This window comes from Glycine max, chromosome 19, assembly GCF_000004515.6.
Source record: "Glycine max cultivar Williams 82 chromosome 19, Glycine_max_v4.0, whole genome shotgun sequence".
In the NCBI taxonomy this organism is placed as follows: Eukaryota; Viridiplantae; Streptophyta; class Magnoliopsida; order Fabales; family Fabaceae; genus Glycine; species Glycine max.
Genome location: NC_038255.2, coordinates 35,105,294 through 35,240,035, shown reverse-complemented (window position 1 = coordinate 35,240,035; position 134,742 = coordinate 35,105,294). Strand labels below are relative to the sequence as shown.

At 32.5% G+C, this 134,742-nt stretch overlaps 7 protein-coding genes across 8 annotated transcripts; 4 read left to right on the top strand and 3 right to left on the bottom strand.

The window, feature by feature from the left end:
* Nucleotides 1–20,698: 20,698 nt before the first annotated feature.
* Nucleotides 20,699–24,011, top strand: AFB3A (auxin signaling F-box 3 protein). Its single transcript, NM_001358247.1, has 3 exons — nt 20,699–21,847; nt 22,394–22,889; nt 22,976–24,011. The coding sequence occupies exons 1-3, from the start codon at nt 21,393–21,395 to the stop codon at nt 23,741–23,743; spliced, it is 1,719 nt and encodes a 572-aa protein (NP_001345176.1). The 5' UTR covers nt 20,699–21,392; the 3' UTR covers nt 23,744–24,011.
* Nucleotides 24,012–26,201: 2,190 nt separating this feature from the next.
* LOC100787381 (cysteine-rich and transmembrane domain-containing protein WIH1) lies at nt 26,202–29,368 on the bottom strand. The gene is made up of 3 exons (XM_003553248.4): nt 29,230–29,368; nt 28,914–29,142; nt 26,202–26,529 (listed from the first exon to the last, which is right to left on the bottom strand). Exons 1-3 carry the CDS (start codon nt 29,276–29,278, stop codon nt 26,478–26,480), a joined length of 330 nt encoding a protein of 109 aa, XP_003553296.1. The 5' UTR covers nt 29,279–29,368; the 3' UTR covers nt 26,202–26,477.
* Nucleotides 29,369–31,096: 1,728 nt separating this feature from the next.
* LOC100811963 (GEm-Related 5-like protein) lies at nt 31,097–33,824 on the top strand. Its single transcript, NM_001255711.2, has 3 exons — nt 31,097–31,525; nt 32,504–32,778; nt 33,344–33,824. Exons 1-3 carry the CDS (start codon nt 31,186–31,188, stop codon nt 33,578–33,580), a joined length of 852 nt encoding a protein of 283 aa, NP_001242640.2. The 5' UTR covers nt 31,097–31,185; the 3' UTR covers nt 33,581–33,824.
* Nucleotides 33,825–51,433: 17,609 nt separating this feature from the next.
* Nucleotides 51,434–54,070, bottom strand: LOC100306406 (uncharacterized). The gene is made up of 6 exons (NM_001251422.2): nt 53,754–54,070; nt 52,636–52,734; nt 52,418–52,526; nt 52,107–52,178; nt 51,980–51,985; nt 51,434–51,587 (listed from the first exon to the last, which is right to left on the bottom strand). Exons 1-6 carry the CDS (start codon nt 53,933–53,935, stop codon nt 51,471–51,473), a joined length of 585 nt encoding a protein of 194 aa, NP_001238351.1. The 5' UTR covers nt 53,936–54,070; the 3' UTR covers nt 51,434–51,470.
* A 3,595-nt stretch (nt 54,071–57,665) lies between these two features.
* COL17 (zinc finger protein CONSTANS-LIKE 14-like) lies at nt 57,666–60,652 on the top strand. The gene is given in 4 exon segments (NM_001292012.1): nt 57,666–58,313; nt 58,912–59,061; nt 59,958–60,217; nt 60,553–60,652. Coding segments are annotated over 4 exon segments (1,158 nt in total).
* Nucleotides 60,653–80,919: 20,267 nt separating this feature from the next.
* Nucleotides 80,920–88,403, top strand: LOC100786306 (uncharacterized). Of its 2 annotated transcripts, none has more exons than XM_006604117.4 (12): nt 80,920–81,080; nt 81,775–81,982; nt 82,285–82,359; nt 82,479–82,537; nt 82,624–82,759; nt 82,881–82,977; nt 83,055–83,121; nt 83,725–83,823; nt 84,022–84,111; nt 84,686–84,840; nt 84,926–85,027; nt 88,118–88,403. In XM_006604117.4, the coding sequence occupies exons 2-12, from the start codon at nt 81,793–81,795 to the stop codon at nt 88,290–88,292; spliced, it is 1,245 nt and encodes a 414-aa protein (XP_006604180.1). In that variant the 5' UTR covers nt 80,920–81,080; nt 81,775–81,792; the 3' UTR covers nt 88,293–88,403. The 2 variants fall into 2 exon arrangements, with proteins under 2 accessions (XP_006604180.1, XP_014626926.1); XM_014771440.3 differs by lacking the exon at nt 80,920–81,080 and adding an exon at nt 81,152–81,690.
* Nucleotides 88,404–105,579: 17,176 nt separating this feature from the next.
* LOC102659722 (CASP-like protein 1F2) lies at nt 105,580–107,174 on the bottom strand. Its single transcript, XM_006604116.4, has 3 exons — nt 106,811–107,174; nt 106,570–106,690; nt 105,580–106,067 (listed from the first exon to the last, which is right to left on the bottom strand). Exons 1-3 carry the CDS (start codon nt 107,053–107,055, stop codon nt 105,840–105,842), a joined length of 594 nt encoding a protein of 197 aa, XP_006604179.1. The 5' UTR covers nt 107,056–107,174; the 3' UTR covers nt 105,580–105,839.
* Nucleotides 107,175–134,742: the final 27,568 nt, after the last annotated feature.

The following is a 134,742-nucleotide window of genomic DNA, read 5'->3' as shown; positions in this document are numbered from 1 at the left end:
TAGTCCTCATGTACTTCACAATGGCTGCAATTCTAGTCAATCATGAAGGCGCAATATGAAAATGGAAACGATCATACCTTTGTTTTTCTTTTTATTTTTATTATCCCTTCCTGCATTCTTTTTTAATTTTTGTCCTTCTCCTAACGATACGTAAGTGGAACTACAACTATCCTTTGATTACCAAACCTTTTGGCCTAACCATTCTTTTTAGATGCAAATTACAATTCTCTAATTGGACAATTAGTGTGCCTTGTATATAAACGTCAAATCGCTACGTATTCGTTGTTGAATTGTGCAAGTTAGAGACAAAAATTGCCAGCTTATGAACACTTTCTACACCCTTCACCATTAGAAAAATACAAAAGTCACGTTGGTAACTTGTTACACATGAGCTCTCATTATCTAGTGGGAAGGAACTTTCTGTGTCAGATTTATACACTTTGTAAGCTCTAACATTATTAAGAAATGGAGTCAACAAGATGAACTTATTTAAGAATATGGGTAATGGGTAGGGTTGCTAAAACAGGACTTTTGTTGAATGACTGGCATTTAGCACAGTGAAGGTAAATACCCAAAAGTCCAAACATGGGTTAGAAAGAAAGCAAAGTGAAAGAGGTAAGGTTGTGTTTTTTTTTTTTAGGAGTATTTATCAACTTTATTGAGGTGATTTTATCAAAGACTTAGAGGATCTTATTAGTTACTTTTAATAAGCATGTGTTTGGATCTCCCATAAATTTGATATAACACAAGGTATGGGCAAAAGCAAGGAAGATGATGTTTCCTCCAAATTGAGATTGGACGCAAATGGGTGGTGTCACTGACAATCTAAACACAGTTTAAGTTTTTCTTTTCAATCACATTTTTTTATTTATAAAACTTAAGTTCAAAATCGGAAATTTATTCCACTCAACCAAATTAAAATTGATAAAAAAAAAGTTATAAGGTTAACTTATTAGTCAAGGGAAAAACAATGAGAGAAAAGTGATGAATTTGATTTCTCCGATTAACAAAAACTAATAAATTAATTATTAACATTTGTGGACAGAAAATTTGCATAAACAAGGTTGTGTCGTGACTATACATAGGATGTAAATTAATGAACACTTTCATGTGTTGTGAAGCATGTTAATATCTAATGGGTAGCAATAGGTAGCATTGAATGGCATATATTCTTGGGAGTAAAAAACAGGTGTCCCGGTGGGTAGTGAGGGTGACCCACCATCACATGGCAAGGATGAGATCCTCAATGGAATGGTCCACAACACAATAGTGCAGGTTGAGAATTTAACAAACGAGAGCAAAACGAGGAAGCAAAACGTACACAGAAGGGAAACAAAACCATGGAGAAAAGGATGTTACAAATATCTTCTGCGCACTGAGGGATGTAAATTCTCTCACACCAAGAAGAAGGGGAACACAGACATAAATAACACCTGCAATCGCAAATGTTACATGTCGCTAGGCAAAGTTTGAATATTGCTACATGTCTTCTTTTTTTAAGATTTTTATTTGTGTTAAAATTCAATTTGATCGAGAAAATTTATGAAGCTGGTAATAACAAGTCAAATTTTTATACATTTGTTTATTGTTAGATCAAATGTACAGCTAGCATGTCCACATGTTCAATTTTAAAGTTAATTATTGTTTAAATTTCAGTTAAGAGAGTTGAAATTTGAATTCAAATTAATTGGATCAATAAGTATTTACTACATCTAATCATATTTATAAAACTCACTTAACTAATTCATCAAAAAGATTTAAAAAATATTACTTTAGTTGATAGAAATAAATTTATCTTAAATTTATATACTTTTTTAAAAATATGGTTGTGATTGTTGTTTTTCTCTCTCTTCCAAATGCATATTAATATAATTTTTTTATTCATGAAAATAAAAAATAATATTAAAAGATTTATAATATTTCACTTGTTTAATTAATTAAGTTAAATCTGATAAGACCTTGATAACTTCTCTCTTATTTAATTAGGGATACTTTAGTATAAAAATAATTAATACATAAAATAATATGAATTGGATCTTTTATTTTTTTTAATAAATATGAATTGGATCTTATATAAAATAAATAAATAAATAACTTTAAAAAGTTTAATATTTTATTAATAAAATGAGAGATAGTATTATTTGATCATTTGATTCACACAATTCAAGTACACACACACGTCCTATATAGTACAGGGAACTCTTTATTTGTTTTTTTTTTTCCACCATCCTACTTACCTTTACATTTTTCTTCCTCTTGATTGGGACACAATTCATAGGTATAGGAATTTATAACGTGGGGATAAGTGGGAAACAATTATATTCGCTTCATCATGATGACAAACGCCACTTTGAGAATGTCAGCGGCTACTGATTCATGATCTAAGAACTTGGTAGTAAAGTAAGTCAAAGATCCGTGAGATTATAATATTTTAGCTTAGATATTTTATATGATGCAAGGTGAAATCTAACGTGCACTAAGTTAACTTAAGATAAATAGATAAGTCTGTGTTTAGTTTGTTATTTAGACACTAAATGTCTATTCATGTATTTCAAAATTCACACACACACACACACACATATATATATATATATATATATATATATATATATATTAGTGGATTGAAAATAACATGAATTACGTTGAATCCACCAATGTTTTTCCAAAGACATCCAGATATATTACCTTAAGTTGCTTTCCAATTAATGTAACTATGTCTATATATAGGCCGAGAGATATTTATAATAAATCAATCACCTTACCAAACAAATATGTGGAACTCACCTTTTATTTTTATTTCTAATTACATATATATCTGGATACACATTGGATATGACTCAATCGGACGTTTGTAACAGCGGACATGTGTTCAGTTTCTTTTTTTCTCTTTTACATTTGTATCTTGTTTCAAATGGAATTTTAGGTCTAAAATAAATTCTAAAAGTTGAAGTAATTTTTAATAATTAATTTTATATTGATTTGAGAATTTTATACTAAGTTTATAAAAATATTAATTGTATATATAATATTATTATTTTAAAGACTAAAAAAATATTTTTTGTTTAAGCTAGTTTTTTTTAATGCAATTTGTATATGGTTTTAACCATTTTTAGTATGATAGATCTGTTGGTCAGCTAGTTTGTCATCTTGTTAAGTGATAGACTCATTAGCTTGTAAATTTGTTGATCGAGAATTTTAGTATTAGATTCGAAAACTTTAAAATAATAAATAAGAGTTTGATTTTAGGACTAAGTTTACTAAACCAAAATACTTTTAAGGGTTCTTTGTTTTCAATCTAGTAATCTTTAGATTTTCAATTTAAAGAAATGTATATTTTTAGAAGTTTATCCCAAGAACAAATTTTTATTAAGATAAAATGAGTATTTGGGTTAAAATATATAATTATGAATGTAAACAATTTTTGTTGACAAACATAAAATAGAACTTCAATTGATAACATTTATGAACACATGAATATGATCACAATAACATAAGAATATAGACAACCATTCGAGATAAAAAAAAATGAGTCATAGGCAAAATAATGGGTTATAGATAGAAGAATGTCATCAAAAGAAGGGATCTAGAAAGTAGAATAAGATGAGAATCAACATCGAAAATAAAAGAAATGAGTAAAAATATACATGTTTCCATTGCACTAAATAGTCATAGATGTAGAAGAATTGGTAGAAGGAAGTATGTAAATGTTTATAACCAAATAACAATGACACACTCTTGTCTATTTATAGAAAATACAAATAATTGATCTTCATATCTAATCACGACATGTGTCTTAGAAAATTATTCATTAGCCTCAGATTGTAGCATTTGTTTCATGTCTTTCTCCTTTTTTTGAGATAAAGTCTTTCTCCTTTTTCAACAATTAAAAAATCATCTTCACAACTGATCCTTTCAAATATTCATTCTCGACCTCTTTTCTTTCGAAACATTATTTTTGAGAAATCTTTTCAACATACAAGCCATTTTTAAGAAAGAAAATTGAATTCATCCTTTTGATCTCAAATATTTGTCTTTTATGTGCTCTTTCTTTTGTCAAATCTATTTTTTTATAATACATGATAAGACTCTAACGTTATAACATTTTTTCGACATGAATTTAATTTGGGAACACCTTCTTGACAAATGCTCGAATGACCTCAACAAAATTTATTGGTCTTTTTAGTGATGTGTCCATTAGTTTGTAAGTTTATTTTTAAACACTTTAAAGATACATCAATTGACCCGTTTGAAGAAAAAAAAACATTTCACTAAACTAATAAGCCAAATCAATATTATATAAAGGCCAAGATAAGTCTCTTTTTTTTTACCTAAAAATGACCTATAATAAGGTATCAAGTTAAGCTTAGGCTAAAATTATAAAGCACGTCACGCTAAACTTAATTAAGGTCTAGATTGACTCAAACTAATTCCACTCTTGATTCTAATGTAACCATCACCTTTAACTACCCATAATTAGACGTGTTAAAATAACTATAATTATATTTATGCTTTAATTCTTTGCATAATTTAAATATAGAATTTTTATTATTATAAACTACTTTCAATTGCATGCGATAAATAAATCTTTGTCTTAGTTTGGTTCATTAAAAAAAACCATAAACACACACACACACACACATCTTTATGGTGAATGTTAGGATATAAGGAGAATTAGTTAAGATAGTCAGTCTCTTAATGAGTTAGCTAGTTAGCTAGAGAGGTTTATTAGATATAAATAGGGAGAAAATGATAGGAGATAGGAGTTTGTTTATTAGTAGATTGAACATTAATTCTTTATAAAGGGGAAATCCTTGAAGGAGAGTTATTTCTCCTATTTTATGTTCTTATCATCCTATTCGATAAATTTTTTTTCCTTTGTCATTTCAACTCTTGGTTTCTAACAATTGGTTCAACCTTCTGGATCTTCGAGGGAAAGGCAATGCTTGAGATAGAAGAAGTACAAATTATTTTGTTATAATTATTAGTAAGACTTGACAATTTATCCCTTTTTACACTAACAATAATTAAGATAAGTTTTTTAACTACTTCTCTAATTGATAGATAACCATAAATAAGATCTTAGGAATTTAACTTACCAATATTAGATTTTAAAGGGACTTATTCTAATCAATAAATGCACACACTTGGTTTTCTTAAGTTAGAATATATTTCTACACAACAAAAACCAATTTTACCTTAAATATCAAGATTGTGGACAATTATGAATCTATATTTCTACTTGGCTTCACATAACCATATACATTGAACAATAGGTCATTTTTCACAATTAATAAAATGTTTTTCAGTGTTTAGACAAATAAAAAATCTAAATACCTAAAAATATGAAAAGTAATTATGACGACTAAACCTCATAACTATGGAAAATTGTGCTTCAATATACCTTTGAACAAAAAGAAGTTTATGATGTGAATCAAGAGCTAGAACAAGCATATTCAAGTGCCTTAAGGGATCCTTTGCAACATGGACCCATTACAAGAGTAATGACTAAGAGATTCAAGGAAGCATTAAATGAACTTGTTCAAGACATTTAGGTCAAACATAATTCTCTCTAATCTAAATTTGAGCTTAATCACATTTTTACACTAATTTGGGCTAAAGATGGGACTATAGAAGAACTTTTGGACCAAAGAATACTCAAAATGAGGAGCTTGGGCTATCAATTATACATGAGATGGATGTATTTATGCTCAATTATGTTATTTTGGGCTAAAAGAATGTTTTTATAGCAACCTAATGTATTTGAACAAATTTTAGAGTTCAATAAGTCTTTTCGTTTACTTTGGTTTAATAAGAGTTTTTTCATTTATCTTGAGGATAATAAATGTATTCACTTGTTACATAATTAAACAAGCTTATTAATGTGGGTTAAATATGGTCTTTTCATTTGCTTTTTTAATGTGTACAACATAGGGATTTAATGTCTAGTTGATTACCTAGGTCAACATGATACTATTATATGCAAAGCTCATTGTATCCAAAATCAAGTTGAATCAAAGAAAGTGTTCTAAAAATTTGAATTTGTGAGAATTTTCTCTTTGGTTCTTTATAGAACTTTTTTAACTTTTCAAGGTTTGGTCATCCTTGTAGCGTCTCAAATATTTTGGATTCTTGTGTCTTATACTCAAGTGTTCAAGTGGATCACCAAACCCGATTCATAGCTTTCTTGGGATGGTTATAATTCAAGTGACTTGTGGCTTCATAGATTCTAAACCTTCTTGGATCCATATTAGTTTAGCCCCTCATAGGAGCCATTGAAATACAAGAAGAAATTAAGAGAACTAAAAGAAAAATGAGAAGAAATGAGAGAGTTTGACCTCACTATCACAAATGGGGTGCAAAAGAACCAATAGTTGTCTCTAGGTGTTTCCAAATCCTTTTATACATAGGTTTTAAAAATTAGGCCTAATACTAAATAAAAAGTAGGTTTAAATATGTTTTATGTCCTTGCAAATATTGTTCTGTTAGTTCTATTAGTTGGTGCTAAAGTCGTTAACCCAAGAACTATTCTCATCTTCCATATTGCCTCTCGTGCACTAGGTTTTGTCAATTAGTGACTCATTCTCTCGTGTGTTTCCAACATGGAAATGGAATGCAAGTTCAAAAACATTAAATATTTATTGTTTTTTCATGTACTTATGTGATTCATTCTTGCATCAAAGTATAAAGTTATTGTATAAGTAAATGTTGGTAACCTTTTACTCACCTTTTATAAGGTAGTCTAAACATCATAAAATCATTTTGACTCATTTCAAAACTAATTATTAAGTAAGGGAAATGGAAAGTAACTAAGGAAGGAAAATTGTATGATTTAATTATCAAACAAAAAATAAAACATATGTTGTTATAATAGAATTATACGAGTTTAATCTATGAAATATAACTAAGTGCTGTAACAATTATACATATACTTCATTCACATATGAAGACAGAGCACTAAAGTTCTAGTCTTTGCACCTTAAAAGAGCCTAATCCAATTTTGACTAAAAAAATGGCTTAAAACAAGCCTTATACCAACCTTGAGAAAATCCCCACAACTTATCCACTACAATTGCTCATCCATAATAACAAAAATTATATTTAGACTCATTGACAAACTAGGAAAGATGGAAGCAATAAGAAAGACGAGTTATACAAATTACTTACCATTAGACTCCAAAACATCTCATATCTCATTATCAAGAATTCAAGATAAATAATGTTCATGTCATTAGAACTAAAGTTTTGTGTTTTAGGTAAAGATAGAAAATGGTGAATAAGGGTCATGTATTAAGGATGTTGTGTTTAGTGACCAATCAATTTCTATCACTAATTGCGAAACTTTCACAATGGTTGCCATTTTTATCGCTATATAATTACCATAGATTTTCTAAATTTCATAGTTTAGCAAACGACAACTATTTGCTAGTTAATTAGCAAAAAAATATTACACAATTCAATGATTGATAGTAATTTAGTTGCTACATGGAAATGAATATGGTGACCAAACAAATATTTTGGTTGTAAATATGATTCCTATATGGTCAACAAAAAAGTATTCATTTAGTGATTGATTATGTAGCGGCCACCATCATTGATCACTAAATTAGTCACTAAAACCAATATGAATAACAAAAATTAATCAATCACATAATCGTTCCCTATTAACAATAGACACATTTCAATTGCTAAAATCAATCACTTTTTAAGCTTTTCTTATATTCACCTTCTCTCAGGTGCATCCATAATATAAATATAACTTCAATAGTATCGATCAAATATTAAAGCAACATACAAAAAAGAAAAAACTCTTGTAACAATTGTTTTTAGAAGATGTAGGTGAAATGGGTACCTTTGAAAGTCCAATTCTTTGTTAGGATGGCAGCTCAAGATAGGATACTATCTCTTGAAAACCTTGTGCATATAAAATTGTACAAGGGAGATAAGGTGAATTGTGAGAGATATGGAGAAGGAATAGAAGATACTAAACACCTACTATTTGAATGTAACATATCATGCTAAGTTTGGCATGAAGTGCTAAGTTGATATGGCCTTAACTCTATATAGTATAATGATGTTAGAATGAGTTTTATGCCATGGAAAAGACTTCTGACCAATGGTGAGTGGATCAAAAGGATGTGTTCTATGATGTGATTTTTAGTTGCATCATTAGTTTGGTTTGCAAAGAATTCTCTTACGCTTTCATCTTCAAGGAAAGAAAGGAAAAGATCATAGAAATAGTAAAGGTCTATTATTGGGAGTAGAATAAAGTTATGTAAGGATTCATATATTCCCTTTCGAAATAGATGTTAATTCTAAGGTGTGTCTTGAGCTCTCTCAATAAAGGATAGTTAAGAGTTATGAATTTAGAAGGTAGGAGAAAGGAGTTGAAAGTGGGCATATTTTTTTCTTTGAAATGATAGTGTCTATGGTGCAAAAGTTAAACTTCTTTCACATCGCACAAACAAAATTTTCACTATTAGATCTATTACTTTTTAAATGAAGGGTTCAATTTTTTTTTCTTTGTCTTTTCATATTTGTGCATGTCCCTTCTCTCTCAACTCCAAATCATGCAACTTCCATCGACGGCACCGAAGACATTGTCAATGGCAACACCTCCATCACTTTGAAACAAACACAACTATGTTTTTGTTCCCTGCCACATCCAAAGAACCACTGACAACCACATCATTTCAGATCTTGAGGGAGATTTATTGATTTGAAGAATGAAAAAACTACAAACAACACCACAATGACACCTCCACTACTATTGACAATGATACCTCCACTGCTGCCAACAATAGTACCTCCATTGCTTCTAACCCGCTACCTCCAAAGAACCACCACCACCAACAAGCTCATAAAAAAATGCACATACATTAATTCTCAACCACCACCAAACTCTTCCACATTTCAGCATCCCAATTAACCACAACCCGTTCCTCCCTCTACCTTCTAAAATGTCCCCTAATCCCCAACCAAGATCTTCTTTGTGTTATGCCTCTTTGCCGCATCGCCATCTAGATCAACACCAATGCCACTACTGTCAAGGTCACACCTAAGATTGATGACACACAATCACCACACTTAAGCTCAATCCATCAACACCTTTAGATCTATGAGGTAGCCATCAGAATAGAGAAATCCATTTGTATTAGTTTCAATTGAAGTCCAATATGGTGTTGCACCTTTGGATCTGCGAAGGTAATCAACCGATGAAAGTCGACAGTGATGTTCGCCAGGGAGGGAGGTGGAGAGAAAGAGGCAAGGTCTTATGGGGGGCGGGGAAGAGAGATCAAAAAAGGAGCTATATGTGGGATCTTTTCAGGACAAACTCACCATTGAATGAGGCCTAAAATAATTTTTAAAGATATTTTTTTTGCTCTATGTAGTTTTTTGTCAATATGTGTGACCTTTTTTGTTTATAAAAACTAATAACAAGTAATATTTTGTTGGTATACCTAAAATTTAAAGTTTAGTTGCTTTATTCTTGGGTCCAATCTTACAACTCCAATTTGTATAACTCATGCTAAATTGGATTCTAATCAACACTATTTAATTTACTTATATAAAAAAATTGTACCGATCAAATAGTCGGTGTATGTCCTTTCTTTGTTCATGTGAGAATTCCTGCCCCTGAATGAAGAGAATGACTTTTTCACTCTAGAAAAGTAGGCATGAACCTAATATTGCTTTCATGAATAATTAATGGGAGGTTAATTGATTTTCCAAAGTATATTCTAAAGAATAAACTAGTGAAACTGGGTAAATCAAGATCACAAACATCAGCCCCCACCAGAGGTCTTGTCCGATCCAAGCTATAAAAGGTGATATGCGAAACATCAAGAATATCCATTCACTAAATGTCCCATATTGATGTTTGAAGTTGAGTGAGATTCTGGAGAATCAAAGAAAACAATTGAAGTTAATTTTTAAAATTTATTTATTTTTAGGGTATTTTAGACTTAGTAAAATAGAATTATTTTTGAATTAAACTATATGATAACACTTATAATTACTTTCCACCCAATCTAAAATAAGTTTTCCTCTATTAATGCTACCAAATTTCTGTGATTTTGTGAAACAAAAAAAATTACTATGTGAGTAATACTACCATAAGTTAGTTTGTAAACATAATTTATAAAAAACAATGTTAGCCTTTAACATTAAGAGTGTAAAAGGGGGAGTTTATAAGGTGAGGGCAACCCTCACCTTATGAGCTAGCTTTTGGAGTTGAGTTAGGCCTCTTACATTATATATTTTAAGATGGTATCAGAGCTATTTCTGATCCTGGGACCACGCTTCCGCTAACCCTCGCTTGTGGTGACAAGCACCCACCATTCGTTGTTCATGCATCAAGCCCAAGAAGTGTTTGACATGAGGGGGTGTGTTGGAAATAATCCAAGTCCCACATCGACTAACAATAAAGTCATATTAGACTTTATAAGTGAGAGACAACCCTCACCCTTTAAGTTAACTTTTGGGATTGAGTTAGGCTCAAAACTTACTTTCTAACATATTGATACTTTAACCACTAACATCATTATCACTTATTTTTAATATTTATGCCACTTTGTTAAAAAGAAAATTGAGGATCTATCATTACCGTTTAAATTTAGATACCATTATCTGACAGTGTTAGAGTCTTAGAGAAATTTTTTTGTAACAATATTATTATTACTTATTAAATTAACATCCTACCGTCCCTTGACTCTTGCCTAAAATCTGTCCTTTTAATTGTTGAAATTTGAAAGATACAATGCTTTCTTTTTCTATTGCAGTCCCCTTATTTTGGTTTTATTTAATTGAAATTTAAATTATATTTGTTATATCACTTTAATCATTCTAGTGCCATCTATATTTAAAGCTTTTAAAGTTTGCAAATGGCCATAACTTAAAACACATATGAAACTTCTTCAATATATATATATATATATATATATATATATATATATATATATATATATATATATATATATATATATATATACCAGAGGTCAGCGGAGTAGGATCAAACGGACAGATAGGAAGTAAGAATGCAGTATGATAAATGAAAGGAAAATATAAACTTGAAAAACAGATATCAAGGGCACACCGGAGACTGGCTTACAAACCCCAGGTTTTCATAAACAAAGAAACCGAAGCGGCGGCAGAGCCGCACAGGATCGGTGAAGGGAGAAGAGAGAAGGATGAAAAATAGAAATTTATTGAATCTTGAAAGAAGCGCTTACAAAAATCTTGTTTCAGAGCACCTCTCTTCAGAAACCTGAAAAATGGCTAAGTGAAAGGGTGCCTCACAACATACTTGACGACTCCTTATATAGCCAAAAATCTAAGACCGGTAGTTGCCGGTAGTTTTGACCAAGACTATTTGACTGTTTGTTACAGGACAAGTAGTTTTGACCGGGACTTTAATGGCTACAGGACAGGTAGTATTGTCCAGCATTAATTACACATTAATTACAAACAAAACGGTTTTGTGACCGAAATTAAATTTAATCTAAACAGATACCAAAACAATCATCTTCGTTTTGGTAAAAGGGGTCTTCTTCTTCTTCTTCAGCAGAACTTGTTTCTTCCTTCTTTGAGGATGAACCTTCTTCTTCCTGCTGTAACATTTGCAGAACTTCCTTCAGATTTTTAGCTAAGACCTCATTTGATGTCGATCCCGCTAAAAATGCTGCCAGATGAGACTTTTGGTTTAAAAACACAGAAGTTTCTGGATCAGCTGCTTTGAGGAATTCTGGATGGGATTGGAACCAGAGTTTTACTTGTTCTGGATCCGCTTTGGATGAGTCAAATTGTGTCCACCATTTTACAAATGCGTGTCTTTGTAGTGATGGATATTGATTTGTCTTTTCAGTCTTGCTGTAACGATATTGCCATGAGAATATCCATGACAATGCAAAGCTTGAAAAGTATTTAAGATTTGCTGGAATTCGTGATTCCTGTGAATTGTATTGTCTCTCAAATTGAGCAAATCCTTGTTGGACTGTTTCTGGGAATATCTCTGGGATTGGTCCAAAGAAATCCCACCATTGTAAAAACCAATTGGGAAAATTGTAAATTGTATTGGTCTTGAAATATATCAGCCATGAATGCTTGAAGCGGGTATTTTGGTGCCAAAACACCTTAGTCCAAGCATCAACATAATCCCAATAGGTATAACCTACCGGATCAAATGGAACTGAGAATCTTTTTCCTTTGTTCAAGTCCGAACCAAAGTGTCTTGGTTGAAGAACTTTTAGTATTTGGATTGTCGAGTGGGTGTTTAATGTTTGGTCTTTTGGGTCTTTGAAATGTTTGATAGATACTGAGTTTGAATCTACCAAAATCAATTCATAAAAGGTTCTTGTCTTTAGGACGGTGGTTGGTTTGTAGTGAAATCCTGGTGGGAAAGCCTTGGCCGTTGCCTTGAAGGGATTTTTGTCCCAAAATTCAGGTTCCATCTGCAAAACAGTTGTAAATTTATTTTTATAAATATAATTGTTAGTTTGTTTGGTAGGTGGTGTTTGAGCTTTGGCTAAAGGTAGTTTTCCTTTAGTATTGGTGACTGTTTTGATCATTGACGCATTTTGGATCATTGTTTGTAAATTTGATTCAGATTCATCATCAGATTCTGAGGCAATGTCTGCCCAAGATTTTTTGATTATTTTTGGAAATTTGGTTAGACCCATGTCTTGAAGGGCCTGAAGGGTTTCAGTTGGCCATGCATAGTCGGCCGATGTTTGTTTGGCGGTTGCCGGTTTGGGAGATTCCTGAGTGGATGGCTCAGGTTTGATTGAGGAAATCTGGGTTGATGACCCTTCTAAATTGGTTTTTTGGGTAGATGACCCAGCCTGGGTTGGTGACCCAGAAGAGGTTGATGATTTCTTGATGGTTGGCTCTGGAAGAGCCAGTCTGGCTCCTTTGCCTGTACTCCTTCCTCTCCTTAGGGAGATTCCCGATGCCTTAGGAGGCATTACCACTTTTTTGTAAGAATTCACGGGTAAGGTAGTCAGGTAATGAGTTTGAGGTGCCCTTGATGTATTCTATGTCAAAATCAAAGACACTTAGAATTGCTTGCCATCTTGCAAAAATTTGTTTTGAGGCAAGGTTTTTAACATCTTTTTGTAAAATATCTTTGGCTGATTTACAATCAACCCTGATTAGAAATTTTTGGTTTAATAAATCCGATTGAAATTTGGAAATGCACAAAACAATTGCTAAAACTTCTTTTTTAACAGTTGAATATTTTAATTGTGCAGGATTCCAATGTTTTGATGTATATGCAATGACATGATCTTAGCCATGGACTCTTTGTTTAAGGATGCCACCATAACCTATGTCTAAAGCATCAGTTTCGACGATTTTAAATGCCTGTGGAATAGGAAGATACAGTCATTTAATGGATTGGACTTTGACTTTGATTTCTTTAACTGTTTGTGTATGGAGGTCAGACCAGGGAGGCGGATTTTTCTTCAGCCTATCATGCAATGGCTTGACAATATTGTTTAAATAGGGGACAAATTCTCCTACGTAATTTAGACAACCTAGAAATCTTTGTAACTGGGTTTTGTCTAAGATTTGGTTGGGGAATTTGCTAGCAAACTCTATTGACTTTTCGATTGGAATGATTGTACCTTGACATATATTGTGACCAAGGAATCAAATTCGAGTTTGGAAAAGATTGATTTTTGATTTGGAGATTGCCAAACCATTCTGTTTGATGATATGGATGAAGGTCTGGAGATGTTTCAAATGTTGGTCAATGTTTTGGGAAAAGATTAAAACATCATCTATGTAGACAATGACAAATTTTGAATAGGGATTAAAAATATCATTCATAATTTTTTGAAATTCTGAAGGGGCATTCTTCAGTCCGAATGGCATCACATTCCATTCATATTGCCCGAAAGGTACAATAAACGCTGTTTTGTACCTATCTGATTCTTGGATTTGGATTTGCCAAAATCCAGATTTCATATCAAATTTTGAAAATATCTTTGCAGAATTTAATCTGTTAAGTAAATCTTTTTTGTTTGGAATAGGATATCTAATCCATTGTAATGCTTGATTTAGTGGTTTGTAATTTATGACTAAGCGGGGTGTTCCACGCTCAATCTTAGATTGTTTGTTGACATAAAAAGCCGCACAAGACCATGGGCTTTTGCTTTTTCGAATTAGGCCTTTATCAAGCAAATCCTTGATTTCCTTTTGACAGTATTGAAGAAGTTCTTCATTCATTTGGATTGGTCTGGCTTTTGTGGGAATTTGTTTTTCCCTAAAGTCTTTCTCATTAGGGAGATCAACAATATGCTTCTTTCTGTCCCAAAATGCATGTGGCAATTCAGAACAGACGGTCGATTCAATATGATTTAATAAAGATTGAATTTTTTCTTTTACTTGGGGTTTTCCCAGTTGTATCTGAATATTATTAAAAGATACTTCTTCTTTTAAGAAGTTAATTTGATTAATCTTATTTTCTATAAGATTTATATTTCTGGAAATTGATTTAGTAGAAAAATTAAATATAATTTTTCTTCCTAAATAATTTGTGGTTATTCCTTCATTAGATATTTGGATGGGAAACAGGGCTCTAATGAAGGGCGTTCCTAAGATTACTTCATTCTTAAGGTTTTTTACCAGAAGAAAGTTTGTGTTAATCTTAAGACCTTGGTTTTCAATGATTGCATTTGATAGCTTAAAATTAATTTTTAATTTTGAGTCGTTTGCCGTACTTAATTTTTCTGAGGTTTTTTCAAAGAATTTTGTAGGAATTAATCCTTCTAAAATGTAGTTTGAATCAACCCCTGTGTCAAATAGGGCCATTGTTTCTAAAACGAAATCATTAATAATTATTTTTATGTTTATGTAAATTTTTTGGATTTTAATCTTGTTGATTAATCCCATAAACATATCATCTTCTAAATTTTCTGGTTGGTTTTCCTCACTATTGTTGGCACTTTCAGAATCACTATCTTCCTCAATATGAGAAAGAATGATCTGATGAATTTCTTGTTGTTGAAAAGTTCTTTTACTTCTCTTTTTAGATTGTTTATCTCTGTTTGGAGATCTTAGATTGTCGTTGGTTTGGTTGAAGAATTTTCTAATCTCTTGAGTATGTTACTTACATCAAATTTGTTGTTTGTGATAAAATCCTTTTGTCTAGGTTTTACCTCTAATGTTTTCTTGAGTTTTTCCAGGAAAACCTTCTTTTCCTGGGGTCAGGTATGGAATTGATTGCTTCAAACAAGAGATCTTGTTCTCTCGTTAGAGTATTGATTTGCCCATCATCATCATCTGTTGATGATAGTTGGTCATCTTGTTGGATTAGGTTTAGGTTTTCATTAGAAAGCACGGAGGATGAAGTTTTTGTTTCTTCCTCTGAGGTTTCTATAAGCAAATTGTTTATTTGCTCTTCAATTGCGGGTTCTAGGTTAAGGTTTCTTAACTTCTTTTTTAGTCTACAATATTTGCTGATGTGGCCTTGTTTTCCACAATTGTAGCACATTATTTTTTATTTTGTTTTTTGTTTAGGATTTTCCATTTCTCTACTGGTTGATGGTTTGTGTGAGTATCTCCTCCTTGGAAATCTCTTTGTATTGACCGGTTTATTCTCATGGATTTCTTTTCTAGAGGATTGTTTTTTCTTTTGCTTTGGACAGGTCGGTAGATCAAATTGTTCGCAGAAAGAACCTAAATCTTTCTTTGTTTGAGCCTTTTCTTTGTCTAATTGCCTCTGAATTTTGTCATCCTGACAAATTTTTAAGGCTACCTTTTGGACATAAGAAATTAATTGACCATAGCTTAAACTTTCATATGGAATATCTCCATTGGCATATTGACTACGGATTTTATCTCTAACCTTGTCTCCTAATGATCTGGGAAGACCGGCTAGAAATTTTTCTTTCCAAAAAGGTTGTTGACTATCTTCTCTTGTGTAAACCCTAGTTAGGAAAGTATCTCTATACCACCTAAAATCCGCTAAGGTTCTACACTTAAAGATTTGACAGTAATTCTGCAGACCTATCTTTCCACAAGGATGGGTCTCCAATGAAATGTTGGGCTATTGTAAAAATTAATGTGTTAACAGCGTCAGGAATCTCTTTATCATCGTCATTAGTAATGACTTTTCCATTGAGATCCGTCTTAACTGCGCTGTAAATTTTTTATTTCTCTTCGTTAGTGAGATAATTATCCCACCATCCTTTCAGTTGTCCAGAAAATCCTGCCACTAAGATATCTATAATGGTCTCTTCTAAACATTCATGGGAGGTTTGGTAAGCCGTAGCTACCATGGTCATATATTGGAGTGTATTCATGATGTTATACTCCGTTTGTGCATCTATGTTCCATTCATAGATGTTGTTTGCACTAAAACTTTTAAAATTGTTTTAACCTCTTTCTTCTAATAGAAGGTCAGGGGCAGTTGGACGTTGATAATATAATTTGGAAGGTGTTTTCCAATGTTTGGAATTAATTGGATTTATATTCTTTTCTGACACTGATCCTATATCAGTTGTGTTATCTGAGTTTTGGTCACTATCTTCATTAATAAAATTAATTAATTTGGAGGTACTTCTTGTTACCATTTTGGAAGTATTTTCCGAGGCTTGGGGAGTATCTGGAATGACCTTAAGTAAACTACCAATCTTGTTTAGTAATTCACTATGGTTGTCACCTACGCCTTCAATTAAGGATTTAGTTTTTCTAAGTTCCCTAATTTTTCGTTTAGCCTTCTCACTAACTTTGAAAGGTTTGAATAAAGGTTTTTCAATGGGGATGCTTGGCGAAGCTTCCTCAATTGATTTTTGTTTAGGAACTACCTTGGTTTTTATGGTTTCTCCTAAAGCTTGTAAATATTTATTGGTATAATTTGCCTGTTCCATTAGGCTCTTAATGTCTTTAGAGGTTACTTCCTCGTTAACATCTTTTGTCTTGAATGGAATTGCCATGACAGGTTTATTGTTACTGTCTTTGATATTTGGTAGTTGATATTGTGTTGCGGGAGGTAATTCCGATTGGATTAACTCACCATCCTTCACTTGCCAATTTGTTATGACATTTGTTGTTGAATCACCTATGATGTCTTGTTTCCAAGGGTAATCTATATCCTTTCTGATGGCATAAGCATGAAACCAATCAAAGAAAAAGACATTAATTTTGACTCTTTCGACAAATTCGTAGAACTTGTCTTGGATTTGTTTTCTGTTTGTACCCTTGTAATGTTGGAAAAACCATCTCCTTTGAGGTTCATTCTCCGGAGAATAAAAATCTTTCCTAAGGGTTTCCTTATCAATGCTAAAGTTGTCAGATAACATCATAAGGTTCCATAGAAGAGTATGTTGGGGATTGGATCGACTTTTGGTCGTCCTCTTGTTCTTGGTTGTAAGTTGTTCTAGGTATGCTAGAAGTAGTGTCTAATCCTTGGAGGTTTACAGTAGGGAACTGGTTATGTGACTCAGATCTGGTTAGTCCTACTGGAATTGAACGGGTTCTAACCGAAAAAGACCTTCTGGCTGACTCATATTTAGACCTAGAGGCTTCTATCCTTAATGAAAAAGAATTTCTCCTATTGAAGGTTATCTCTACCTTTCCGGAGTTATCTTGCTTAATATGCTCTATGGTTGGAGCGGGTCGAGGAACAGACAGTGTGGCCTTATCCATAACCCATCTTTCGGGAAGAGTTACTTCATCCCATTTTATTTTTCTCGGGAGAGAAATATTAGCCTTTGTCATATCAGTGATAAACAAAGTTGTTTCTCCTTTTTGAGGTTTTAATAGGACTCTAGATGCACAAGTATTCATGACCTTGTACTGGATCCTATAAATTAAGGCTGCTGGGATTGATCCTTCTTTCATGTCAAGGCCATGAAAGTGGATGTTTAAGAACAGAGAGTCAAGAATGTTTCTGTCTATCAGACTCACTGTTTTGTTTGGATAACAATTAAAATATATTGGACCTTGTCCTAGGCTGGTTTCGACTGTTCCAATTAGGGAGTCTTCAAATTGATTATGCCTAATATCTCTTAGACACATTAAAACTGCTGCATCTATGCCCATATCAATTAAGGGCTTGATGGCTACTTGTACACAACCGATGTGTAGATATTTATACTTACGACTATGTTCATAAATTGAATTTTTTGAAAGTAAATGAAATTCTTCCCCTATATCTTGTCCTAGAGGAATATTGTTTTCTACTGTTTTGATTATGTAATCAAAGTTGTGTTTGTCCTTAATTGTTTCAGGAACGTATAGTTGATCCTGAGGGATTTCTGGAATGTTCCAGTCATCCATGTTTTGATTGATATCTTCGAATCGGACTTCCTCATCGAAGAGATTGTGTTTTGGGGCGACCTCTTGGGTCTGGTTATCTTGATCATTTAATAAATTGGAGTTTCTTGAAGAAGATGATGAGGAGGAATTTGATCGAAAAGAGATACAGGAAAAAGATCGTAATAGTCTAGACATGATTATAACATTATCTAATATCTTTGTCTTCATTTGGTTCCATAGAAATATTTCCATAAGGCTATATGTTACAGAACTTCTTGGATCTGAACAAATGAAAAAGATTTTTTTTTTACAGACAATATAGTTTGAACACTACTCCTATAACCACCAGTATATTATGTCTCAATATTTTATTTGAACAATACACCTTAGTCTTATTGTCCTTTCTCAATCACGGGACTTACTGCTACAATATCATTTAATTAAAATATCAGATTGTTGTGCTTCTAGAAAAATACTGTTCAAACATATATATATATATATATGAAACGATTACGGAAAAAAATTATGTAAAATGGTATGATAATTCGATATAAACAATATCGGAAGTTGAGGTTAGAATGACAATTGTGTGGACTAACTAGAGTGTTCAAGATGCGCTTTGTCATTGGCAATGTCATTTTTTTATTTATTCTTTTTCATGACTTAATTTACTAATCATTGGAAGAAAAAATATTGTATTTGCTGGCGAGCTGTTTAGATTTTAGTAAAAAAAATTCACCCAAAAAGACATTATTAAAAAAAGTAAGTATGAATATTTCTCAAAGTAAGCATATAAATTTTTTAACATTTGTGTTTGATAATTCTTTAGTTTTTTAAAACTACACCCAAAAATACAAATTGCTAACATGCTTTTCTAAATAAAAAAATTTGTACGTGAGTAATGATTTGTAAATATACACTTAAGTTTTTTTTTAGAAGAATTATAGTGAAAATTCTACCTTTAAATTTTTTATAATATACTCAAAAGTGCATATTATTAATAAGTTTTTTTAAAAATTAATGTTAACTTATGTTCACAAACTCCTTCTTTTAAATGCAATTCTTTAAATAATTAAAATATTTAATTAGCGATATTAAATAATTTTGAATCAGTACCTTTAAGATTTTTTTAACAACATTTTAAAAAGAAAATACAAAGCTTTATTTTATACGATCAAGAAATACAATAAAAATAATTTTTCTTAAAAAAAAAGAAGAGACAACAATGGACCAACAAGATTTTTAACCCCAAGTCATTGTCTTCCCGTTACGAAAATACTACAAATAAGAGATGGATTTCCTTCTTCAATTATCTTCAAATAATGCAGAGTACTCACGAAAATTTAGTTAACAAAATTGATATTATTAATTAATTTGATATGTATTTTTCTAAAAATATATAGTATGCATTTTGATAATTATCAAACATCATCAATTCAGTTTATCAAATTAATTAACTTAGTTCTTAACTTTGATTACAATAAATTTAATTTATTTGTCAGAGACTAAATTACCCTTATGTATATCAAAATAAAGTATTAAGCCAATTAATAATCATTATAATCAAACATTTAATTTATTTTTATAAGATTAAATATTAAATCAAGTACTAATAGTTACTGAAATTAAAGACTGTTTTTTAGCAGTATTAAAATATTAAATATAACCACAGTTGTTTTTTGGCATTAAATTAAATTTAATAATGACTGTGTTAATCCGAATTAAACTTTTTTTTTTTCTGCAGCATTGAGATTTGAGAAGCATGATCAAAACGCGCGATTGTCTGAGACGCGCGGAGTAGGTTCGTGTCAAGTCTGCATTCGATCTTATCTACATAGTTATCTAAGACCTAGGCATGGCATTTTCGTAGTTTTCCCCGAAAGCATGTGTCATTAATCCGACAATTGTTTTCAATTTGTCGATGCCGTTATCTCCCTCTTTCTCGTAAACACTTTTATTTTTTTAAAATTTTTATCATCATACTCTTCAATGTATGAAATTATTTTAATTTAATCAATATACATAATTACCTTACAAATTTAAGAAAAACTTTCTCATTCAAGGTCCAACAGCAAGATTATCTATCCAAAAAATACTTGTGATGTAGAAAAAGAATTTTTTTTTCTTTTTATGAGGGGTAGTAGTATGCTACAGCTACAGCATATACATAGCAGAGAGTGTAAGAGACTTTTAGCAGAGGGTGAGGCTCACTTAGAAAGCAGTGACAAGGACTGATGCATGTTCACGCACTCAACGGTCAAGATTCTCTCAACATCATCAAAAATCGACGCCTACCCTTTCTCTCTTTTCCATTCCAAACTCCCCCAACCAACCATCCATCCATCCATCCATCGTGATCGTGGTTCACTTTGAGTTAGGATAAGGTAACCATGGTTAAATAAATCTACACTCAACCAATTGTGTTGTGTTTACCTTACTTGGTTGCTTTCACTTCTTCCTCTCTGCTTCTTCTTCTTCCTTGCCCTCTCTCGCTATTGAGCTTTTCTTTTTAACACGGAATATGAGTGACACAAAAGGGTTTTGAGGCTTTCTATCACTCTAAAGCTCTTAGCTCATTCACCTCTTGGGTGGTGTGGTCTATTATGTAAATTACCATTTGTGCAATTTTTTCTCAGATCTATCCAACTTCTCTTTTTTATCCTTTATTCTGTTTGCAAATCGCCATCATCACCATTTGATTTGCAAGACCATAATTTTTCTGCTTTGGTTTTCCCCTCTTCCACATCATTTTTCAATTTTTTTTCCTCTGGGTGTTTTCTTCCTGAGAAAATTTTGTTCTTTTTGGCTACCCTCCAAGCAGATCCTACTTGGGAAAAGTAAAATTTTCAGTTTTTTTTTTATCAGTACCCTCTTTTCAGACCTTACCCTCATGTTCTAGATTTGAAGATATTGTCATTACCTCACTCTTATTTGTGCCAAGATCTGCTCCCCCTTTTTCTTCTTTTAGATCTTGGTCTGTTCCATGATGTAGTAGTACTTCAAAGTTGAGAGCTTTACCTTTCTGGGGTTTTGTTTTATTTATTTTTCATCCTCCCCTTTGGAGTATGAAAATTTTCCTGGAAAATTGGGGAGTTTGGATCACTGAGTGAGAGAAAAGAAGAGAGAAAAAAAAGATGATGAATTATTTCCCCGACGAGGTAATAGAGCACATATTTGACTATGTGGTGTCACACAGTGACAGAAATGCTTTGTCTTTGGTGTGCAAAAGTTGGTACAGAATAGAGAGGTGTACGAGGCAAAGGGTGTTCATAGGGAACTGTTACTCCATCACTCCAGAGAGGTTGATCCAGAGGTTTCCTGGTCTAAAGTCTTTGACTTTGAAGGGAAAGCCTCATTTTGCTGACTTCAGTTTGGTGCCTTATGATTGGGGTGGCTTTGTGCATCCATGGGTTGAGGCACTGGCCAAGAGCAGGGTTGGTTTGGAGGAGCTTAGGCTCAAGAGGATGGTGGTCTCGGATGAGAGCCTGGAGCTACTTTCTCGTTCTTTCACACACTTCAAGTCTTTGGTTCTTGTTAGCTGTGAAGGGTTCTCTACCGATGGCCTTGCTGCTATAGCTGCAAATTGCAGGTGAGAATGAGTTGTTTGTTCGGTTCAATCTTACGTTGTTTGGTTTATGGGTTTTGTTTGTGCAATTTTGATGGTTGTGTTTTGGAGGTTGTATGGTTGAAGGTATATGGTTTTGTCTTTGTCTTCTTGTGCTGCCAAAGTTTGAAGGTTTTTATTTTTGGATGTTTTGAAGTTGATTATTGGATTGTACTCTGTAGCTGCCAGTTTGGGAATAGGAGTTTAATTAGTTGGGCAAAGCGGTTGAATGAATGGCCTTTGAACTTGGATTTTGGTAGATGTCAAGGTTTGTGGGCAATCTAGAGCTCAAGAGGGTCTTGAGAGCTTGATCTGTGTTATTACTTTAGTTTATAGTCAATTTGTGAACTGTTCATGATTAGGAGTTTTTCCTTGAGGCAGTTTCATGCTTCAACATTGTATCTTGTTTTTATGTGTTAAGGATGAATGATGTTGATGATTCTATTCTGCTGATTGAGAATGGCGTGTAGGATGTTCGGTATGTGTTCTTGACTCTCGATGTTGATTGTGTTTAATTGTTTTGAAATGTAGGTTCCTTAGGGAGCTGGATCTGCAAGAAAATGAAGTTGAGGATCACAAAGGCCAATGGCTAAGTTGCTTTCCTGATAACTGCACATCACTTGTTTCTCTTAATTTTGCTTGCCTTAAAGGAGAGGTTAGTTTGGGAGCACTAGAGAGATTTGTGGCCAGATCTCCTAACCTGAAGAGTTTAAAGCTGAATCGTTCGGTGCCCGTTGATGCACTGCAAAGGATAATGATGCGAGCACCTCAACTATCGGATTTGGGTATTGGATCACTTGTCCATGATCCAGAATCGGAGGCCTACATAAAGCTTAAGAATACCATTCTCAAGTGCAAGTCCATAACCAGTTTGTCTGGGTTTTTGGAAGTTGCTCCTCATTGTCTTGCAGCTATATATCCTATTTGCCCGAACTTAACATCTTTGAACTTGAGCTATGCAGCAGGCATTCAGGGAAGTGCTCTGGTAAAACTAATTCATCACTGTGTTAAACTTCAGCGCTTATGGGTAAATCTATCAAATTCAAATCTTTTTTCTGTTATATTTGTTGATTCTTATATTGGTGAATATCAATAAATTTTAGACTTGTGCAGATAATGGATTGCATTGGAGACAAAGGACTAGGTGTTGTAGCTACGACATGTAAAGATTTGCAAGAATTGAGGGTTTTTCCATCTGTTCCCTTTGGGGATCCAGCAGCTGTCACAGAAAAAGGGCTGGTTGCAATATCAATGGGCTGCCCTAAGCTTCACTCGTTACTCTACTTCTGCCACCAGATGACAAATGCTGCACTCATAACAGTGGCTAAGAACTGCCCAAATTTTATTCGATTCAGGTTGTGTATCCTTGATGCAACAAAACCTGACCCTGATACAATGCAGCCACTGGACGAAGGTTTTGGCGCAATTGTGCAGTCTTGCAGGCGACTCAGGCGCCTATCTCTCTCGGGGAAATTGACTGACCAGGTTTTCCTTTACATAGGAATGTATGCTGAGAAACTTGAAATGCTGTCTATTGCATTTGCTGGGGATGGTGACAAGGGAATGCTGTATGTGTTGAATGGATGCAAGAAGCTTAGGAAGCTTGAGATAAGAGACTGCCCTTTTGGCGACATGGCACTTCTGACGGACGTAGGGAAGTATGAAACAATGCGATCCCTTTGGATGTCGTCCTGTGAAGTGACTGTCGGAGCCTGCAAGTTGCTAGCCAAGAAGATGCCAAGGTTGAATGTGGAGATCTTCAATGAAAACGAGCAAGAAGATTGTAGTCTGGAAGATGGGCAGAAGGTAGAGAAGATGTATTTGTATCGTACATTGGCTGGGAAAAGGAAAGATGCACCAGAATATGTATGGACTCTGTAGGTGCATTTTTTAGGTCATTTAATTTCTTGTTATTCAGAAGTTTGTACTTGTTTTTAGGCTGACTGAATTAATGCAATTTTAGCCGGGTGTAGTGTTTTGTAACTTCCTTGCATTTGCTAGTTTTATACATATGTTAGTTTGTCTTTTCTCCTAGATATTATTATTCCATAATGCCACTTTTTATTACGTATATTATTAGAGTATTTTGCTTTTTATCTACTTGTTGGATGCAATATGCAAATGCTTAGATTTTACTCCCAGTTTTATTAATGTTCTTGTCACAGCTGTTGAGTTTTTCTTCATCCATGTTGAACATTTTCTCAGCTGAAATATATATTTTAAGAATTAAAGATCATTTCCCTTGCTGGGAAAGTAAAGTTGATGAGTAAAGCTTCCGTGAACATCAACTCTTCTGACTCATTTTTGTTAAATAGTTTAGGCTATCTACCACTTTCGAGTATCGAATTAATAGTATTTATTATTTGTTTAAATAGATTGTTTTTTCAATTCCTTGTGCTCAAGTACGGGTATAATTTGGGGGACTAATTCCCCTCCCCATTCAACAAAAAAAAAAGGTGCGAGTAAAAGAAATAATGCGCTATATGCATCCCCATTCACCAGAGAAAAAAAGGGTACAAGAATGTCATTAATAATACGCTATAGTCTTGATGCAGAGCATCATAAATTGAGAGTATATTTGAGTGAACGTCTGCAAACTTTATTGAATGTGTAATGACGTGACTTATGTTAGAAAATTTATCTTAAGACTTAATCTGTTTTCTTTTTTTTGTAATGTTAAAAAAAATTCAACAATGACTTTAACAAGTGCATCCAAATTCTATGGATATTAGCAAAATATTTATAAGTAAAACATGTAATTACTCACAAGGAATAGGAATAGATATGAGAGGATAAATACTCACAATATTATCGTAAAAAATAATTATATTTTTTATGATTACAATAAAAAATAATTATATTTTTTATGATTAATATTGTAAGTCTCTAATCTTTAACCGTTTCATTATCAAAAACATTAATTAGAATTTTTATTAAGTCAATAGATTATTAACTTTAACAATTATTATGTTGAATGATTATCTTTAAAATTTAATTTATTTATAATTTGAGTTTGGACAACGAGTTACGTTTTTTTGCTTTTAATATTATGTATGTATGCTTTTAATGTTATTTGAATTATTTAAGAATGATTTTTTTATTATAATTATAATAATTATTTTAATTATTTTTTCATTTGATTTATTATTATTAACTTTATATATAAGTAAAGTGCGAGTATAAATATATAGGTATCTAGTGGGTACGTGGATGAGAATTAAAATGATTATTCGCAACGAGACTCAATACAAGTATTATTTTTAAACATAGATATAAGAACGGACCTTATCCATTTTCATCCCTAGTTCGACTTTGTGTAAACTATAAATTAAATTTATAGTACACCTTAATATGAAATTTAACTCAAGTTATATTTTTCACTAATACTAAAAATTGCTTTAAGATCAAATTTGATTTTATGTTGATCCATTTAAGTACGAATCTTCTTTTTACGAAATTTCATTTTCATTCATTGACACACTCACATGTTTGGGGGATGCTTGTAACTCGTATTTATAACATCACATGAATATTAAATTGTCACATTATTATTATCGAGTATGATCTTGGGCAGATTTTAGAGCAGATATCCCAATCAGTAATCCTTTCTCAAGTCACATAATACATAAGTGCAATGAGTGAAAGTCTTACAGTATCAAAAAGATCTTAAGCTCCATTCTAGCTTGTCATGCTAAGCAGTGTTTTAGAAATCAAACTGAATTAACTGGTTTAAGTTTAACTGTGAATCAGACTTTTCACTGATTTAGTCAAGTAATGCAAAAACTGACTCAAAAGCCAACTTCAGATCTATAAACCGGTTTATTTGTTCACAATCCAATTCAATGTTCTAATGTTGAAATGCTTGAAGTTGCCTGTTTCAAACTCAGCTTCCTATGTTGAAATGATGCCAATCTACCATTTGTCCAGTACATACGCGTTTCCAAGATATGCTTTTCATTTATAAATAGCAAACATACAGTTGTTTGTAATATGTAGGCTTAAATATATTTTGTCATTGAAAATATATCATCTTTTGAAATTAGTCTCTACGTAAATCGTGTTTTTAATTTCTGAAAATTACTAACAAAAAAAAATGATCTTAGTCTTGATAGGGGACTAAAACTAAACTACACACACTGCTTCAACCTAAACCACAATTATCCTCCACTCGAAGCAATCTTGTTTGAGCCTTGTAGGATCACTATTACCAGCAAACTCTCACTCCAAAGTATTTAACTAATTAAACCAATTAATTGCAAATTAATTTTTACTGCCGATTTTAAATCCATTCCTAGTAAGTATGAAAGAATGAGTGATGTTTGAGAATGATAGCAGGGAATAACCATAATATATTAGTTTGCTATTCCACATAAATGACTGTTTTTTACAATTGCCAATGTACATTAAGCACCCATACAAAGAAATTCACAAAGATAACATCACAATCTATGAACAGCCCAGAGATGAGTGAGGGCAACGGTAAAAACCAGGAGTTACAAGAATGAGCAACACTAGCCAGGTCCCGCACATATCAAGACAATTAGAGCACCATTTATCCGGAGAGCTATAACCAACCAAGTACACCAAACTGCAGATACATCTTTTAATATGATTATCAGAACAAGCAACACTCCTCTAGCAAACAACAGCAGCAAAATGCTGTCAAGCTGCACATGTAAAAGAACAAAGGAATCTTAGTCTTCAGAACCAAGAATGCTTTACAAAAGGACAAGCAATATAACACGGAAAGTAAAAAAGGATTTCATAGGATTTTTTAATTGAAAAAGTTGATTTCTCAAGCTGAAAGATAGCAATTGTATACAATTTCCTTTTGTTTAATGATATGTTAGAAAAGCAAATGACATTTCTGCACATTGAGGAAGTAGTCATATGAAATATTTATCCCTAGTCCCTCCTTGGATGAGAGTTTCTTAAACAAAAACTTGGCTCCGGATTAATAAATTTAACAAATGACTCAAATATCATGCTTTGTTGAACCAAGAAAAGTATGAAATTTGCATTTAAAAGAAAAAAGAGGTCAAGGTCATCAGCAAAATGTAACGTTTGAGCAAATTTTGACCTTAGTTTATATTTTAATTTAATGGTTCAAGTCACCTGCTTTTATAGTGTAATATGAAATTAATGAAGTAATACAATAGTGGGAGTTGACTTCAATGATTAAAGAAAATTTAGCTCTAGTCATTCTACTTGTTGTCATTTTTCTTCCAGAAATACAATATCTATTTGATGTATTTCTAGAACTACAGGTTTGATGCCAGGTTAATCATTCTAACAACAGGAGCTGTAACCAAAAGAGAGGACATGGTTGTCCAACGGATTTTGTTTTAGATTTCCAGAATACTTTGGTCTCAAGTAATACCCAGTTTGAAAGAACTGTCATCAAATTTTACACAACAAAGACTTGTCACATGTGGACTTATAAATAGTTATTCCGTGGTGATGTGAAGTGAGGACATCTATGGATTCCATGGACAAGTACAGTACAGGTGTCATTGGTCCAGCTAGAGTCAGAGTTTTATGATGAGCTATACATACAGTTGTCTTATTTCCTATATTTTTAGACTTGAAATCCATAAATCAGAACGTACTAGAAACTATTTCAAGTGATCAAGGAGGTCGTTTTTCTCTTACTGATGCAGACTCCATAGAAACTCGGGGAGAGAGTGTAAATTGGACGTAGGAAACGAGATAACAAAGAGCAAAGACATCTGTTATTAAATATCAGAACACCAAGGAAGGAAAAAGCCCCCTCCAAACTGTATATCTCCTAGTGTACACTATCTGTGTATTACTCCTATTAGCCTTAGCCTGCTGGGTGTTGTGCCTTCACGTTCTACCAAATCTTTAGCTACTCATATCTATGATTAGCATGCCAATGTTATACGTAGCTAGAATTGAGTAGAAATAACTATGAAGTTACTGTTAGTGTGCTTCACAGGACTCAATTTTATTGTAAGTGACTATGTTATGATTTGCCTTCAACCTAAACATTAGCCTAAAGTGGTGTTTGGTACAAGGATTCTTTCATTCCCAACTAAATTACTTTCCTGAGCATGAGATTTCTAGGAATAGGATTCTTGGAAAAATTTATAAAATGTGTTTGGCTATTATTCAATTTTACTAAAAATAATATATATACCGTCAATTACCATGGGAAAATATAGTAACTCTACACTCAATTACTATGTGAAATTTTTACTCCCACCTATGAAGGTGGAACAGCTTTATATCCATTTATTCATAAACTAGCATTCCTAGGAATCTTTTATTCTCAGGAAATATTTTTTAAGTATATGTCTAATGCATATTTACTTGAATAGCCTAGTGATATAAATATTAATCTTGTTTCCAATGAGGAGGAAAAGTTGTGCCTTGATGACCGGTTGGTCATGATTTTGAATAGCAAGGCTGCATACAATAACCCTCTCCCATACCTTCGTTTAGCAAGGAGCCTTTAGGCAATGGGGTACATTAGTTTTTAGTTTCTTTATACTTTGGTTCAGCAATGTTGCATTCTTTGAGAGCATTGGGTGTCTTGTTTCTATCTATGGTAATTGGTAAGTCATCAAGCAGATATTTCATTTACAGAAACTCATCAGAAATATTATTTTTTCATGTAATGGTAAAGTCAAATTCTTGTTTTTGGTTGAACTCGGATATCAATATTTATTTCCCACAACAAAATTATGTGATCTTAAACCATGAGATTAAAATTTAGAAAAGGGGAAGAAATTGGTATCTATAAACGTTACTTTTCTGGACCAACAAAGCTATCCCTCGATCAGAAGTTAAGTAATCCCTCAAGGTACTTAAATTCATTTACCTCTTTCAACATATATTTTTTCCATACACAATAAAAATGATACTTACATCATGTGAATTGACAACCCCCAGGGTTCTAGAAAAAAAAAAATACTCCTCCAAGCTTGACAAGTTTTTTTAGAAAAAAAAAACAAATACTCCTCTAAATCTAATCTAATAATCAACAAGGAAAATTTAATTAAAAAGAGAGAAAGAAAGAAAAACGTACCAGCCTTGCAAGAAAGAAGTAAAACCGGGGTTATCATTGTGATGGTGCTGAGCGTGATGGCAGTGGTAATTGGGAGGGGGTGGCAGAGGATACCCGTGATTGAAATAGCCTTGGTAGCCTTCGTACTGCGGCGGCGGATACGGCACGTACCCCGGCGGAGGCTGCGGCGGCGCTGACGGGTAACCCGGTGGCGGGTAACCCTGTGGTGGGGGATAAGGAGGGGCGTAGCCTGTGTAGTGTAGATTGAAATTGAAAAAACAAAGATTAGATTGAAAAGTAGAAGAATTTAGATAAAGAGAAAGGGTTTTATTAATACCTGGAGGAGGATAATAAGGGTCTTGGGGTGCTATCTGGTAATTGTTCATTATTATGTGCGGAATTGGGATCAAGGCATCAATGGCTCTTGTTTTTTTTTAGGGAAATTTGGAAGACGAGGAAAACCTTGTTTGTCAAGGTGTTCCAATCATAACTTGCCACGTACTAAGTCAACGCTGCTGCTCATGTAATTGGTGTCACGCTTTTTCTTTAATCTGATAATTTTAACTTAAGAAAAATAATTTAAAGTAATTTATGACAGAGTGGAGTATAATACAGTACATTTAAAAATAATTTATCAAAAAAATTAAATTAATTTTTGTAATTTAAAATTTATTGTTTAGATATTTTTTATGAAAAATTTAAATTTTTGGAATTTTTAAATAAAATTATAAAAAACTAACAATGTGAAATTTCAATCAGGGGAGTAGTCGTCGTTACCCATGACTGAATATTGTGATCGAGTATAGTATAAGGTGTGATAGTATAAGACACCTAATCCGAGTTCTCACAAGATTTCCCATGTTGCATCGTTATTCTCCTTCCTAGAAGCATCCCAACTATATTTTCTCTTTTCTTTATATTTATTTTTTTTCACCCTCATAATTTTAAAAATAAAAGAATTTCAATTAAAATATTTGAAATTCTTAAAATTTAAAATTTTTTAAAATTTTAAATTTCCTCGTCCATCCACACAATCCTTTTGGTGCTCCTAGTATTTTGTTTTTTAGTTTTTTTTTAACTACCGCAGCTAGAATCTTTGGGACTTTAGTGAGATTATGAGGTATCTCCAAAAAGCTTTAGATACTTCATGATGACTAAGGTTAATTTTCGATTTGGAGCTTGTTAAGTTTCACTATTAGTTATTATGTACTGCATCAATTAAGCTTGGATAATTAAATTAGTGATGAAGAATAAAATTGAAAAAATAAAAAAAATGTTATTATCAATATATATATATATATATATATATATATATATATATATATATATAATATTTTGTTAAATCAACCGAACCTAAGCTGAAAGAACGAAATACAAATTTTCTTAATAATATCGTTTAAAAAATTCACTTTATTGATTTAGATATTTTATAATCAATTAAAATTTCATTTATATATTATGTAATAAACTCATAAACCACATTCATTCTTTTCTTATTGAAATACAGTCAATTTTTTTATTTAATTCATAATTATCATAAACCACATTATAGAATACACATAAAATTATTGATATAAAAAAGTATTACACCATTTTAATATAGAAGTATCTCCAATTTAGATAGTTTTGTGAGTGTTAAGAAACAGTCCACCTAAATATTATAGGAAAACGTAAAAAAATCGTAAATTATGTATTCTAATAAAAATCTTTTTCTTATTAGTTTTTCAACCAATATTCTAAAAACATTGATTAATATTCGGAAAAAAAAATACTATACTACAAGCATGACAAAAGAATATTCCGTTTTTCAATACGTTAGGTAATAAGGGAAAATAAACGAAGTAGTAATATTTCATAGTATTGAATAGTGAAAACAGTTTTTAAAAAAATACAAAGTTCATTCTGCCAAAAAGAAAAAGAAAAGAGTATTCAATTCAATCCCCCTTTTTTCTATTGCTTCAATTAAAACCCTCAAACAAATAAACAATCACTGGATTCATAATTATCTTGTCACCAGTACGTATTCAATTCAATTTTGATTCTATACCAAAATTCAACATCTTAATCCGTAAGCTTTCATTTTCCCAATACACGGTTAAGCAAAACTGTAGTCGGTGATAGGGCTTTCTTGATCTAAAGCGCGTAATACTTTTCCTTCCAAACTCAACTACTTATATATATATATATATATCCATCTTGTAGCAATCTCAAATCTGAACCAAACCACAAACACTTAATTTCTCATCTCATCATTTCTAATTCTACCTCTTTTCTCTTGCACTAACAATCCAAGATGAATACCAACAACGACACCGAAAAAAACCAATCATTTCCAGAAGCACAAGGAGCATCATCATCATCATCTTCTCCACCCAATGTTGGGACTGAGAATTGGGGAACTCACATAATGGGCACCCCTGCTGTTCCAAGCAGCCACCCAGATAACAAAAAAGCAGCTTTACAAAGTGGACAACCTCAACCAGTTCAATACTACCATGACCAACATCAACATCCCTACGTGCAACATAGCCCAGTTGACAAACCAAGCAACAGTCCCATGGAGTCAATCCTTAACATGTTCGATTCATGGAGCAAAAAAGCTGAAGCCACCGCACACAACGTCTGGCACAACCGTGAGTCTTCCTAGCTACTCTATTTCATCCTAGTTCAAGATGAAACTCTCAATAAAAATAGCAAATTTAGTCCCTATTTTTACCTTTGTCTTTCATATAATACCATGAATTAGATTAATCAATGGTGTCAATTTTAATAAAACATTGGAAAGACCAAATTTTGGGTGCAGTTTGTTATGTATTTTTGGTTTGGTGTACGGCGTACCAATTAGAATTAGAATTTTCTTTTAGTAACCTATACTGACCTTTAAGACCAACCTTTATTTTAAGAATTATTGATGTGAAACTTTAATTCTAATTCGATAAATATCATGTAGCCAGTTCTAGGGATCAGATTTCCTGTGGTCGAGAAATCTACCGCATTCAGCTGATCGCAACCGTTAAATTAGATTGGAACCACTCCTATTTTATCTCGATAAATCTAATTTAAAATATCATTATTCATTCGAAGGCTGTAATTGGTGAAAGTGTGAATGCAGAGAATTCATTTCCCAATTTTAGAAAGTAGAAAATCAATTGTTACACCTTTCAATTATAAAAGTACATGTTTAAATGATTAATATTTAATGAGTGTAATTCAGTTTCGCAACACATTGAATCCTGGAAAGAGAAATCCTCAAGTTTGATTTTTGTATAACATATTTTTAAAGAGGTGAGGAATTTTAAATGTAACTAAACTTTGAACAGAGTATTAATCTTATAACTGTTCCAAAAACACCAATGCTAATGGAGACGCAATGGTCATAAGTAAGGTAGTTACCAAAAAGTACATGTTCTAATATAAATTTGTGATTGAGAATTTGAGGTTAACAGTTCAAAATTCTCTTAAAATCAATTGTATTTAACTATAAAACAAAGCAGCCTAAATTATTGTTTCGCGAAACTATCTAGACTAGGCCTTAAGAAAAGGTGTCTAAATGTACCTCTCTTTTTTATTTCACATGATGTGATTGTTGGTCTGTTAACCGTTATTTGCAGTTAAAACTGGTCCATCAGTGTCTTCAGCTGCACTGGGGAAGATGAATCTGACTGTGAAAGCAATATCAGAGGGTGGATTTGAGTCCCTTTACAAGCAAACATTCACAACCTATCCAAACGAGAAGCTCAAGAAGAGCTTTGCTTGTTACCTTTCAACATCAACAGGTCCTGTTGCAGGAACCCTTTACCTGTCCAATATTCATGTAGCGTTTTGCAGCGATCGCCCTTTGTGTTTCACTGCACCCTCTGGCCAAGAAACTTGGACATACTACAAGGTACTTATTTATCCAAAATACCTTATCAAAGCTTAGTTCATTTTTGCAGAGAAAAAGAGGGGAATAGTAAATTAAATGAAGGGTAAAACGTGTTTTAGTTCCCTCAAGATTTGATCAAAATAGGTTTTAGTTCATATGTTTTAAAAATTGTGGTTTTGGTCCTCATTTCTAAAATGTGAAATATTTCGTCTTTGGTATCATACTTTTAGCATGTTTGAATACCCTGTAAAATCATGATGACTACCTCAAAACCACAGCCTCACCATGATTTTTCCAAAACAACAATGTGTTGCTTCAGTCACTCTGATTTCAAAATTGATTTTGGCCCATCTCACCGCCACTCCAAACATGCTATTCATTTTGATTTGATCATGGACAAAATTCATCACATTTTAAAAAATCTAAGGATTAAAATTACAATTTTAAAAATGTAAGAACTAAAACTAATTTTGATCAAATCTTTGAGAGACTTAACACATTTTATCTTAAATGAAGTATTAGAGAAGCTATTAATTAGTCCATTTTGGTGTGTGAAATTAGTTGAAATTGTGCTATTGTGTAACAGGTAATGGTGCCTTTGGGAAAGGTTGGAGTGGTCAACCCAGTGACCATGAGGGAAAACCCATCAGAAAAGTACATTCAGGTTGTAACGGTGGAAGGGCATGATTTTTGGTTCATGGGTTTTGTTAATTTTGACAAAGCAGTTAAGAACATCTCAGAAGGTATCTCACATTTTGTAGCGCCAGGAGTGGCCGTGCCATCCACTAGTGGTTCGGAAGCTAATCGAAAGAACTTTCAGTGATTTCTAGTTTTTGGAGTACTATGATGTATACTAATTTTGTTTAGAATTTGACTTTGCGGTTTGTGTCGTATACTAGAACAATACTTTGTTGTAAAAAAACTTAGGAGTGTATGCTATATATTTCATGTGTGCTCTGCATCTTTTTTCCCCCTCTGGTGTTTTTGCATCTTTTGTTAAATACGCCCATATTTGGGAAAGTTCATTTTTTTTCTTGTAGTAATCTAATAAAATATAATAATCAAAACAGGTTGTTTGGTCTTATATATTAATATTTTTTACTTCAAATTTGGATAGATCATAGCTAGGGTATAAGCCAAAGACGGACAGGGTGAAGGGGGTTAGATCTTGATGTGAAATGTGTATGGGGATTGAGTAAATACCTTGTGAATTATTCCAGTCTCCATCTTTGAAGATTGACTTATTAAAATGCGTACTAATCAAAATTGCATTAATTGTATAGTAACTGAAATGGGGCGGAGTAGCTTTGACATTTCATAGTTTCATTCCAAGGTTTTGGTATGTTTCTGAGCCCATTCAAAACTAACAGTTTGCTGAGTTTGATGTCATGTGATTTAAACTAGGCTCTTTAGTCATAACATTCATCTTTCAAATGACCCAAAAAGACTAATTTTAAGCTTATAAGTAAATGAAAGCTTTCATTCTCAATTTTGTGAACTTTCCTTAAATTGACCTCAAACACCAATTTTGAGCAATGTCTCCCTTTCCATCATAGTTCCATCTAGAGTTTCCCTTATTTTGTGGACATCGAATTTGATTCTTAATTTGTTCCTATGATAACGTAATGTAAAAATAGATGAAATGACCCTAGTCTCAAGGTGTTGCCACTGAGATTAAACCATTGTAAAGTTTACTTACACAAAGTATCGTTATAGGAGTATCTCCTTAAAATTGTTTACAGAGAAACCTAGACTCGTTTAAAGATCTCACTAGAATACTCTTATTCTTCTACTAAAATTGAGCTATCAAGGCTGCCATATAACTAAGAGTTTGGTTCTTATAAATATGAGGCAATCAAACTTATCATAAGTTGATATATTATCTTGAACATTAAAGAGAATATCGATACAATCTTGAATACAAATTTTCAAATTCAAATATTTTTTTTTTAAAATAGAGTTTCAACGAGTTTGAGATGAAGCCTTATTATATATTTGAGGTATGGAGATCACATATTGCCCTTTTTAGAGTATTATTGTCCTCACCTTCTGGGTTATCCAGTTAATATTGTCCTTCATTGCACGGATTATCTAGCTTGCGTGGTCTTTTGAATTATTATTTGTTCTAATTCTTAGTTGAATGTGTTATTTTTAGATGTGCTCATGATTTGAGTCTTTACATAATTATAAATTTATAATCATAATTAATAAATGATTAGATTATAAGAGGATATTATAACTATAATTTTATATAACTAGTTATAATTTGATACAACCAGATATTAAGTTTAAATATGGATATATAAATGATTATGAATGAATAAAAATAAATTATTTAAAATAATATAACAATAAAATTGATTATAATTTTATAACTACTTTTATATAATTAAATATAATTATAGTTATTTTTTAAAACTATTATTTTTAGCATTCCTATCTTGCATGTGTATGATCTCTTCCTGAAGTCTTGGTCACATGACATTGTTGTCATTTTGTTTAGCCTATTATCTTTATTGTCCTTGATTGCTAGATTTACACTTTTGGATTCTTTAACGATCATCATTATTTGAATGATGGTGTTGCTGGCACTGGCCGGATTCAACTGATTCAACATCATGTAGCTCTTGCTTTTATTCTTAGGTGGACTGGCCTTGCTTCAATTTCAACCTCTCGTGAATTGCTTTTACGATGTAACCAAGGCTAATATAGCCATTAAACTTGTTTTTTCTTGAAGAGATAATGCTTCTTTTTATCTTGATTAATTTCTTGAAGATATAATGCCCTCTTTCATCTTTAACGTCCATGTTCCTCGAGATATTCAATATTTTTACAGTGGTGTAATCGACATTGGGATATATATATATATATATATATAAAAGAACAATTGGTATTTTTTAAAAAGATATTATCAGATGATTTTGGCATATTCTAGAAAAATATTAAGTGTTAACAATCAGAGATCATCTTATAAACAATTTTAGGATTTTGAAGGAATTCCTTTTTTGAACCGGTTGAACCAATAGTTAGGATCAAAGAATTTGTAGTAAACATATTTTATCAAGTATAAAAAATAATCTAGATAAAAATAATGTTGAAGATTAGTTGATATTGAAAATCTCATGAATTGAAAATGAGAGGAATTTTTATTTCTAAATTCAAAGTGTTGATTTTTCATTAATTTATTAAATACATTGGTTGAATGGTATCTTGAATCTTAGAATATCTATAACATTGTAAATGAATATTAGACATACATGGTGGGTGAACTTAAATGGTGTAGCCTATAGACTACACTTGAATGGAACCATTGCAACTCTTCATGAAAGGATATGGTTTGAATGGACAGAACCCTTACTCTTAATGAAGAAACATGAATGAACCATTTTGTCCTTATATGAAAGGGTAGGTTCCCTCTTTGCTTTTCTTTTAAACATATTATGTCTTGGGACATATGATAGTAACTTTTGTAACTTTTAGACATTTTGTGTGTTTTTTTATATATGCAAAAAGTGAATTATATATATTAGGAGGCACCCAATAATTACAAGTAGTAGTAGCATATGCTCATCCTATCTCTATGTAATGTAACCCTTAATTTTAGGATCAATTAAAAGACATTTATGATATTAATGACTCATAAATAGAGCATAACCAACCATTCCACTAAGCAATACTTCTCCTAATTATATAACAATTAACAACCACATTAATGTATGTCGTCTTAGTATGCAATCATCTATCATTATACAAACAAGGCCCTAAGTGAGCACGTGTCACGATTTCGTTGCCCCATTTCCCGCCTAAAAATGTCACATCATGCTATAGTTCCAACAACGCAGTGTTTTTGTCTATCCTCTTTTTTTACGTTTTTTTATTTTACGAATACCAAGACATTTATTGTTTTTGTCTTTTTGCGTTTATTGTAGACGTTTTCCAATGTTGACTCTGCATTTCCGTTTCGCATTTTCGGGTTACACTGCCATTTCACATTCCTATTGCTTGGTTTCGTGTTTCTTTTCTCTCCCGTGAGAAAAAAACATGGAAGACAATGCGTTGGTGCTATTGTTCTATGCTATGGAAGACAAGTGGAAGCTTCTGATGTCTCCTTTGCTGCTCATGCTCTTGCTTATCTCTCCACTAGCTTTCCTTCACCGTAGTTGCATAGACGCATAAACAGAACCTTTGTAAGTTTTCATTTCCCTCCCCGTCTTCTGCATTTTTGTTACATCTAAAGATGCAATTTTTAACACGACATCTCTTCATTTGTCCACTCGTCTTCTGCATTTTTTCTTTTTGTTTTTTTTTTCATTTCGCTTCTTGTGTTCTTTGTTTAACAGAGAAGGTGGACGAACACACTAAAACTGCGATTTTGATAAACGGACCTTTCGTAAGTTTTCATTTGCCCACCCGTCTTCTATGTTTTTTCTTTTTCTTTTTTTCCATTTTGCTTCCTCTATTCTTTGTTTGGCAGAAAAGGTGGAAGAACACATTATAGCTGCGATTTTAATGAGTACGGGGTTGTTTTCTTTGTTGCTCCGATGTTGATGTGCTTCCTTTACCCTCCCCGTCTTCTGCGTTTTCTATCATTTCAATCTGTTGCGGTTTTTCATGCTTAAAGTTTTCTTGCATGCTTTTGGTTTTGCAGAGAAGCTCGAAGAACACACTAAAGCTTCAACTTTTGGATTTTTATAAGTACATTTGCGTTTATATTGATCTCCTTCAAAGCTTTATGATGCTGCTTTGCTTAAACTTATCTTGCATGTTATTTGTTTCGCAGAGAAGGTCGAACAACACACTAAAGCTTTGATTTTTATCTATAAAAAAACAACGATTTTTATGACAACATGTGCGTTTTCTTTGTAGTTCTTTCAAAGCTTAATTTTTTTGGTTAATTGTTTGGGTGTTCCTGATCCTTCTCCTACTTTGTTTCGCATAGAAGCTCGAAGAACACTAAAGCTTTGATTTTTATCTCAAGAAAAGCAACGATTTTTATCACAACAGGTGCGTTTTCTTTGTAGTTCTTTCAAAGCTTAATTTTTTTGGTTAATTGTTTGGGAGTTCCTGATCCTTCTCCTACTTTGTTTCGCATAGAAGCCCGAAGAACACTAAAACTTTGATTTTTATCTCAAGAAAAGCAGAGATTTTTATGAGAACGGGTGTGATTTTTTGGGTGTTCCTGATCCTTCTTCTACCTTGATAGCGCTTTCTTTGTTTTCCTTCCCCGTTTTCTGCATTTTCTTCCATTTCGATTTGTTGGGGCTAATTTAAATTGTTGCTTAATCTTTTATTCCGTGTTCTGCATTTTCTTCCATTTCTCCTTTGCATGTTGATTGTTATGTCCCTTTATCCCCTTATTTATTGGTTCGTAGTGGTGACTTTATTTTCATTTGGTTTGAAGATTACTTCCTTCATAGTATGTTAACTTAGCCTTTACAATATCATTCACGTTATGTTATGTTGCCCAAATTCCTATATTTTTTTGTCAATTTTGTCTTAGATTATTAATTCATTGGTGGGTTATGCTTTGAAACATATTGGTCTTCGCAATTTAAAGTATATACTAACTTAGCTTTGACAATATCATTCACGTTATGTTATGTTTGCTGTGAAACATATTGGCTTTCATTCTTACATGTGCAATGACAACTTTTGCCAACTTGATACGCCAACTTTGTTTGCTTTTGTACCAGTGGTGCATTTTGTATCACCTACTTATTATTTGTGTGTGTATTATGTTGTTTCAAATATTAAATTGCACCTTTTGTATCCATTGTTGCTGAGTAGATTGCTTATTTATGTTCTGCCTCAGCTGTGAATGACTTTTTTTCGTGCATGTCTATGATTATTAATCCATTGGTGGATTATGCTCTGAAACATATTGGCCTTCGCAACTTAAAGTATATATTAACTTAGCCTTGACAATATCATTCAGGTTTTTTACCTAAGCTTTCTATGTCAGCCCTAATTTTTGGTTACTTTGCTGTCTTTAGCATATGTTGGTTATGATTTTTTCCTGTAGATGTTTCCCAATGTTCATCACTACTTTAAAATGATTGATGGCATTAGGTTCAATTTGTATTAATATTGGAAAATAAAATTGCACCTTTTGTAGTTGAAAAATTAAGTTGCACCTTTTGAATTTGAAAAATTAATTTATACATTTTTTGGTGCATGTCTATGATTCTTTTTTCTTTATATTTTACCTTTCTTGTGTATTATATTTGGTTGCACCTTAAATTACACCTACTGTATCCATTGCTGCTGAGCAGATTGCTTATTTGTGTTCTACTTCAGCTGTGAATGACTTTTTTCGTGCATGTCTATGATTTTCTTTTTTTTTTTCTTCTACCTTTGTTGTGTAGTATATTAGGTTGTTTCCATTGTAGTTTTTCCCCTTATTCGTTTGATTTTACCTAAGCTTTCTATGTCATTTCATGAGTTCTATTTATGTTCATCATCACTTTATAATGATTGATGTCATTGGCTTGAATTTGTATTCATTTTGAAAAATTAAATTGCAACTTTCGTATTTGAAAATTTAAGTTGCACCATTTGTATCCATGTCTGTTCTGAAACATATTGACTTTCATTCTTACATGTGCAATGATGAGTGTTGCTTATCTAAATAATATAGTTTCTAAAGATATAGTGTATCCATTTGCACCATTTGTATTCTGTTGTTCAGTTAATTTTGTTTATATTTTGGTATATCCTAATTGACATTGGTTTTTAATTTTGACCGAGACCAACAAACTACACAACTAATAGTGTCTGGCATTTCAAGTACAGGTTTGTTGAAATTTTAATATTGTTTGCAATCTTTATTGTTCTGAATTGAGTTTGGTCTTTGTTGCAGTGATTGTTAATCTCAGAGTTACCAGCGATGATTCTATTATGAAGTAATCCAAATTCAACAAGGTATCCCATTTTGCCCTTCCTTTTTAATGAGTATGTTCTGTTGATGTCAGGTATACTTAATTTGTTGCAAGTCCAAGTTTGTGGGTGAGAGAAATGGTTCTTAAATATGAGTTCATGGTGGAGATGTTCTTTTGGCTGGATTTTTGTATGTTTTTCAATTGCGTGATTATTTGAATTTTCAGAGTTTGTTAGGTTGACCCAAATTAATATTTACATCTTAAATTGTATGTTTAAGACCTTTTTGTATGTTTAACCAGAAAATTTAATTTGGTGTACAAATAATGTTGCATGAATATTGATTTTTTGTGTTTCTTTCTTTTGTGTTATCAAGGTAACGTATAGACGCCTACAAAATCCCGTCAATAGATTTTTTGGAATTTTTGTTTATACAGGTACTAATGACTCCTAACACTTTATCCTGTGGATATAAGCATGTATCAAATTAATAGTCTTTGTATAGTGACCGTCAATATTCTGATTTCAAATTTTGAAATGACATGTCACATCCATAATAATTATTAGAGTACACTACTAGATGTTTGCACGTGTAATTTCCCATGTAATTAATACACTACTAGATGTTTGCTGAGGAGCAATTTCCCAATGCCAAAATACTACCTGTCTATTCATACATCAGGAAGTGAAAAACATCATCTTTTCCATATACACATAATTATTGTTTTTGATTAACAGTTACTATTACTATTTTTAAAAATTTAAGCTTTGGATGAAATTATTTATTGTTATTTAATTATACAACAGTAGTCATGGTAAACCAGCACGGGAAGTGTAATAGCCTCACAATAAAAACACAACAACAGTAATCATAATAAACTAGCACGGGAAGTGTAAAAGGTTATCGGTTACTTTGTACATTGTTAACTATTCTTTATAATTGTTCACCCTCCCCTTCCCATAATTAAAACGTAATATTATATCAATCCATAACCACCCGGTATCACCAAATCTTCACCCATTTTTGAAGAACATCTCCAAACACAAAACACCATGAATACATCATCATCTAACGCGTTTGATGTTGTATGTTTAACTTTTCCATCCTTTATGTTTACCTTCTCATAAGTATATGTTCGAGTTTGTTTCATCATGCATCCTTCATCCTTCTATGCTTGCTCTTTTCGTTCATAGTACACGTTCGATATTGCACATATTTATCTTCTCCTTTCAATGGGTACAAGTTTGTTCACTTACTAATTACATAAACGTTTCTCATCTAGGACCCGTCAAATTTACATGTACCAACAATTGTGCACCGATTTGAGGCGTCATTCCATCTTGGGAAGGTCATGATTTTCACCCCTAAACATTTATCTATTTATGTTAATCTCAAATAAATAATATGCTTGAAATGTTAACGTGCAGAACGTCATTGAGGTTCCTTTTGCTTATCATAGACAATGGTTCCCAAATTATCCAACTTATGTGCTATTCGACTACGAAGGAAACAAACATTTTATAAAGCTTCATAAATATGCTAATCGATTCTTTTTTGGCGATGGACTGAAGGAACTTAGGAGAACCCATGGCATTCACGAAAGTGTTGTCATGCGTTTTGTTGCATGGGACAAAAATACTACTTTCAATGTGGACGTTGTGGGACCTCTACATAGACAAACACACCAAAGGGCAGCCACAGCCACCAAGCGCCATGTTTTTACCATTGATGTCTCTGAAGATATGATACAACACAATTATCAATTGGTAGGTCTTTGTTAATATAATCATAATCCTTTATATTATTTATTGTTGACGTCTTATCTTTAATTACTGTGTTCCTTCTAACCTAGGTTCTGCCACCAGAGGCTTCAATTTATTTAACTGCATCAAAAAATATATGATTGTAGATCGTGGTCGTGGTAGACATCACGAATGGATGATCACCATGAATAATGGCCTATCATGTGTTTCTGAGTCCTGAATCCATTATTTAGCTGACTGTCATTTGAAGCCTGGAGATGAGGTCGTCTTCTTCTACAACATTGACCAACATTTATGGGAGGTCCTCTATAGGAAGCAAGTTAAATGGGATCAGGAAGAGGATGAAGCTGACTCCACTTGAAGAACTATTTAATTATTTGTTTTTTTTATTTTTATATATTATGTTTGTAACTTAATTACCTTTGGGTAACAAACAATTTTTTTTGTTTTGTTTATGTTGAACATTGTTAGCAAAACTACAAATATTATTATGTTATATTCTATGTTTGTGGGTTCAATTTTTCTATGCCATATTTATTATTTTGTTATATTCAATGTTGGTTGTTTCCAAATAATATGAGTTGGGCTTTTGAAAAAAGCCTGCATTTTAGTGAAAGTGGTTGTTCACCTTTGCAGAACCAAGAGACAATGAAATGTAGAGCTTCATATGCTTGAAGTACATGTAAGTTATATTTCTTTGTCTACTTTGGGATTGATTTTTATTTACTTATTGTATACATTTACTATTGCAGACCATTGATCCAACACTAACACTCGGTAGTGCTTTTCTCTCTGCGGATTAAAGTTGTCGAGGTTTATTGTTTGGGATCAGAGACACTGATTGAATATGGAACCTCATATATTATGTGTGTCTGTCATAGTACTTTGAATTGTAATTACATTAGCAACCTTTTCAGACAATGTTTCATCTTTGTAATCTGAATCATATTATTATATATTGGGTTATTTATTATATGCTTCAATATACAAATTAATTTTTTAGAAATTTTTTCAAAGATTAGTAATATTTAACAATTAAGAAATCTCAAATCTGAGAATAAACACATGTGTTGGTAATATTTAAACATGAGTATGAGCCCAGGCGTCCACACGGGCAAAAGGCTAGTTCCCTACAAAAAAGAACTACATGCAGTTGCCCTAATATATACTAATTTACAAATTCCAATTTGATCATACTCCACATGTAGTAGCCTTAGTGGCAAACCAACCGCAAAGTCGAGATGCCTTCTTATGCCTCTTTACCTCCAACCATTTCAGATCCATAAATCTGAGATCAAATTTTGCCATACATTTTTTTGCACAAATACTATATACCTAAACGAACATTATTACTCCCAGATGAAAATCCTAGGACTTGAAGACCATTGTACGAATGAGTGAAGAAACTTTGAGTCGTAACACCTCAATCATGACCAAGACAAGAAGATTATTTGTTGCACAAATTCATCCTCATGGCAGTGTTTACCCAAAAATATAAAATCATTGCTTTCGTTCCGCAAAGTCTAGACAATTTCGCACCATATTACCTACCATCCTGCATTAACCTTTGTTAATGCATTTGAAAACCTAACTATGTTGCTAGAAGTGTTCAATGGTTAAGCTTGGGAGCACTGTCTTAACCTGCACTTACCCATAACATTTTTTTCTAGATCATATTTACCTTTGGGCACCAAAACAACACGTGTGAGATGGACTCCACAACTTTGTTACACCCTAGACACTGACCTTGATCTCCCTCTAGTAGAATATTCCTCCTCAGCAAGTTGTCACTTTATGGTAAGCGATTTCTAAATAGCCTCCACAAGAATATGCTAACTTCTGGAATTATTTGTATCCTCCAGATGTCTTCAAAGTTACCATCGTGATCATTACCAAAACTTCTCGCATGCATAACTCTATAGAAGATGGATTGGACCAAATATAGCCTAGAGCTACACCCTTGCCGCTAACACACATCATCATCTTCTTTTTTTAATAATGACTCCCCTAAAATCTTCTAGAAAATTCCAGCAATTCTTGCTTCCATTGGAACCAATTCCTCCTCCACTCAAGCGTCCAACACCACGCTTCCTCATCCCATTCACCGAAATTACTAACATCTTTTTTTTTTATCCGAGTTTTAGAAGATCCTGGATATTTAGTTGCTAAAGATTGTTCCCCTCACCATTTATCTTTCCCAAAACAAATTTTATCCCTTCTTCCTATTTTCCAAGCCACCCTCTCCTCAAACCAACTCCTATGTCCACACACGGAATTTAAATATTTCCACCAAATAGATGATTTTCATGTCACCTTCTCCTTTTCAAAAGCTTTGCACCCTCCATACTTAGACCCTAACACCTCACTCTACAACTCTCATTTCTTCCTCATAGGCTTCCATCTCCATTTGGCCAAAAGGGCCACATTGAAAAGAAAAATATTCTTCACTCCTAACCCGCTATTTTTCTTACTTTGACAAATATTATCCTAACTTTCCCCAAAAACCTTCCTCCTACCCTACTCACAACCCAATAAAAAGTTCCTTTGGTAACCAATAAAGGCTTCCCCTACATGTTTAGGGACTTTAAAAAAAAAAGGAAAGAAAAGAGACAAAGAAGACAACACCAAATGAAACAGGCACACTCTCCCCAGAAATGGCAAATTCTTATGTTTCCACCCCAACAATTTTTTTCTAAAACTTATCAACAATAGGCTTCCAAGATTCCATACTCCTATGGTTTGAACCTATCATTATACCTAAATAATCAAAAGGTAAAGATAACAATTTACAATTCAAGAAATAGGCATACCTCTCCATGACCCCAAGAAACTAATTCAAAGCATCTAAGAATGCTTTTAATTGTCACCACATTGTGCAATGATACATCTCCCAAAAAAATTGTCATCCACATATTGAAGAATATTTACTTTCACCCCATTGTCCCCACCAAATAGCTTGTGTTCAAATTCTTTTCAATTGCATCCCTCATCATTCCACTTAGTCCATCCGCAACAAAATTAAACAAGAAAGGGGCAATGGATCTTCTTACCTCAAACCTTTGGAAACTGGAAACTTCTTTGATAGGCTCCCATTGACTAAGATCGAAACTCTACAACTCTCCAAGCACCTTTTGATCCACTTGATCCACCTCCCATTAAATCCCAATCTTTTGAGCATATAAATCAAGAAGTCCCAACTCACCGAATCATAGGCCTTTCCATAATCAACCTTGAAAATTAAACATTTCTTCTTCAACCTTCTTGCTTCATAAATGGCCTCATTTGCCACCAAAGCACCATGTAGTAAATACCTTGCCCCCAAATAAGCACTTTGTCGCTTATCTATCACACCATCCAACACTCTCTTAAGTCTATTTGAGAGAACTTTTACCAAAATCTTGTATATCCAGCCCTCCAAAGATATTGGCCTAAATTCTCCCAAATGTTGTAGATCTAAAATTTTTGGAATTAAAGAGATGAATGAGGCATTACCTCCCCCTAAGGAAGGCCCTATGTCAATGGTATTCTTGAAGAAACCTCATCACATCACTCTTTGAAAGATGCCAAAAAGCCTTGATGAATTTAAAATTTGTCCCATCCAATCCCAAACTCTTCAAACTTCTACAATTGCAAACCGCCTCCTTAACTTCTTCCTCATTAAAAAAAATGCCTTCAACATGTTGTTATCTTCCCTTGAAATAGTTTTGAATTTTACCCCATCTAATTTTGGCCTTTTTTCTTCCACCTCTTTAAATCTTTCCTCAAAAAATCTAGCCACTTCTAACTTAACTCTACAAGGCTCCCCAACCCAACTTCCATTAATATGCACACTCCTCAACATCTTCTCCAATTAACACAAGCATGGAAGTAACTTGTGTTTCTATCACCTCCCTCCACCCATCTAGCTCTTGACTTTTGTCTAGCCAAAGATTCATTACAAGCCACCATCCTCCAAAACTTCTCTTGTAATTCCATTTTCTTTTATTTATTTCTTCTTCACTAAGCTCCATGTCATCCTCCTTATGTTTTAATTCACTCAATTATCGTTCTACATGTTATTGTAAAATTTGCAAGTTCCCAAAAGTTGTGACATTCCATATCTTCAAACTCTTTTTGATTTCCATCAACTTCTCTTTTAGTACATAGGCTCCCACCCTTGGAAAGACAACTTTTCTCCTAAGCCTCTTCCACAAATTTAACAAAACTTTTATCCAAAAACCAACAATCAAGGACCTTAAAGGTTTAGGTCCTAAATCAATGTTTGTATTCTTCAACAACAAAGGGCAATGACCGGATATGTTTATTTCTAAAACATATTGTGTGCATCCTTGCCACAAAGAGAACCACTCACTTGTAACCATCACCCTATCAATCATACTTTTCGCCCTCTCGTTAGGTCTATACCATGTAAATTTCCTACCTACCATAGGAATATCCTTTACCCCCAAGTCACCAATAAATCTATTAAATTCCTCCCTTTCATCCCCACTACCATCCTCACCCCCAATACCCACTACTCCACTAGGCACCCTCACACTATTAAAATCACCTAAAATGCACCAACATTACACCTCACTATTTAATTTTTTCTCTCCCTCAAAACATCCCACACCCCTCTTCTATCTACTTGATCATTTGGTGCATAAACATTAACAATAACAATCTCCTTACCATTCTCCAGCTATGTTCCTTGTATACCAATAAATCTCTCTCTGATGAAGTGATGTCTAGCTTGGAAGCATCGTTTCTCCCAAATACAAAGCCATCCTCCAGCTGATCCAACCACAAGTGATGCAAGTCACTCCATATCCTCATTCCCCCACATAGAAAAACAAAACTTTTTTTTCTATTGCTTCCTTTTTCGTTTCTGGAAAGCAAAGAAATCGTACTCCTTCCTTTCGTATCATTTTTTTAACAAAGTTCCCCTCCTCCCTCCCCCCCTCCCCCCAATACCTCTCACATTAAATGATAACATCATCATAAAATCCATTTAGTTGTTTTCTTTTGGTGCTTCTCATGTGCCTTCTTTGCCCCCTGGATATCTCCCTTTTCAAATTGTTGAATTTTTCCCACCATATTTCTCTTATTCCCATCAAATGTCAATCAAGTGAATAGGCAATTTAGTTCCTGAGATTGTATCCATTTTGCATATTAGTCTCTAACTTAATATTAAATTCAAAATAGTCCCTATCTTTGCATAAGTGTTACAAAATAGTCATTCCGTTAAATTTTAAAGTAACGCCGTTAGTGAGGTCAATTTTAGTGCCACGTGGACTATCCAACGTGGCACTAAAGGATGACGTGGCATGACACGTGGACGTGCCTCTTAAAAGATACCACGTCATTTGATGATAACAAAACAAGTAAATAGACAATTTAGTCCCTGACTTTGTACCCCTATTGCATATTAGTCTCTAACTTAATGAAAAATTCAAAATAGTCTCTATTTTTTGCATAAGTATTGCAAAATAGTCCTTCCGTTAAATTTTAAAGTAACGCTGTTAGTGAGGTCAATTTTAGTGACACGTCATTTGATGATGATAGAATGAGTGACTTCCTCAAATTTGATGATTCTGAACCAATTGAGGCATATATACGAAAAAGAACCCACACACACTTGCACAAATAAAAAGAACCAAAAATCCACAGCAACAACCTTATCTCTGTAGCCGTCAACACCAATAGGCGAGGTCTGCATAACCATTCTATTTTCCTCTTTTTTTTTCTTCAATTACCATCAATGTATCATTCTGGGTTCTGATTTTGTTTGTGTGTTTTGAATAGGAAGAAAAAAAATCAGAGGAAAACAAAGTGGAAGAGAAAAAAGCAAATGAAGAAGAAAAGAAAGAAGAAGAGAAAAAACCAGAGGAATCAAAAGATGACAAGGAATCCAAGGAGGAATCTGCGCCGCTAGAAATCGTGCAAGGCACAACCTTTGCAATGCATGGACACTTTAAGCATGATTTCTGGCATCTTTTAAGTTAGGGACTATTTTGCAACACTTATACAAAAGATAGGGACTATTTTGAATTTTTCATTAAGTTAGGGACTAATATGCAACAGGGGTACAAAGTTAGGGACTAAATTGCCTATTTACTCATTTTGTTATCATCAAATGACGTAACATCTTTTAGGAGGCACATACACGTGTCATGCCACGTCATCCTTTAGTCCCACGTTGGATAGTCCACATGACACTAAAATTGACCTCACTAACGGCGTTACTTTAAAATTTAACGAAAGGACTATTTTGCAACACTTATGCAAAGATAGGGACTATTTTGAATTTAACATTAAATTAGGGACTAATATGCAAAATAGGTACAATCTCAGGGACTAAATTGCCTATTTACTCTAAATCCTTCTCACTAAAGTCATCAGGAAATTTGGAAAAGAAGAAAATAGTGATTCTCGCATTCATTGTGTTTCCTCTTGTGTGTTCCCTCCCCTCTTTGTTTTACCCTCTCTCTCTCTCTACTTTCTCACTCTTACCTAAAAAACTTGATCATACCGAATTTTTAGACATTTTGTATAATCTAAACATACTTACCCATCAAGTTTGATATAGAATGAGGGAAAGATCATATCCTATAAATTTAATCCTTATTGTAAAAGTATTCAGAAGCATTCCAATGGATTGCAAAAGCATTCAAAAAGACATGAGAGAACCTGAATAACAATGGTTTCAAGAGGTAAATACTAAATACCATAATTTTGTATCGCTATTTATAATGTTGTAATCATGTAACGTTGATCCTATATATTATTCGTGATGAGATAACTATTTATTCGTGATCCATGTAAAAAGATAACAAAAAAATTGGCTAATTCCAATTTATTATCCTAAGATTTATGATTTTTGAAAAAAAAAACAATTTGATTATATTTATCTATTTTGTGAATAATCTCAATTGAATCAATGTTAACAAGAATAAACTGATAATTATTTTTGGGTTTTAAAGGGTCGTGATATGGATATTATCATTTAAAAGGAAAAATAATTTTCAGAATTTGTCTAAGAGGTTTTTCCGGTCATTCTTTTTCTATAATGAAAATCGTGAGGCAATCTAGTTTTTATTTATAATAAAGGATTATTAATAATACATTCTCTAACACACTCTTATTAAAACACACTTTATTATTAATAAAAATTTATTATAAACTACACTATAAAAAGAAATGTTCATTAAATAAAATATGAGACTTCCTAAAATTTATAAATTTTAATAAATTTCAGCTAATAAATAAAGTATGTCTTAAAGGATATTAAAAAATGTGTAACTAAACTTTCTTTTTACTACAATAAAAAATTTCTTCAAGTTTTTGAGGTGTTGAAGAAACAAGATAAGAGAGTTTAGTAAAGGTATTGAGATATTGTAGATATATAAATTTATTGGCAGTTGTTGGGATCAAAGGATTTTGAATATGAACGAATAGCTTTACGTTGAACAAGTAGAGCTAAGGTGTTTCTTTTCTTTTTCATCAATGAGTTTATTGATTTGTGATTCTAGGGCATATTAATCCAGATACTAAAGCGACTGTTTTGATAGTCTCTAAAATGTGAATCTTTTGTCTTAACTTTTGATTTGTAATTTTTTTTTTCCTTGCAAAAACTCTCGTTAAAAACTTTAGTAACGAATTTTTTTCTCCTTCTGTATGTATAATATCAAAATCAAAGAATATAAATCTAGTCATCTAACAAAAAAAATTGATTTGAAATCAGAATTTTAACATCTTTTTTAAATAATTAAGTTTGCTTTACAATCAGTTTTTAATGGAAAAAAAATGTTAAATAAGACAGACATCTTCTTACGAGAGAAATTATTATTTTTTATTGACAAAAGTTAATTGTTAGTTTATTAATTTTTAATGGAAAGTATCCGAACTCATGACTTATTTCTCCCCTCACCATCATATTAATCTTATAAGTTATAACTTCTAATGTGGTGAATTTGGTAATAAAAAACAAGTAATAATCTTTGTTTAGTTGAAACTTGAACGTCAAATACTTAGATAATCTTTGTTTAGTTGGGATTCCTCTATCCTAATTTTGAGGCAACAATTTCTATTATCAATGAGCCTTTAGAAAGTGGAATACTAATAGCGTTTGGAAACTCATTGAGAGGAAAGAAATTACCTTTAGGGTGTAGAAGCTGTAGTTATTAGCTTTTGAAAATTACATCCGCAGTATGAAAAATCACGTCCGAAACATAGAACCAAGTAGGAGTTTATTGTGTAAATAACTGTTAGTCATTTGTGAATCCCTTATTGAAGGACTATTTCTTTATCTTTTATACAATGAGGGCACATATAATTCTAATATTAGAAATAAAGTATGATACAGAATTAGTACACCACACAAATTTTTGTAGTTTTCTTAAAATGTCATAATAAACTTTTTTTCTTTAAATGCTATTTTAGTATCGAGGTATCCGTTTCTTGACAAATTTCATGCCTTAAAAATATAACTTCCGTTTAACTTTTTTTTCTTCTTTATTTTAGATGCCACCAATTGTTTCTGATATAATTTCTACAAATTTGTCGACATATAAAAATGTTGATTTTTTTTGGTAGTTGGCATGTTAATTATTTCAAGCACATATATATGCAGTGTCTGAGGTCACTGTCAAAAAGAAAAAAAAAGTGTACGATGTCACGTTAACACAAAAACTTTATATTGTAGAGCATTGTCAACGTGCGAACTTTTCATTCCATACGTGGGTCCCAACACCACTTACATATGTCACACGTGATTCATGATACACAATTTGAAATTGCAAAATATACTTCTCAGCCGTCGTAATTAACGGTTATACTTGTATTTTATCCTCCATAGTAGTATGCTCTTTCATGGTGTGTTTGGTAGATTAAAATAAAATAAAAATGAATCAAGATGAAAATTTTGGAATTAAAGTGTAAATTCCACCTTATTTTACTGTTCATTCCACTCTCCATTATTCCTCTTTCACTGCAAACCAACGGACCCTCACTTAAATCCTAGTTTTGTACCCTACTTCGACAAAATGCAAGAGGGGGGAGGTGGGGCACTCAATGAAAACTTGTTGGGCCAAAGTTATGTTCGGGAATCAAATACTTCCGGGGTACAAGAAAGATGGGTTGTTTGCATGACATAACATTGGCAACACAAAGTTTATTTCAATTTTTCTTACATCAAAATTGTATTTCTCAGGTCACCCAACAGAAACAACACAATTCATATGGATGGCAAGATATCTTGGAAAATAGAAGATTTCAACCAACTTATCAAAAAAGAAAAAGCGGGTAGAACCCTCTGCAAGAGCAAAAAACAGACACAATGAAAACAAACTTCAGAGTTCAACAAAAAAAAAGTCAGAAGGTCTCTTTGTCATTACCCCATACCTCATTTTATTCTTGTTATTATAGGGTATGTTTGGTGGTTTTCCGTTTAGGGAGCTCCAAAACTTAGTTTGGAGAGTAAACTCATTTTGGTGGCATGTTTGGTTACCCTAAAAGTATGTTTGAACATGAAAAATTTGCCTGAAAACTCAGTTTGGAAAAAGCAAGACTTGGATTACTTTTGCAAACTTTAATCCATACATACACATACTTGTTGGATCACTAAAGTTTCAAAAATCAGCTACCAAGAAACTAAGTAGTAGGTTCAAACTCTTGAGGAAGGTAATGGTAAGTACTAAGGAGACTAAAGAAAGAGATAGAGGAACAATGAAGGCCTCTGAAGTTTACCATGGCCATGCTATATGCGTGTGCAAAAACTGATTTGGTGAGGCGGCAAATAATTTACAAAGGAAATCAAACTTAAGAGTTCACCAGAAAATATGGTATTCAATCCAAAATGGCAGAGAGATCAGGTAATTAAGAAATATACTTTTGCTAGCTAAAAGATACATTCCGTCCAGTGAGAACCAGAAACAACTGTTTAGGCTATGCCGTCAAGAAATTAATTTGTTCTCTCACTAACTCATTTAACCATTCATTCAAAAAAGTCCAACTATGTAAAAACTGACCACCATCAGAATATCATGATCTAGCCTCCAAAGTGTCTGATTGCAAATGCTCTAATTTGCCAATGATTAACGCTTCTTCTTGCTTCCCTTTGCGCTGGATTTTGATGGTGAAGCTACCAAGTATATGAACAGGACCATGATGGAGATCACCGAGATTAGAGATCCATACTTAGCCAGCAACCTCTGTGGACAAGAAAAGTTTGATATTAAGGTAATGACTTTATACAGTGATACATCTAGAAAGTGGTTGCAAAGAATATCATTGAAAAGGTATTAAAGATTGCATTATTTCCTTCATGAATCACACATCTATCTGGGGAGAAAAATGCACAACTAAGCATAACAGATAAACTTTATTTTCAGTGTCATCACTAACACAACTTATCAAATCATCCATTTATCAAGAATGGATCAAGCACCAGAAAGGTGAATGAGACCCATTCATCATGCTTGAACAAAGACATGCAAATTTAACTATCAAAATAGGCAACCCTCATGATAATTCAAACTTATATGTCATTTGCACAGTTATGATGATTGCAACTATAGAGAATATAAAATAATTTTGTCCATACCTTAGCCTGAGATATCAGGTCAAACCAAGTAGAATACATGAAAACAAAAAGTAAATATGTCAGTCAACATAAAAGCAATTGATATTGATTCATGTAACTGTCAAGTTCAAGTATACAGGAAATATACCCATTCAAACTTCTTCTCGGGAGGTCTATCAGAAAGAACATCCAAAGGCAATATGGGAGTTGAATATGCCTCCTAATAGGGAAAAAAACTACTACAATAAGAAACAAGTTGCTCACCAAAAATCAGTGTTGCTAAATGGCAGAGCCATGGCTGCTACGGCAGAATGGCATGGCAGATTTTTCGCCAACTGCCATAAGCAATTTGTGAAAGAAAGCCCGCAATGGCATGTTTACATGGTGGAATTTTGGCATTCCGCCATTGATAACATTGCCAGAAATAAAAAATAGACAACAATTCCAACAGATATTAACCTGCAAAGCAGCCTTTGTGGGAACACGGAACTTTATGACAGCTGGTTCACCAGCAAATACTCCCTTTGATTTTGCCTCCAGCTCAAATGTGTGAGAAATGATGCCACCACTGAAAATAGCACTTGTTTGTAAAAAGAGATGAACTAAAATGCAGCAGAGCAGAAACAGGAGGTAACCTGAAGTAGAGAAAACAATATAGAAAACAATAGGAAACTCACGCATCAAGCCTTTCCCATGACTTTGATGTGCTACCACTGATTACATCAAAAGCATCACTTGGCCAGCTATCGTCTGATAAGCTTACATCATAGGCCGTCCTTTAAAAAAACACAAGAAAATGCATAAGTAAAAAATTCGCAAAATAAAAATAGATACCATACAATAAGATTTTATTTTTTTAAAAACAGAAAATCCTAAATTTAACAATTCAACAAGTTACAGGTGGACAAGGAGTTACAATTTATAAGGCTTGTTTACATAAACGTGATATCCTCTCACATTAAAAAGATAAACAGAGGAACTCAAGAGTTTGGAAATAAAACCATGATTCAACAGAAGTGACAGCACACAAAGACCTATCTTATTGATTGACTCAGTCCTTAACACAATCCTGTAAAACACATGAAGAGGAAAGCTTATGCATTTTGGTACTGTCCTCCAGAAAATCCTTAAAAAGTAAGGGGGCAAACTAATAGTAAGTTTGGTTTCACGTTTGTGTCAAATCAAATGCAACTATTTGTTGTTTCTGTGTTCATTCTCATTATTTGACCTAAAATTAAAGAGTAACGTGCGTATCTAAGCAAATACAACATGCCATTCACTTCTCAATTATCTGAAAACACCCACTCTTCAAATTTACAAGTAGCACCACTAAATGCCCTCAAAAACCCCAATCAAACCACCAAATTCAAAGTTTCCACATCAAATGAAGCATCATCAAGGAACACTCCATTTCCTCAACAATCAGATCAAGCAGATAAAGCAAAATCACCTTTCTTCCCACTTACCTACTCATGCAGGCAAAAGTGGTATGACCCAGATGCTAAAAAAAGTTGCTTATAAACAAAAGTCACTAACTTTTATCATCTCTATCTTCTTTTAAGAAGATCAGATATTACCCTTTTTCATAAATTCCCATACCACTTAAGAATAAGAAAAAAGTAAACAAGATCCAGCTTAAATTTCATCAGCAGCGAAGTAGCACAAACACAATTCAAGCATTTGAATTAAACAAAAAGGAATGAGGGCATGCATGCAAAGGGGAAATTGGGATCTAAGACAACAAAAATTGAAAATTGAAAAAATATGAACGATTTCATGGTAGATCGGAACGTACGAGGTTCCTTGGTTGTAGATGTCGATGGTGACGGAGACCCTTTCGGCGCCGGACTTGAGTCTGTTGAGGGAGGCCTTTTTGTGAGCGACGATGAAGGGGACATCGGAGGAAGCTTGCAAGCACAGCAAAAGGGAAGCTAAGAGCGCAAACGCGATCAGAGCCTTCGCGATTGGATCCGCCATTGGCACTGTGCAGAGAGAGAGAGAAAGAGAGAGTCAATGAGAAATGAAGAGAGAGAGAGAGAGACGGAGAGAGAAGAGAACGTGGGAGTCTTTTTTTAATGTGGTTTGTGATCTGGGGCAATTCGATCGAAGACTAGGGTTGCAAGGGATCGCAGGAAGGAAACAAATACTCCGGTGATTTTATGACCTATTTGGAAAAGAAAAAAAAAACTTAAATATTTGTCTCATATTTTGCTTAATATTTTTGTTCAATTCAACCTTATATTTCACATATTCATCTAGCTATAAAAAAAACATATTCATATAATATATCATAAAAAATAATTTAATTAATTAAAATGTAATAAATAAAAAGAAAAAATAGATTAAATTAAAATGATAAATTTTCTAAAATAAGAGATCAGATGTCTCTATTATGAAATAGGATAAAAAATTAGGCATTTGACAAAATAGATATAACAAAGTTTATTTAAATCCAAAAAATAGAGGAACTTTTAAATATTTTGATATCTCAAATTATTTATTTGTTAGCTTTTTATAAATAAAAGTTTAGATATTAACATGGTGTAACATAAGTAACAAATAATCTTATCTCTTATGTTTAAACTAATGCATGTTTTGGTATAATTCAAAAGACAAATTATTCATAAAGGTATAACATTTTTTATTACTTTGAAAAAAATAAAACTTGAAAAGAATAATATAGACTAAAATACATTTTAGTAATTTATGTTTTTCATTATATTTAGTTTAGTCTCTTATATTTTAAAAGTTCAATTTAGTTCTTTATGTAAAAGTTGTTCTTGACTAACATATTTTGCAACCTGAACTCCAAAATTCTCATACAAAAGTTACTTATAATAGACATTATTCTTATAGATTTTACATCAGTACTACTTCATTGTAAAGTCTTATTAGAAAACTATCAGTGTTTTATTAGGCTATTGGACTATCTTAGGAGGCAAGCAAGAGTCCTTAGGTAACTATTTTTGTAACCAAATATTGAGTAATTGCTATTGTGTGATTGTCTCATTCATGTATTGATCTCAAGGGTAAACCTGAAAACTAATTAATGACCTCGCCCTTCAATGTTTGAGGGAAAGTCTTGCATATAATGGAGTTAATAGCTAAAATAAAAAGTATTTCATCAAGGAATTAACCCACATATTTGTTGGAAGGTTCTTACCTATGTAGGGTTCAATGGTTAAGGGAGCTAGTTATCAATCAAGAATCTCAATCATCGCAATATGCCAACAGGGAAAATGTGATAAGAAAAACCACCTTGAGTTCAATATGCATTAAGCCAAGGTCTTGACATGTGTTGAGTGGGACCTACAACACTATATTAGGGTTCCTCTTGATAAAGTAGCCTTAAGGTCTTGGTAAGTGTCTCTGGGATGATATTTCTTTCAATTGTCTCACACATAACTACAATTTAGTATTAATGGAGGAATTGCGTCCTTAATTTGATTTTGGAGCTCAATTATTTGTGCCTGGAGTTGACAAATAAGTTTGTCTCTATGATTGACTTGAGTGGGACCATTATTAGCCATGCCTTCACAAATTCTTTAGAGTGTTAGAGAAAGTGGTTGGGTGGAGCTTCATCTATAGGTAAATACTTGTGGTGAGAGTTCACTTTTTCCACATAGCCTTTAGGCATGACTTTGAGCCATTTGGTTGAATGTCAAGTGTTGAGCATGGTGAAAGGTTAGAATTGAGTTTATCAGGATCCCAAATACAATGCCAATGAACTGGTTTAGATGTCCAACTTAAGCTTTATCTAAGATTCATGATGCTCTTGTAGTGATTCTCTCTTTGTATATAATTAAGCTTCAATGGAAATGGATTAGGTACTTATCAAGGTACTCTAACACTTAAGTTAGCAAGAATTTTAGCAAAATAATGATAAAGATAATAATGTGTATCTAACACTACCGATGATGGTCATATTTATAATGACACCCTGAGATAGATTGAGATGGATGGTTTAGTGCCCAATGCCCTTATGGGAAGTATTTGCCTATTTGAGAGTAAATTGCTTTTAGTTTATCCCTACTCAAGGTATACTCCCATGCTCCAGGATGCATCAAACTTGCCTTAAAATTGAGTCACTTGTAGTGAACTTCAATCCATACACTCTTGAGATATTAACATTTTGGGCTAGGGTGGTCCAATTCAATAGGTTGGACATTCGATTTGGAATAAATATTTACAACGTAGATATCATAATGTTTATGTTGATAATACTTATTTATGTATGACTTTCTCAAGATGACAAATACAAGTGAAGCATTTGCACTCACCCATCCTTTCTTATCATCCTTATCTTCAACCAAACAAAAGAACATTTATTTTATACTCGTATCAACTAATCTCCATGTAAAAATGTAAGATCAATTATATTACTTTTCTTATTAATATCTTAAAACTCGTACTAGTCATCAACTTGATCAAGATACTAGGTCAATATTAAATACACGACTCAGTAATTATTAAAAATATTAAATATATTCATAATATACATATTTCATTAAAAATATTAAATATATTCATGATATACATATTTCATTTTTGTAAATTTTATTAAATCTCATACGATTTAAAAATCCAATAAAATCACAACATATATTAACATAATTATACTAATATTAAAATTGTTCGTGGTAATAATTGCCACGCCTGAAAGTATGGCTAATTTTCATGACTAAGGAAGTAGTGAAAAATTTAATGTTGAAATTGAAATAAGAGAACCATGATCCTTCATCTTTGTTTATGTCCCAACTTTATCATGTGGGTTTCATACGCAAATTTCACCATAAAGGATCCTACATTTTATTTAATAAATACTTGAATGTATACCTGTACACATGCATGTTTGTATCTAAATGTATTCTTCCGTTTACATAATATAATAAATTCATCATACCAAATGATCCTATATCACATTACTTAATTACTAGTGACTAATATAACAGATTTATTCCCCAAATAATTTAATTGTCATGATAAAAACTCATGTGCAATGACACCAGAGCATGTTGTAGTCGATGTTGGCTGGGCACAACGAACGATGCAAAGGATTGGGTGCGACGACATTCATGTTTCATGTTTACGCAAAACAATGTCGTTTTAAGCTTTTTGAAGAAAAAAAGATTAAAAATGAACAAACCTAATTTGAGTTCATACAATTCCTTGGTTTCTTGTCCCAATTGGTTCATACATGGTCACATGAGTGGGTTAGACTGGCTGCACCACCAGTTCCCAGTTCGATTGGTTCAACCGAGTTGTCAGACAAATCCCTCGACATAAATATTTAAGCACGAAGTTTTTCTTAGTCCTAAGACATATGCATCTAGTGTTTTTATTTTATTCTTTTTAAAAGTCTCATATTAATCCAGCATGATAAAGGGTGACACTTTCAGGAGCCACTTGTCCCCTCTGGATTTCCTTTGGGTCGGCCCAAAGTGTGAGGTGGCCCAAGTCCAAAGAAAGAAATATCTCACACTCCTCCTCGAAAACAAAAGAGCATTGAGTAAGAACAACAAGAGCACATGCAGCGCCAAAAAAGCGAGGAAACATCTTTTCCACCTCGTCCATTTCTCTCTCACTTGAGATTTTGCGTCTCTTCCTTCCCACCTTCACCTTCACCCCATGTTTATCGTGTGCACTTCTCCATCACATTACTATTAATTATTAACCTTCTTCCCTTAACCCATCATCACCACTCACCATGTTGCCATGCGACTACTGCGACTCCAAACCCGCCTTACTCTTCTGCCGAGCTGATTCCGCTAAACTCTGTTTAGTTTGCGACCAGCACGTGCACGCCGCCAACGCCCTCTCCCTCAAGCACGTGCGCTTCCAGATTTGCGACTCCTGCAAGTCCGACACCGCCGTCCTCCGCTGCTCCACCCACAACCTCGTCCTCTGTCACAACTGCGACGTGGACGCCCACGGTGCCGACGCTTCATCCCTCCACCACCACCACCACCACCACCGCCGCCTTCACGGCCTCTCCGGCTGTCCCTCCGTCCCGGAGATCGCCTCCGCGCTGGGCCTTGATTTCCGGGCCCAGGAGCCCGTGGTCCCCACCGCCGCCTCCCGCGATGAGGTCTATGAGCAGGTGCTGGAAATTGCGCGCCAGAGGAACAACGGCCTCGGCGCCGAACAACTCAAGTTCGACGACTCACCCGGAAACGACGTCGTTGTTGTTGTTGACGAGATGCTGATTCAGCAGACGCCGTTCACCTCCTTGCTTATGTTGCAGAATTCTGAATCTGAGTTTGACGCTAGAAAAAGTAACGATAACAACGGTTACGGAACCGAGGCATGGGATCTTCACTGGAATTATAATAACCCCGCGTATCAGCCTCCTCAGGTTTGCAATTTACCTTCCAAATTTTATAAAAATAATTTTTTTTTTACCATGTTATATGATATTGGTACATGACTAATTTTCTCGGAGAATCTGATTTTTTTCTTCACTCCCAATCACACTTTTTTCCGTCCAGAACCCGAGACCATTAATAACTCGAGTTTTTTTTTTTTTTTTTTGAAATTTGATTACTTAATTGCAATGTGAATGGATAATGAATAGCTTAGAGGTGGAAGGTTGCATTGTGTTGTAATTTTGGTAGCTATCTCACTTTCGTTTTCTTTTTACATACATGATTGAGGAAATCTATGTGGGCACGAACAACTTCCTTTTCACATTTACACCATTCCTATTTGGGAATTTTTTTTTTTTAAAAAAAAAAGCTGAATCAAGCAACCTTTGAAAATGATTTTTCAGTTTTACTTGGGTTTGTTTGAGTTTTTATCTTTGTCCTTAATATGGCCGTTTTATGTAACACTCAATCGGTTGAATTTATTATGGCGTACTGGTTCAACCAACGTCCTGGCACGTTTAAATATGGAAGAGTTGGTTAAGACGTAAAAATTATGCCATAATTAGTGCTGACTTTTCTTCCCTGCAGGTGTGGGATTTTCAATTACAAAAATCAACAGATTGCAATGAACCAAGAGTTGTAACATTTGATGGTCTAGAAGTTCCAAAATTGTTTCAGGATGTGCACAACATGAATTACTCAACAATTGGTGATGATATTGATATTCTATCAAGAAATGTAAGCCATTTCTTGGTGCTTAATGGTTTTCAATTTTTGCCATGTGCGCTTTTGAGCTTGATGTATTGCGAGTTACCAATTCTCTGCCACTGAATTGAAACCAGTTCACTTGTGTTACTATAATTTACAAATGACAGGCATGTTCAAGAAGCTATAGTCTACTACTTGTCTCTTTTTATAAAGTTAAGAGTCATTGGATTGCAACTGTTTGTGGGATGTGATGAAATGGTTTCGAATGGGTGATGCCAAGGTATATTGGTTGACGGTTGTGTATCATTGATTCGGGCTCTCTAAGGATGTCGATGGAGTATGCGAATGCTCTATAGGGTTCTTTGTCTTCCAATCATTTAGAGAAATATTGAGATTCTGACACACCTTAAGTATAATGAACCTTTGGATTTCTTTTTTAAACGAAATCAATGTTGAAAAAGAAAGTTGCAGTAGGATTGGGTTAGTGGCTTTGAAATCTGTACATACTGACAAAACTGTGGGCCTTCATAGCTTTGATTAAGTGTACAGAGTTCACATGGGGAGGGACAATAGAGGACGGAAGAATTTAATTGCTAAAGATGCAGAGCCTTCCAACAGTTGCATCCCTATCCATATTATTTAAAAGCCAAAGATGCAATCATGCTTCTCATTCTCAAGTGTGAGATGATACAGAGTATATGATTGTATGTGATAACCACTATCTCCATGTGTTCACATGGGTAATTTGCTTACAATTTATGGTGTTATGACCTGTTATGCAATGATTGCAGTAAAGTTCCCATATGATTTGGCCCTTCCCCTTCCCATTCATTATATGTCAGATGTTTCTATTTTATGTTTGGTTTTAACTTTTATCGGTAGAGAAACTGTGAATAATAAATTATTAATCTTTACAAAAATTGCAGAATCAATCGGATCAGTCATCATCAAGCCATGCAAAGAGGAAAGAAGAGAGCAACAAAAAAGCTAGAGGTGGGTTATCATCAGAGTCCACATTGTTTGAATCCATACCGTATAGTGGCACCAACAATGTCGTTGTCATGGAGCATCTTGTGGGTGGGAATGAGAATGTTAGCACCTTAAAAGCCAGGGTTAGTTTGCAAGAGTTGGCTAAGAATAGAGGGGATGCCATGTTACGCTATAAGGAGAAGAAGAAAACGCGAAGGTATGTTTCCTTTTAATATTGAGTAAATAGTCTATACACTGTCAGCGTAAAAAAAAATTGTGGGTCATCTAATCATATATTAACATTAACAAACTTGTCAACAAGTTTGTTAATTTTAATAATAATCACCTTAAAAGTCATACTTATCATGATTTCTAATTAATTGATAATATAAAAAAATTTATACGTAATATTTTCACATGTGGCAAATGCAAGTGAATATATTATACAGAAACCCATCTATCTATACATGCAGGCAATATGCACCTCATTTTATTTTGAGAAAGATTACATTGTATCTTTATTTTGAAGTATCTGTGTCAAACTTTGCACAGGTACGACAAGCACATTCGCTATGAATCAAGGAAGGCCAGGGCTGATACTAGAAAAAGGGTGAGAGGGAGATTTGTGAAGGCAAGTGATGTTCAAGCATGATGAGTGCGTCTTCAGAAATCTCATCCGAGTTCAATGCTCTTGTGTGTGTACATAAGTTACACTATCAGAGAAATATGGATATAGTATAGTTTTCATGAACTCACTGAGCATTGATATTGGTTGATTGATTTGAATCTTTTTTGGTAGATGATTTATTTGAATTTTTGTTTGTTACATTATGTGGGAAGAGGTTTTTTCGTGTGAGATTCTCACATAAGAGGGTGATATATATAAGAGAGACACCGACAATAAATTGGTGAAATTCTGTTGTAATTTGTCGGGTTATGGTAAAAGTCTCTTGTGTCTCAATCTCTTTCCACGTAATAAGGTCACGTGGAAATCTCACATAAAATAATCTGTTCTCCCACTTCTATTTCCACATTTCAGCTTAGGAATAAAAAAAATGAAATGAACTGAATTCAACTTCAAAATCTCACTTTTGAACAGTCGTGATGTTGTTCATACCAATAAAAAAAAGTCATGCGATGTTACCTCTCACCTAAACGATACAAATCTTCTATAAACCTGTTAAAAATGCGGCCAGGACTTCTGAAGTATAATAATTATTAATAAGTTGTAGATTTAAATAAAAATTGGAAGCTGTCTTATTAACATTAGTATGGGGTATTGTACATTAATTTATAAAGAAGTTTCTTTTAATAAACTCTTATCAAACTATGATTAAAAAAATGCTTAGATGCACAAACACAAAAAGACGTATATAGAAAAGCATTTATGAACAAAAGTCAGTTTCTTAAGTGAATTTTAGTATGTTATTGGATTCTAATTAAGGCTGCATGGTGTTCGGCTTTTCCTTATTGTTATTTTATTGGGCAATACTTCGATTTTTTTTTTAGAAAAAAGGATTTTGTATTTTGGGTGACTTCTCAAGTACAATAATTTGTAAATATTTATTAGTTTGTAATTTATATTTTCCCAACTTATTTCTTAATTTTCAATATTACTTAGCGCCCTAAAGTTAGTATTAAACTCAAAATGTTATAATAACAATTAGAATCAGGCTCAATAAGTCTAAACTCATAGATAAGTCAGGAAAAAAAGTGTAATATTTTTCACTTTTCAGAGGGATTTAGTAATATAAAAGAAGTTTAAGAAAGGAAATTTAAGTATAAAATTATCAACCATAAACTTCTCCATAAGTACTTTTAAAAGAAAAAAATAAGAAAAAAATGAGTTTTTTTATAAGCTAAAATTAACTTATACATAAGTTAATTTGTAAAAGTTATCTTATATTAGTTTTTTTAAAAGATGATTTTTAATTTATGCATAAGTCATTTTTTTCTTATGAAGAAGTTTATTTTATTTTCTTTCTATTAGAGATATTTATGAAAAAGTTTATTCAAACATACTACAAAAATATAAAGTGTAATTTATTATAGAATTAATTGCAGAGTAGTTTAGATGGAATTGAGTTCGCGATAAAGCAAGGCAAAACATCCATAGTTATGGAGGAAAATATAATGATACATATAAAACTTGTGAGGTTCGATGTAAGGAAACAAAATATTTATCAATTATGTGACATCATGTTAATGGGAAAAAATCATATTATTAAAAGAATTACCGATGATTTGATTAATTCAATCACGAATTTGGTCTAAGAACCAAATTTAAAGCATTGAATCTATTGCTTACCAAAAAATTATGAAAGTGGATCCTTGCAAGACTAGATCTATGACTAGTAGTATTAGAGATTGGAACAAAACAGTTGTTTTTACCAATTCAAATGTGAACCATATCAAATATTGGTGTTAGGTGTGTAGTTTGGAGTTTGGACCCGGCTTCATAAATCTGCGGTCAAATGGACCAAGTCATATAACTATATAAGTGCCTGTTTAGATGAGTCAAAAAAGCTCGTTTATACTTGTCGTTAAACGTGTTAATTGTTATAAACAAGCGCACCTTTTTGTTGAAAACTTTTTATTTTCTCTAGTTGCGGGTATGTCTCATTTATTGTTGTATCATTTTGAGTTTAATATAATTTCCATTCGCCCCTCCCCCAAAAAGACATGCTAATTGTTAACCCATAAAAGATATGCACATATACTAATTTTTGTTTCTTTATAAATTACTAATTTTTGACCTTTTTAACAGTTTGTTTATATATATATATATAAAAGGTGATTTTTATGTAATTTTTTTTTTTATATAAACAAGAATCATCCCAAAAAAATGTAGGTATTTTTTTGTATTGAATTGTTTATGGTGATGCATAATAAATAAAGCATCCCAAAATAAGTCAATATAATAAAATAAAGATAACAAAAATCAATTGAGTTATTATGTAATAAAGTATGTATTGAAGTTAAAAATAGGCCTCATAATTATTTATGTCTATTTTGTTTTTTTTTAAATGACTATAAATTGTCCAAACATATTTGTAATTCTTCAACTATTCTCACATGTCCAAAATATCTTATAAAAGAAAATGTAAATAAAATTAATTCAATATAGTGAAGTTGATAATAAACTATTCATCAAATAATTTAAATGAATTTAATTTTTATAACAATTTTACATGATGATATAACATAATGTATACTTAATATATATATATATATATATATATATATATATATATATATATATATATATATATATATATATATATATATATATAAAAGAATACATGATAAATTATATTTTGAAGTTTAACAAAATGAAAACTTTTGTCATAGCATACTTTTTATATAAAAGATGTCAAAGTTTTAATCTTACATTTTCCTAAAATGAAAAATCAATATTGAAGAGTACGAAAAAATAATATGCTAATAAATATTAAAAAATAGATAAAAATATATGATAGAAAATAACAAATAGTAGCCGCACTTGATTTAAATTTAAAAGACTTTTCCATATTATCATTTGAAGTCATATTTAAATTATCTTAGTTAACAAAAATATTTTTGTTAATAGGTTTTCATTACAAAAGATAGAAAATATTTATTATTAAAAAAAATTATTTAATTTTCATTAATATATCTTTGTTACCCAAATATTTTTTTTTCTATCATATATTTTTTAATTTTATTTTACCATTATACTATAAAGATACAATAGAATCTGTTAATTTAAACGTATATTATATATTAACATCATGTCATTTATAATTATATTTATATATTTCAATTTACATTCATTATATCTTTAATTATGGTTGATTGACATGATGCCTATTCAAAATTTTGACAACTTCCAATATGAGAAATATAATAAACACTGCTAAAATTATGATCCTTTATTTTTGACACAAAAATAATATGAAATTATGACCATTAATAAACATTTTTATTTAAATTAAATTTTCACATAAAAAGTGACAAATATTAAAAATTATGCTATATTTTTTGTCCGTCAATTGACACGAAATTATGCTTTTACATATAAATTTTTAATTTTTATTATCACATTCAAGTTTTATATTTTATATAAAATATTTTTATAAAAACTTTAATTGTACAATTATATGATTCGAAATAAATATGATTGACTTATCATAAATTTATCACTCTTTTTTTACTAAATAGATTTACTATTCTAAAAACTAAAGAAATATTTATATAAATTTAGTGTGTAATTTTCATTTTTTAATTTTTAATCTAATTAAAATAATTTTGCATAATCATAAGTTTTTCACTTTAAAGTGTAAAAAAATGATTAGGATTTACTATTCTTATACATAAAATTACTATTATAAAAAAAACTCTGTTTACTATGATTGTCTAATAAGAATCTTTCAGTATAATATTGAAAATTAGTAAAATATTTTATAAATCTTTACTTTTAATTCAAAATTTAATCCAACAATATGATTTATCTTAATAAAAAAAATTAACATAACATTTCACATTTTGAATTAATTTATTTCTTAAATTAAAGTTTGCAAATATTAAATAAGTTAACGGTTTTGAAAATATTGAATTAAATGAATGCCTTAAATATGATATAATGATACATTATTAAGCATTAAATATCAATTAAATGATACAATTTAAATTACATGATACTATGATACAAATAAGAATAAAGCTTTTCGTCAAAATAAATTCTATTAATAATATCATAAATTCAATTTTTAAAATATTTATGGTTATAAATGTAGAAGAATGGATTCTAATTCAAAATTTCCATTAATTTATACTAATTACAATTAAGTCAAAATTAATTTATGAAAAATGAATTAGAAAGTTTATAAATATTAAATTAAATTTGAATAAATCAATTTTAAAGTTTAAAGATTTTAGAGTTAAAATTTTGAGTTTCTAAATGCTAACACATTTTAATGTTTTTATTCTAATGAATTAAAAATAAAGAATTGATCTCTTTAACACATAAAATTAAATTTGTAAAATATATTTTTTATAAATATTTTATGATGTATTTTTTTAGGGAACTTAGAAATTATCATTATTTTTTTAAAATTATGTATTGAGTTGGTGTCAATTAAATTTCCACATGAAACAATAAAAGTATTAGAACTTATGCTAAATTTTTTGCACCACTTATAACGAAATTAGACATGAATTTAGCAATCAATAAAAATTTGGAAACGCTTATACCTAATGTATTTATAATTTTTTTTAAATTGAAATTTTTTTATTTGAATTTTTATTACAATAAATTGAGTTTTTTCTTTTTTATTTTGATTTATAATTAGTTATATTTCCTTATCAAAAGTACAAATATCTTTAATATTAAACATTATCAAAATGACAACAAATAATCAATAATTCGAAGTTTTAATTATTCATGATGCATTTTTTGTATTTTCGATTAAATTTTTAAATTTATAATCAAAATATATAGCACAAATTATTAAAGGTTTGGACCCTTAACCGTAAATGTAGAATAGGTTTCTAAACTTATATAAGATTATTTTATAATAATTTTAAATGTGAAATTATTTGATTCAAAATATAAAGATTATGTTAAATAATTTAAATTAAAATTAAAATTTTAAAATATTTATTTATTCGATCAATTACAAATTTTCAATTCATTATTTTAATACTTTTATGGAACCTACCTTGAAAAATATTAAGAAAATCGAAATAAAACTTTTCCCTCACCCATATACAGGAGAACGCATGAAAAATAATAAAAAATATAAAACAAAATGAATACAACATATAAAACAAATTGAAATCTGAACTTAATGTGTACAGGTTAACACATCACATAAAAGATAATAATTTTTTTAAAAGACAAATCTTATCTAATAGACCTACTAATTTTTTAAAACATGAATAAATAAAAGAAAGAATTACTGAAACAAACTAAAATAATAACAAATAAACTAATTTTGTGTGTGCATTTGAGCATTATTTTAAAGTCAATGCCTGTTACATAATAATAATGAAAAACTAAAATCAAAAAAATTAATTTACTCTTCTATTTAATCATTTTCACATATAGTTACCTCTCAAATCTATTAGAGACAAACACATACCCCATCATCGTTAGAGGATCTTCTCCTCCATACATCCTTGAACAAAACAACTTTTGCCATAGCTGATTCCACACAACTGTCTTCATCACCATCAATCAAAGATGAATGCATATAACTCTTATCTATTTAATAGTTAACCACAAATTATCAAAGTTCTTCCAATAGGTTTTAACCAAATTACCATAAATGAAATTTTGAAAGTAGATGTATGTATTCACATTTATATAATGTGTATTAACAGAAAGATCATATAGTGATTTATCTCTTGTGTTCCTTTGGTGGTTGTTTCTGGAAGAGGAAACCATCACAATTATTCAATTTGACAATTAAAAACAAAATCACACCGATTAGGCATGAGAAATTTGAGAAGAAAAGAAGAGGAAGAAAAAAAGAAGACTCATGGTCATGGTGGCCAACAATAGAGACAACAAGCCCCTAACTTTGCTTTTGATTGACTGAAAATTGAAAATCGAAAGTATAATACAAAAGCATGTGATTATTGTTACCACTAAGTGTGAAGTCAAAAATAAAAAGTATAGATATGATGTAAGAAAAGAAGAAAATCATTAGGCTTTGTTCCCTATCTTTGTCACATTCCAATTGCAAATACAAAGTTGGAAACTTCAAATCCTTCCCCCTCTTTAAACGCCTTTATCACCTCCTCTTCCTTCTCTTCCATTTCTGCTTCTTGTAATGAATAATTTACATCAAAACTCGATGAACCTACCATTGTTAGGTATCATCCTTTAAAAAACCAACAACAAATAAACCTTGCTCTTCTATTTTTTCTTTCTTACTCTTCAAAAGATGACAATTAACTTTCTCATAGAAGTCTTTTGCAGGATATCATGTGTTTAAACAGAATAAAAATATAATGCAACATAAAATTAGAAATTATTATTCTGTCACAATTTCCAAAATGGTGTATATTGAAATATAGAAAATCAAACAATGGTATGAATTAAAATCACTAATTTTTATTATTGATTAAAACCGCTAATTAATGTATCATCAATGTGAATAATTAATTTCTCTATTAATTTAAATTACTCTCCTTTAAAATAAAAATATTTTGATTAAATTTTTTCCACACAATTACTAATTTAACTCCATTTATGAGGCAAAATGACATTTACAAAAATATCCCCACCCACTTCCTTTTATATATATAAAAATTTTACTTGTAGGTTGCTTAAAATAGTTCGCATGGAACCTTATATATCTTTCTTTTTTAGTTTTTCTTACTCTAAATATACTTAATACAAACTTTTAATAAGGATTTTAATTACTACCTTTGGACCAAAACTATTGACGTCTAATGTTAATGTACACAGTTTAAAAAAATATATAATACTACTTATAAACCACATATTTAATCTAAAATATTCTCATTTAATATCTATGATGGAATCCATTGTGGAATAAATCATAATTATTAAACAAGGATATATGAAAAGAAAATAATTAAGGAGACTTGGAAGATGTAAAACATCAATAGTTTTAGAAGTAAAATAAGAAGCTAAAACATCAATAATTTTAGTTAGAAAATAGCAATTATAACTTAATTATTTTTTTAAAATTTTATTCGAGTAATTAAGTTGATTCATAAACCTCAAAATATAAATTGTTTACTCTATAAGATTTCACATACCAACTCATGTGGACTAATACTAACTTGACTCTCCTAGTCTCCTTAAGAGTTGAACCCATGTCCTCACTATATATTGCACCCACTCTCAACACTTTTTTTTTTACAGTAAAGACTGGAATTCATTCAACTGAAATAGAGTTATTTACATCACTCTGCAAAGAAGAGTAGATTTAGAATATTTCAAATTTTGATCTCCCCATAATGGTAGGAAGACCCAAGTATGTCATCGAGGTTTCCATTGCCTTAAGACCAAGGATCCTTTGGAGCTAGATTTATCGTAGGCACGTTTTTGCTGCAGGACAACTTGGATTTGTGGAGGTTTATCTTCTAACCAAATGCTTCCTCATACTTCCTCAAAATTATACCAAAAGAGACAGAACACAAAAGGGGGAGGGGTTGTGTAAATTTTTCACAGTTACTATGAATTTTAGAACTTTGCCTTGACCATTATTGTAGGAAGCAATTTTATTTTAACCATTTTTCTATGAAGGCATGCTATATTTTATTTTTTTTTATAATTTTTTTACAATGAACTTTTGTAAAATTGGGTCCTATAAATTGGCCACTGTAGGAAGCAATTTGCACAGTTTTCACATTCTTATCCTTATTCTCATTTTCATTCTCGGATTCTCCAATTCCAATTTTAAATCTTGTTTTATTTGTTCCTTGTCATATGGATTCAAATCAATTTAATTGACAAACTTATATGAATTTTTTGCAAAATTACAAATAACCTCCTTCAAACGAAAATCCGCAACATCTTTCTTCGTTGTTTCCTTACATGTCACTACCACTTCCATCAATGAGCAAAAATTCTCATATTCCTCCTTATTTCATCCCCTACTTTTCAATTGAAGAGGACAAACTTTTCATTAGTTCGTGGATTAATGTCTCACTCGATTCAATCGTCGGTGATGATAAAAAATTAGAGGCTTTTTGGAAAAGGATTGTAGAAAATTACACCACACATCGTGACAATTTAATTGAGAGATCCAACAATCAACTGAAATCTTGATGGCAAAAAATTCACAATGTTGTTCAAAAGTTCAACGGTTGTTACAAGCAAGCTGTTACTTTCAAAAAAAGTGGTTACACGCAGAACGATGTGATGATTAATGCATATGCTATTTGGAAGGACGACAAAAAAAAAAGGATTTCGCTTTAAAACATGCATGGCGGTTGTTAAGACATCAACCTAGATGGTTAGAACAATGCAAAAAAGTTCCTTCGAAAAGAACATAGCTGAATGAAAATTGGAATTACTCATCGTCATCTACTCCAGAGACACCGATTAATGTTTCTAAAAATGACACTCCTACACCACTGGCTCGCCTAATGGGACAAAATACAACCAAAAGGAGGCTCAAAGTAAAAGGAACATCTTCTTCTAAACCGGTTGTGGACTTGTCTGCCATTGAAAAAGAAATGAAGGAAAGAAATGTTGTCCAAAAACAAATAACAGAGATAATGGAGTCTGATAACGTCATGAAGTTGTACGATATTCTTATAAATGACATGTCTAACATGACTGAAGATCAACGCAAGAAACACGAAATCACTTGTAATTATATTTTAAAGAAGTTTAGTAGTTAGTGTTTATGTTTTAAATTATTGTTGATTAGTTGTCTGCCTAAGTTTGTTTTTAATTAGTTTTTTATTAGTTTAGTAGTTTGTTTTTTATGTGTTAAGTTATCAGTGATTATGTTATAACACATTTTCAATTAGTTGAGTGATGAAGTTTATTTTTAATTAGACAAGTTATTTGTTAATGCATAAATTTTAAGTTGTTATAAAAACTAGTTGTTACATAAACTAGCCGTTGTTGATGATGCTATTTAATTGTTTAGTTTCTTTTCATTCATGCAATACTTTCTTCTTCAAAATTCTTGTGTCTTTTTCTACTCCCACTCAGTCATAAAATGGCCCGAAACTCTGACTTCGATAGAGTTTGGCAGCATATTATTGATGAAGCACTTAAAGACAACACATATGAAGAAATCATGAGATATTTATGTTAGTTGCAACAACAAGTAAAGAGTAGCAATCAACCTAGACGAATACGAAGAAACATAAATCGCAACCATGAAGACGAACATAGTCGCTTGATGAATGACTACTTCTCTAAAAATTGCGTATGTACAGAGAGTCAATTTTGACGGAGGTTCCGACTACGAAAGTAGTTGTTCCTTTGAATTGTAGAAACTCTCAATAATTGTTATCCATATTTCCAAATGAGATATGATGCATTTGGTAGAAGGGGTCTTTCACTTTTACAGAAGTGCACTACAACAATTCGTATATTGGCATACGGTTCCCCTTTCGATAGTGTGGATGAGTATGTCAGAATTGGTGAAAGCACTGTAGTTGAATGCTTAAAAGATTTTGTAAAGGGTGTGAATGAGGCATTTGGAGATGAGTATCTAAGAAGGCTTAACAACAACGACATCAATCGCCTACTACAAATTGGAGAGACACATGAGTTTCTAGGTATGGTGGGTTCTATTGATTACATGCATTGAGAATGAAAAAATTGTCCAGTTGCATGGCAAAGACAATATCGTAGAAGTAATCATCGGAAACCCACAATAATACTTGAGACTGTCAAGCCACAAGACTTGTGGATTTTACATGCATATTTCGAAGTTGCAAGTTCAAACAATGATATTAATGTGTTTAATGACATTTTGCAAGGTCGAGCTCCTCTAGTACTATTTACAATTAATGAACCACACAATATGGGGTACTATCTTGCAGATGACATTTATTCTGATTGAGCCACATTAGTGAAGAGCATCCCAATGCCACAGGAAGAGAAAAAAAAGTTATTTGCAAAATGTCAAGAAGCAGCAAGAAAGGATGTGGTCCATCGCGTAATTGACAAATAGGTACCATGAAGAACATAATCTTGACATACATTATATTGCATAACATGATTGTTGAAGACGAACGAGATACATACAATGATATTGATCTTGGCATACTTATATTGCATAACATTAATGTTGATTATGATCATATTGATGAAGAGATTTTAAACATTGACGTATTTCATGGTACCCATCCTGACTTTGTTGCATACCTACAAACAAGACATATATGCATACAGGAGGAGTTCATCAATAACTTCAATTATACTTTGTGGAACATATTTGAGAACATTTTAGTTACAACAATGATGAAATTTAATTTTTGTTGCCAATGTCAATATTTGTATTTTTTTTTTTATCAATTTTATGTATTATTGTAAGTTTAAATTATATTGGTAAATAAATACTTTATTTGTTAATAAATTATATATTTTTAATTAAATTTTTTTCAAAATTAAAAAAAAATATTTAATTATTTTTAATTGAATTAAAAATAAATATTAGAAGGTGAATCTTTTGTGAATCTAAAAAAATAATTTATGATCTTAAAATAATATATATTATTAAAGTGAAAAACTTAATATTAAGAGTAATGTAATATTATAAAATTAAAAAAAATGATTAAAATTTGAAAGGATCTATCATACAACATTATTCTATTTTGACCTTCTGACATATGTTATTTTTGAGCAAGTTCCAACGATGGCGTTCATGAATTTTCTCTCGTCTAGCCTTCCAAGTAAACACTTTTTGTTCGAATCTCGGCCCCCGAGAAAGGTTGCTCGTGGAAATTACTTTAAAGTCATTGCGTATTTAAAGAATAGATTGTGACTCGGTACGGCATTTCAATATGGGTCTATAAGTTTTTTTTTTTCCTTCAAAAAGTTATAAAAATTAATAATACATCTTACTCCCCCTGCTCTAGCGTAAAACTTTTTTACAATGCAATTTAATTAGTCATCAAAACAATGTAAAATTAAATGTGGTGCTAGATTATTTGATGCATATAAAAAATTAATAAAAAATGAAAAAAGAATTATAAGTTTATAAAAATAATCTTATTATTAATATGAATCTTGTTAATTAGTATCTTTAGGATATTAATTAAAAAATTAAAAGAAAAAATTATTTATTATAAAAATTATAGGAGAATGTATAAAAAACGATAGACAACACAATTTTACACATTTTAATAAAACTTATTTTTCTATTAATTTCTTAACCAGTACCTTAAGGGCACTAGTTAATATTTGACTATTAATATTACATTGTAAAGCTAAAGTGTCACTAAGGATATTAATAGAAAAATAAATAATATTACATTAAAAGCTAACATGAAACTTATTTTGAGACCATTTTTTTTACATACGACACTAATTTTGTGACAAAATAAGTATTTCAATTATAATCTATTATATATAATAAATTTTTTGAATTTAATCATGATGGTTTTAAAAATTTCAATTGAAAATACAGATTTTTTATAGGCTTAAATGCAATTTTGGTACCTCTATTTTATTCAATCCATAATTTTAGTTCTTTCTTTTTAAAATAAAGATATTTAATTTCTTTGTTTAAAAAAGTTCTCAATTTTAATTCCCTTATTTCAAAATAGATACATTTTGTCTTATTTTAAAAAATTCACAAATTTAGTCCCCAATATTTTTTAAAAAAACAGCAATTTTTGTCAAATCTTCAACTTTATATGCGTTTTATTTCCTTTATCTTTTACATTATAATTAATTAAATTATTTTTTGATGATATCTTAAATCAATATGTTAGGTTCAATATTAACTTAATCAAAATAAAAGAAATAAAACATAAATAAAATTGAGAATTTGATTAAAATTGAAAATTTTATAAATTAAGAGGACCAAATGTTTCTATTTTGAAATATGTAACTAAAATCTCAAATTTTTTAAAGAGATAAACCAAATGTTTTTATTTTAAAATAAAAAGACTAAAATTGCTGATTATAAAAGATAAAAAGACCAAAATTATATTTAAATTATTTTTTTATATTGATAATCCATATAATTCATCTGCCGGAATATAACTTGTAAGTAAAATGTTTTATTTTACAATATGTGGAAACAAGGAAATGGAAAGTTCATATAAGGATAATACTGACAATATATTTATGAAAAATCACACATCTTATAATCCATGTGATTTTTTTAATCAGAAAAAAGATAAATTTTTATTTATTAACACAAGTTGATTCAACATATATAAAATATTTAATTAAGATTTTAATTATATTTTCCCGATTTATAGTATAAGAATTACACATTAAAGTTGGTAATAAATAGATTCATATCTAATTAGGATGTGAGTTCGATTTGTATTATAAATGTAAAAATTTTATTACTGAATAATCTATGAGTACTTTTATAAATTTTATTTGAGTCTTGAGGTTTATCTTATCTCTGGTGAACTCTTAAGATCCTCATATAAACTTTTCATTATTCATAAAAAATCTAAACTTTTTATTATAAAAAAAGATTCTACGTCAAAATTTTGTTACAAATTCACATATAATTTATTGTTTCTATTACTTATAAATTTTGCGTTCCTATTAATTAGATGTCCATGTGTAACATTTCACTTCATAAACAAATACACTAATAAACAAGAGTTGATTGAACAAGATCTTGTAGGCGATATTTTAATTTTAATTTAACAAATAAATGTAGACAATCCTTCCAAATCCGCTTTTTCAATACCAACATACTCTTTAGTAAAAACAAAGAAGATTTTGCTGGAGATTCAAGGTTTTTGCTGTAACGTAGATTTTACGCTAATGCAAAAGATTTTATTCGAGGTCATAATTTATCCTTATAAAACTAAATGAATGGCGAAAAAAAAAGTATCTCGGATCTTATATGGAGGAAAATTAAAAGATAATATTTTCTTCATTTTTATTATAAACAATAAAAAATTACTTTATTATTAATTTTTTTTACCTCTAATTAACATCATAAAGTCTATTAATAATTATACTCATTTTCACATATAAGTGGATGTATTTGTTGAGCTGTCAACAAAAGAATACATACTCATTGAGAAGAATTATTTTTTAAAATTAAAAATAAATGTAATTAAAAAGAACAAATTAAGAAATAATAATGGTTCAAATCAAGTTTAAACCTAGTAGGATTTTTATTATTTTCTAATGGGTTAAACTGGTTTCTGCTTATTAATTTCATATCAATTTTTTGATGAGTCTAATAGACTCACCAAATTAGATCACTTATTTTGAGTTCATAAAAAATGTAAATAACTAACATAAATATTATAATATAATAAGTAACTCACATTAATTAATTAATTAGGAATTGTAAAATTCTTAACAATCTCGCACTTGAGTTTCATATTAACTTTAGACATTTATATTAAAAGTCTTTAGGCGCGCAATTGTATGCTATTTTCTTTAAAACTCCTCTTTAAACAATTTGATCCATCTCATATAGTAACACGGAACCGTTGCAATTTTCATCACTATTCAACATGATTGAGCTACAATGATCACCAATGTCACATATACTTGATGACATAGATCAAATATGGATAAGCGACATAAAAATAACATGTAATGTGATCTTATTCATTTTCATTTCCAACTAGTTCAAACTTTATTCTTTATAGAGATCAATTCAAACACAACATAAATATTGCAAACAAAACAAGCTCGAAATGAAATGATAAACTTCAATGTTATTTCTACAAAAAATCCAAACAATACAAATATATGAAAAACATAGGATATAAAATACAAATAAGACTCTCATTAAACTAAGGTACTATTAGGAACTACACCTATATGAATAGTGTGCCTATGAAAAATTTTAGGTACCAAACCTTTAGTAAGTGGGTCAGCTAGCATGGAATCAGTACCTATGTGTTCTATGGAAATCTTTCTATTTTGAACTCTTTCCTTAACAACTAGAAACTTGATGTCAATAAATTTTGATTTGGTTGTACTCCTATTGCTGTTGGAGTATTGAACTGTTGACTTATGATCACAATAAATCCTTAATGGTCTTTCAATGCTATTGACCACACAAAAACTAGTGATAAAATTTGTCAGCCATATCCCATGGTTGGATGCCTCAAAACAAGCAATGAACTATGCGACCATGGTCGAAGAAGCTATAAGAGACTGTTTAGCAGACTTCTAAGAGATAGCTACTCTAGCCAATATAAATATGTATCCAGATGTGGAGCATTTGCTGTCTTGACATCTAGCAAAATCAGAGTTTGAGTATCCAATGATCTCCAAATTTTTAGACTTTTGATAAGTGAGCATGTATCATTTTGTTCTCTTCAAGTAACTCATCACACGTTTTGCTGGTTTCCAATGTTGCATTCCATGATTACTCAAATATCTACCTAAAACTCCTACTACAAATGCTATACCGGGATGAATGCAAACTTGAGCGTTCATTAGACTTCCTACTACTAACGCATAAGGAATATTTTGCATCTCTTTTCTTTCAAGGTAATTACTGGGGCATTGTTTGAGACTAAATTTGTTTCCTTTGGCTATCGGGGTATCTCCTAGTTTACTATCTTTCATGCTGAATTTATCTAGGACCTTATCGATATAACTTTCTTGTGACAACCTTAGGATACCTTGAGAGTGATCTCTTAGTATCTTAATACCTAACACAAAAGAGACTACCCTAAGATCTTTCATTTCAAAAATTTTCGTCAGAATTAGTCTTTTGTAAGAAGCCAGTATTGCTGCTAGCAAGTAGTATATCATCAACATATAATACTAAGAATAAGTATTTACTCCTACTGAACTTGTGATATACACAATCATCAATTGCATTTACCATACGAGGCGATGACTTGATGAAACTTGTAATACCATTGATGGGAAGCCTGTTTCAGACCATAAATAGATTTATTTAGTTTATAAATCATAGACTTTGAGTCGCTTGATATATAGTTTTCTAGTTGCATCATATAAATTGTTTCTTCAATGTCACCATTTAGATACACAATCTTAATATCCATTTGATGTAGCTCTAAATCATAATGAGCTACCAGTGCCATTATTGTTCTAAAAGAATCCTTTGATGATACTGGAGAAAATGTTTCTTTATTTTCAATGCCTTCCTTTTGAGTAAAACCTTTAGCGACTACACAAGTCTTATATCTCTCAACATTGCCCTTTGAATCCCTTTTGGTTTTAAATATCCATTTGCAATCAATAGGTTTTGGACCTTTAGGCAATTTGACAAAATTCCAAATGTCATTGTCTTGCATAGATTTAATCTCCTTCATGGTATCGATCCAATTTTGAGAGTTAGAACTATGCATAGCTTGACAGAGTTGATTAGATCATCCTCCGTTAAACCAACGTCATCCTCATGCTCTTGGAGAAAGATAATATAATCATCTAGGATTGAACTTCTCCTCTCTCTAATAGATCTCCTTAATGGGACCCTTTTGATTTTAAATATCCATTTGCAATCAATAGGTTTCGCACCTTTAGGCAATTCGACAAGATTTCAAACGTCATTGTCTTGCATAGATTTCATCTCATCCTTCATGGTATCAATCCAATTTTAAGAGTTAGAACTATGCATAGCTTGACAGAAGTTGATTAGATCATCCTCCGTTAAACCAATGTCATCCTCATGTTCTTGGAAAAAGATAATATAATCATCTGGGATTGAACTTCTCTTCTCTCTAATAGATCTCCTTAATGACACTTTTTGAGGTTGTTGTATAGGTATTTGAGGGAGAACCTCATTGTTGTCTTGTTCTTGAACAATGTCATCAACAATAATTGAAACATTATTTTCTATGGAATTATTTCTTGAACAGTAATAGGTATGAGGACTTGAGCACTGTCAATAATAGGTTCTTCCTCAAAGACAACATTCCTTATGTTGTCTTCCTTCCCAAACTCAACTTCCTCAAGAAATCTTGCATTTCCTATTTCAAAAAAGGATCTTAAAGTGAGATTGTAAAACTTATAGCTTTAAGAGCGTTCGACATAGCCAACAAAATAGCTATGACACCCTCTACCCCGACATACATTTTTATATAATGTCATGCATGAAAATACAAAATTATTTAAAATGATTTTATTTTAAGCATAAAAGAGCTCATGTGGGTAAAAGATTCATATTCGCGTTAATCATTAAATAAAAACTTGTCAAATAAGAGTATGAAAACATCTCTGGCCCAAAACAAGGTCATCCATTTTTTTTAAGGAAACAAGTTAAGCAATGGAGTAATATAAAGTAACAGTTCATAATATTATGCAAATAATACAAAAACTCATGTTTCAATGTCACATCCTATCAGAGCATTGTGTTGCAGCGTCCTCTAGCATGAAGTTTTCCATAGCTATCCACCTAACCATCTGCTCTCACGAACACAAAGTTTGAGATCATCACAGGATCCAAATATAAACAACACCCATGGAGTGAGCTATCACATTCCTAACTAAAATACGAATAAACAAATACAATATAAAAATATTTATCACACAGCTCAACTTACTATAATCCATCTCATTTCACCACTTTATCATTTAAAACTCATCTTTCAATCGCCGATCACATTACACATGAATCACACACTCGATTCAAGATGTAACAACACTCACCAATTTCATAATAACGAATTTGCAGGCATTATGCAACAATCATACTAATACTTAAGTCTATATGCAATGTGGAGCCATGTGAGTGAAAAACAACACCAGGACGCTTAGGAGTACATAACAAGACATGCCACACAATGAGTATGTCAGACCACTCTCACGAAGTAAAATCATAAAGTGACCAGTCATGGTCACTCTGTTTTGTGAGAATGCTCCAACCATATGGGATCAACATAGACTTAAAGGATCACTCAAACCGAGTGTATTTACCGTCAAGGCCTAAACTCTGAAGAATCCGTTAAGGCCTCACCTTCCTGATTCAGGTCCAACCCTTAAAACAACTTTTGCATGCAGACACTGCTCATGAATTATACAATATCCATGACCTCACACTTATTTTCAAACACATTTAGCACAATGCGTTACAATTTAACACCTCATGTTCCTAACTTAGAACCTTACACTTTCCTTTTAACACCTCGCGTACACACTTATTCACAACCAATTTTCATGTCCATAATTTTAATATATCACATCATCACAATTCACCATCACATGTTTATGTGTATCTCACAAATCAACACATATTCAATTTATCCATTACACACAATTTCGATCACAATTTCATGATCCTAATATAACAATTTATCACGCTAATCTAGTAAATCTTGTCCAAAATACAAACAAATTATACGAAAATGCTTCTCACAACATGGGGAGTAAAAAACCTCAAACAATTTCACATAATCATATAAGAAGAATTTCAATATAATAAACATTCCAAAATAAACCCCAATTTGATCCTCTAAGGATCCTTACATATGCTGATTCTAACCATAATTGCGATAAATCCATTCCTTACCTCTAAGCGGGCTCATGTGTGTAGTTTAGTAGTGATAGCAGCATCTCTAGCGGTTTCCTAAGATTCCCCAAGCTTTTCCTCTGATTACTCTGCTAGGGTTTCCAAGCATTAGAGAGAAGGGAAAAAGATTATAACCTTCATTGCATAGTCTTTGTGTGATGAACAATTATCCACCCATAGATATTATTTTTCAAATATAACGATGATCCAACGGTTAATAAGTCCGGAATTGTAGTTTTACTAGGAAAGATTTGGGTGTGTGTGGGAAAATGAGAGGTACGTGTGGGGGGTGTTTCTTTCACCATAAGCATTATTTCACAAATTCTAATGGTGGGGATGCGTAGAAATAAGTTCCAAACTTGATATTAGAATTGCACGATGATCCAAAGGTTAATGAATCCGAGATCATAGTTTTAATGAGATAGGTTTGGTTGTATGTGGAAAAAAAAGAGGATTTGAAGAGAGGGAAGAGAGAAAACGAATTTGAGAAGAAGATAGGGTGTAGAGATATCGTAAATGTAAAAATTGAGCTAATATGTCTATTTATAGATATGATACTCTTAGCCTATTATTTACTCTATTTTTATTTTATTTTATTATTTTATAAACATGAACCCTATCAAATGAATAAATAAAATATCCTTTTTTATTTTTCTTCAAACCATTATTTTAATTAATAAAATTATTTCTCCTTATTTATTTAATTATAAAAACCTCATTATTTTTTTTCTAAAAATCTATTTATTTTTAAATAAAATCATTTTAAATTTATTTTACGAAAAATGGAGTGTTACGATAGAATCTAATTGTTCTTGAATCTAGCTTTCTTTCATGTGGCCTATAAGGTCTTACCTCAGTCCGATAACCCCAAATATGCAAGTGTTTAATGCTTGGTTTTTTGTCAGTCCAAAGTTCATAAGAGGTTTTGTTAACCGCTTTCCTTGGCACCCCATTAGATGTAAGTTGCGGTCTTTAAGGCTTCTTCCCAAAGCGACTCTTACAAAGAAGAATGACTAACCATACTTTTCACCATATGCTTAAGAGTTCGGTTTCATCGTTTTGCTTCACCATTCATGCTAGGTTCACTTGACATAGTGTATTGTTGAACAATTCACACTCTTTGAGAAAAAGCGCAAAAGGTCCTAGACGTTGTTCTCCTGATCCATCATATCTGTCATAGTACTCACCACCACTGTCAAATTTGGCAACCTTAATTTTCTTTCCAAGTTGAAGTTCAACTTCAGCCTTGAAACTCTTAAAAACGTCTAGGGATTGAGACTTCTCATGTATCAAATATAGGTCATGTATCTAGAGTAGTCATTTATGAACGAGATAAAATATTGTTTCCTGTTCTAAGGTGTTGGAAAAGGACCACAAATGTTCGTATGTACTAATTTCAAGATGTTTTTAGCTCTTTTGGTATCTAATTTCCTCATGTTTGTTCGTTTTCCCTTTATGCATTCAACACAAACTTCAAAGTCTGATAAATCTAAAGGTTCAAGAATTTCATCTGACACAAGTCTCTGAATTCTCTGTTTAGAGATATGACCTAAGCGTTTGTACCATAAGGTGGTCTTCTCATTTAATTTTCGTTTTGTACCACGTGGGTTTGTTTGTAGTATTTCATTATAGGAACAAATGACATCTAACACATATAGATGATAAATTAAAGAACTCGGAACCAATCCAATTTGAATTTTGGTAGAGACTAGCTTTATTATTTCCAAATGAACAAGAAAAATCAAATTTGTCCAAACTAGAAATTGAAATCAAACTTCATCTAAAAGACAGTACAACAAAAGTCTCAAATAAATCCTAATAAAATCTAATTTTCAATTGTAATCTAAAAGTTCCTATAGCTTCCACCACAACCCTTTTGTTGTCACCCACAAATATGAATCTTTCATCATGTGTGGTTACACTTATGTGCAGTAGCACCAGAATCCACCCAGAGGTATCTTTAGGTTCAAAAGCTAAATTAATAAACACATCATGGAAAAATGACAAAATTTTTTTTTTTTATAAAAAAACAAGACTTCTTATAAGTGAGTTCCATTGCTTGGAAACTCATTCAAAGATAAGTTCTTCTCTCTAAGATTGTTAGAAAGATAATTAGGAAACCAAAATTACAAACATAGCAGTGGATTTGTTTCACATATAATCAATGCACAAACAATTTTTATAACAATACATAATAAAAAAATAAATATAATAACAAAGAAAAATTTAGAAAAAGTCTAGGTTGAAGCGCCTGAGTTATCTTTAAAGAGAAAAACACTATAGAAAAAGCTATACATAAGCAAAAAAAATAAATAATAACCACGAAATGTTAAATGCCTCCAACAGATAAAAAGACTAAAGACTTAATCAAAATACAAGTTCTAAAAGATAGGAATGAATAGATAAGAAATAATTTTTATCTTAAAAAAAATGATTGAGAAAAAGAAAATATATTTAATTTAAATATTAAATTATAGGAAAATATTTTTCAACATTTTTAATAACCATTAGATTTAAATCTAATGGTCAAAATCACTGCCGGAGAAGCAGCATAGCCGCAGACAATCCATACACGCTTATAAGTAGATTTTTTAAATAGAGATTTAACTTTTGTTTTTTCTTTTTGAAAAAATAAATAGTACTTTTATAAAATGTCAAGTATAATTATTGATGGAAACATCAATAGCTAATGTTGTTAACACTAAAATATACATGCATGTAACTATAATAATTGCAATCTAAGTCCAGTACACGTCCTACTAGTTAAGCGTTTACTGAAACAAAAAAAAATACAAGTGAACGTGGTTCTTTGAAAGAAGCAGAGAATTCTACGCCATGGCCATGTGAGATGTGTCTCGGTTCTTGAGCTTCCAATTCACTCAGATACCATATTAACATGTTCTTCTGCCTCTCCAAGAATCTTCCCTGCTTCTCTCCTCTCTGTATCCAGTAAGTTGTTCCAAACTTTGACTCTCTTTTTATTAATAACCAATTTGTTCTCTTCTTCCTTCATTCCTCATCTTGTATCGTTGTATGTGTGTGTGTTTTCTTTTCTCCTCCCATGATTTGGGTATTTTAATTTTAATATTCTTGAATAAAGCATATTTGAATTGAATCCACCAGAATTAACTGTCTTTTCTGCCCCACACATGTAGATGCTGCAACTGTTTTTTTTTTTATTTCTTTTTTTTATTATTAACCTTCTATTTGGCCAGCCATTTACAATATCTTTGAGAATATATTGCAAAATTATGTTTGAGACAAAAGTAATTTTACCAACGGATTAGGACTCTTGCTTTTGCATTGATCTTATTTTCATCCATTGAATTCGCATTGGAACACGTGCTACAACATTTCCATCTACAAACCAAACATCACTTAATGGTCATGATGAAAACTGTGTTCAGATGAGGGTTTTTTCATTCCCAACTCACTTTATTTGAGTTGAATTCCATCACTTTTATACTGTAAAAAAAATGTGCCAACTATGCTCATGTGAAGTCCCATCCTTTCTCCCATTCATTATTACCTCATCAAGTCCATATCATCATTAATGCTAGTGAGTGAGTCAATGTCTTCATATTATCACTGTTTGCCAGTGTCATGGACTTAAGTTGTGAAAATGAATGGTTGGTTTGTGTAGGATGCTTTGCTTGAAAGGATGGGGTGCACTTACTCTGTGTATAGGAAGAAAAAATCAAGCTTCCCTGAAGTGGTGGTCTTTGTTCCATCAACAAGAATTCCGGTTCAATCTGATCTCCAAAGGATGGTCAAGGGTGTAATTCCAAGGGATCTTGCTGATAAATTAACTTCACTAAGGAATCAGATAGTGTTGATTGCAGAGGATACTGGTGTGCCTTTTGCTTTTCACTTGATATGTGTTGTTATATTTATTTTGTTCATTTGTTTTACCTGCTTCTTGAAATATATAGAAGATTTGAAGCATGAACACCAGGTTATATTAATATACCTGAACGTTTTCACCACATAAGACAATAAGTGGTCCAAATTTTGAACTTATATTATGCATCTCTTTCAATAAGTCCACTTCTTCAACTACTAACATTCATAAAGATACACCAAATTTCTTATAGAGTGAACAGTAAAGTGTGAAAAATGTTATGCTGATCTGAAATTTTAATATTTTGTGCAGGTGGGTCAGCTATAGCTGAATTGCGGCGAGCTTTGAAAGAATATTTGTCTGTTCTGATTGGACTTACAAAGAAAGGTTTCCCAAATTGACACATAACCCCCCCCCCCCCCTCCTTCAAACTCTTATAGAATGAGTATTTTCTCTTCATTTCTCAAATGGGTTGTGACTTGTGAGTGATTTTCATTTATTAACAGAGTATGGTCCTGAAGGACTAATAGATTTCAAGTGGAAAAATTTAGAAGATGGGAGACAAGTATGGCCATAAGCAAACTCATTCTCTATTATTGTTTTTTTAATTGAATTTATAGTTTTTTTAACATGGTAAAGTCCAATTGGCAGGATAGCAGTATATCAAATACCTGGTTTGAGGTGCTATCTTCAGTTCACCTTATGGCTATGCTGACACTCTCTGACGCTGACTCACTGATGATTCCAAAGGATCCCTCAGGGTCTGGATTCAGGGTTGTATCTTCAGGTTTTGTGCCAATCCACAAGCTTTAGCCTTTAGATTCTGTACTAGTGAAGCATGAAGTAAGATCCTATTAAACCATCCACACGTCGAACAATCATTAATCATTGCATGTTTGTATTGTCAGATAGCAAGAGGGAAGCAATTGATTTGTTACTCAAGGCATCAGGATACCTGGAGTTCTGTGTAAGGGATGTTCTTACTCGGATACCTGCTGAAACAAAGTATGTTTCTCAATAAATTTTTAGTTTTGGACCTGCATTGATCACCCTTTAATAAACTACATTCAAACAACATCCAGGAAAACTTTTCCCCACGACTTACAGGAAGGTGTATTGGAGGCTATTGCTATTCAAACACTAGGCCAGGTACTTGTTGATTCTCATAGTGAACAATTTACGTATTTAATTCTTATAGGGTACAATTTAAGTAAACAACTTAATTTCACCAAGAAACTTATCATAGGGTGTGTTTGGCAAGTCACTAGAATCTTATAAGTTGGTTTGACCAAAATAAGCTTGTTTGGTACAAGACTTATTTTAGTTGTTTCTAGCTTATTTTCATTTGCTACTTCTTAACTGAATAAGCTTATTTTAATTACCCATAAATGTGGATTATGACCCTCATAAAACTCTTTTTAGCTTATTTAGATAAGATTCACCAAGAAGCATGTGATAAGCTAAAACGAATTTATATCATAAGCTTACACACACTTTCCTTGTCTACTTCATTGTAATTGTAGAATGTTCATCCCTGAGTTATATCAAATATCATACATTACAGATTTTGTTAGTTCTAATTGTTGGATTGTGTACATGATTTTCATTTTATTTGCTCTTCTTTTGATATGATATAACCAGGCACAAAGCCCCATTTCTTCATCTTTGATTCTATTGACCAGTAGCCAATATAGCTTGTAAAACAAGTCCCCTTCAGATTGGGTATAATAGTTCATCTTGATGATAATTTAGGGAACTGAGATTCAACTTGGTCTTGCGGTGGAAAGTCAGAAGGCAACTTTGTCTGTGAAGAGGAGGTTGGCATGTGAACAGCTGATTTACTTTACTCAGGTTCTTATTCAATCTTTTGAGCCTCTACTCATCATTAATGTTTTAAATCACTAACTCTATAACTGCAATCTGCTTTGCTTCATGAACTAGTTTAAGAGATTTTTTTCCGTAGTCCAATATTTCTTTTTAACACCAGTTTTGTATGTTCTATTGCTGGTTGTTGTTTCTCAAACAAAAATGTTTCACTTTCTTGAGCAGGCTTATCACTGCTTGTCAGGATGCGACATCAACCAAGGGCATGGAAGGAAGCAAATTCGATTTATCAAATGGAAGTTCCTTGAAGCCAAGGTTAGTAATAGTAATGCTATCAACATTGATTAAATACTTCACACCCCACCAAAAGATAAATCTTTGACACATCCAATTAATAATATATGAATTTAGTTGGAACTTGGAATACATTCAGTGTAAATATTTTTTACATTGTAATCTCCTCATGAATTGACATGTAATTAAAAATTATTGACTTTTGTAACAATTGTTTAAAAAGTTACTATGTTAGAATGATTTCTAATTAGTTAGACACTTGATACGATGGCGGCATATCAAAATTAACTTATACTACCTCCGTTATATTTAGATATTTAAGGTTAATGTATACAGATTAAAAAATATTTAATGAAAATATAATATTATTATATTTGAATTAAAATATCCTTATTTAATATCTTAATGCTTGATGTCTAAACGACCAGTAGGGATATTATATAAAGATATATTTGAAAAAAAAAGTAATTAAACATTAAAATTTTAAAACATCTATTATTTTGATATGAAAAAAAAGGTTAAAACAACAAAAAAACATGGGAAGGAATGATAATATATATGATCCATACCTTATTCCTAGTTACAATTTTGTCAGGCTGCAGCCTACTACTACCATGGTCTGATCCTTGACAAGGGTAGTGAACCAAGCATCCACATTGGTTCTGTGTCTTGTTTTCTTGCTGCAGAAGAGCTTCTGGCTGAAAGCAAGAAGGCCTGCTTAAGCTTTTGTCTTGCACCTCCAGTGACAAGGTTGGTTTTGATCTTTGACTCTAATCTGAGATGGTTCTTTTGTGATATTCCTTTATCTAGACAAATTCTCTATTTCTTTGTCAAGGGCTCCTCCACTCTGGGGTGCTATGAAATTTTTACACCAGAAAATTCCTGAAGTTGCATCAAGGAAGTCCCAGATGTATGGTTACCTCTGGGAGCAAGAGAAGTAAGGAACTTTCTTTGTATACAACTCAGATTAACTCATTGGAAAAAAAAAATGTGTTTTTAGTCCTTATATTTATTGCCAAACTTGATTTTGGTCCTTATATTTTTTAATTTAATCCTTCAACTTTAAAAAATACGTGAACTTAATTCCACCTTAAGTTTAAACTTATTATTTAGTGATAGTTTTAACTGCTACTATTAGATAAGTGGTTTTAAACTTTAGGCACAATTATTGTTACAGGTGTTTCATTAGCATAAGTCATAGTTTGTTGTAACCAAACTATGATTGATGTATATAAAAGGGTACAACGAGTTATAAGTTAATTCATTGCAGTACATTTTTAATTCAATAAAAAAATAGGGATTTCTACACAAACTTCTATTTTTTAGTTCTTTTAGTTTTGAGTGGCTTTTATCAAATAGTTGCAGATCTGTTCATAACAGATTGGTATTAGTAGCTTAGGTTGTTCGTTTTCTGGTAGTTTCCGCTCTCAACGACTCTGGGTTTGTCTCTTGAAGTATGAGGACGATAGGATCTGCAAAGTTCGATGTCGAAAAGTTCACGGGCAAGAATGATTTCAGTTTGTGGAGACTAAAGATGCATGCATTCTCGGTCCACTGAAGCTTGGCGGAGGCTCGGGAAAGGGAAGAAACATTACCCACTACACTTTCAGAGAAGGAGAAAAGTGCAGTAACCATCTGGTTAAAATTGGAGAACCTGTACATGACCAAGTCCTTGGCCAATCGTCTATTCTTGAAGTATAAACTCTACATTTTCAAGATGATGCCTAGAAAAACTCTTGAAGATTACATTGATGATTTCAATAAGATCATTCTTGATCTAGAGAACATTGAAATCAAGATGGATGAAAAGGACCAAGCATTGCTTTTGCTACGATCATTACCAAGTTAGTTTGAAAACTTGTCAGATACGCTAATTTATGGCAAGGATTCAATCACTTTGGAAGAGGTACAATCAACTCTGTATTCGAAGGAATTAAAGAACAAATCAAAGGAAAAGGAAGATTCAGAGACGGATTTGTTGGAGTGCAAGTGTGAGGTGAAGTCCCAAATTGAGTAGAAGTGAAAAAGTTGAGTACCATATAAGTGAGGAGAATACCCATAAACTTGAGCCTTAAGATTTTGTGTTAAAGTGTGGTGTTAAGTTCCCTTATGTGATTGCTCATGGCTCATTGGTGTAAATCTCCCCGGTGTTTACTCCCCTCATTTCCCCAACAGATGGGATCTCTCTTGGAAACCGAAGTTGACATCGAGACTGAATTTGGAACTGAGTCTGATACTAGATAGGAAAGACATGGGAGCAACTAGCAAGATCATAAGGCTGCTAGAACACTCTTTCATTACTCAGCAGGAATATGTTGAAAAGATGTTGATGAGGTTTAACATGGAAAATTGTAAGGAGGTTCTCATTCTTTTAGCACAACATTTCAAACTTTCAGCCAAAGATTCACCTAACACAGATGAAGAGGTAGCTAAGATGGAAAATGTCCCATATGTGAGTGTTGTGGGGAGCCTCATGTATGCTATGATATACACACGATCTGATTTAGCTTATGCCTTAAGTGTGGTTAGCAGACACATGGGCAAACCAGAAAACAACACTAGGAGGTAGTAAAATGGGTGTTTAGATACTTGAAAGGGACATTTGGGGTTGGCTTGATGTATCAAAAGCATGAGGATAATGCTGGAAAAGTCACAGGGTTTACAGACTCGGATTATGCAGGATGTTTTGACACTAGAAGATCACTTACTAGATTCATGTTCAAATTTGGAGAAAACATAGTGAGCTGGAAATGCAATATGCACAATGTGGTATCGTTGTCCACTACAGAGGTTGGATTTATTGTTGTGCTAGAGGCAATAAAAGAGGCAATATGGATGAAGGGAAAGGGCACAAAGTTGGGAGCAAAAGAAGTTGGTGTAAGGATTTATAGTGACAGTCAGAGTGGTACTCACTGGGCCAAAAATCAATTATACCATGAACGGACTACATACATAGATGTGAGACTTTATTTTGTTAGGGAGTAATTTCCAAGAAAGAAGTGAGCTTGGAGAAGTTGTGCACGAGTGATAATCTTGTAGATGTGTTTACAAAGGCTATCCCTAGTGATATGAAATGATTAATTTCATTTTTTAGTCGATTCAATCTTATAAAATTGATCATTTTGGAGAAATAAAAATCGAGTAATTTTTCATTTTTTTCTAAAAAAAATGTAACACATTGAAGTTCATCATCTTCATCATAAATGATCCGCTTGTCCGGAAATGACCTGATCTAATAGGAAAATCTCAATTCATTGGGCCTTTCAATACAATCAAATAGAAAGCTCCAAGGACGCCATATCCCAGGAGCCCAAACAATCTGATTGGAAAATTCTCCTCTATTTGTTGTGGATTGAGGACTCCCCCCCTCTTCAAACTTCAATTCATATTTTTCGTAGAAAAATCTCGATATTGTTTATTGTAATAAAAAATACTAAATTGGTTAAAAAAACAAACTAATGTTTTTGAAAAAAAAATATTATTGAGTCATATGAATTTAATTCAAGCACTGCCTTAGAATTCTTCAAGTGATGAACAGTAAAGTCAAGCCAAGGTAAAAAATTGTTATATAAATGGCTTTAGACTTTAGCTGCAATTGTTGTTACATGTGGCTAATAGTTTTTACATGTGTCTCCTTAGCCTAAGTCATAGTTTGTTGTAACCAAACTATGATTGATGTATATAAAAAGGTACAATGAGTTACAAGTTAATTCATTATTGTACATTTCTAATTCAATCAATATAGATTTCTCCACAATCTTCTCTTTTTTTAGTTTTAAGTCACTCTTATCAAACAATTACAGATCTATTCATAACAGACACAAAATTGGAAGATGGTTAATTTTAAATATTTTTTAAAGTTGGAGAAATATATTCATCAATTCAAAAGTACTAAAATCAAATTTGACCGAAAATACAAGTACCAAAAACACATTTTTTCCTGACTCATTTGATTTATAACCAAATTCCTAATTTCCTTCATATAATAATGAATTATGCAACAACTGAAAATTTGTTAATGATGCAGGGGTCTTCAATCATTGCCAGACCTTCCTGAGTTCCAATTATCATTACGTCCAGATGACTATGAATTGCCTGAAATTGATCCGGCATGGGATAGTGAAAACTGGGAATCTCTTGGGCAGCCATTGAAGGAGCACCTTAGAGATAGTGATGAGCATGATGAGAATCCAACTGATTGAGAAATTTGAATGGTCTTCTTTCTTTTGTATTTTGTAGTTGAATACATGCTTGAGTGTCAGCACTCTTTTATACATGCTAATATTATCATAGAATATCAGGGTTAGTATTCATTATAACGATTATATGACTCCCTAAGTTACAAAATCTTAGTGAATGACAAACTTATCTCTATATTCAACAATAAGATATAGCCTTATTAATCAAAACCAAATGGCTTTTGACTTTTAAACCAAGTGGGAGCAAAACTTGGTTTTTGAAAAAGTTCAGAAAAATTTATAAGAAAGATTATTTAATTTTTTGAATTTTATTTAATTGGGTTATTTGAAAGCCCAAATTTGCACAGGTAATTTTCTAGATGCTTCTTCTCTCATCCTCTCAAATTTTATTTTTATTAGTTCTCCGGTTCTACTTGAACAGTATGTTTAGAATAATTTCATGGTGATAAAAAACAATTAGCTTTTTATGGTAAAGCTAAAATAATAAAATTATTTTTACATTTTCATAATATTATCTTGATTTTGTAGGTTGATATGATTCTCATAGATTATCCAAACACTAAAAATTTGTTAACTGTGTTTCCTCGGTAATTATAGGGAGGAGCTTATTAAACCTGGGAAGATTTGCATTCCACGTGAATAAGTTATGAAGACGGTAAAATTACGATTTCTTTTCCCATACATACAATAACAAAAAAAAAAAAAAATACCAAAACATACAACTCCCCCCATTATTTACACAAATATACATGTTTATTATTCATAGTGTAAATTCGGGTTAGGAAGGATCTGAATTTACACTGTGATATAAAAAAAATGATATTTTATGTTGAGAATTTGTGTCCCCCCAACCCGAATTCTCAACGTGCTTTTTAGTTTTAAAAAAAATAATTTTTTAAAATATTTTTTAGAAATATAAATAAATTAAATTAATAAAATTAGAGAAGATTATGATATAATTTTTTAGTTACAATGTAAGTATTTTTTAGCTAAATTTATGTGTCGTTAACAGTTTTGTTTTGTTATGTACGTTAATTAAAAAAATGAGAAAATTAGTTAGTAGTATTAAAACAAATTAAAAAACATAGTGAATAAATAAATAATTGATACATCTTTCTTATATAATACACATAAAATTAAACAGTGCGGTGACTGAGATGATGGACGAAAATAATGAAACGTACTAAAAATACAATTACAATGCAAATATGATGAAAGTAGTGATAGTCTGAAAGATATTGTGCAGGAGACATGTCTTATTCCATTTGGATTACTGGTTTGCTAAAAATAGTTAAAATTTTTATTGAACAGAATCGTTTCTAGTAGTTAGATTCTACTAACACCTTTAACACGTCTTCGTCTTTTTTCAACTCTATTATTTTAAATTCGATTAATTTTTTTGAATATTTAACGTGGTCTGGTTGTCGAAAGAACAATCATCTGACCACCTGTGATTTGTGAATTCCATAAGGGGGAACCCCAAGAGGTGCAACTTGCTTGATTATATCCTTAAGTTTGTCCATACTACATCCCAAAGGAATATTAAATCTTATTGGATTTGTTCCAGTGAAGGAGTAACCCAAAAACCTTCCTTGGCATGGTATGTTTCACTTTCTATTGTAATACAACATTGCATCATGAGTAGGAGTAATAGTGGATTGAAGCACGTTAAGTATATCATCCGGTGTTCTATTGATGGTACATAGTAATTTTATAGGGCCAACACACGAGTATTTCTCATTGCACATTAACATTGTATAAACATCATCATAATTTTTTGATTGTAGAGATTGAAAAAATATTGCTCAAAAGAACATTTGCGTTGGTAGTAGATTTCATCCACTAACTGATCATTGGTTAGCTGAAGGGTGTTTTGTATTATACTCTTGAGTGTCTCAAAAGAACAGTCATTAGGAACTCGCATTGGTATGGGAGTGGGACTTTGAAAATAAACACCAATTTGGTTGTGAGTGATTGGTCCATTTGGAAAAATGAAGGCTAATCTCGAGTTAGCAATGATCTGGCTGGTTGTATCTCCCAATAATACCATAGTATTGAGATTGAATTTGGTTTATGAAGGTATGTTGTGTGGAATTGTGTGGTTGTATCGAGGGTGTTTGGTGTTATTTATAGTTGTATGAACATTTTGCCTCGTTGATGTGTATTGGAATGTGATAAAGTTAGAATTGTGTTCCTGCTAAAGGCTTCTCTGGAATCCAATGTTGATTTTTCCATGCTACCTAATGCAGTAGATGTCCATTATAACTTTCATACTGAAAAAAAGATTATGATTTGTCTATTTTATGTTAGTTTTGTTGGTGAATCATTTATTTTTTTTAAGAGACGTGTGCAAATTGTAGAGTTGTCAATTTCAAGTGTGATTTTTCCATGCTACCTAATGCAGCAGACGTCCATTATAACTTTCATACTAAAAAAGAGATTTTGAATTGTCAATTTTATGTCAGTTTTGTTGGTGAAACATTTATTTTTTTAAGAGACGTGTGCAAATTGGAGAGTGTTGTCAATTTCAAGTGTGATTTGTCCATGCTACCTGATGTAGCAAATTTCCATTATAACTTTCATACTGAAAAAGAGATTTTGAGTTGTCAATTTCATGTCAGTTTTGTTGGTGAAACATTAATTTTTTTAAGAGACGTGTGCAAATTGTAGAGCGTTGTCAATTTCGACTGTGATTTTTTCCTGGTACTTGATGCAGCAAACGTCCATTATAGTTTTCATACTAAAAAAGAGCATTTGCGTTGTCCATTTTATGTCAATTTTGTTGGTGACACTTTTATTTTTCTTTAGAGTCGTGTGTAAATTGCAAAGTGTTGTTAATTTCAACTGTTATGTTACCATGTCACCTGTTGGATCAAAGAATGGGGAAAATCACCGTCAAGTTGGATCAAAGAACATGTGATTGTGGGAAGCCTCAAAAGCTATACATGTCATTGCTGCATGTAAGTACATCAATATAGAATACTTGTAATATGTTAGTCCAGTGTACACATTGGATTACGTGTCAAGTGTTTACAAAATCCCGTTGGCAAGCATGCGTCATCATGATTACTGACCACCATATGAAGTACCTCAATTATATGTCAATCTAGCCATGAGGAGAAACAAAAAAGGTCGACCAAAATCTACAAGAATACAAACTAATATGGATGAGAGAGAAAGAGGTCAACTAAAACATTGTTCAATCTGCAGGCTAGTTGATCATTCAAAAAATAGGTGCCACCATCGTCCCCGAAGCTCTAATCAAGCAATTAATTTCTTTTACCATCAATGTATTTTATTTCACATCATTCATAAATTAATAAAACATTCTTCAAATGTACAATTTTAAACTAATGTAGATCTTCAAAACTAATTTACGTTGTATTATTTTTAACTAATTTCTTCTAACTTTATAATCTTATCTAATTTTATTAATTTCCTTTATTTATATTTCTAAAAAATATTTTAAAAAATTATTTTTTTAAAATTAAGAAAATGAAAAACCACGTTGACCCCAATTCTCAACTATGTTTTTAAAAAAATTGATAAATCACAGTGTAAATTCGGGTCCCCCATTCGAATTGATGTAAGCTCCATTAGAGCTTGTAGGTCTAGGATCTTTTTCATCAATGAATTCCTTTGCTTCTTGGAAGATGAATGGCAACGGAATGGAGAAGGAAGAGAGAGAGAGGAGACGCCACTTCAAGGAGAAGATAAGTTTAGAAAAAGTTCACTACCATAGGAGGCCATGGATAAGAGCTTGGAGGAAGAAGGAGATGAATGAAGGGAGAGAAAGAGAAGAGCACGAAATTTTGTGCTCTAAAAGAGCTCTGAAATCTGAAGTTTAATATTCAAATGATCAAAGTTGAAAAAATGCACACACATGACCTCTATTTATAGCCTAAGTGTCACACGAAATTGGAGGGAAATTTGAATTTCAATTCAAATTTCACTTGAATTTGAAATTGAATTTGTGGAGCCAAAATTTCACTAATTATGATTAGTGAATTTTAGTTATGGTTCAGCCCACTAATCCAAGATCAATTCCAAAATTCTCCACTAAGTGTGTTTAGGTGTCATGAGGCTTGTAAAGCATGAAGGACATGCACAAAGTGCGACTATATGATGTGACAATGGGGTGTAGTAAGCAAATGCTCACCTCCCCCTCTAAAATTTAATTGGATTGGGCTTCTACCAATTCAATTAAATTTTATTTCCCAACACACACAACAAATATTCACTTAGTGCATGTGAAATTACAAAACTACCCCTAATACAAAAACTAGTCTAGGTGCCCTAAAATACAAGAGCTGAAAAATCCTATATTTCTAGGGTACCCTACCTATATTATGGAGCCCTAAATACAAGGATCAAATATAATGACATCCTAGTCTAATATGTACAAAGATAATTGGACCCAACCTTGGCCTATGGGCTCAAAATCCACCTTGAGGTTCATGGGAACCCTAGGGCCTTCTTCAACAGCTTTAGCCCAATCCTCTTGGAGCCTCTTGCTCATGGCTCTAGTGTCTGGTCCCTTCCTAGGGAGGATTGCATCATCCTCTTCCCCTTGAAGAGGATTTGACCTCAAATCTGTTAGTTCTTCCTCCTCAATATCAACTCCACCTGCAAAAGGATGTTAAAAGTGGTGCTGACTCCATATTCTTTTGGGAGGTCCAACCTATAGGCATTGTTATTGATCCTTTCCAAAACCTAAAAAGGTCCATCCCCTCTAAGGCTAAACTTGGATTTCCTTTTAGTAGGGAATCTATCCTTCCTAAGATGGAGCCAAACCCAGTCACCGTCATTAAGAACTAGCTCTTTTCTTCCTCTATTGCCTTTAGTTGAATACATCTTTGTTTGGTTCTCTATTTGGTTCTTAACCCTCTCATGCAACTTCTTTACAAACTCTGACCTAGATTCCCCTTCTTTATGTATAAAAGAAGTGTCCAGTGGGAAGGGAATGAGGTCTAACGGTGTTAGGGGATTGAACCCATAGACAACCTTAAAGGGTGGATAAAGACCTATTCACTACCTCTGTTTGCCCATCAGTTTGTGGATGACAAGTGGTAGAGAAAAGAAGTTTAGTTCCTAGCTCAGACCATAAGGTTTTCCAAAAGTGGCTAAGTAACTTAGCATCTCTATCTGACACAATGGCCCTAGGCAAACCATGGAGTCTCACAACTTCCTTGAAAAAGAGTTTTGAGATGTGGGAAGCATCATCCACCTTGTGGCATGGTATAAAGTGTGCCTTCTTGCTAAACCTATCAACCACCACAAAGATAGAGTCTACAACTCTTTGGGTTCTAGGAAGCCCAAGGACAAAGTCCATACTAATGTCTACCTAAGGTGCAGAGAGGATGGGTAAGGGTGTGTATAGCCCATGAGGCATTACCCTAGACTTGGCTTGTAAACAAGCCACACACCTAGTGCAATGCTTATGGACATATTTCTTCATATGGGGCCAATAAAACTTTTCTTTGACTAAGACAAGGGTCTTGTCTATCCCAAAGTGGGCCATGAGCCCACCCTCGTGGCTTTCTTTCACAAGTAATTTCCTAATGGATCCTTAGGGTATGCAAAGCTTTCCCTCTTTGAACAAATACCCATACCCCTCAGTCAAATAGAATCCATCTTGGGCCTTTTTCCCACAACTCTCGTAAATGGGAGAGAAATGCTCATCTAAAGCATACAAGTCCCTAATATTATCAAATCCTAAAATTTGGGCTCCCAGGGAGCAAAACAATGTGTGTCTCCTAGAGAGGGCATCAGCTACCACATTTGTTGTTCCCTTTTTGTATTTGATAACATATGGAAATTTCTCTAGGTACTCTACCCATTTTGCATGCCTCTTGTTTAACTTGCTTTGCCCTCTAATGTACTTAAGTGATTGATGATCACTATGAATGACAAATTCCTTGGAAACAAGGTAATGTTTCCAAGTTTGGAGGGCTCTTATTAAGGCATAAAGCTCTTTATCATAGGTGGGGTAGTTGAGAGTGGCACTATGAAGTTTTTCACTAAAATAAGCAATAGGGTGCCCACCTTGTAACAATACAACTCCAACTCCCACTCCAGAGGCATCACATTCTAGCTCAAAAGTTTTAGAAAAGTCAAGAAGAGCTAGAATAGGTGTCTTAGTAAGCTTTTCTTTGAGCAAAGCAAAGGCTTGCTCTTGTTTTTCACCCCAGGTAAATGCCACATTCTTCTTCACTAGCTCATTGAGAGGTGATGCAATCGTAGAGAAATTAGGAACAAACCTTCTATAAAAGCTTGCTAACCCATGGAAGCTCCTAATATCTCCCACACTTTTTGGGGTGGGCCATTCTTGGATGGCCTTGATTTTCTCAGGGTTCAATTGGACCCCATTTCTACCAACTACAAACCCTAAGAAAACTATATTATCTACACAAAAAGTACACTTCTCTATATTTGCATAGAGGGTGTTTTTCCTAAGGACTGAAAGAACTTGCCTGAGATGTCGTAAGTGATCATATAGGCTCCTATTGTACACTAAAATATCATCAAAATAAACAACTACAAATCTACCTATGAAATCCCTTAAGACATTATGCATAAGCCTTATAAAGGTGCTTGGTGCATCAGTGAGCCCAAAAGGCATCACTAGCCATTCATACAAACCAAACTTGGTCTTGAAAGCGGTTTTCCACTCATCACCATTTTTCATCCTGATTAGGTGATACCCACTTTTAAGATCAATTTTTGAAAAGATATTGACACCATGCAACTCATCAAGTCTAGGAATGGGGTGCCTATACTTTACAGTGATGTTGTTGATGGTCCTGCAGTCTGTACACATTCTCCACGTACCATCCTTTTTGTGCACCAACAACACTGGCATAGCACATGGGCTTAGGCTCTCTTGGACCCAACCCTTCTCCAAAAATTCTTTAACTTGAGACTCTATCTCCTTAGTCTCCTGAGGGTTAGTCCTATAGGTTGGCCTATTAGGAAGGCTTGCTCCTAGGACTAAATCTATTTGGTGTTCTATTCCCCTTAAAGGAGGTAGCCTAGGGGGTATCTATTTGGGAAATATATCACCAAATTCATGTAAGAGTTCTTGGACCTTTGGGGGTAAGGTCTCAAATGTAGGAATTGTGGTAGTGCTAAGGGATGTTTCCCTTGATAAGAGAAGGTAGAAAGATTTTTTAAGAAGGAGTGCTCTTTTAATATTACCTTTTGTTGCAAAATGATTTTCCTTCTTAACAATCTTCTTGGAGGAATCCTTTTCCTCTTTTTCCTTCCCCTTGGCCTTTGAAGACAAGGCCTTACTATCCTTTTGTTTCTTTTGTTTTTTCTAGTTTTTCTTCCTCATCCCTCTTATCTTTCATAGTTAGTTGATCTTTGGCCACCTGTGAAGGTGTTTGAGGATGCAACACAAATTTAGTGCCAAGATGAGTGAGGGTAATCTCATTATTTAGGCCATTGTAAATGATTTTCCTATCAAATTGTCACGGCCTTCCTAAAAGAATATGTCCTGCCTCCATGGGAGCTATATCACAATTAACTTCATCCTTATATGTCCCAATGGAGAAAGGTACCTTCACTTGTTGGTTAACTATCATTTCCCCTTACTCATTTGAGCCATTGAAGTTTATAAGGTTTTGGGTGGGGAATGATAGTGAGGTTCAACTTGGAAACTAATCTTGTGCTACAACAATTGTAACAAGATCCACTATCCACAATGAGAGAAAAATTTTTATCTAAAATTTTGCATCTTGTATGAAAGATGTTCTCTCTTTGGGATTGAGATAGATCACAAGATTGACCTCCAAGGAGCCTTCTAACCATTAAGAGGTCACCTTCTTCATGGGGGTAGACTTCCTCACTAGACTCTTCACCCCTTACTTCATCTTTACTTCCACTAGAGGAAGGGCAAGAAGTAGTCTCCTCTTGACTGCTATAAATATCTTGACCCCTCATGATCATGGTTTTCTTTGTGGGGTATTGAAAGGCAATGTGACCTCTCCCAAGACATTTGAAGCATTTAATGTTGCTAGTCCTTTCTTGGGAACTAGTCTTAGGGGTGTATTTCTTTATGGTCTTACCCTTATCTTCCTTGGGTTTTGAAGGTGCAGCCCCTAAAATTCCATGGGCTTGGTTCTTCCTTGGATAAGAGTGAGAGCCATAAGATGTTGATAAAGGCTTTCTTTTAAGTTGTTGCTCCACTCTTATACAAAGTTGGACTAGCTCATCTAGGTCCCTATATGGAAGGAGTTCAACCTTGTCTCTCACTTCCATATTAAGCCCACTAAGGAACCTAGCTATGCTTGTTCTTTCCTCCTCCCTAAGTCCAGCTCTTAAAAGAAGTAGTTCCATTTGTTGTCTATATTCTTCAACACTCATACTCCCTTATCTAAGCCTTTAGAGCTTGTCCATAAGCTCCCTTTCATAGTAGGAGGGAATGTGCCTCTTCCTAAGGGCACTCTTAAGATCATTCCAATACTCTACTGGAGGATCCCCATGAATCCTTCGTTCCCTAACAAGGGAAGTCCACCAATAGAGGGCATACCCTTGAAAGCTAAGGGTAGCCAATGGAACTTTTCTCTGTTCGCTAATATGATGACAAACAAAGAGTTGTTCAACCTTCATTTTCCAATCTAAGTAGGCCTCAACATTATCTTTTCCATGGAAATATGGGAGACTAATGTTAACCTCTTGAGGCCTTCTATCCTTTTCTATTCTTTGGGAGTGATGTTTAGTATGTGAACTATGGCGTCCTCTATAATAGTCGTTAATTTCTTCACTTAAACTTTTGCAAGAGTGATGACTACTATAAGAGACATGTTTTTCTCTTTTCATTTCTTTCATTATTTTTCTTCTTTCTTCCTCTCTTATTTTCTCTCTTTCATCTTGACTTATTTCTTCCACTCTTTTTTTACCTTTTTCTTTTCTCTCTTGTTTTTCTTTCCACAACTTAAGGGATCTCAACTCATCTAATATCTTATACAAGAGGTCTTTAGGAGTAGAACCCTCACCATTAACACTAGATGAAGAATGAAGACTCATGTTGGTTCCTAAGTTATGGTTCTTTCTTGTTGGGGGTTTGAAAACAAAAGGTAAAAGAAACTATGGTTGAAACTAGCCAAAATAAACACTAAAAGAGGTGTGAAAGATAAGGTAAAAACTAATTGGTAAAAGGAAAGCTACCAAGGCGGTTTGACAATGGAGAGTAAATGAAATAAGCTATGAAAGTAAGCAAGAAATTAAAGTGCAAGAAACGCAAACTAGGCGGATCCTAAGAGTGTTTGGATGACCTCATTTAAGGTTCCCAACAAAACACTCACTATCCTAAGGGAAAATTGCCTAAAATTATTACACACAAATGGAAGTAGGGTGACCTATTGGAGGCTCCCAACTTACTTCCAATGAAAGGCTTTTTTGTTACAAAATTTGAAAGCAAAACAAATTGCCAATTACAAAATTACAAAAAAAAAGTCCTTAATTGTGGTGGCTATTCTGTCTTTGGTGTTTCACTCAATTTGGAGTGCTTCTTAGTCCAATAGCTCTTAAGGTGGTTGGCCCCTTGCTTCTTGACTCAAATTCTTCAAGGTATGGCACCAATCCTCCTTTCCAATTCCCTATATGGCAACTCACAAATAAGGAAACAAAGAGACAAGCAATAACCAAAGACCAAAAAAAATGAAATGAAAGTTAAACCAATAGAGTTTTAACAAGACAAATTTTCAAGGATTATTCAACAATTAAAGCAATGAAAAGCACACAAAAGCAAGCTAGGACTCAAAGAGAAACCTAGAATGACTCTAGAGTAGAGTAGAAAAACTAAAAAAAAAAGAAGAAAAAAAGACTCAAGAAACCTCTAGTTTTGACACTTGTTTTCACAATAATTTTCAAATTGAAGTTTCAGAACTAGGATTGGTATAAAATAGGCACCAATTATAAAACAAATTTGGAGCCAAAACAACAAGCACACTTCCCTTTCACTTTTTTTTTCTTGGACACTGATTTTTCAGCCAACTTGTGTGATTTTTCTTATTTTTTCCTTTACTCCAAATCACTTGGTTCTTTTTTCATAATTTTGGTCCAGATGTCTAAAAAATTCAGTAAACATTTCAGCTCAAAACATGTAGTGACCAATTCCCAGTAATTTATACAAGTTCGTGTGTTCAAGCTGCCAGCACCAGCGATTTCAACCTAGAAATCAAGAGTAGTGTTTATGTTGCTTAAGGCTTGGATAGTTACAATTTGTGTTTTATTATGCTCAATTATCTTGAATAACACAATTCAAGAGAGCTTAAGACTTATTTGATTCAAAAATCCAGCCACAACTCAGCACCACAACTCAACTTCATCATAGGCATCATGTAGGAAACTTAGAGAACAAAAAAAAAAGTTCAACAACAAGACTACTTCTAGGAATTGATTTAGAACATGTTATGAACTAAATAACATGCATGAATTAGACTCAAAATTCAAAAGATAGGCTAATAATGACAAGAATACATGAACACATGTATCTAGAATTCAATCAACAAAATAAAAATTCAACACAAACTTAGAACATAATGTGACAATTACATGACTAAACATGACTCTAAGATAACATGGATTAAGTGATTTACACTTAGATTTTATTTTTCTAATAAATATTTTGGAAGAAAATTTAGATCTAAGGTTCAGCACCAGAATATTATGAATGAAAAATGATAGAACCTAAAATCAACACAAAAACATGATTCAAGAGTAGATCTACAAAATTTGAACCATAGAAATGCAAGAACAAGTGTAGATCTAAGATTTAATCGGTTTATTTTTTTTTTTTGAATCTACTCTAAACAACACCAAACCACAAGACAATGGAGGATATACATGGAGAATAAGATAAAGAACAAGGAATTAAAGAGAATTCACCGAACAAAAAGATAGAGAAAGTAAAAGAACATCACCTAGATGAAGATGCTCTTGATACCACATGATGTAAACTCCATTGGAACTTGTAGGCCTAGGATCTTTTTCATCAATGGATTCCTTTGCTTCTTGGAAGATGAATGACAGCGGAATGGAGAAGGAAGAGAGAGAGAGGAGACGCCACTTCAAGGAGAAGATGAGTCTAGAAAAAGTTCACCACCATAGGAGGCCATGGATAAGAGCTTGGAGGAAGAAGGAGATGAATGAAGGGAGAGGAAGAGAAGAGCACGAAATTTTGTGCTCTAAAAGAGCTCTGAAATCTGAAGTTTAATATTCAAATGATCAAAGTTGAAAAAATGCACACACATGACCTCTATTTATAACCTAAGTGTTACACAAAATTGGAGGGAAATTTGAATTTCAATTCAAATTTCACTTGAATTTGAAATTGAATTTGTGGAGCCAAAATTTCACTAATTATGATTAGTGAATTTTAGTTATGGTTCAGCCCACTAATCCAAGATCAATTCCAAGATTCTCTACTAAGTGTGCTTAGGTGTCATGAGGCATGTAAAGCATGAAGGACATCCACAAAGTGTGACTATATGATGTGGCAATGGGGTGTAGTAAGCAAATGCTCACCTCCCCCTCTAAAATTTAATTGGATTGGGTTTCTACCAATTCAATTAAATTTTATTTCCCAACACACATCAAATATTCACTTAGTGCATGTGAAATTACAAAACTACCCATAATACAAAAACTAGTCTAGGTGCCTTAAAATACAAGGGCTGAAAAATCCTATATTTATAGGGTACCCTACCTATATTATGGAGCCCTAAATACAAGGATCAAATATAATGACATCATAGTCTAATATGTACAAAGATAACTGGACCCAATCTTGACCCATGGGCTAAAAAATCTACCATGAGATTCATGAGAACCCTAGGGCCTTCTTCAGCAGTTCTAGTCCAATCCTCTTGGAGCCTCTTGCTCATGGCTCTAGTGACTGGTCCCTTCCTAGGGAGGATTGCATCACGAATTTATACTGTGAATAGTAAACATGTATATTTGTGTAAATAATGGGGAGAATTATATGTTTTGATATTTTTTTTGTTATATGTATGGAAAAAAAATCATAAAATTACACTTCTCAATTCTCATGCTTCGCAATACTTTCAATGGAATGGAATAAGTTCTAGTTTGTGATTCAATTCAACAATTTGATATATATTGATTTTGATGTAAAAATAATGATATATAAGTGTTAATTATTTCCTTTGTTAATTGCTATGTTACACATATGAATTCTTTGTTACCCACTCACTATTGTTGGTCATTACTCATACCATTTGCTTTCTCTAACAGTTATTCTTAAACATTTGCCAACTGACTGATATATCTTTGTACAATATAATCAATAACAGCATGAGACTTGATGGACCTAATTAACATTTCTCCACTTCTTTATAATTTTTCTTCTATTTTGTGTTTTTTTTTAAACTTAGTTTGTAAGGTTCCAACGTGTTTAGCCTCGAATGCATGTGTTTAATTAGACATAACATTCTGTAAATCTTGGAGAGCAAACCAAAAATCAGATTACATCAAAGATTCATTGGAATTTGTTTTTAAGGCAGTGACTATATTACCACAATATTTCTCATTCTCTTCTTTTTCATCTTATTTCTCAATAAAGATTTATCGACAAACTGATTTTCTTTGTGCTATATAAGCAACAATAACTTTCATATGCATGAAAAAAATATAATCAACAATAGCATGAGACTTGATGGACCTAACATTTCCCCATTTCTCTATAATTTTTCTTCTACTTTGTGTTCTTTTGGGCATTGTTCGTAAGGTTCCAACGTATTTGGCCTCGAATGCATGAGTTTAGACACAACGTTCTGTAAATCCTCGAAAGTAAATCAGAAATCAGATTGCATTGGAAGTTTGTCGGAATTTGTTTTTAGGGCAATGACTTTTTTCACAATATTCCTTATTTTCGTCTTTTTCATCTTATTCCTAAAATGAACTTAACTTAAATTCAAAATTGAATTTGTTAAATAAATGAATTAAATTTGAGTTATGGGTAGTTGAATTTGATTGGTTCATAAACATACATATATATAATATTTTATATTATTAAATTTATATATTTGATTTTTAATTAATATTATTTTTTATTAAATAAATAAAAAATATATAAAATAATTACAATTTTAAAACAAATTAAGCTAACAAGATGAATATAGTCGTCAAATTGAGTCAAGCTTGAGCCCCAACAAAATTCATATTAAACCTGAGTCAAATTTTAAGTCAAGTTAATTTTTATTGAATTAAGTCGGACAGGATTTAGATCGACTTATTTTTATCTATACTCTCTAATCATGTATAAAAACTCAAAATAAATTTTGTCAAATAATCAATTTTCCTAACTTCTAAAACAAAGCAAGCCTTAATTAGTTTCTGCAATAATCACGGGTCAATTTCGAGTATCTTCATTCCCAGTACCTCACGATACCAATGAGCCATGAAAGCTAACTTGTCCTAGAAGATATGCATGAATGTTGAGGGGACACGTAAAGTAGCGTCGCTGTATGTGTAATTTGTCCTTTGTTAATTGGATTAGACGATTTAGCCAGAGCTTTATGATCTGAATGTGGAAAATAACTTTGGATCCATCTGATAGAGCCAAAGGGGAATCTTTTATTTATCTCTAACTCTCTAAAATATCATGTTGCCTCCTTTGAAAGGAAATAATTTCGGGGGATAGGGGTGGGGTTAGGCCTAGAAAAAATGTTATAACTTGTCATTTATACGATGTAACAACTCATTGATGTTTATTTTAATTTTGTTTAATGTTGAATACGAAATAAAAACCAGACTCATTAATAGGAAGGATGTAAATTGTAATAGTAACTCCTAATAAAGTTATTTTAAAAGTCATCACGTTAAAGAATTTAAACTTGGACAAAAAAAAAAATATAAATTATTCTTCCACGTTTTTCCTAGCCGATTTTTCTTCTAAATGTCCTTTGTAACGAACCAGTTCAGAAAAAAACAAAAAACAAAAAACTTTTAACCGCTTTATGACAATTGGTAATTCAACCGTGTTAGGCTCTTCATTTCTAAATTGCGTATGCACGTTTCATGATTACCCTTTATCCCATGACATGAGCATGAAAGAGGTGATGAAAGTTACCAATATATGGTTTATCACTTGAGCCATTTAGGTGATTATAGTATTATCTCTGGACCTATATTTATAGGGCCCATTTAATTAATTTAAAAGAATTAAAAAATTAATTAAAGTAATATTAAATTTGTCAATATTTTATATATTTTTTTAGTATTATCCTTAAAAAACTCTTTAAATTTCATTCTTTTAGTTTTTTTCACCTAATTAAATAATATATTTTCACAGTTTCACTTGAGGGTACTTTTATTAAGAAAAAACAATTAATGTAGTAGTTAATTAGAAAGAGTTTTTATATTATAAAAATACAAACTTTATAAAATATTCCTATATAAAAAGGTGGTCTTAGATGTTAACTTTAGAGCTAATACTAGATAACCTAGCTAACAGGTGATGCAATCAAAACTTAATTAAACATTTAATGACCCAAACATTATCTACTACCAAGATCAATAAATAAAGACGGAGTGGACCATTTGATTGTCGTCCATATTATTCGTTAAAGACAAATGCTTATCATTATCAGTATTTTTGGAGTATTGATTAAGAAATTAGAAAGAGAAATTTTTTTATTAGAATATGTAAAATTATATTGTTTATGATTTTTTAGACTCTTTTATGATTTTCACACCAAATTTTTTTTAGTTCCTTAACCTATATCTTAAGATCTGTTATTAAACTTGATAATCCCTTTTGTTTTAAGATAATTCCTGACCCATAGTAACCTCGGGACATTAGAACTAAAATGAGAAAGTTTTCTTAAAATGCATAAAATTGTACTATTCATGATTTTTTTATGTTTCTTTATAATTTTTATAGTAAATATTTTCTTATTTTAGTTCCTTAACATCCTAAGGACACTTAACAAGATCCTGTCTTAACTAACCAACAAACTTAATCTAACTACTTTCTTTACCTCTAATTATAAAATTCTTTCAACTAATTTATGTTTCTTATGAAAATAAGTTAATTTAGTTAATCACATATTTAAGTTTGTCATTAATATTTGAGGAGAGAATAATTATTTGTACTATCATTTTAAATTTTTTTTTTATTTCTCTATCTACTTAATTGTTTTTCAATAATATTAAACCGAGAATAATTAAGTATGAGTATGTAGGAGAAAAATTTAATGCATCTAGAAATTAAAAAATGATACAATAGAAACGGACAAACAAATTTCCGAAAAATATAATTAGAGATAAAAGAAACATGTATTAGTCCATCCCTCCCATGATATTGTCGTATAAAAAAATTATTCTAAAATAATTATCATTTTAACTTTTCAATGTCACATTAATTATTTATTTTTTCACTATGTATTAAAAAACTAAAAATAAATTAATGAAAATGGGTTAACTTTATAAAATTGTTATTCTTTTTTCATCCATTTATTAGTTTTTTTTAATCGGTGTACAACATCTTAAAGAAAATAATTACAATGAAAAATTAAGAATAATTAATGATTATAGGAAGTAGGAAAATAACTAGTAGTCTAATTATTAATAAATAGTGTTAATTTGGGTCTTCTATTTTTTTTAAAAAAATCACTTTTTATTTATTATAAAAATCACTACATCCTATTAAAATTAATCTAAACAACGTTTTCTGTTGATTTGTTTTCTTATTGAATTTTAATGGCTAAGATTTCTAATCTCTCAAACTCAAATGCTGACAAAAAGAAAAATATTTTTCTTTCATCATTTTCTTTTGTCAAAGTGCCAACAACCTTACACTCTAGTTGACGTGTGATTTATCTCACGATGGTTAAAAAGTCGACAAACTTTATAGTATATGCTGAAAAACAAAACCCCACAATCTGTAAATCAATTAACATTTACTTTATTTATGTCGGATTAAAAACCAATATTATCAATAAAATAGACTGAACAAAAAAAATTAATCTACCCCACCAACGTGGTCTCCCTTGTCCGAATGGGTGGACAAGAGAGTTTAGGGAGGCTATTGGCATCATCGGGCTTGCTTAATAATTTTAAATCTTTGTGTGACAGTTTTTTTAATAAGTACTTTTGTTCACGAAAAGGGTTAAGAGAATTATTGAGAGAATATTATTATAAGCATTATTAGTTGAAGGGCGACCTGGATTAATTAAATGCCGACAAGTGAACGGATTCATTCAACAAAGTAGGATCCGATCATTTAATTTAGGATGACATTTTTATGTTTAATTGTAAAATTTTGTGCTTTTTTCAGTTTTTTTTTCTCAATTTACCAAATTTGTATAGGAAACATTCCTATAATTTTTTGGAATTTAGAAATAAACTGGAAATATGATAATGTTTTTGTAATAAAATTAAAACTTAATTTAAGAAAACTAGACTAAAATTAAAACAATTAATATTTATTAACAATAGCAAGTTTATAAATTAGAATAGAAAGAAAATGAAAATTATACGAAATCAAGATATAAAACATTGTAAATTAATATAAATAGTTAAATTACATATTTTATAAGATAAAAAATAATAATAATTAATAACATAATTTATACTTATATGTAACCCTTACTAAATATTTTTTTATTTTAAAAATATTTAAAACTAATTTTTTTTAAATAAACTAAAATAAAATTAAAATACATATTTTTTTTTATAAAAAGTACTAATTTAAACTGGCTTTTTGTTTCGGTTTAATTAATCAATTTTTGCCGATTTTGAAATGATCTAATTTTTTAGAATTAACGATTTTTTCCCTTTCAGATCGATGGAATTGGCTAGTCCAATTCGATTTTTTAGGTTTTAAATGCTCATACTTTCTCTGCAAAAAAACAAAAATTCATACTTTCTATTTGATAATTAAAATTTAAATATCTTATATAACAGAGACAAGCCTTCAACCGCAAGTCCCCCAGGAAAAAGATATATATTGAAAAAATACTAGCTACATGTCCAAAATAGCATACAACGTCGATCGATGACAAATCATTATTATGGTAATAAATAGAGGTGAGAAGCTAGGAATATGTCTCCTGGACCTAATGCATTTTATTGAATGCGAGTCACAATGAAGGGAAGACGTTGAAAGTACACCATTTTGAGTGTTATAGATCGATTGAAGGAAAAGAGAGACAGAGAGATAAAATAAAAAAGAAAAAGAAATCAATAAATATGATAAATAGTGTAATGAGAAATAGAAAAAAAAAGAGATGAAAAATGAAGATAAAATACTGGATAATTATGCATCTTAAAATAAAGCTTCATTATGATTGATAAATAGTATTTTCTTTAACTCCTACTTTACATGTTGTAGCATTTATAACCATACCAAAAAAAACATTGATAAACCACACCAAACTAACAATTTCGGAACAAATTCATGCACCACATGAGATATATAGTAGTATAAATTAACCCCTATCATGGCCTCATCATTATAGCTATAGCTAGACAAGTTGTTAGTAACGGTAGTTGTTGTTGGTGGTATTTGATTTGATTTGATTAGTTCTTGGGAGAAGAAGAGACGATTTTGTAGGCTGATAGAATAGTGATTCCGAAATAGGCAATGAAAGCAAAATAAGAGAGCAAGAGGGAAACCAAATTTGTTGTGCAGAACTTGCGCACATGGTCGCATATTGGCTGCCAACCCACATGCTCCTCTCCAAACTTTCCCACGTACCCTATGGCTGTTGCCGCTGCACATCCAGCTATCAACAACACCGTCATCACCTTCAAGGTCAAAGTAAATTCTTTTTCTCACTAAATTTATTGGATGAAAAATTAAATTGTATTTAAGCCTTTTCTTTTTCCATTCTTACATGAATGAATCGAATAGCACCATGATGTGTCATATATTATGAATTTGATTACAAGAGAATCGATTAATAAAATAGAATAAAATAATATGCATGTTAAATTATGTTGATTTTAATGACTATGGGCATGTTTGAGTTGTGGTCTAACATGCAATGACACGCATTTTAAGACTAAAGTAGCGCGGATTTTAGGATTAATGGACCAACACAAAAGATAAACTCTAAATTTGTTTAGAAAATGCACTTTTGAGGTTCACAATGGTTACTCAAGCGTATACTATATATTATTAATTTAAATAAGCATTTCAGTGGGTAACATATTTTATACTTTCAGTGGGTAACATATTTTGTTAGACACACATGTGTATATGCATATATGTACAACATTATTGGAGAAGGAAAAGGATTAAGCTTACTATGTCATGCAAGAAAAGAAAGAAATGGTATATTGGTGACGCTTGATGTTTCATAAGAAAGTTCAGTATGATGGTCAGCAAAGACATGGCCACGACAACACCATTTGCGGCTACAAAAAACCTGTGGTACGGAAAAAACAAACAGGGAGAGGATAATTGAAAAAAAAAATATATTTTTTCAGGTGAATGTGTGAAAATGAAAAGTGGGCGGGTGTTGGGGGTTGGAATTGAGGGTACTTACTTGAAGGAGGGTGAGTAATAAAAGTGGGCTTGGAAGCGGATAGCGAAGATGAGAACGGTTTGGTTGTTGGTGACCATGACGGCGATTGATGCTGCGGAGAGGAGAGTTGGTAGGATTCTGAGGATGTCCTGAGCCATCAAGAAAGTTCGTATAATCCTATGTTGTTGTTGTGAGGCTGAGGATGTTAAGGTTGAGGTTGGGGAAGATTTGGAGTCTACTATGGAGGAATCTTTGGCGTCAGCCATATGGGAAAGGGAAACCGTTTCGAGTTACTTTAATGGAAGGGAAATGGGTAGAGACTAAAGAGAGCTTGATTGGGGAATATTACGACACGGAATGAAAGGCAGAGACTAAGGTAAGCTAAGGAGTAATACTTGCAACTTTTATAGTATTACTGGTTTTAAGTAGAGGTGGGAATAGGTCAGGCCGGTCTATAGGAACCTACAATCTGACCTACATAAAGTTTAACCTGAACTGACTTATTTAATTAAAAGGTTAGACTCAGCCTTTTTTAAAAGCCTATTAAATTAAATAGACCAGGCTTAGACTTATTAAAAAGCCTTATAAGCCTGGTAGGCCAACCTATATATATGTATATATATACTTATATTATTTTTTGGGTACCAATTTATATTTATATTATTTTTTGGGTACAATTAATTTATTTTTAAAACTAGCAGACTTTGATTACACATTACTGCTCCATAGTTTTCATTCCTATAATCAAGTAAGACTTTAATTACAATTTAGGTGCGAGTCATGTGTCCTTTTATATTTCTCATTATTTTATTGACTTTTCTATTCCTGTTAACGTTTCCTTTTTCTTTAACTTCCCTATTAAGTTTCTACTCCAGAACAAAGAAATATTAAAGATTTAATGTGAAGAATGCTTTTAAAAAGGCTATCAGGCCGGATTAGGCTTTTAAAAAGGTCATGCCAAGTCAAAATAAAAGTCTTTGATAGGCTATAGGTTAGACTCAGGCCTCAAAAATTCATTGTAGGCTAGGCTCAGGCCTTTTAAAGCCTGGTCTGACCTATTCCCACCCCTAGCTGTAGGCCTGTGTAAAGCACGGTTTTTTTAAAAAAAAAAATCAAACTAAGAAATAGAAAAAAAAAGTGAACCCCAGGGAAGTGATGATAATGAAATTGACGTTGTGGAAATACGGGTGGTGGAGTCAAGTGTGAAGTGTGTGTGCATTCAAGAAAAGAAATTGCGGAAAAAGGAACAGAGAAAGAAGATGAAAAAAAACGCAAGAGATTTTCCAAAGGACATTGTGGAAAAATTTGGGATCAGGAAAATGGAATCTTGAAAAGAGAAACAATAAATTACACAATTTTTTTTAGATTTAAGAAAATTACATAAGTCTCATGTCTCTTTTCAACCCTTACACCCCCCCTCTCCCTAAATGTTCACTAGTTACACAAGTTTCCCCAACGATTAACTAAAGAAATGTAAATGTTCATTCCATATCTCTTATCAACACAGTACACAACATGTAGATCATTCCTCCCTAGATGGTGCCTTTGCATCATTCTTCCCGATCTCCCCAACCCCTTTTATGTTTGTAATTTTGAACCTTGTTAGTCATGCCTCAACATTGCTAAAACCAATGGAGGACCCCATTTAGTCATTCCTCTTCATTGTTGTCATTGTTGTGTTTAGGTGTGACTATGTGAGGTGTTGATGAGAGGTATTGTTTGTTACGGATGAGAGTTTCTCAAACAAAAAGAAAAGGTTTTTCTTTGTCTTTTAAGTTTAAGGGTTTTGACGAATTAACTTCGTTTGAAGCAGGGGATCAAAGTAATATGTTAAAATGGAAGAGTGTTGAATGTAATTCCAATAAACCTTCAGGGAGGTTTGTGTATAATTTACTCAAAGAGGGATGAATTACTTATTAGGATAGTGAGTTTTTGATTATTTTTTTTAGAAGTTGAAATGATTTTTAAATAATTTGTAAAACACTTTTACATTATTTTTAAATTCAAGAAAAAAAAATTGTAAACTTAGTTTTTAATTTTAGAAAAACAAAATTTCAACATTTGACAATGATTCTTTCTTTGATTGATGACACCACATCATCACCTCTACTATAATTAATACTGTTGTCGCCGTTGTTACCACTACTGTTATTATCATTGTTGTCAATGTTGTCATTACCACACAAAAACATTTTAGAATTAATTTTGATAGATAGAAAACTTGTAAAATAAATTTATTTTGAAACTAAAAGTTGGAGAAAAAATTATAACTAAAATTGGAAACTAAAAATTAGTAGTTGTTTTTAAAAAGTTTGAAATTCACAATTATAAATAAACCACCTCAAATGAAGTCATGTTCAAATAAGTGTTTGTAAAATTGATTTCAATTAGAAATAATTTTGGTTAAAACAATTTTTAAAATAATGTGACGTATATTCTTTTGTTTAATTTTTAAAGGAAATTAGTAGTAAACACTAATAGAATTTTTTTTATTCAATATATAAAGTATATAAAGTAGCTTTAAATTAAAATTAACTTTGAAATCATAATTAACTTTTCATCATGAAACTAAATGCGTAAAAATTTGTCTAAGATTTTGTTAATTGATATTGTAATGTAATTCTAAATAGTCAAACGTGAATTTAAACAAACATAAATTCAATACTCTTATTTTACTTAAAAATACTCTTATTTTATTAAATAATGAACTTAATTTTAGTTATTTTACTATGGCTATTTTCCAAATTCGGTCTTTTAATATTTTTAGTGAATTTGATATCTATTATTTAAATTATATAATTGTGTGTCATTTGATAACTTCACAGTTAATATTAAACAAAAATGTATTTATCATCCAACACTTAAATCAATTAGCGTGAAGTTGTTATAACTAGATTTTAAATTTTAATTCTGGAAATGCAACTTTGTTAAATACTTAGATAGATTATTTTGTCATCCATAATGATCTTACTCGGCTCAATCAAGATTACCTACAATAAAAAATATTTTTGGTTTAGAAAAAAATGAAAATGTACTTAATGTGACAGTTTATACATCTTCGTATTGGGAAATATTTCAAATTTGTAAGTTCAAAACTCTAAGATAGTATTTAGATTTTAAAGATATTATCTATAAATTAAGGATTTGTTTACTCATATAAGATTGGGACGTTAAGTCTATAGAAGAGTCACCCAACTTGGAGAGGGGTCACGAAATGTGCAAAGAAAAGGAAAGAAAAGACAGAAAAAAAAATATTTGAATTAAAGTAGTTTGGTAGAGGTGGAGGATTCACACTAGTTTTTAAATATTTCTCTTTCTTCTCACTCCATTTCTTCTCTACCAAACCAAGCCTAAGTGAGGTAAAGGATAATGTGAATCAAGATTTTACAAAGTTTGTCTAGAAAACTTGTGATGAGGTTATGGATGTAGGAATGATGACTCAAATCACGTTAAACAAATTTAATATCCTAGATGTGGGCATGAAGGATTGAACTACACATTAACAAAATAAACTATGGATGTATGCATGAGGGATCAAACCACGTTAAATAAATTTGTGATCTTTTCTTTTAATCTTATGATGTTGTATTATCTTTTATGTGTGCTCTTTCTCATTATGAGTAATGAAGAGGTGTGTGTTTTTCGTAACATTTCTTCACTGTTAAGAGGTGTGTGTTTTTCCTAACATTTTCACGATTTTTCCACAAGAAGAAATGCAATTTCTCCAGAAGGGGAGCATGCCAAATACGACACCAAGCAAGGTCCTAGGGAACATCATCAAATTTTGAGACCTTGTTGTAGTTTGATTTTGATGAATAAACACACGAGCTATGACCTTTCCAAAAAATGATATCATCCCTTACTGGATTAGAGGGAACAACAATCTACTCAATACAACATACACTACTCTCATGCACATAAGAAACTTTCATACATAACTTTCCATCAGCCAACTGATTAGAATACCAAAAAGATTGACCATCGCCAAGCTGTGAGCTAAACCCATCAAGAAGAACATCTTTTGCCTTAATAACACTCCACCACACATAAGAATCCCTTGGCTTCAATTTAGCAGTCAAGATCGCGTCATTTTGTAAGTACTTAGAACTCAAAATTTGCACCTAATATTTATCAGCGGAGTGCATAATATGCCAAATCAAATTCACTTAGAGAGAAATATTGGTTGTGCAAGCATCCCGAACATTGAGACCTCCCAGAATTTTGGGCCAAGTAATTACTTTCCAATAAACAATATTCCAACATCTATTATTTATTTTGGAAGACCAAATCATGGCCGTACTACACTGGTCAAGCTTGGTGCCCATTGAGGTAAGGAACCACAAGCTTGCATAGGATAAATTGGAGTGGAAGCCAAGACTGAGTTTTCTGAGACATAAACAACATGCCCTATTTAACAACTTACCTTTTCAAGAGGCCAATCTAGATTGCACCTTCTCCACAACATCATCAAAGTCAAATTTAGTCACTCAGTCAGTTAGAGGTTTGAAACCCAAGTACTTCCCAAGTGATTAGTGCAACTAATCTCAAGAATGTTTGAAATCTCATCTTGAATCCTTTGAGGAACTGCAAGAGAGCAATTGAAAATATAATTATCTAGATTCACTTTAAGACCAAAAGCCCTACAAAATTCATGCAAAACCAAATTCACAACTCTAGCTTGATCAATTGAGGCCTTACAAAAAAAGAGAACATCATCTGCAAAAAAAGATGAGATAAGGGAGGACCCCCCGAGATAAGGAAATAGGGTTCCAGTCTCCTCTATTAACTCGATCATGGATGCTTAGAGCCAATCTTTCCATGCACATGACAAAGAGATAAGGTGATAATGGGTCTCCTTAACGAAGACCTCTACTCGATTAAAACTCATCTAGCCTTGAACCATTCTAAAGCGCTAAAAGAGATAAAACTTACACTCCCCACATAATAAGATCAGTAATAATACTAGGAAAGCAAAAATCAATAAGAGTCAATCTCAAATAATCCCAATTAACTCGGTCATAAGCTTTCCCTAAGTCAACCTTAATGACCATCTACCCTTTCTTTGCCTTAGACTTCTTGATAACATGAAGATCCTTTTAGGCAAGAATACATTCTCCATAGTACCCTTACCAGGTATAAATCTACCCTATAAGGGTCCAATAAGCTCATCTAAGAAGGGGGCGGAGACGAGTCACAAAAACCTAAGTGATCACCATATAAGCCACATTGCAAAGATTGATAGGTCCGAATTCCATAAGGCGAGAGGGGTGATCCACCTTTGGAATAAGGACAATAAGAGTTTGGAGAAGGCAAGGATCCACGTAACCACTTTGAAAAGCCATGCACATCATTTTCCATAAATCATCCCCCACAATTGGCCAATACTGCTTAAAGAAGAACGGTTGAAATCCATCAGGGCCAAGAGCTTTGAACAACTTCATCCCTATCACTACTTTCTTGACTTCATTTTTCATCACTGGAGCTAGAAGAACTTGGCAATCTTCTTTAGGGATATGGGGCAATTTTCGACACTACATGGGATCAAGAGGAGTACAAAATCATTAGAGAAAAGATTTTGAAAATACATGTTGGCTTCTTGCATGAGAGTTTCAGGTTCAGTGTTCTAGGTGCCATCCTCCAGGAGCAAGCCATGAATTTTATTTCTCTTTCGTTGAACAATTGTTTGAGTATGAAAGAAATGAGGGTTTCTATCCCCAAACCTCACCCACTTCTCCAAAGACTTTTGGAACCAAAGGAACTCTTCTTGAAGGAGGATGTCATTTAGTTCTTAATGGATATCTTTATCAAGGCAAAGTAGGCTTTCAAAATCCTTTTCCTCAAGAGACAATTGCACACCTTAAAGACAATATTCCACCTACTTTTTCCTTTTGAAAACATTACCAAACACCTAAGGTGTTATCTTGAACTTCCTTCAACCCTTTCAACATATTAGGAGAACCCTTAGCCCAAACATGTCTAACAATACTTTCAAACTGGTTATGACTGGACCACACAACCTAAAATCTAAAAGGTCTAGCACCTCTCATTGCCTTGGTGCCACTACAATGAATAAGAACTGAACAATGGTCAAAATAAACTCTACAAAGGTTCTCTGCAAAGGCCTCTAGGAAAGCTAAATACCAAGACAGATCCACTAGCGCCATTTCTAACTTTTTAGCCATGTAATGACCTAGTTGTTTACAGTACCATCTATAATGAACGCTATAAAACTGTGATTTTATTAATGCATGATTAAGTGATTTAATTAAATTATAAGAATAATTAAATCTATTTTATGTTGTCGAAATATATAAATGAAGCAACTGATGTTTATGTTGTTGTCAGAAGTGGGTCAAGTTGTGGTGGGGTTTTAGTTGGGCTATGGGTTTAGTGAGAAAAACCCAATTCCTTCCTCCTTCTATTCCTTGATGAGCCACCCCTTTATGTTGTCAAGAGGGACACCCTCATTCATTTCCCATTATTTTCACAAAAGAGCTCTCATTTCCTCTTTTCTCAAAAGCTCTCTCATTCTCTCATTTTCTCCACCACACATGAGGAGATTCCTCACTCAATCTCAAGGATGAAGATTGTTTTCCCCCATTTCCTTGAGCTTGTAGTCATTTTTGGAGAGTAAGCTTTCTTTTTTTCCTTTTTCTTTTTTGTATGAGTAGACCCATAATGGGTATTTGTGAAAAAGCCTCATTAGTTTTGGTGGGTGGTGTTTTCCTTGAGTTTGAGTGATGTTGATGCTATTGTGGGATAATAAGTCATCTAGGCTTGGAGACAATGGGTAAGAGAAGCTCTAAATTTGAATGGATTAATGATTTTATTATGTGTGTTATGCATGGGATGATGATGTTTTGGATATTTTTTTTATGTTTATGACCATGGTGAGTCCTTGCACAAGGTTGGAATGGGTGGGTATACCATTGTTGGCAATGAAGTTTGCGGGGATGGAGGCTAAACCTGGGAAGGCTCTGTCATCATCCCTTGCATTGACTGTCTTAGAGGATCTCCAAGTTCAATATTCATGGCAAAATTCTCATTGGAAACCTAGAGAATATTTGCTTGGGCTTGGTTTTGACATGCCATTGACGTTGATGGCTTGTGCATATCCTTGGCGAGGGCTGGAGTTTCAGTTTTCTTCAAAACCTACATGCAAGGTTGAATGGGTTTCCCAATAGAGATTATGGGTTTACCAACATGTGGTTTTTGAGCACCATTACCTTGATCCAATCTGATTCTCTTTTTCTCATTCTTTTACCCACGTGCCCTTGGCTTTGCGAATGAGTATTTGCAACTGTAAAATTAAATCCCAATGATTGCGTTGACAAAATTTGATTGATCATCCCCCATTAAAAACAACATGATCCTTTCCTTTATTAGCTTGACGTGATTGATCTCCCTAAATATTACCTTTCAAGTGATTGGCACTCTTCCGTTCTTTCCATTTAACAACCATCCACTCACCATGTGTTGTAATATTTGTAGAATCTTCAAATTGCATTGTCACAATCTCCTTAGTGTTAGGGTTAGTTTCAGCTGCCAATGGAGGTGTGTCCCCATCCCCCTAAACCTCATATGCAACCTTGGGCTCTGACTTGGTACAATTTCGGGTTACATTACCACAACAACCACAATTACCCCAAAGAATATGAAGACCCTCATATTCAATATTATACCAATTTCCATTGATGCAAAATCTCCCACGACAAGGACATTGAGATTAATTTAAACACATACTCGCACAAACTTTCCCCTATGCATATTCAAGATGTTTAGATCAACCTTGATGGGTGTTGCAATAGTTGATGCCAAGGTCAGTAATACAGTCTCATCATAATAGACCATCCAAAGACTTGGAAAACGGATCCAAACCAAGGTTTTGTCTATTGTTGCTTCTGTCACCACAAATTTTGGAGTCCATGGATGAACCATGAGATAATAATCAAACATCATCCACGGTCTTCCATTGATGTCCTTCTATCGGTTAGCATCCAAGTCAAACATAACCATTTAGTAACCATGAGTCACACCCATTAATTTAAAACCCCCCTCAAGCTTCCAAACAAACTTTAGCTTCTCCCTCATTGTGAGGAATCCAACATTTTTGCCCAATAATTTCATGATCAAACAATTCTTCCATGGCATATATAATTGCTCAAACTTTGCTTGTTTAGTGATAAACTTTAGTAGCATCCAGTTTCCTCCTTCATATTCTAGTATCATTACCCCTTCATGCAACAAGTTTGTTGGCTCTTTCAGCACACTCACTTTTCCTAGAACTCGATCCTTGTACGACAATATCTGAACAACCTCTCCTCCTTCGCCATCTGGTGACTTTTCAGGGATGCCGCTCTCTCCACTCACTTGATTGCTTTTCTCTCCGTTTAGGGTTGCCATTAAACTTTTGTCATATTTTAATAATACAACAATATTTTTTCTACCAATACATCAATATTTTGGTTAAATATTAAAATTTATGTAAATGGATCCATCAAAATTATATAATTATAATAGCGGGGTCAAAATTCACAGCAATAAAAGAAATAAAAGTGTTATTACATCTAAAAAATAATTGAAGAGTAGAAGATATAACCTGCTAGCAAATAAAAAAAAAACTATTTTTTATAAACAAACAAATAAATAAAAATCTATTGTAGTCTCTTTTTTTTCTTTAGTAGATCTAGCTTTTCACTTTAGGAACTTTTCTATCTGGACCTCCTGCTTCCCACTTATTTGAATTTAGGTGTAGAATTTCGCTATTATTGTAATGAAAAGAATAATAATTTATTAGTGTTTCGTTTGAATTTTTAAAAATCTTCTAACTATGAAAATGTTACTTCTTAACATTTAAATTTGACACAAATATTTTTTCATACCTTCTATAAAATTTACATATTAAGTTTAACTTGTATAGTATATGGACTAAAATACTAGTTGCCATTTAATTTGAGGTTAGTTTTGTATATTTTTCTTAAAATCATGAGAATATATAATTTTGGGGTAATTAAAGAATTAATAAAAATATTCTCTTTTATTTTTTGGGAATCAATAAAATTTACTAAAAGAAATATTGATTAATGAATTTTAATAATTTTAAAGAAAAGACCCATTTGCCTTATTTGCTAGCAAGACTTCCGTGATAGCATCATTTTTCACTTAGATATGTATTTTTAGAGCTCATTTTATGCTTAATTAGTAAAATACGATTAATGGTCCCATTTCACTTAACAAAATTTAAATATAATTCAGTGTTAATTAGGCAACTACACAAGGGGAGAGAGTATGGACTATTAGTAGAAAAGAAAAACGGGACAAAATAAAATTACCTATATTTGACATGAGAGAGAAATGAGTGTCAAATGTAAGGTTTACTTTAACCAAATTCACATAATTTAGGTTATCGGCATCAACACCACCTTTAGGATTGGGTTCGGTGGCAACATGTTGCTCAATTTAAACATTAACAATCCCCGCCTGTGGAGCCTCTTTCTCAACTTAATGAATCTCTTGTTCAACAACCTTTTCAGTTTTCAGGTACTTCTTCGTGAGGTTGAATAAGCCTGCCACTCAATTGAACATTTACCTTATCCTCATGCCTCATCCTCTTCTTGGGCTTTGAGGGCATCTTTGATACACATCTTTCGAGGGAACTTGATAATAACTAATATTCAAATCTCACCTATCCTCAGGAGTCATAAGGTAGCTAGTCTGACATTAGCGGATCTAAGACTATAAAATATATGATTTGATATGATTGAATGTAAATAGGAAATTTGGGTATATTTGTACCAATATGTAGGGATTTCATTATCCTTTGTTTCCTTAATTATCTTCTACCAATGATTATAAAAAAAAATCAGTGTGTCTATGATAACAACAAGCAACTTCTGTAAACACTTTTATATGGTATCAGTAGATTAGGGTTCTTTGATCCCTTCCACTTCGTGTATGTAGCTTCACGGAGAATAGTGCCTCCGTTCTTTGCCACTGTTTAGTGGCAACATCGTCTCCCTTTTTCCAACGTGTGCCCTCCGATCACTGTCACCCTTATAAGCGACCATAACCCTGTCTGGCATGCCGCCACACATGCTCCCATGTATGCTTCTTCTTCGGCACGTGAAGTTCATGCCCACCCTCCTTTCCAGCACGTGGCACTTCTTCGGCGACACCCACTTGCTTGTGAGACCAACCATGACCTCCTCCATCTCAAGCAACCCACACAAGCCATTACTTGGCTATTTTTTTTGTATTTTCTTTTAATGACTTCTTTGGGTAATACGAACATCATTTCTGCCACGATGTTTACCTTTGTCTCACTTATTCCTTGTGAAAAATTAACTAGATTTGCCAATTATGCTACCTGGGCAGCCACCATCCAACTTTGCGGTTTCACGGTCAAGGACGTGCCGATCACTTGACCACTAAGGCTACAGACATTCCCAATAAAGACCGAGCCCAATGGGAGCAATCAATGCCTTTTTGTGCAGTGCATTTTGGTTCTCTATTGATCCCAGTCTTCAACCTTCGTACCAGGCATTTGACATATGTTATGATGTTTGGAGCAAAGCCAAGAAAGTCTACTCCAATGATGTCCATCATATTTATAGTGTCATAACCAATATGTTATCCACTAAACTTGAGAATATGGACATGTAGATGTATCTTGGTAAGCTCGACCTTTTGATTGCTAATTATAACAAGTTGATGTCTTTCACTTTTGATGCAGAGACCTTTTATCGGCAATGTAACCAATACTTCATGGTTCTAGCTCTTGTTGGTCTCCTACATGAACTTGATTAAGTGCATAATTAACCAAATTCTATCAGCCCCTATTGTTCCTACTTATGACATGGTTAGTTAATAGTTAATGCACCTCTCCACTCTGCATGTTTTTGGTCATTTCTCTATCTCCACCTCTTCTGCGAGTTCCTTTGCCCTTGTCTAACACTCATCTCATGGCAAAGAGTGTGGTGGATGTGGTCAAGGCTATGGTGGGAAGAATTTTCGTTGTAATTATTGTCAAATTTATGGTCATATTGAAGCCAATTGCCGCAACAAAGCCAGAGACCATTCAAAATTAGAAAATGTTGCCCAAGTCACTAATCATTCCCCCTCTAAGGATGTCATCGTCTCTGCTACTGAGTATCATGATTTCCTTCAGTTCAAGAAGCCCAACAATCTACCTTGCCTGTTACTATCGTAGCTCAGTCCGGTAATCTTGTAGCATTTGTCTCTCAGTTATCCTCTCTTGGACCTTGCATACTTGACTCTGGTGCCTCTAATCATATGACTGATTACCAATCTTTTTTCTTTCAATTGTCATTATCGAATTCTTGCCTTTTGTTACTCTCGCAAATGACTCTTAGATTAAAGTTCATGGCATTGGTCAAACCCATCCACTTCCTAACCTCCCTTTGAATTTTGTCTTGTTTGTTCCAGGTTGTCCTTTCAATTGGCACTACTAGAAAAATGCAATTTAGCACCTGAAATTAGCGACCGAAAATTTTGGTCTCTGACAGCGACCAAAGTAGCGACCACACAGTTAACGTTGCACTAGCGACTGAATTTGCGACCGAAATTGATCATGATGTCTAACTTGTGTCAGCAACTAACTTAGCGATCGAAATGAAAGGTCGCTAAAAATTTTGGTGGCTATTTCGGTTACTGTATATGTAAAAAAACAAAAGTACTTTAGCCACCGAAGTAGCGACCAATATGTAATTGAAAATAGCAACCGAAGATTATTCGGTCGCTATATCAAGATTTTAGCGACTGAATTTTATTCGGTCGTTATGCATCTTTCTGTTTTGAGATTAGCGACTCAAATCTCCTTTTTCTATATAAGTGAGGTAACAAAAATTTTATTTATTATAAATCGTAATAAATATATAATATACTTAAATATATTTTATACTAGAAAAATATTGAAATTAGTATATTAGTAATATTTTTCAATTAAGAAAATAATATTTAGATTATTTGATTAAGATAAATAAGCCATGCTTATCATTGGTCTTTTAATTTGTGTTTTTTACAAAATAAATATTTAAAAATGATAATAAATACCATTTATATTATGAAAATATATGATAATCAAAATTTATGAAATTAAGTAATTCAAAATATAAGGTATAAGTGTAACACCAATTATTCATTAAGTTTTAATATGATATAAGTGAAATTTCTGCATTGATGAAGACCCAATTCGACTTTAGTACAACATGTGCATTGAGCAAGGCATAATAAGATGCAATGTGTAGCAGATGCATTTACTAAAATCCCAAATTTACTTTAATTTAAGGCTTAATTGCAAAATCTGTCCCCCCCCCCCCCTATTTTACTTATTTCACCAAATTGGTCTTCTTATTTTTTAATTCACTATTTGTATTGTTGATTTTAACTAGGGGTGGGTAAACAGGGTTGGGTCCATGGATTGGATAGTAGGGTATGTGGTTCGCATAGGCCACAAATCTTTTTTCTTTAAAAAATTCATGGCTATGCAAGATTTTGGGTCTGTCCTGCATAATCCGCAAGCTGTGTGGGTTTGGACGACGGGGTTCATGGGTTGACCCGCAAACTTGAAACTACTAACCAAGGCCAACCCAAACCAAATTAATCCTAAAAGCCTAATCCAAAATTTCTTTTCATTTATGTTGAAAATTTATTTGGTTGTGTTAAAATTTTTGTAATTGAGTATTTGTTAGAGATTTATTAAGACTTTTTAAAAAAATATATAATTGAGTGTAATTGACTTTTTTTAAGAGAAAAAACTATTTATTTTCAAATTTAAGTGTTTTTTTAAAAACTAGGCCTGCGGGGCCGGTGCGGACCAATGTATTAAGTTTGTGTAAGAGTGTGGGGCAGACTGGTCCGTCTACTACCAATATAGGCTTACACAGGGAAAATTTGCCCGCTTACCCACTCCTAATTTTAACTGTTGATGGTCAAATTTCAAACATTGATTATAATAAAAAGTTGACTAACATTTTCTTAAAAAAAAATTAACTGTCATTTCTTAATAGAGATTTTTAGTTGGTAGTTTTTATCAATGGAGATTCTTGAGAACTGAAGGTGGATGTATCAGAAATTGGATGCTAATGAACATTGGACAAATGAGTTTAGAGAAGGAGTGTTTGAGTTTGTAAAGTTTGTTACTAGTCATGAGATGTTTCGAATGAAAGGAGAGAAAACAAGGTGTCCCCGCAAGAAATGCAAATGTAAAATTTTCAAGTTTGTGGATGATGTGATGAGGGATCTATATGAGGAAGGGTTCATGCCAAATTAGCATCTGATTAAACTTTGAAATAGAACTTTGAAAACTTTATCAATCTTTAAAATAGAACTTTGTTATTAGATATATTTACTCATTATGAATGCTCACTTTTATTTATAATTTTGATTATACAATTTAATTAAAATTTATGTTTACAGTCATAATTATTAAGCAGGTCAAAATGTAATTGGAAAAACAAAACATACAACATAATTTTGCATTAAACAAATTAATATTAAATAGCGACCGAAATACATTTGAAATAAATTATATACTGGCGACCTAATATATTTTATTGCACATTTAGCCACCAAATTCGCAACCGAAGGTAATTTTTTAAATTATATATTAAAATTGATTATTCAATAGCGACCAAAATAGCTACCGAACACCTTCTGAATTTATTTTATATTTAAGTTTAATTATATGTTAGCGACTGAAATAGTGACAAAATATTTTTCGATTTTATTTAAAATATAAAATTTAATTACATAGTAGCAACCGAATTAGGGACAAATAGTTTCGGTTGCAGAACTGGTCCCAAGGAAAATAGCAACCAAATACACAGTGATTGAAATTATTATTTTAGTGCGTGACTATTTCGGTCGCTAATTAGCAGACGAAAATAAATTCAGTTACAATGGACTTAGCGACTTGGGTTTTTGTGACATGGTTACTTCGGTCGCTATTTCGGTTACTAACACTAATAGCGACTGAATTTAATGATTTAGTGACAGAATTCTTCGGTCGCTAAATCACGATTTTTTAGTAGTGTGGATTTCCATTAGCAAACTCATTCGCTCCCTTAATTTCCCTTTCTTGTTTGTTAATAATTTGGTCTTGTTCAGGATTGGGATATCGGACGAATGATTCGAGTAGAACATAAGTCTGAGGGATTGAATCAACTTTCACCATCGATTACCTGTGTATCCACTACTTCTGCCGATCTTGTCCAACAATGTCTTGGTCATCCTAACTTGGAGAAGTTGCATTTTTCAGTTCCCAGTCTCTTTACACTTAAGTCGTTACAGTGTGAGTGGTGTTAGTTAGGAAAACATGTTCATAATTTGTATAGTCCTCGAGTCAATAAATGTGTTGTGTCACCAATTGCTTTAGTTCACTCTGATATTTGGGGGCCTAGTCAAGTTTGTTCAACTTTAGGATATTACTATTTTGTTACTTTTCTTGATGATTTTTCTGGTTGCTCTTGGGTTTTCTTAATGAAAAATCATTTTGATGTCTTCTCTGTCTTTCAAAGTATTACTTTAGGATGTAGAAGCATATATGATATGAAGTTTTGATGATGCCAAAGATAAGCGCGATTTAAGTCAAGAATTCAGAAATGCAAGAAGAACGATATACATAGTTAGAATCTTAGAAAGAATTCCTTAATTGATGTTGCACAGGTTTGGCTAAAGGAAATATTTTACAAAAGTTTTTTAAAGAACAATTATCTTTTCAAAAATATGATATTTCCTCTCTGGTAATTGATTAGCAGATGATGTAATCGATTACCAGTGGCTAAGTTGATTTCTGAAAAAATTTGAAAATTTTGAATTTGAATTTAAAAGCCTGTAATCGATTACACAAGGTATGTAATCGATTAGCAGAAGTTTAAACTATTTGTAACAGCTTTTAGAAATTTAAATTTAAATTTTAAAAGCTTGTAATCGATTACATCATTTGTGTAATCGATTACCAGAAACAAAAAATTCAAATTTCAAGTCTGAAGAGTCACAACTCTCCAGAAACTAACTGTGTAATCGATTACCGCATTTATGTAATCGATTACCAGTAAAGAATTTTCAAAAATAACTCCCAAGAGTCACAACTGTTCAAGAAGTTTTTGAATGACCATCAAAGGCCTATAAATAGGTGACTTAGGATACGAAATTCCTTAGATTTTTTTTCTGAACAACATTGTTTTATCTTCTCAAAACCAAATTTTGTTACCACTCTCAAAATATTCCTTGGCCAAAACACTTGCAAATTCAATAAGGAATCTTGATCGATCTTCAATTGTAATATCTTTTTCTTAATGAGAGAAAATTATTCTTCTTATTCAAAGAGATCTGTTTAAGAGACCGATGGTCTTTTAAGTTGTAAGGATATCTGAACACAAGGGAAGGATGTTCCTGTGTGGTTCAGAGTTTGTAAAAAGCTTTTTAAAGATAGTGGAAATCTCAAGCGGGCTGCTTGGGGACTGGACGTAGGCAGAGGGGTGGTCGAACCAGTATAAAATTTGAGTTTGTATTCTCTCTTCCCTTAAACTTCTTTTATTTATTGTTATTTATCTTTTGCTTTAAAGAAGTTTATTTTTGAATTGTCTTTTGAGTAATTCCAAAAGGAAGTTAAATTGTAATTGGGAATAATTTTTGTATCTTAATTCAACCCCCCTTTCTTAAGATAACCGAGGTCACTTGTCCAACAAGTGGTATCGAAGCTTCATTCTTGTATAAAGTTTAGAAACTTCAAGAATATGGCCTCATCTAACTATCTATTTCCCAAAGGGAATTTTATAAATAGGCCTCATATTTTTAATGGCGTGGGTTACCATTATTGGAAAACCTGCATGCAAATTTTTATAGAGGCTATAGATCTAAATATCTAGGAAGCCATAGAAATTGGACCTTACATTCCCACTATGGTGGCAGGAAATACAACCATAGAAGAACCTAGGGAACAGTGGAGTGAAGAGGAAAGGAAATTATTTCAATACAATTTAAAAGCCAAAAATATAATTAAATCTGTTTTAGTGATGGATGAATACTTTAGGATATCAAATTGTAAAAATGCAAAAGATATGTGGGATACCTTATAGGTAACCCATGAAGGAACAACAGATGTGAAAAGATCTAGGATAAATACTTTGACTCATGAATATGAATTATTTAGAATGAATCCAAATAAAACCATACAAGACATGCAAAAGAGGTTTACACACATAATTAATCATCTTGCATATTTAGCAAAAACATTTCCAAATGAAGATCTTATCAATAAAGTTTTGAGATGCTTAAGCAGGGAATGGCAACCTAAGGTAACAGCCATTACTGAATCACGAGATCTATCTAACATGTCTATTGCTACTTTGTTTGGAAAGTTACAGGAACATGAAATGGAATTGATGAGATTGAATCAACATGAGGAGAATGATAAGAAAAAGAAAGGAATTGCTCTTAAAGCTTCATCTTCAACACAAGAAAGAAGTAATAAGGAGGATTCGATTGAAATAGACGAAGATGATGATCTTAGTCTATTTGTAAAAAGATTCAACAAATTTCTAAGAGTCAGAGGAAATCAAAGAAAAGGGCAGAAGATTCATCCTCTACTCCAAAATGTTATGAATGCAATCAACCTAGACATCTAAGGATTGATTGCCCAATTTTCAAGAAAAGAATAGAGAAATTTGAAAAAAAAGTTTTTAATGAAAAGAAGGCTAAGAAGGCCTACATTACATGGGATGACAATGATATGGACTCATCTGAAGATTCAGAAAACGAAGTTGTAAATCTGAGTCTGATGGCCAACAATTATGAAAACGATGAAGAGGTAACATCTTCTGATAACAACTTATCCATCGCATTTGATGAATTACAAGATGCATTTGCTGATTTACATAAAGAATCAGTTAAACTTGCAAAACTGGTTTCATCTTCTAAGAAAACAATTTCAAATTTAGAAAAAGAAGTTTTAAAATTAAATGAAGAATTAGAAAATCTTAAGACTGAAGTTATAACTTTAAGATCAAATGATACAATTCATTCTTCTACCATGCATGATAATATAGAAGTATATAATTCATGTAATTGTTGTAAGAAATATATAGAAGAAATCAAAGATTTAAAAATTTCTCTTGCCAAATTTTCTATTGGCAAAAATAATCTAGATATTATATTAGGAAAGCAAAGGTGTGTTTTTTGATAAAGCAGGATTAGGATATAAACCTAATAAATAGCAAAAAATTTATAAAAATTTCTTTGCATCCACACAAAAATAAACTAACACACAAGGACCCAAGAAAGTCTGGGTACCTAAGTCATAAACATGTTCATATAGGTTTCCTTGAAGAAGCGTTGGTACTTAAATAACGGATGCTCTAAACACATGATGGGAGATGCATCAAAATTCATTCATATTTCTCCCAAGAAAAGTGGACATGTGACTTATGGCGACCACAATAAAGGTAGAATTCTTGGAGTTGGAAAAATAAATGTACTATATGATATTTCAGAATCATTAGAAGAAATGCATATTCATGGAGAAGATCACAAAGGCAAAGGAGATGGAAATAATGAAGATTTTCACATTGATGAAATTAAAGCAAATGCTGATCTTCCAAGAGAATGGAGAGCTTCTAGATATCATCCTCTTGACAACATCATTGGTGATATATCAAAAGGGGTAACCACTAGACATTCCCTTAAAATTTGAAAGAATCCATAATTGATGAACATTGGATAATAGCTATGCAGGAAGAGTTGAACCCATTTGAAAGAAATAATGTTTGGGAATTAGTTGAGAAACCTGAAAATTATCCAGTTATAGGAACAAAATGGGTATTCAGAAACAAGTTAGATGAAAATGGCATAGTTATTAGAAATAAGGCTAGATTAGTAGCCAAAGGATACAATCAGGAAGAGGGGATAGACTATGAGGAAACATATGCTCCAGTTGCTAGATTAGAAGCCATAAGAATGTTATTAGCCTTTGCATCCATAATGGATTTTAAACTTTATCAAATGGATGTAAAGAGTGCCTTTTTGAATGGCTTTATCCAAGAGGAAGTATATGTAGATCAACCCCCTGGTTTTGAAAACTCATATAAGCCTAGTCATGTTTTTAAATTGAAAAAGGCTTTATATGACTTAAAACAAGCCCCTAGGGCTTGGTATGAACGTCTGAGTAAGTTCCTTTTAGAAAAGGATTTTTCTAGAGGTAAAGTAGATACTACTCTCTTTATTAAGAAGAAGTTAAATGATATATTATTAGTTCAAATCTATGTTGATGATATTATCTTTGGATCCACTAATGACTCTTTATGCAAAGAATTCTCTCAAGACATGTAAAGTGAATTTGAAATGTCAATGATGGGAGAACTAAATTTCTTTCTTGGGTTGCAAATCAAGCAAACCCATAATGGAATATTTGTCAATCAATCAAAATATTGCAAATACTTGATTCACAGATTTAGGATGGAGAATGCTAAGCAAATAGCTACACCAATGAGTACTGCTTGCTATTTGGATAAAGATGAAACGGGTCAGTCAATAGACATTAAGAAATATCGAGGTATGATCGGATCACTTCTTTATTTATCTACTAGCATACCTAATATAATGTTTAGTGTGTGTATGTGTGCTAGATTTCAATCAAATCCCAAAGAATCACATCTTAATGCAGTTAAGAGAATTATAAGATATTTGTTAGGCACAATAAATATAGGATTATGGTATCCTAAAAATTCCACATGCAATTTAATAGGATATTCTGATTCTGATTTCGCCGGTTCTAAAATTGATAAAAAGAGCACAAGTGGAACTTTTCATTTCATTGGATCTGCTCTAGTTTCTTGGCATAGTAAGAAACAGAATAGTGTTACTTTATCCACTGCTGAGGTGGAATATATTTCTGCTGATAGTTGTTGTGCTCAAATACTTTGGATGAAACAACAACTTTCTGATTATGGAATATTTCTTGATCATATTCCTACAAGATGTGATAACACGAGTGCTATAAATCTATCTAAGAATCATGTTCAACACTCAAGAACCAAACGTATAGAGATAAGACATCAATTCTTGAGAGATCATGTTCAAAAGGGAGATTGTGTACTAAAATTCGTTGATACAAAGAATCAGTTAGCTGATATCTTTACAAAACCTTTCCCTAAAGAAACATTCTTTGCAATTAGGAGAGAATTAGGTCTTTTAGATATCAATGATCTAGACAAATAGGTAACTAAAATTGAGTTTTATCTTCCTTATGTTCAAATGATTGTCTTTGATTATAGTTGTTTGTGTTATTAATAGTCATATTAATTGTTGTTTGTCTTTTAATAATTGCCCTTGATTATCTTTGTTTGAATTTTTAATAGTAATATAATTTATTGTGTGTAGTTAATTGATTGTTAGATTGTTTTGATTTGTTTGTGTTTGATGATTGTTGATTGAATGTGTTTGATTGTGCTTATTGATTGACTATATTTGCTTGTGCTTGATTATTATAGTTAAGTATGTATATGACCTAAGAATAATTAGTTTGTAGTTGAAAAAGCCTTATTTAAGGGTCTGGTAATCAATTACCATTCCCTGTAATCGATTACCTTAGAACAGCAAGGCTGTAATCGATTACAGAAGTATGTAATCGATTACCAATTGGCTCTAATAGTTACAGGTGACTCCTGTAATCAATTACAATGGTCTGTAATCGATTACAAGGCATCCCTGTCTATAAATATCTGTGTTTTCGCAGAACTCTTACTCTCCCTTTTCGTGTGATGACGCAAACCCTCCCCAAATCTTCAAATCCTCATATCTTTCTCATTTCTTAACCAAATTACTTCAAACAAAGCCCAATCTTCATATTTTTCAATTCTCTTCAAAATTCATCGATTAAAATAAGCTGAAACAACTTTAAATGGCTGAATCATCAAAGAAATGAAAGGGATCTTCCTCCACCACCACCGTTACTAGCCACCTCCACCATGGAACTTCCGGAGACCCACCAGTACCAGTTCCTCCCTCTCTTTCATCTCCTCGATCATCCACATTATTTTCCTCCGATGATCAGCGTCAGAGGTACTACTCTCAATTCTGTAATAGAGTCATTCTAGACCCTAAGTACCTTGACCTTGAATTTTTTGATGGAGAAACATTTGATTGTTACCAAGTGTTTCAAAACTCTGCTTTGGTTGATTTCATGTCTCTCAAACTTCCCTACTTTCCCGAATTAGTTAAAGTTTTCTATAATAATTTGAAAATTCAGGATGATGTTCTTTATTCTAAGGTGCATAATATTCCCATTGTTGTTGATCAATCCTTGGTTTATTCATTGACTAAACTGCCCAGTCAAGGTGTTCCTTTTGAGGGCAATCTTGTAGATGACTGAAAATTTGATTATTCAAGTCATGATGCTCGTAGAATGGTTTGCAATGACCAGGCTGACATGACCGGCAAATTGCTTGTTGGGTCATTTACTTTCGTTTGTCGCATCATGTACTATATCATTGTTCGTATTTTGCTTCCTCAGTCTTCAAATCTTGCCCAAGCCTTTGAGAAGGATTTGATTCTATTGTGGGCCCTTTAAACTGGTCGTCAGATCAACTAGGTCCATCTAGTTTGGTATCAGATGCATAAGGCATTACGGGCACATGCACCTCTCCCGTACCCCCACCTTGTTACTCTTTTTCTTCATCATTTCAATGTTCCTTTGGATGATTAACCATATGTCAAGGTTAAAAGGTCTTTCTCCATTGGTGTCGGTGTTGTTACCTCCTTTGGTTACCGAAAGGATGTTGATGGTCAGTGGATTTGCAAACAAGACTTGTCACCGCCTATTCCTAACGAACGTACCCCATCTCCTCCACCATAAAGGAATGCTTCTTCTCTGCTGACTGAAATCCTCACAGAGCTCCACGATCTTCGAGCATTTGTGGGTGAGCATTTTGATGCGATGGATACTCGCTTTTATGGGATGGATACTTGTATCACTAGGCTTGAAAATGATATGAGCTTCATCAGGCGTTGCTTTGATCCCCTGGCCGACTCTTAGTTATCTTTCTTATGTTTTATTTCCTTAAGCTTTATGGTTATTTCTTTCGCCTTGTATTTTGGCTTTTATTGCTTAGTACTTTTGTTATGGTTGTCTTGGATGCTTACCATTATGTCTTGGTTTGAGTTTGGTTTTTTTCTACTTTGATTTGGATGATTATGACTTGTTTGGTTTATCCTATGGATTGAATCAGTTTATGGATAAATTGTGCTATGATTTTCCTGTTGTCTTAGTTCCTTTCTCCAGACATTTTTGGCTTTTTGATGTTGCCAAAGGGGGAGAGAATTTAAGGGTAGAATTTATCATGAACTTAGGCATAAATTCCAATCTTAAGGGGGCGTAAGGGTTGTGAGCACGCATTATCAATGGTATATCGTTTATCTTGATTTCAGATTATTGTCATCATCAAAAAGGGGGAGATTGTAGAAGCATATATGATATGAAGTTTTGATGATGCCAAAGATGAGCGCGATTCAAGTCAAGAATTCAGAAATGCAAGAAGAACGATGTACATAGTTAGAATCTTAGAAAGAATTCCTTAATTGATGCTGCACAGGTTTGGCTAAAGGAAATATTTTACAAAAGTTTTTTAAAAAACAATTACTTTTTCAAAAATATGATATTTCCTCTCTGGTAATTGATTAGCAGATGATGTAATCGATTACCAGTGGCTAAATTGATTTCTGAAAAAATTTGAAAATTTTGAATTTAAATTTAAAAGTCTATAATCGATTACACAAGGTATGTAATCGATTACCAAAAGTTTAAATTGTTTGTAACAGCTTTTAGAAAATTAAATTTTAAAATCTTGTAATCGATTACATCATTTGTGTAATCGATTACCAGACACAAAAAATTCAAATTTCAAGTCTGAAGAATCACAACTCTTCAAAAATAACTCCCAAGAGTCACAACTGTTCAAGAAGTTTTTGAATGGCCATCAAAGGCCTATAAATAGGTGACTTGGGATACGAAATTCCTTAGAGTTTTTCCGAACAACATTGTCTTATCCTCTCAAAACCAAATTGTCTTACCACTCTCAAAATATTCCTTGGTCAAAACACTTGCAAATTCAATAAGGAATTTGGATCGATCTTCAATTGTAATATCCTTTACTTAAAGAGAGAAAATTCTTCTTCTTCTTATTCAAAGTTATCTATTTAAGAGACCAAGGGTCTTTTAAGTTGTAAGGCTATCTGAACACAAGGGAAGGGTGTCCCTTTGTGGTTCAGAGTTTGTAAAAAGCTTTTTAAAGATAGTGGAAATCTCAAGCGGGCTGCTTGGGGACTGGACGTAGGCACAGGGGTGACCGAACCAATATAAAATCTGAGTTTGCATTCTCTCTTCCTTTAAACTTCTTTTATTTATTGCTATTTATCTTTTTCTTTAAAGAAGTTTATTTTTGAATTGTCTTTTGAGTAATTCATATTAAGGGTGCATTGTTAATTCAAAAAGAGAGTTACATTGTAATTGGGAATAATTTTTGTATCTTTATTCAACCCTTCTTCTTAAGATAACTGAGGTCACTTGTCCAACATAGGTTGGTCTAAAACCAATGTTGAATGTGTTACACCACATCGATTTTGGTTAAAACCAATGTTATAAAGGCACATTCAACATTGGTTTTGGCCAAAACCAATGTGGTATAACACATTCAACATTGATTTTGCCAAAAATTGATGTTGTATACAACTTTCAACATCGGTTTTTTTTAGAACCGATGTTGAAACTCCTCCATAACCAATGTTAAAGCCCTTCAAAGTAGTAGTGTATCATGTAAGTGAAGGTAAACTAGAGCCCAGAGCTAAGAAAGATGTCTTTATGGGCTTGATAACTGCTAAATAATTGTGAATTAATAGTAGTTAATTAATCAAATTTTTGGCCTAGAATTAATTATTTAGCAGTTATTTTTAATTAAAAGTTGAAAAATTAATTAAATTGAATTTCTGGTTGCAGATACAAAAATTGAGGTTACATTAAGCAAAAAGGCAACAGAAATGAAGAAAAAGAAGAAAGTCTGAAGCAGGCCCAGCCCAACACTCGCGCTAAGCGCGCGTCAGGCGCTAAGCGAGCAAAGCAGACAGGCGCTAAGCGAGGCGTTGAGCTCGAAGATGCAAAATCCGTTACGCGCGCTAAGCCCCAGCTACGCGCTAAGCGCGGGATCCAACAGAAGCACAGGCTAAGCCTGTAGGGCACGCTAAGCGCGCGATCCGAATGCGCTAAGCGCGAATATGAAGGCCCAAAGCCCACTTCAGCACCTATAAATAGAGAGCCAGCCCCAAGGAATCAACACATCTCGCCTCAGAGCAATTCTCTCAGCACTCCAAGCCTGAGCTCTCCCTTATCTCTCTATATTCTTGTTTTTATTATCCCTATTCTTTCTTTCACCCCCAGTTGTAAACCCTCAATGGCCATGAGTGGCTAATCCCCTAGCTAGGGCCTGGCAGGCCTAAAAAGCCAACGATGTATGGTGTACTTCAAGAATTATCAATGCAAAGAGGATTCATTCCAGGTTTTTCTGTTCTAATTCTTTTCTTGTTATCTTGCATTCATTCTTGAATTTCTTTTGGGTTTTATTCGCTTGGGAGAGGGTATTTCCTAATAAGGGTTTAAGATTTAATGCATGCATTATTTTTAGGGGTTATACACTTGGGAAAGGGTAACACCTAATAGAAAATCTTAAGAAAAGAATCCTTGGGTTAGCATTGCTAGGCATAGAATGATAACTCAATGCCCATGCATTTTAATTATTGAATCTTCGCAAAGGCATTTGGGAGATAGGTAGTTAAAATAGGCTTGTCATCGTGAGGCATCAGGGACAAGTAAAATTAATAGATGTGGGTAGAACTAATACCAGTGCATTGGTAATGAATATCATATTTACATGCATCGTAGGCCAATTGGGTTTGTCCGGTCTTGGCATTTTTATCAATTGTCTTTCTTTTTAAAACTATTCGATCTAATAATAACAATCTATTCCTGCACTTATTCTTGCTTTTATTATTTTACTCTTACTTACAAATTGAGAAGTATTCGATAAAGTGCAATAAAATCCCTGTGGAAACGATACTCGGACTTCCGAGGTTTACTACTTAAGAGCGATTTGGTACACTTGCCAAAACCTCAACAGGGCTATAGAGATGGAGTTAAAGGATTCAAAACCCAGTCTCCATTAGAAAGAAAGGTCATTCTAAGTATAGGTATCATATTTGATGAACTCTCTATGTTGCATTCAAAATCTGAAGAAGATTTGAGCAAGACAAGTTTCTGAGTAGAGATGTCATATTTGATGAACTCTTTATAAGCTGAAGCAATCTCCAAGGCAATGGTACAAGAGATTCAATGAGCTCATTGTTTCTCATGGATACAACAAAAGTCTCTATGATTCATGTGTCTATCATAGTAAGGTGGAGGGTGGTTCCCACATCTATCTGCTACTTTATGTGGACAACATGCTCATAGCATCTCAAGACAAGTTTGAAATTCAGAACCTAAAGTTATTGCTCAGAAGTTAATTTTAGATGAAAGATATGGGAGCTGTAGAAAATATTTTGCGCATAGAGACCAAGAGAGATCGAGTCCAGAAAAAGATTTTCTTATGTTAGAAGGAATACATTCAGAAAATGTTGAATTGTTTTATGATGGCATTCACAAAACCAATTTGTAATCCTTTGACAACATCCATTTGTCTCACTGAACTCAATGCCACTTAGTCAGAATTAGAAAAGGAATACATACTTTGTGTTCCTTATAAGAGTGTTGTAGGTAGTCTTATGTATGGAATAAGACCAGACCTACCACAAGCAGTTAGCATGGTGAGTAGGCATATGGGTAAACCTAGGAAGGAACATTGGCAAGTTGTGAAGACCAGACCTAGCACAACTGATATTGGACAAGACTATCAAAGTAAAACATCTTGTGCCCTTGCTAGATATTCATATTTTGACTACACTACAAATTTGGATGCAAGATGATGTATGATAGGATATGCATTCAAAATTGGAAATTCTCTTGTCAGTTGGAAGGCTACACTTTAGCCCACAGTTACCTTGTCCACTACAGAAGCAAAGTACATGGTTCTAGCATAAGTAGCAAAGGAAGGTATTTGGTTGAAAGGTCTTATAAAAAATTTTGGGTTTCTATAGGATAAAGCTATCATTTTTTATGATAATCTAAGTGTAATTTATTTAGCCAAGGATCAAGTCCATCATGAGAGCACTAAACATATTGACATCAAATACCACTTCATCCGTATTGAGAAAAGGATTACAGTCCAAAAAGTTGATATGAAGGAGAATCCAATTGATATGTTCACAAAGTTTGTTCCTCAAAGCAAGTTCATGTGTTATCTGAATCTACTTAATGTAGATGCTAGGAATAAACAAATTTACATTTGATTCATAATTTTTATTGAACCAAGGTGGAGATTGTTGGAAGAAGGAATAATGGACGACACTAAAGGAGGTGACTGGACGACACTGCCTGTCGTGTCCAGTCTAGCCCTCTATGCTGGAATTTGTCTTATGTCCAGTGGAGCGTCCAATCATGTTTTCTAATGTATTGTTCAATGTATTAGTTATTTTGTTAGATGGTTCATTAACAATGTTGTGTGTTGTAACTATTTTTTAGTTGTTATAATCATTTTTTGATTATTATGTTATAGTTATCAACTCCTATAAGAGTGGTTAGTTAGCAAGGTTGAAAGTGAGTAAGATTTGTTACGTTCAAGACTGAAAAATACAAAAATAGATAGAGAAATAGATGATAGAAAAAGAAGAAAGACAACACAACAATGAAAGTTTTATCGCAAATAAAAAAAACACAATACAATGAAGATTGGTTCAGAAGCTCTCTCTTACTCACTTTGAACCCTGCTAACTGACCCCTCTTATAGGAGTTGACAGCTATAACAGAATAATAGAAAAATGATGGATTTCAAGAGCATCTAATGGGAGGAGATAGGAACACGGAAGAAGGAAAGTCCTACTATGAACCCAACATAACCGAAAAAAGCTTGAACACCAAAAAGCTTGGAATCAAAAGTTTGGGAGAAAATGAAAGTTGCAAGTGACGAAGAAAGGAAGACAAACACAATATTTATAAACTCTCAAAAACTCTCTAAAAACCTTCGAACTTCCTACCAACAATAACAACATCTAGAATTGAAAACCCATCATAAAAGCACAGATATCAAAGCACCACTTGCATTCAAGGATTTTAACCTTCTATAACGTTGTCATTTAAGGTTTATTACCCCAAAATGATATGACCTATAGAATCACCCATGTAATGTCCTGAAATTTCGTTAACTGTAAATCGATGTTTAATGTATTTCATATGTTATTTGATTATTTAATTGATTTAGATGAGTTGATGTGTTGTATGAACTAACCATGTGTGATTTTCTTGAGGTGGATGTTGAGTTATGTGGAGTTTTATTGACTTAAGTTGAAATTATAAGATTTTAAGTTTTACCTAAACTTGTTCCGGTAAAACCATTATCTCAGACTCGTTAACCGTTGAATTGCTTTCAAATTTGGAATATAGGTTTGTAACCCACATCCCCACGGTTTCACCATTGGTATTTGAAAAATAACACTTTTTGACATCTCGCTTAGTGTGAGAAGCGTGCTAAGCGTAATTCCAACCTGAGAGGAATTGCACTCCATGCAAAATGTACGCTCAGCGTAAGAGGACTTGCGCTCAACGCGAAAAGTCATGCTTAGCGCCTAAAGTGGATTCCTGCTTAGCGAGACGATTCTTCAATATGAAAAACACAATTTCACGCCTCTCCCCCTCAAAACTCTACCTAAACCACTTTAGAAACTCCTCCTCCACCACCCACGACTACCGGTGGCCACCACGAGCCACCATTGCTTGCTGCTGGACCACCACACGCAGAAGAATATCTTAATCGAAGTGGAATCCTCAGAATCCACCTCAAGAATTCGGTAGAGAAACAAGTTCTCAATCATTTCTTTCATAGTTTATGTGAGGTAATCGTGACTTCTATGCCTTTATCCTAGTTAGTTTGAGCTTCTCATAGTATCTATTGTGTTTTGCGTACCGTAATAGGATGTTCTTACACTTCCTTTGAAAAACCCTTGAACTTGAAAATGACACGTTGTAAAAGTTATCCTTTTATAAAATTGATTTTATTTTCATGACCTTTGTTAAACCCCAGTCCCATTGGCGTGATCAGAATTTCAAAATAACACCTCCTTGTAGTAAAACCCAAAACACCCCTTAGCCCCTTTTATTTTGACAGGGGTATTTGACCCCGAATGTTATTATTAACCGTGTTTTTGAAATTTATACTAAATTGTCTTCGACTTGGTATATAGAACTTTGCATTTGGACTGACGAACGTGAACGAGAAAAGTCTCTGAGCGACACAGAGAGGAGTTGTCGGAGCGCTGACAATATCTGAAAGGAGTTTATTTTGGTTTACCACTTTGATACTGTAGTTGGGGTCAAGGAACCCAACTATGGGAATGTATGGTTCTCCCTGTTGCATGCTGGTTTTCAAGAAAAATTGTGTTTTTGACTAATGGGATGTGATATATTTGTTATTGATGAATGAAATTATGAATGATGTTGTTGTTGTAACGATTGGAATTTTTGGGAAAAGTCTTAATTATAGAGGAGACTCGGTCCAAAATTTCATATTTGTCCTTCTATTTACTTCTTTATTAAATTTTAAATGGGCATGCGGGTTGGTTTTGTAAACCATAATTCTCCTTTTTAATTTAGAATTTTTTTTCCTAAATTACCAGTCTGGTGATATTATGGATTGTTGTATTAGACTTATGTTCTTTGAAGACCTAGGAAGTGTTAATTTCAGGCATGAAATTTATATGTATGTATTTGTGGGATGTGATTACTGATGATGTTGTTATCA

What these genes read in the sequence shown, in the direction of transcription:
- AFB3A (NM_001358247.1), top strand. Translation starts at nt 21,393, where the DNA reads ATGATGAATTATTTCCCCGACGAGGTAATAGAGCACATATTTGACTAT. An exon ending in GCTATAGCTGCAAATTGCAG is followed by an intron (nt 21,848 to 22,393) that starts GTGAGAATGAGT and finishes TTTGAAATGTAG; the next exon opens with GTTCCTTAGGGAGCTGGATC. An exon ending in TTAAACTTCAGCGCTTATGG is followed by an intron (nt 22,890 to 22,975) that starts GTAAATCTATCA and finishes AGACTTGTGCAG; the next exon opens with ATAATGGATTGCATTGGAGA.
- LOC100787381 (XM_003553248.4), bottom strand. Translation starts at nt 29,278, where the DNA reads ATGAACAATTACCAGATAGCACCCCAAGACCCTTATTATCCTCCTCCA. An exon ending in CCCTTATTATCCTCCTCCAG is followed by an intron (nt 29,143 to 29,229) that starts GTATTAATAAAA and finishes TACACTACACAG; the next exon opens with GCTACGCCCCTCCTTATCCC. An exon ending in ACTTCTTTCTTGCAAGGCTG is followed by an intron (nt 26,530 to 28,913) that starts GTACGTTTTTCT and finishes TTACATGTGCAG; the next exon opens with CTTGACAGCATTTTGCTGCT.
- LOC100811963 (NM_001255711.2), top strand. Translation starts at nt 31,186, where the DNA reads ATGAATACCAACAACGACACCGAAAAAAACCAATCATTTCCAGAAGCA. An exon ending in ACACAACGTCTGGCACAACC is followed by an intron (nt 31,526 to 32,503) that starts GTGAGTCTTCCT and finishes CGTTATTTGCAG; the next exon opens with TTAAAACTGGTCCATCAGTG. An exon ending in AAACTTGGACATACTACAAG is followed by an intron (nt 32,779 to 33,343) that starts GTACTTATTTAT and finishes ATTGTGTAACAG; the next exon opens with GTAATGGTGCCTTTGGGAAA.
- LOC100306406 (NM_001251422.2), bottom strand. Translation starts at nt 53,935, where the DNA reads ATGGCGGATCCAATCGCGAAGGCTCTGATCGCGTTTGCGCTCTTAGCT. An exon ending in TCATGGGAAAGGCTTGATGC is followed by an intron (nt 52,527 to 52,635) that starts GTGAGTTTCCTA and finishes TGCTATTTTCAG; the next exon opens with TGGTGGCATCATTTCTCACA. An exon ending in CCACAAAGGCTGCTTTGCAG is followed by an intron (nt 52,179 to 52,417) that starts GTTAATATCTGT and finishes TTTCCCTATTAG; the next exon opens with GAGGCATATTCAACTCCCAT.
- LOC100786306 (XM_014771440.3), top strand. An exon ending in ATTTAGAAGATGGGAGACAA is followed by an intron (nt 82,538 to 82,623) that starts GTATGGCCATAA and finishes TCCAATTGGCAG; the next exon opens with GATAGCAGTATATCAAATAC. An exon ending in GGAAGTTCCTTGAAGCCAAG is followed by an intron (nt 84,112 to 84,685) that starts GTTAGTAATAGT and finishes CAATTTTGTCAG; the next exon opens with GCTGCAGCCTACTACTACCA.
- LOC102659722 (XM_006604116.4), bottom strand. Translation starts at nt 107,055, where the DNA reads ATGGCTGACGCCAAAGATTCCTCCATAGTAGACTCCAAATCTTCCCCA. An exon ending in TATTACTCACCCTCCTTCAA is followed by an intron (nt 106,691 to 106,810) that starts GTAAGTACCCTC and finishes TCCGTACCACAG; the next exon opens with GTTTTTTGTAGCCGCAAATG. An exon ending in TTCTTTTCTTGCATGACATA is followed by an intron (nt 106,068 to 106,569) that starts GTAAGCTTAATC and finishes TTGACCTTGAAG; the next exon opens with GTGATGACGGTGTTGTTGAT.